At 41.1% G+C, this 144,179-nt stretch overlaps 4 protein-coding genes across 4 annotated transcripts; 2 read left to right on the top strand and 2 right to left on the bottom strand.

The window, feature by feature from the left end:
- Positions 1-39,527: 39,527 nt before the first annotated feature.
- On the top strand, positions 39,528-107,387 carry syt7b (synaptotagmin VIIb). Its single transcript, XM_061067652.1, has 12 exons — positions 39,528-39,645; positions 54,321-54,424; positions 61,422-61,501; positions 61,880-61,885; positions 62,905-63,039; positions 77,280-77,402; positions 99,612-99,732; positions 103,782-104,049; positions 104,167-104,336; positions 104,657-104,771; positions 104,950-105,149; positions 107,283-107,387. The coding sequence occupies exons 1-12, from the start codon at positions 39,528-39,530 to the stop codon at positions 107,385-107,387; spliced, it is 1,545 nt and encodes a 514-aa protein (XP_060923635.1).
- Positions 107,388-113,975: 6,588 nt separating this feature from the next.
- Positions 113,976-117,418, bottom strand: sdhaf2 (succinate dehydrogenase complex assembly factor 2). Its single transcript, XM_061068219.1, has 4 exons — positions 117,288-117,418; positions 116,018-116,241; positions 115,699-115,808; positions 113,976-114,403 (listed from the first exon to the last, which is right to left on the bottom strand). Exons 1-4 carry the CDS (start codon positions 117,312-117,314, stop codon positions 114,273-114,275), a joined length of 492 nt encoding a protein of 163 aa, XP_060924202.1. The 5' UTR covers positions 117,315-117,418; the 3' UTR covers positions 113,976-114,272.
- Positions 117,419-117,698: 280 nt separating this feature from the next.
- On the top strand, positions 117,699-123,383 carry LOC132998473 (cleavage and polyadenylation specificity factor subunit 7-like). Its single transcript, XM_061068142.1, has 9 exons — positions 117,699-118,156; positions 119,034-119,234; positions 119,646-119,749; positions 119,868-120,013; positions 120,116-120,590; positions 120,883-120,986; positions 121,993-122,137; positions 122,264-122,502; positions 123,061-123,383. The coding sequence occupies exons 1-8, from the start codon at positions 118,076-118,078 to the stop codon at positions 122,496-122,498; spliced, it is 1,491 nt and encodes a 496-aa protein (XP_060924125.1). The 5' UTR covers positions 117,699-118,075; the 3' UTR covers positions 122,499-122,502; positions 123,061-123,383.
- A 289-nt stretch (positions 123,384-123,672) lies between these two features.
- On the bottom strand, positions 123,673-124,996 carry polr2l (RNA polymerase II, I and III subunit L). The gene is made up of 3 exons (XM_061068393.1): positions 124,891-124,996; positions 124,317-124,421; positions 123,673-123,929 (listed from the first exon to the last, which is right to left on the bottom strand). Exons 2-3 carry the CDS (start codon positions 124,409-124,411, stop codon positions 123,821-123,823), a joined length of 204 nt encoding a protein of 67 aa, XP_060924376.1. The 5' UTR covers positions 124,412-124,421; positions 124,891-124,996; the 3' UTR covers positions 123,673-123,820.
- Positions 124,997-144,179: the final 19,183 nt, after the last annotated feature.

The raw sequence follows: 144,179 nt of genomic DNA, 5'->3' as shown, positions 1-144,179 counted from the left end.
GGCGTAGACCTGGGCTGCGCAGGGATGAATCACCGCGGGTCTGAAGTGTGAGGTGCGGACACACTTCCACAAACCGAATCCCAGTCCACAACCCAGTGATGCGTTCGTTCTAATAGGTCAGAGCCATAGACTGTATATATGTTCAGAGCCCAGCGCCCCGTCGCTAGCACCGACGCCCCGGCTCCACATCCACAGGCTGCGGGGAGATCAGCATCCATCCCCCGCTGCTCCTCCTCCTCCTCCTCCTCCTCCTCCTCTTCCTCCGGAGAGGAGAGGGGCTGAACGACTCGCCCGAGCGGATCATCGACGATTAGCTTTCATCTTCGTGACATATTCTGTTAACCACAGCAGGGGGTCTTACCTGAGGAACGAGTCACCTCCGGTCCGGATGAGAGAGGGCTGGAGGCGCTGGCTGCTCGAGCATCACTCTGTGTGTCGGACCGACTAGGGAAGGTCACGTGACCGAGGCACAGCGGCTGGCAGCGGCGCCGCCCCGGAACCTGGATGACAGAATAACAGCAGCGAGCGAGCCCACTGCAGTCGTCTGCTGCCCCCAGTCGTGACGTTTCACTCCATTCTTACAGCGTCAAATAACAGATATTTGAACACATGAAATAACCAAATAAACGTCCTTAAATCGGAAGTGGTACATAGCTGTTAATATTGAGGTGATATAATATATAGTAATTGTTGATTTTCAATCATGAATACTGACGTCTGTAAATATACACTTAAATATATTTCCCATATTACAACACTCATTCTTGCCAGAAGTGCCTTTTGAGTACTTAATGCTTTATGTACTAATTTCTAGATTTTTGAAGCCATCTTTTAGAAAAAGTTTTTCAACGTGTTCTTTAACCACTGCCTTCGAGGAGCCAGGAGTTGTGATGAAGAGGATTCTTAGCCTTCCGTTAATTATTTCCAATTTCAGTAAGGAAGTAAATAAAACCTTCATTTCCTGTGGCGAGGCCAATCGCAGCATTGCTTGCTACCGTGCCCTTATACAGCAGCCACCAGCTGGCAATCATGATGTTTTGGTTTTACTTTTAGGGTACAGTCACATTGTCTATCTTTATATACATTCTATAGTTGTCCCCCAGTTGCAGGGCTGTCATGTCAATTTGTATAAATGTATAAACTCGGCTCACAGAGGTAGCCAACAAAATACTGTTCCAAAAAACTATTACTGTCCTAACAACATAGTCAGAATCTGTGTGTAATAACTTCCAAATTTGCAATGACCCATAAACGACAGTGGATAGACTTGGTCTTTGAGGGGTCATTGTGGTTTCATGATTTAAATTAACTGTATATGTTCAGTATCGATTAAGTGTCATCTAGTGGTAAAGTAGCATATTACATCCAACTGAATACCCTTCCAGTCACCTTCCCCTTCCAGGAATATGAAACCTCTGACCCTTCAGGTAGAGCCAGTGCTGGATTTTTCCATTCTGGACCACAGTATAAACATGTCAGTCACAATGGAAGATAGATATGAAGGGCTCATTCTAAGGTAATAAAAATAAACAAATAATCAACCCCAAGGGATTTTACACGGATTTAAACAATAATGAATATTATGTGCCATTTATGTTGATAGATTCCCCTAAATACTAGAAACTAGGCCATTGAAACACCTAAAAGAAATATTGCCTCTACAGAATTACTGTCTCAGATGTTAGCTGGAGGCTAGCACTGCCACTGAGTGGCCATGTCTCAACATTACAGCAGAGAAATCCATTATTATATATCCATATTATTTTACCAACAAATAATGGTTCTTACTTATGCTACATATGATCTGACAATCAAATATGATCAAATACAGAGTATTATTATTAAAGTGTACAATTTCGATGATTACACAATAGTAAAATCATCATTTAGACAAAGGGGCAGCAGAGGGCGCTCTGCAGACACATCCCTCCTGATGGGAATACAGGGGGCCAGTGGACAGGGAACAGAAAAGTAGGTCTTGGGATCTCAGGGCAATAACCTGAGCACTGAGCAGGGGCAAAGCAGAAGACCTCAAGCAGATGGCCTGAGGGCTGAAGAACCAATAAGCAGGAATCCCCGGGTGTCCCACCGCAGGGCAGGACCTCAGGAGAGCTAACCTCCAGGCTGAACAGACCTGCCATGCTGCTTGAGAGGATGACCCAGAGACCAAACGGACAGGTTGAGCCACTTGGGAGGGCACCAGCAGAGGCAGGGTCTCTCTGAAGGCAGCGAGGCCATAGATGAAGACTGAACTTTCTGGAGGATGTGCAGGTGGTTGAGTGCACTGGCTGGTGAGGCAAGCAGGATAATAGGAACTCTGTAGCAAAGGGAGAGCCCCTGGAGAGGTTGGACAGAAGCAACACTGAAACAAAGCCTGACAGCTGGCGATGAGGATGGACGTCTGGGAATTGGCACCAGAAGAGTCATATGCCTTTTGCTCACATTGGCTTCTTACTTGCCTCTTGACCATCAAGGCCTGACTGATGGAGCACTGCTGAGATAGTAGTCCGTCTTCAGGCTCTTGTTTACCTCCCTGGCCAGTGACTCTGTTTGTACAGACCAACAACTCTAAGAAGATTCCTGATGGTTCCAAACGTATTCCTTTTTTTATAATTAGAGGCCAATGTGCTCCTGGGAACGAAACAAAGCTATAACATTTGTTTTACACCGTTATCCTGATCTATGCATCATCATCATTTTCTTTTGCAGAGGTCTGAAGTGAGTTCCTTGGATCTCATTATATGTTGTTTTGTCCTGACAAGCAGTGTGACTAATCTACACAAGTGTGTGGCTTTCTGAACAAATTCTGCTAAATAAAATGTTTCACAGGCATCCACCAATAGAGTTCTAGACAAATCTAAAGGATATTAAGTAAAGTCTATTTTATTCTCGCTTTTTCGTTGTGGTTTATTGAGTACGGATTTATGGGTATAATTATGGATTGATAAAATAATCTCCAACACAGAAAATTGGGGAAAAGTGAAAGGGTGTGGATTCTCTCCGAAGGGACTAAAAGAAGACATGCATCAGATCGAGGCGAAACATGTGCAGCAAATCAAAGCAGCGTAATAAAGGTTTCTGAATGGGTCACTGCATCCATATTTCATAAATCCTGTCCTTCAGTCTCATACAATCCTTTCTTTCCTTCATTTGAATATCTCATACATTGCAAAAAAAAAATCCCCAGCCACTGAGGTTTGTTATTCCGACGCTCTTCTTTCATTTTGTGTAATGATGGCAAACTTTAGCCCCCGGGGATCTCTGGTCTGTTTCACATTAAAAAAAAAATGTAATGAAATAAATAGCCTAGGAGCATAATTAATACTTGTAGATTCCGAGACAGACCACTAAAACATTTGATCTTGCTAAAACTAGACAGGATTTTGGTGATTCAGTGCAAATCTCTTTATTGGGACATTCAAAAATCTAATTTTGTTGAACAAAAGGATATTATATAAGATGGAAGAGTTCAAACCATAATGCTTCACACCACTGTCACAACATTTATAGAGTGTTACGTGGAATAACATGTTATATCCTAATCTGGTAATAACCACAGTGGAAATTCCCTGCCTACTTCACTACCTGCCTACTACTTCCTCCCGAGGCTCCACCTACAGAGGCTACATCAGAAGCTAGCTCACCTTGCCCACTTCCGCCTGAACAAAGTGACCTTGCTGTCCACATGGTGGGGCTTCATCCTTTCCAATTATGACTGTGTACATGACCAATGTGAGCTTGTCTTGTTTTGATGGTTGTATATTAAACAGATGTGATCTGTATTTGAATATTGTGCTGATGGGTCAGTGATTTGCCTTCATTGGTGCATTAGTTCATCCATGTTTCATTGAGCAATTCTGAACATGTCATGGCCGTTATTTAACCCACTGAAAGGCCTCTTCCCACAAACGCACTAAAACTGCTCTTTGTGGAGCTGTGATGTTGTAGCAGCTCTCTGAACCTTTAACAGTGTTTTTTCATTTGATTAGAGAAAAATCTCCAGTCCGTCATTTTTACTTTATGTGAAATGCTTCTTTTGAATGATTTTTCTTTTATTTCATCGCAGGTCAGATGTAGATTTTTATATCCCACATGTTCCTCAACTACAAACTGATTGGTGACCCAGATTAATTAACACTCAGGAGGTTATGTTTACATCTGCGTTTGTTTGTTAGCACAGTTGCAAAAAAACTAAATGGAAATAAAAAAATTCTGAAATTTTGTGTGTGTAGGACACGACTAAGGAAGAGCCCATAACATGTTGCTGTTGATATTTTTACTTTCTAAATACTTTAATACTATTGTCAAAGACTTGTGGAACAATACAGCACTTTACTAAAAGGGTTGCATTTCACTGAACCAAAATGGTCTGAGTCGCCTTTTTACTGCTGAAAAATGTATGCTGTTATGTGTTTTTCAAAGAGGAGGAGATTCGATAGGTCTGCAGAGCCTCTCAATACATCAATATTTGAAAGTGGTTTTCTACATGAGACAGGTGGTCCATCTCTCTTTTTCTTGCTGTGACATTGACCATCTATGAAGAGGCTATAAAATGCTGCTCATTTGTCACACAAATGCAGAGGATGGTGGAGGATGATGGAGGATACAACCTTGTCTGGGCACTTAAGATGGCGATGAAAGCCTGTATGAATAGCATTATATTGACCCTCTACGCTGTACCACAGTGATACATGCGTACATTGACTCATATTTGTTGCTCATCTGTTGTATCATTCTTGTGCATATCTTAAGGCCTATAAATATGCTGGAAAAATACAGCACATTATTCCCAAGGTGGAGGTGCTCAGCTGTGTTGCTGCAATGCTCATAACAATAATGATAATGGTGTTGATTTGAATATAATGGCTCTTAAAATACTTGGAGTTTGGTGAGAAGCGCTCAACATCCCGGAATCTAAACCAGCCTTTGTTGAGAAATTACACAATATAGTGTAAACTGCTGGAGGATTAAAGCGTGGCTGCAGTTGGGCTGATGAATGTGTTGTTTTGAGTTCAGAGAAGACCGTGTGACAGGCTAATAAATATTCATCACAGAGATAGTGGGAGAAAAAAGAGGGCGTGCGGAAGAGAGCTGATGCAATGTGAAGTATGGAGTTGGAAAAAAGCCGTCTGTGTCGAATGTCTCAAGGATGAATGCTCTGTGAATACAATAGATTAAGAAGATTCCTCACATGCTGCAAAGCAGAACCAGAAGGGCTGTAACAGAGGACTATCTGCCCTGCACGAAAATCACACAAGATGTCAGAAGGGCTGTCACGAGAGAGGTGTCAGACAGCGATCTGTGTGAGAACAAAGGAACAAGTGTCAAAATGAAACTCAACACAGCAGAGCACGAAACTGATGAACAGATGTTACCAAAGATACAGATGTGCCTTATCGAAAATCACATGTCAAGGCATGTCAAGCATGTTTCTATGGGCTTTTTTTCGTCTTTTCTCCCCCCGACCCCCCTGTTCACAAGCAAAAGGCTGTTACAATATATTGTACATACGATTTAAGCTTTGTGTTATTCAAGATCTTTTTTGGCAAGTTATTCGGTGTAATCGGAAGATTTTCCAGACGTGCAGTTGAATCATTAAGTATAGATAAGACATAATAAATAAATTAAGATTTCGATGCAGTACAACCATGTGAGTGATCAGCTGACCATTACAGGCCTAAAGGCTTGATCAGTACTGGTCTTTCTCTTTAATTGTACAAAGAGCTCCTGTATATTTCATACGTCTTATCATTTACTATTACTTTACATAGTGCCTCTTTAAAAAAATGAAAATTCCCCACTGCCATTATGAGACTCCATAGCAACAAGGGATGATCTTAAGGCTTTACTGAGCTCAGCAGGCACCCACAACATAAAATTTTTCATTTCATAGGTCAACTTTTACAAAATTTGATATTTTCATTCCAGTTATCATACAGTATTTACATATTTTTCAGAAATGTTATTCTGGGCAATGTATTGCAATGTGCCACATGCCAGTGAAAGACACATTTACATTAATGCCTGCATTAATAGCACTATAACTTTAAGTTTAAAATCCATGTTGTAAATCTTATTTGTCAAAGATTATGGTCAAGACCAATTCCATTAACATAGTCGAAGATCACCAATAATAAGCACCCTTTAGTTTTAAAAAGTATCCCATTAAAACGAGCATTAAAGTCTTTTTATAACAGCCCAAGATGAGAATGATCTCCATCAGTGACATCCACATGACTGCCACTGATCAACACTCGCCACTAGAGACCGCCAGTGAGCCGTGTGAGACTCGTGGCTCCGGGCGAACGTGAACGGTGAGTAAATGATCCTGTGCACGGGCCTGTTGGTTGTAATGGCATGATGATGATGATGATGATGGTGGTGATGATGATGATGATGAAAGCACGCGCGCTGCCCATGATACTGACACTAATGTAAAAGCTCGACAGAGTCTCAACACGTGAGCGAGGGATCCAGCGAAGCCCCAACAACTTCTGAAGGTTGTGCGTAAAAACGTGCGATTCTCACACGGATCCTCTTGATTGTTGATCCCACGGTGGAGTCACAGCTCTTGCAGTGAACGATACAAAAGGGGGCGATTGTGACAAAGCATGAATTCGCGTCGGTGCTGGAGACAGTAACAGATATATCTTTATACTTGTGGTTTCACATGCGCTCTTATTCTCACAAAACCGCGGCACAGTTCCTTACTATAATCTATACACTCCTATAGACTGACGTGTATTGATTATTGGAATCATCTCTCTGTCACAATTAGTATGTTTGATCGAATGGAGTGGCTACAAGCAGCTGGGAGCTGGATGCCATTGCGTTTGGGTTACACATATATTATATATCAGCGATACTGGCCTTTGTAGAGATTCGAATTAGGCATGACAGCCTCCTGATGTTGTTTCTGATGAAATGTGCTGCACATCAGTGAGCGGTGTGGTGTGAGAGAGTGGCTGAAGACCTCTGGTGAAATGGTCAACACCTCCGAGGGCTGCGAGGAGACGACCTCCTACCGACTGACTTCACGTCACCCCGCCCGTCTGCCAGCCGTCTCCTCCCTAAAAGCGACCCTCCCTGTGAGCGATTCGGAGAGGAAGACACACTGAGGGAGGCAGAGGAGGGGGAAGAAAGTGAGAGAGACCAAATACATGCAGACTCCCCAACATCACCTAGACTACCTGCTCCGGCACAACACAAGGGGAGGAGGACGCACAAGTGCAGGCGCGTCCATGCGTGCTGCCAGCCGAGCGAGACAATAAGCGCGCAACATTGGACCTCAGGAGAACTGGAATAAGAGTTTACGCGGAAAACTCTTTGGACAAGAGCACAGCTTGAAGCCTAAATGAGCGCAGCACTGTGAGAAGAAGAGTCATGCATCTCAACAGAGAAGAAGACAACAGCAAAGGTGAGGAAAACACAAGATTCCCGCGGCCATCCGTGTGCATGGATAGAGGCTCATTTCAACCCGGGCTCCCTGGGTAGTTCAAAGCTCTCGCGTGGGTTTGCCGGATGCCCTTGAGTGTGTCATGTTGATGTCAAGTGCTGATGCCGAGTGGGGGTCATTCCAGCGAGCCGATGGTGGCGGTGGTCCTGATGCTGATTGTATAATTCCTGTCTTTCACCATTTCAAACCGCACTGGATGGCAGCGAGGAGGTGTTGCATATACACCCATCCAAGGTGGCAGTGTGTGGTGGCTGTGTGTCAGACGGCAGAGCAGCCGGAGCACTTGTTGTACTCCGGGCTGGATTCACCGTGGACGCGTTTTCTGTCGAGGTGACCTGAGCGTGAACACACAAGGTCATCCATCCATCGGTGCTGTGAGCGTGCAGGCTGCCGTGGTTTTGTGCGGTGTTTGCACTGTTGTCTGTATAAATGAGATGTGTGAGTGTGTGTGTGTGTGTGTGTGTCCTCGGTTGTGGTCGGAGGGGAGAATTAGGGAGCAGACGGTGTGGTAATGACACGAGCCCCCCCACATCAGGATATACCGGTGGAGTATATAGCTTCTCATGCCTCTGCCAGCGCCATACATGGTGTGTTTTGACCTGTGTGAACCGAGGTCGAGGTCACTGACTAACACCTGATGCTGTTGTGCCCCTGGATGTCTGTAGACATGACGCAGCCACTGTCTTAATAAATGTGATTAAATAAACAGCAGCAGGACCTGACTGTGTGTCCACCACACCCACATGAACTAAGTTAAACACAATTCAAATGACAAGGGGACGTGGACTAGATATGTAATATGACCATCATCTGCACTGTTTGACCTGCAGTCTTGGATTGTCTATTGCATGTCATGTTCCAACACGCTTTAAATTTAAATGTGAATGTAAAACAAGTGAGATATCAGTTTTTTTGAGTTAAAAAAGTAAAAACACTGCAGACATCTCTGTAAACTCTTCTTTTATGAAAATACATTTTATTTTAAGATGCTTTTCTATACACCCTAGGACACCTTACAATATATCATAAACACATGAAAAATGAAAGGAAAACTAAGGGTTGGAATCGTTAGGAGACACAAACCCCCATCACTACAACCAAAGAAAGGTTAAAAAGTAAAACCAAGAGGCTGAGACACCTAATGTGAACACAAGATTAACGTCAAACCATGGGTTAAAAACCGATAAGTGAGGGATAGATGTTACGTGTGTGAGACTGATCGAAACTGATCTGTAGAGTTGTGATTTGAACTCTCCAATAGAGTCCAGCTGGCGGACGTGGGGTGGCAAGGACCTCACATACTCAGGCCGATAATGATGTGATGCCGCTGCCAAGGGACCCCAGCATTTCATTTTTTTTATGTGTAGCTGTCAAGTTTTATGGGCTGCTAATATCTTTGTTTTTAGCAGCTGTAGAACGTGCTGTTGTTCAGTGAGGAGTTCCCTCATGTGCTGAGTGGTCACCCACACACTGCATCGCCCCCTCATCCGAAATGTCCTGCGACCTCACTGCCAGATGTGTGGATTCACCAGGGACAAAAAGATGAGTCACAATCTGCACGTAGAAGTGATTTCACGATTACATGACAGGTGTGGCTGGGTGTGTGTGTGTGTGTGTGTGTGTGTGTGTGTGTGTGTGTGTGTTACAGAGAGAGAGAGAGAGAGAGAGAGAGAGAGAGAGAGACAATACTGGAAAAACCATTGATATTTCAATACATTTATTTGTATTACTACTAATGATAATAATTGCACTAACAACTAGAGCCTGACCAATATATTTGTTCATTTGGATGGAAACTACAGATACGAGCCTTTCAAGACATATTTGTAACTGTTTGCTGATATGAAAACTTTTATGATCCAGATTAAATGATGCAGAAAAGAAGTGCATGTATCCTTATATTAGGTTGCATTAGTGTTTTCTTTTTCTTTTGACTTTTTTTATATTAAAGTTTGCAGTTGAGCTGTAAAATATTGAGCCTCAAATACATACATTTTTGAACATATATAGGCTATTTATATGTATATTTCGGTTGGGCTGTAATAGCACTACCATTGATCAAATTAAATCATCATCCTTATCACTTATGGGCCGGCCAAACATCCAGCAAGCTATACCACTCAGTTGAACTCAATTCATTCATCCCTAGTGGAGAAAAATAAAGCAACCACATTATGTATAAAATACACATGATAAATATTTATAAGTACGAAATGTATATAGTACATAGCTACAACTATAAGAGCAGATGTTGACATTTCCATGAATTATAAACGCACCCAGCAAAGTAATTTAGAAATGACCATATTGTGGTAAACTCCACAGCCACAAAACTGACTCATGATGACCTGAAATTTAAATAGTTAATATAGTAATATTTCCTGGCTGACACATTAAAGATGTGTGAAGTTCTTTTATGTTTTGTGAGCCTTGGCCTGTTTAAGACTTAAACTCCCTGCTGAAACAAATGTTTTTTTCATGCTCATGGGCTGTCTGCTGTGTCACAATGAATTGGATCAATAACCCCGAATCATTACCAAAAAATGTATAGCTCAGCCTCCAGCTGCAAGTGTCTTTATGCATTACCCTTCACAGCCGGTGCAGAAATAAGTTCAACAAGTTTTCCTGCAGAGACAATCTACTTCAGGATTAATTCTTGAGGAAAGCATGGTGTTTTTCGTTACTTTTTACCAAGCCATCTGTAATTTATATTAAAAATAAAATTGACTGGTAATCTCTGAGGATAAGGTTTTATCGTGTTATCATTTATTCAGTGGGTGATTCATAATTTGTTCTACTTGTTGCCCGAGAGACCACGAATGAGCTGTAGTTTCTTCTCCCATGATATTTTAAGAATATAAGTGAAAAAATATGCCGCAGAAGTTATTAGTTATGTAGTCTGAAAAGTTTCACGTTTGTTCATTAAGATCAATTGGTATTTGTGTAAACTTTATTTTTTGTGGGGCAGTGATAACACTATTATGTCAAAACAAGAATAGTGATGCACCAAACTGGAGCTTCATCTAATGATTGTTTTCATGATTTAATCAGTTAATTTGTTTGTTTGTTTTTAAGAAAATGGATGAAATGATACCAAATCCTGTTTTCTAAAGTACAAGGTGACATTTGCTCTAGAAAAAATTGTTTACAAGTTTACAGATGGGTAAATGCAGAAAAGCATCAAATCATGACAATAAAAATTTTGGAAAACAAATCATTTGGGCATTTGTTTAAGAAACAGCAAAACAATGATGACTTGCAGGTTATGTTGGTTGGAGAATCTAAATTACACGAAAATGTGATTATGAAACAGTCCTTACGCTTTAGCTCAATAATGACGACCTGTGTAAAGTGTTTCCTGCCTCTCAGGAAACATGAGGTGGGAGAAGCTCTAGTCTCCCAGCTCAATGGATTTCTGTATCTTGGATATAAAATGTATTTGTACAATATGTTTGTTATCTTGAGTTGCCGGGTAGTGAACTATAAAAAGAAGATAATGTAACAGTTGGCTGCTTCTTGTAGGGTAGTTATTATTTATTAGAGAAAGTTAAGTACTTTTAACGTTGGTGTTAAAAATCAAAAGCATTCTGGGAAACATTTTGACAATGTAAATAAATGCTTTTTATTTTGGTGCCATACTGTATTGCAACTCCTATGGTTTCTGAACTGCTCATTTTCACAAATATTGAGCATCTAAGGTGAAAGAATGAAATTAATAACCTGCAATCCACAGGTAGTTTTGTGTGTTACTGCAGAAGAGCACAGACGGTTGCGTCTCCAGAAAAGTTTGTGATGAATGAGAGGAATGACTGCATTGTGGAGCAAAGGGAGCGATACAGTTCATAGTGTTGTAGTAATGTGTAGTTTGTGTCTCCAGGTCTTTGTTGTAATCTCTACACCACAGACTAGGTGTATATGTCAGGTGTCAAGTAGGCCTCAGTGCAAGGTGCAACAGAGAATCATTATTAATCTGGCACATGAACTGTCAGAAATAATTGCTTAATATTAGTAGCGTTCGCATTCTGGGAAATATTTAATTAGTACTATGATTCAAACGTAATGGGATGGAATCTTATTAGTAGTTTGAAACAAACTGTGGGAGAGAAGGAAGAGACAGAGCAGTAATTAATAGAGTCTGAAATGAAGGTATTTTTATTCCCTGTTTGACTCAGTGTTGGGAAGCAAGCCACTTGGATTTACAGACTCCGGGGAGCAGACGGTGAGGCCATGAAAAGGAAAATGCTCTGCTCTGTTCTACTTAGCTGCACACATATTTACAACCAAAGAGGAGGATGATAGAGGATCACATCACAAATGATGGCTGAATAGAAAAGTCAGACAGAAGGGCGCAAATAAATGACACAAATGTGTCACGGAGAAGGACAGAGATTGTTTTTTTTATGCGTGGTGCGCCTGCTTGGACAAATAAATTCCTCAATGTTTCAGAAAACTGTCACATCGATTTCTCTTGTGATATATGATCTGGATAAAAGTCATCGTCCAGTATGTGTAAATAAAAACACCCAACTCATCAAGATGTGAGATTAATCTTACTTGTTTATTCAAGCTGTGGTTGTATTTATAGACAAAGCTGCGATATTAATGTCTTAAAAATATCTGTGTTCATTTATACCTCTTGAGGTTCTCTCAGTTGCTTCATTTTCTGCTAAGATATATTCTTCCTCCATTTATTTCTCACATATGTGTCGTCAATAGATAAAACCTGATCTGTATTAAAACCCCAGCTTTTAAATAAAGATGTGAAAAGATGGTGCACTGTGGATAAATATTCACAGGAGGAACAGTGTGTGTCATACTGCAGGATGACTGTTAAAATCTGGAGGTTATGTTTGGCCCATGACGAATGTGTTGTCCATGATAAGAAATATATCCATCCCATTTAACGTGGGTCGTAAAGGGCTGGAGCCAATCCCAGCTGGAACTGGACGAGAAGTGGGGAACACTCTGAACAGGTCCTCAGCCTGTCATATAGCTGACATATAGAGACACTCACATAAGAAATGACAAAGCTATGGACAGAAGAATAAAATCCCTGGCAAATTGGATCATATTCACAGTGTTCTCCCAAGAGGAGCATGATGTCCCAGCAAGCTGCCCGGAAAATAAGTTATATTTAAAAGATAAAGCGGTGTTGGTTTCCTGTTGTTTCAGAAGTGGAAGAGGTTGTGTAATGCGAAGGGACAATATCCACGACAATAAAGTTTCTTGAAAAGGGTCGGTGAAACAAAAAAGCTCTGTTTGCTTTATTGCAATTGAGCTGCAAAATATTGAGCCCCAATTTCATACATTTTTGAGACGGTCCCTGATTCAGTTTGTCAGTTTGCAGCTAATAAAGTTTACTCTGAATTCCATTCCTATATGTTCAGATGACATTATCTATCCATTGCATTATATTCCTATTTGTTTACATCCACATCTTAAACCTGTTCAGGGAAATACATTGGTAGAGTTACTGGGCGTATGTGTAGGATTGCGCGTTGCGTTTGCATGTATATTAGATTTGTTGTGTGTTTAGACTTATAGGCCCATGCTCTTACATAACTCTGCTACAGCAGCATGTCCGCGATAAAGACAGCTTTCTAATTGTTCTCTGTGTTGGCTTTGCTGCCGTCTCTCCTCTCACTTGACCCCAGTTGCCATCTTGTCTGGGTTTTTTACTTTGTGCCTCACAATTATTGATAAGTAGCAGCGTGTGAGGAGAACAGAGATGGTGCAGTAGATTTTGTAATCTGGATGAGGTTGCACGAAGAGAAGGAGCCCACCCCTGTATCAGCAGTGTGGGTTGAACATGGTTTTGGCAGATATATAAGGGGGTAGGTAGAGAAATCCAGAAATAGATAATTGGAGACAGAGACAAAGAGCAAAAACAGAGAGGCAGTGTAGATTTTGAGTGCATCTACATAATGTCTGTGAGTAGTGAGTACTCTTGAGCAGGAAGTAAAACAGAGATCGAGCCATGCACTGTGCCTCTTGTTCAGTGAACTCATTGAAGCAATGCTGGTCTTCACACACAGTACACAGAAACGATCTAGAGCTGAAAGATGGATAAAAGAAGGATGGAAACAAAGAGCTGAATGTGTCCTGTTGATCCAGGTTCAGTTTTACAGCTCTCGAGGATGATGCTCTTCTGTTTGCTAATAACGATACATTTAAAGTCCCACTCCAGTAGCTTATTTAACCACGTAAAACTCGTCTTTGCTCCTCAAAATAAAATATTCGAAAGCTCAGTCGTTATAAAATCTCCCTCATGGCCTCGAAAATGGCTCTGCTGTAATTTTACACCTTCCTTCCTTTGGTGACTGGGATATATAAATATGCCTCTATGGCCCCGCCCCTGCTCCCAGTCTCCCCACCCTCCCACCCACCTGCAGTTGAGGAGCCTTTCTCAAGATACGTAGCTCCAACCACAAGTTATCAGGATGGTTTCTTAGTTTTGTGACATCACAAACCCTGGCTGTCTGAATCCGTTGTCTTCAGACTGACATTTGTTTATGGTAGCGTTACGGTGGATCTACTCAGCTTGTGGTTCTACTTTCACTCAAACTATGTCTCTTATCATAATTAAAGGCACAGGGGGAGATGTGTTTACACTTGATTTTCACTAGAGGGGGACTTTAAAGCTACCGTTCTGGACATTCACCTGAAATTTCCAGGAGGGGAACGCAAATGTCAGAATCAGTTGCACCTGACCACTCTTACTGCAGCCCCTTAGTAAAACCTAGGAGAATGTCTGAGCGAGCCCAATGCGAGAATACAGAAGGATATTGTCTCGAGAATTCACCTTGAGCGAGTGGGCGCATTAATGATGTTTCTAACACAAGACGGGAAAAAAACTGGAAAACAATACAAATATCTCGGGATGAAGACGGGGAATCGAAAACGAAAAAGATGCAGATGTAGTTGTCGACTTGGAAAGACACGAAAATCAAGAGCCTTTGGGGATGAGAGCAGAATTTAGACATCACGTGCACCTTCCTACATGCTCTTTATGTGAACCCACCTTTTTTCGGACTTCTGAAAATCCACTAAGATACTCTTTATATTACTGTTACTTTTACTGCAATTTGATTGAGTTATTCTGGGCAGACCAGTTCCCTCTGCACTCTGTCTCTAGCTCCTGGCCTGGGGCCAGTGTTGACCACCTCGTGTCACAGGTTGTTTACCAGCTTTTTCTTTTCACCCGTACGCTGTGAGCCTTACGAGGAGCGTGTGAAGGGATCTGTGTGGCTGCTGGAGGGCTTTGTCACATTAACGGAAACATGTTGTTTTGGGGAACCAGCAGAAACAAAGGATGGTATACGGTTCTCCCTGGGCGGACAGCTTGTTGTGTGCAGACATGTGAGTTATCACCTCCAGATCCTCTCCCCCAGCTCAGAACAGGTGCCCTGAGCAGTAGGATTGTGTGGAAACAAAAAGATCCTAACTGCCATTTGTTGCCTTCATTACAGCAGTCATCGCATTTTCTAGCAGCTGATTGAACAGTGAGGCATATTGGATAAGGACCGGCCCTCTGATTTACATGTCCCGTTGATCTCCTAGCTACCAATGGGAAAAATTCACAAACTTAAGTCGTGATTACTTCATTTTGTTTCTTCCGTTGGATCGGAGGAACAGATATATTTTTGGGGACTCCTGCCTCAAACCACAGCGGTGTCATGTGACGCTGAAAGGCTCTCCGGATGAGTAAGGCAGAGGGCTATTTGTGGTTTGTTGTCCTGCCCAGGATGTTGGCTTGACAGAGGGAGCACTGTCGCATTAAGAGTAGGAGTGCACCTTGGCTCTCCCTGTTTTATTGAACAGGACACTAAGATGAATTCAGTGGTGTAGCTTGCTGGATGTTTGGCTAAGAGGATGGATGACTGATGGATGGATCACACCGATCAAGAAATGATCCAGATAAAATGTATTTGCACCCCACCTAGACTGAGTGAGGCGAACGGGATATTATGGGACCAGATATCAGCGGTCTAGCCAGGAGCAGATGGTGAGACAGAGCTACGCACAGACAGCATCTTCCTGCCAATACAGGGCTGACAGAGAATGGAGTCAGCGTGTACATGCACAAAGACGTACAAACACTCTTGGCCTTACAAAAGCTGTCAGTGATCTCACAGACTGCGTTGCTGTCACCGTCACGCCCACAGCCTTCCATTTCCTCTAAGCTCCTTCTTCTATTTCCCCTTCTTTTCAACTCTCTGTTACTATATCAACCTTCAACTTCTTCCACCAACTCTCTCCATCCCCCCTCCACTTTTTCCCCTTATTGTTTCATCTGGGATGTCATGATAATGCATTGGAATACTAACGAACCCTGATGCCTATAACGTGATATCCTGCGCTTTCATTTGATCCAGTTTGGGATTCTAGTTCCCAGCAAAAACATTCATGGTTGCCTGGTAAATTATTCATTACAGGTAGCAGAGAGGCAATATAATTAAATAAGCCAATGCAAAGAAGCTCTCAGGGACTATTAAATGTAGCACAAATGTTTAGTTCAGAGATAATTAGGTTTTATTTTGTCTGATGCACATCATACATCCTAACCTGAGCGTCACCAAGAGGGCAGAGCAGGAATCAGCCGGTGTCCAGGTAGCTTGTCTTTAGGCCTGTGAGTCCTGGGGGGCAGGTTGTACTCAGGGGTTGAGGACCCTGCAGAGAGAGCAGTTGAGTATACATGCTGAAGAGGCTTAGTATTTGCTTTATAGTGCAGGAGAAGTACACTCCTCAGTTGAAATACCAACCTTTCTGCCAAATTTGTCTTAAACTACTCACCAGAATAGTTTCTGTTAAATCCGGGGTGAGGAACAGGTCACACAGTTGCAGGAACGTGTTTGATGAGCTGTGCAGTACGACGGTATCGAGAATCAGACTGAATCACATCATCACCCCAATCACTCTCCAGTGTTTGCTGTTTGATCTGGCTTTCAGCTGCAGGGGTCAATAAATTATTCCACACTAATACGGCAAATACAGCGGGGTGTTATACTGTTCGATATTATACAGTACATTTGTTAGCCTTAAAGCTGCTTCGATGGTTTTTATTATCTGTTAATTGATTGCTTGTCTTCTGATTTATTGATACATTATTTTATTTATAGAATGTATGTAAATAGTGAGAGGGGATCACATGTGATGTCCTTTAAATTGCTGGTTTTGTCAAAACTCAAATATACTGAATTTACAATGATAGAAATCAGAGAAAAGCTAAAAATCATATTTTGGAAGCTATATTCAGTTTGAGCCACAGCAACATGGGTTGGTGGTCGGTTTGTCAGATCACTTTTGGTCCAGATTTGGCAACTGCTCACATGCTAACATGCTAAACTAAGTTGGTGACCATGATATACCTGCTTGAGATCATTCCCTGTATATAAAGACGGACGACATGATAGCTCCCCAAAAGCATCTGGATTGTTCCCTGTTTGCTGGCTGCAGAGGAGGTCATTAACATTTGCCTCCTCCATGTTAACTGATGGGACATTGACACAACTAAACAGTCAAAGTCCATGTTAAATAATTTTTTACCCCAAAGATGTTTTAGTTACTTCTTGTCAAACTGATTGGATTTGTTTTTAAGAAGTTATTTGATGCTATAAAAGCAGGGGTGAAACATCATGATGGACAACTACCGATGACATGCAAATGGTCGACCCTGTGTATCGGTAGGACCTAAATACTGCAGCTTCATCCCCTGATCACCACTGTGCAGACTCTAGCTCCAAATGTGCAGGATGGCGGCGTTTGTATCAGGGATATTTTGGCTTCATTTCTGGATAGTGGGAGCGAGTGGAGATGCTCCAATCATCTATAAATACAATTAATGCTTAAGTTAAGCATGTTGAGTGAATGTCACTGTGAGAAATATGTTAGCATGCTGGTTAGCTTCTATGCCAAAGCACTGCTACGCCTGCTGTGTCATAGAGTTGCTCACATGGCTGTAGGTTGTCTGTTCGCTTAACGAGTGACTTGTCAATTAATCAATAAATGAATTGTCTCACTCTAGTGAAGCTATCGTTTGCCCTATTTGCCCTCTCCGGCTCATCCCTGCCATCAAACACTCAGCTGAAGAGGCTGAAGAATACAAAACCCCTCCCGTCCTCGCTGGTTCAGACAGAAGCACAATGTCTGACCTGATAATCCACACTCCGCAGTGTCTGAGAATTTGAGCTACTTTCCTCGTCAACCTTCAGCTGCCAGTTCCTCTCTGCTCTGACGCACGCCAACCCTGACTCCTGCTTCACCCCACTGATGGAAGCAGCGGTCTAGGTTGCTGGATGAGGTAGCTCGCCTCGCAGAGAGTCCTCGAGCCTGATGTCTGCCGCAGCCTCCAGCTCTTGGTCACTGTGCGGCCGCCGTGTCCGTCTCAGGGCCGTCGAGCAGCAGCTGAACATGTGCAGCAGCGCTCTCGTCCTGAGGCGCCGAGGGCACGGAGGTGACTCAGCCTCGCTCCTGAAGAACAGACCGGACGGGCTGTTACAGAGGCGGAGAATTATTTTAAGATAATTCTGAGTAGGCTAAACTACTACTGAATTTACTTTTCCAACGTCTCTACAGTTTTCTTGGATATTTCCTTCCCTATTTTGTGTTACAACTGTCTACAAATAGAGACTTTATTCTCTCCTTCTCTTTCTCATCATTTATCTGCTCACCTTTGAGCTGTTTTAAGACATGAAATATTCCGTTTGCGCATGAAAAATACAGTTTGAGGCTGCTGAAATAATGTGTTTTTGTTTATGGCACATGGACAGTGGCGTCAGTTCTTATCACCTAAAGCTTTTGAATCTCATTTTTCCAAGTGGACACACGTCTGCATCTTCCACGTGTATGCCACCTCTTTTTCATCGGAAGATATTTGCATCATTTTTTTTTCTTCAGTTTTGTGTTTGTCACTAGTTAGCGACCCCGTTAACATGCCCACTTGATGTCAATTCGCTCGCTTGGACATTCTCTAAACATTTTACTCGGAAGGCGGCAGGGAAAACTCCTGCGTTCTCATAAACATCTCCTCCTGGAGAGTTTATGTATTAAAGCAGCACAGGAGGATAGTTATTATGGTCTGTAGACTGCCTCAGGAATCAGGATTCAGTGGTTTTGTGTTCGAGGAAACAGAGAGCTATATATAAAATTCAAATAGTTATTAATATAATATTAAGCATGTTTAGAATATGAAGTGCTTTTAAAAGCCAGGCGTGACCCAGCACATGCTCCCGGTACAAACCAGTCATCCTTTCCATTTCAGCTAAACGCCCACCACCTGCACACTGATGGTTGTAATTGCCTCGCTCTCATTACCAGCAATCTATATGTTCTCTCCCATGGGGAACGAGATTGAGGAATGTAAGTGTGTGTTTGTTTACAATTTGGCATAATGGAGGGCCCCATCACTTTTGTAAATGAGTGTGCACATGCATACGCCAATCACGCGTGTGACAACCTCCACAATCAATGTTTGTATCAATGTCAAGCTGATGTTTGCCTGCTCCAAAGTCACTTTTGCGCCTCTCTCCTTCAGTTTCCCTCCCTCTGCGTTTAATGCATTGTGTTTATTTTCCCTGTGTGTCTAGATCCATCAAACATTTTTTTGTAATTCTTGAATTATAGTGATGGAAAGTGTCCACAAATGGAGAGGGAGGGAGAGGGGGGGCGGAAGGCAATGATGGCGCTCCATTGAGAATTTTGGAGAAAGGAGACCAGTCAAAGCAGAAGTGAATTTGAGAGTAAGAAATACGGGGATATATCCGCAATTTTTTCTAAAATGCTCTACTAATATTGGACGAGTGCCATTTTGCCCATTTTGCAGTGGACATTAGGATTTTGCAAATGCTAATGTCCACTGCAACGACCTGCATGTCCAAACAAAACCTGCATGTCCACAAGCCCTTCTCATGTTCTGTGGTTGAAGAACTTTGCCATATTTTGACCAAAGCACTGTTTTTAACATGAAACGTGGACTCGTGTTCCAGTGATTTGCATGTAAGTGTGAGTCAAAATATGCATGTCTGTAGATTTATCTTCAACTAAATGTTAGATATCTCGATATGTTTGACTCAGTGCAATGAAATGAATCTGTTTGTCCTTTGAAAGGATTCGGCGTCAGCTTGCAAATACAATGAGTAAAAAGGAATCATGCAGCGCTCTCTCTTTTCGTGTCATTTTCCACTCTTTTAGATTTGCTCATTTGATTCTCACACTTGTTGGGAGGAATGCTTCTTTTAAATTTCACATCTTTGTATGAATCATCATTTATTTACAGGATGTATTTCAATGAAAGGAAGAAACACTGGGTTGAAAGCCTTGAGTGAATACCAGGGTTCGTACGGTCATGGAAAACCTGGAAAAGTCATGGAATTTTAAAATGTGTTTTTCCAGGCCTGGAAAAGTCATGGAAAACAATAATCTCCCAAAAGTTTTGGAAAAGTCATGGAAATTTGTTCTATTCTTATTTTCATGTTGTTCGTTTTAGGGATGGGCATAATTACTCGACTATTGATTAATTGATCATTAAGAATTTCATTGATGACATTTTTTCATCGATAAACTATTGCATGTTCGCTGTGTGGCAGGAGGTCGGAATATCCGAGTTGCCCTGAACGCAGCACAGCGAGGCTGTTAGCAGCTGGAGGAAGCAGCCCGGAGTTAAGCCTCTGCTGCTCGGCTTCATGTCCGCACACGGACCGTCAGTCCACGCGGAGGGTAACCCGGACAGACCCGGGTCTGGGTGAGGGGTTCCGGGAGTGAGGGCGTTACAACGACCGGACTGAGAGATCGAGAGACGTCAGATTGAGCTAGCTCTCAGCGTATAGCTGCTCTCTCTCGGGGCTCAAGATTACAGCAGCGCATATTTTCAAGTGTAACATTGAACGGATCCCGTTTAACTGCCACAAGAGTTGTTCATCTTGTAATAAAGATCTCAATGAGGAAACACGCTGTTTTTTCTATTTTCACTGCATTTTAATATAGGCTATAAATAGTGAATTTTAATATAAAAATATGAATGATTAATTGAAAAATCGATCGTTAATTCTTCCGACGATCGATTAAGACAATTTAATCGAATGCCCATTCCTAGTTCATTTACGCTGAGTTTTAAATAATTCATATATTTTTAAAGAAATATGCTCAAAATATAAGCAGGCATACTTGGGTTTGTGTCATTTAAGGTACACTGTATGCCTTGGAATACTCATTGTTAGTTTGAATACTACATTTTGTCACTTTTTCGCGTATACACCGAGATTTCACGAAATGTTCGGTCATGGAAATTTGGTTTAAAGTCATGGAAAAGTCATGGAAAAGTCATGGAAATCCATTGGTCAAAATGTGTATGAACCCTGGAATACAGGCCGCAATTGGTTGTGATTCTTTAACACGGCCCATTTAGTGATCGAGTTTGACATTTTGAAAATATAGAAGAAAAGACCCAGCTGAGACCCTAAATATGCATCAGTCTATCAGGTTGCAGAGATGTTCCAACTCCTCCACATCCATGCATGTGGACACAAGAAAGTTTGCTGTATCTCCCTGCAAAGTCTCAAGAGCATGGAGGAGATACCAGGAGGGCGAGAGGAAAAGTTAAAGGTTGAGTGTTCTCCCTCTGGAAACCATCCATCCATTATGTATAGTGCTTATCCTTTAAGGGTCGCAGGGGAGACAAAAAATGGACGAGGGTGGGGTACACTCTGCATGGCTTCCAGCGAATCACAGCGAGACAAACAACCACTCACATTCATATTCAAACCAACAGTCCATTTAGAGTCTCCGATCAACTTAATCCTCCCACAGTCCACAGTACCTGGAGAAAACCTACACAGACACGAGGAAGACATGCAAACTCCACACAGAAAGAACCCGGCCAAACCCAGATTCATCTCGTGGTGAGGCTACGGTGCTAAAAACAACACCAGCTCACTGCCTGACCGCATGAGCTTCTGGAAACCATGAAAACCTTTCAATTTTGAAGGCAATTCTTCCAATAGTTGTTAAACTACTTCCATCAGGACCATCGGGACCTGACTAGCAGACTGACCAGCAAATGTCACGAGCTTGGCTAAAAGAAAACTGTGAAAGTAGTGTTGGCTAGGAGGGACAGAGAGGCAGACACAGTGAGATTTATGGAGAGGTACAGTGAAGGCGACATGAAACCTGTTCAGTTGTTTGGATTGATTGGTTTGCTGGAGGTTCGAGAGTTACAGGAGAGGAAACTAGACAGCTGGCTACAGGGCCAGTCCGTGTTTATTTATAAGTAAATGCTTTGAATAATTTAGAGGAGCCATCAAGAGACCACGTGGGCTTTTTTTTCCCGAGTTGGATTAAGAGGATACAAAAACAAATCCAGAATTGTCATGGTGCTGTCATATCCTCGGAAAAAAGATGCACCTGAAGGGAAGAGAAGCTGTGTTTGTTTATTAACACTGGAAAAATGATTATGATGAATAACTCGGGTACATCATTAGATTAATTGATCTACCTAAAACTATACGAGCCAAAAAGTCATTCATTTTGCCATCTCTCCACTCATCAGTTTCCCCCCCTTTCTTTCTTTCCTCCCTGTGTCTCTTTGTGTCACACTATCCATGCTCACCACAGTGTGTGCAGTGTTTGATCCTTGTGATGTTGTCCAAGATCGCTGTGGCACTGGGGCCAGGAATTATGAAACAATGGCACGCTGCATGGATCAGACAGCAGACACACAGAGGCAGAGGGAAATGGCAAAAAATAGCACACGAGAAAGGATGAGTGTGACAGAAAGTGTGTGTGTGTGCGTGTGCGTGTGCGAGTGCGTGTGCGTGTGCGTGTGTGTGTATGTGTCACTGGGCTTCTGTGAGAGGGACAGAGATCATAGAGCTGGATATTATTGTAGAAAGAGAGCAGCCTGTGTATAGAAACTACTGTATAAGACTGAAGCCCATTTTCCACTGGTCGAAAAGCTGCTAACACCCGTCTGGCTTTTTGTCTAGATTGCGAATGGTTACAACCGACATTCACTCCAGGGTCAAATGATTCTCACAGGTTTTTATTTGCTCCTGCTGTAATCGACAATGATGGAAACATGGCACCTTGGTGAATATGCTTTTTATTTTTATTTTGGGAGTCCAGATGCTGACACTGCACCCTTTACAGCGTGGTAGGTGTTGGCACGTAAATATCCATGGATGTTTGCTTTCTTATTGATTTTTACATCCGTGGAACAACATGCAACAGTCCTTTATTTTCCTTCGTATAGTGTAAGATGCAACACGCGTTGGTTTCTAGAGGGTTTTGACGAATACTCACCTTGGGGGAAATCTTTTTACCCACGTTTTAAAAATCCTCCATATACCGACAAAATCTGTTGTGATATCGAGATGGACAAAAGTCAAAGTGAGCTTCTGGTTGTCGTCTCTTTTGGCTAACCTGTATTTTATCCACAGCAGGTGGATGAACAGACATTAAACAAACAAAAAAAGTTAAAACTGCAGAATCCACATTGATCAAATGTGGATTTAATTTAGTATGACACACAGACGTCTGTATTCAGTAGTTTGTTTTCTTGTGTCCTCTCTTCCCCGGAACAACTTTCAATTTCTGTCCACTCATTCATCCAGATACACATGATCAAAGCTCTGATGCACTTTATAATTTATTTTGGTTTCGCAGACTCAGACACTGTGTTTGCCTTGCCTCCGTGATTCACTGAAAACTCAACATTAGTTGACAGAGTGAACAGTATATTGTGGAGGCTATGCTATACATCTGCCCTTTCGGCTGTGGATTGAAAAACGTATACAGTGTTCAGTATTCAGTGCTTTGGTGGATTAACTTTAAAACTGAATGGACGGCACAAGATAAGAGGAAATAAAAAAGAGAAGAAGTTATTTTTCAGTTAAAGGTGATCGCGCATGTACTCTTTGACCCTCGTGCACAAAGAAAAAAAACAGCTTTTAAAAATCCTCCTGACCATTATGTTATGTTGAAAGATCCAATTAATTCCCATGAAAATCAAGTGTTTAACCCTGGAGATATTCTTTTACAAGATGTACAGATGAGTGAAATAAGCAGAAAATGTCACAGCTGAATATTTCCACCTTGGAACTGCAGTGTACTGATGGCAATCTCGATAAAAAATGGTTCAGACTGACGAGGTATCACACACCACATAGGGAACCAATATAATTTTATTATAATGAGCTAAATTTAACATTAGCATAGTTTGGTTCTTATCATCTCAGTTGGTGTAATTGGTTTCTCAGCCACATTGTGTACATGCAGGAGCCTATCTACATATTTATACAACTTAATAAGCTACTAAGATGATAATAATTTCGTCATTTACAGCTTCATTAAACCCTCCTCAACCAACAATTAGATTTTTTTTTACTACTCAGGTCAATATTTATCTTCTCCTCCCTCAAATCTTTCACCGCTCCATCTCTCCGTCCCGCTGTCTCTTCTCTTTACTCGCTCTCTCTTTATCTCCTACTATCTCTCACGGCTCTTTGTGAGTCACCTTGCATGTCTGAGTAATTATACGCACCCAAAGGGACACACATGCACAACAATGCCGACATAAACAAAATCAGTAAACAACATATATTCAAAGTGATGGGATAAAAAAAGTATTCAACTCACCAAATAAAGTTTTATGCTGGAGAAACCTGCATTAAAACAGAAATTTTACAATTAAATAGGAATTTGAATATAACTCTGTGATATGAAAAATTTAACAGTATTTATTTTACAGAGGAATCAGAATGTCACAGCATAGCTGAGTATTTGACGCATCATCCTGCAAAACACCTCATGAGACTGAAAACGGCTATATTAAAAATGGATGGGGAAGTGTTATTTAATTTACTAGTCAGACAATAAGATTTGATCCAGGGAGGTTTGACTCCTACATACATGCATGCAGTAATGAGACCAATATTTCAACTAGGCTTTAAATTGTGATTTTCTGTGAATAAAACTGCTTCCTCGGTCGTTTAAAACAATGATACTGAAGGTGTTGGGCTGAACAGAACATAGTAGGAGCCAGGTCAACATGGGTTTGTGCTCCTCTCCAATACTTTGTATACCCCACGATACTTTAGATAACAGCACAGCTTCCCAAATCAGCCTCTGCAAACAGTTCCTTTAAGTTCAATAAGGCTGCACCAAATTCCCTCATTAAAACCAATCAACTTACACACAGACAGGTGGGTGAAAACATAGCCTCCCTGACAGAGGTAATGATTCTTCTTCTTTATCTTGTATCTCTTTAACTGAAGTTTTTGTTGCACAATTGGATTATCACAACAATAACAGATGCACCTTTATCTTCCTATATGTCCAACATCGGTGCCATTTTGTGTCTGTGTGGAGCTAATCCATTTCCTGATTCCTCACAGACACAGCTTTAAAGAACACAGCAAATCGTAGCTAATATCCAGCAGCTTCATGCACTTAATGGCGAGGCACATTAGGTTACCACTCCCATGGCCCCTGGCTGTTGCAAAGGAGAGCTCAGTGAGAAGATCTTGACTTCTCTTATGAATTAGAAATTACATATTAGAGACTGGGTTGAATTAATCATGAAGAGGGATTTCCGCTCAATTCCATGTTTAAAAACGGTCTACCTTTAATATCTATTTACAGGGTGCATAAGGGACACGGTTTTACAGAGCCAAAATTGGACGACCTGATCAAGATCAGACTCTCTTCTACCTAATGTCTCCCATCGCCAGGCTTCTTCTTACATGATGTTTCATGATGGTACCAAGCAGCTTTGCCCGTAATCACAATCTCCTCCATTTACCTTTAATGCTATTTTAACAAATCCCATATTGTCTTATTTTACATCAGCCTGATCCAGAAGAAGCTTCAGAGGAGGCAGCAGAACAAAGGAAGTTGGAACAATGCAGCCTACACTTTTATTTTTTTATAAGATCAGAGAAAACCATGTAATTTACTTACCGACCTAATCAAGGAATTGGGGCAGAATAAGGAAAATGTAACTATAAACTCACCCTGCCATCCCCCAGTAAAGAACTGCCATCGCCATGACACATACAACATTTTTTAATTACACTTCTGCAACAAATGAGGTCAGCGTGGCTGCGCTGGGAGATGAGTTATCAGCAGGTCTCCCTCCCTGCAGCCCTGCACCTCCTCCTCCTCTGGTTAACCAGGTTGTAGCTTCGTGACAAAGAACCAATCACCGGCCCAGTCAGTCGGGCGGCTCTGCACACACACTTAACGCACAGCAGTAATTCTCATCCGCGGCTGAAATATTTATATTTGTGACTGTCTTCAGTTACGAGTGTCTGGCTCTCAGATGTAAAAATTCATGTACTGTGAAACTTCCATTTTGGAACGAAATTTGTATTCTCCTGATGCAGCGGAGTGAATGAGGGAGTCATTTCAGACGCAGCCACACGCTCAGGGAAAGAAAAACGTTTTTTGCAGATCAAATCAAAATGAAAACACAGCTTTAGGTAAATGTATTGTTCGAAACATTTTACTCAGTTTTTATGTATCTATTGCTAAAGTAGGTTTTCTACATCAGTGAAGGTCTCCAATTGTTTGTGTCCATGGTGGGAGGGGTCGGCTGCAGTCAGACCTGCACGAGAGGCATACAGGTCGAGGAGGGATGGAGGTTTGTAGCTGATCAACGTCTCTGTAGAGCGAATGATCCGCTGCCACGAAAACTACAGACAGTACATGTTGAAGGGGAAACCAACACAGGAGAAAAGACACGTAACATTCACTAATCCTGCCTCAAGTAGCAATAAGGCACGAAGAAATTTGAAAACCACGAAAGCAGGTGTATATTTCAACTTAAACCTGAGGAAAGATTTGGCAAAGAAGAAGGCAGAGATGCCTGTGTGAAAGCTCTTCATCACAGATCACATTCTGCTCATGTTGCCGGCACTAATCAGATCACCTTGAGTTAAAAATTCATAAGTTCTACTTTTAAACTGAGTGAACCTTGATCATAGTGAGGTATGCATGTGGTTTGCCGTGCACTACATCTTCTCCTTCTTCATAGAAAGGCAATGTATCGTGTTGGCAGATCACATGTAGGAGAGATCTCTGTGATGTCGCCTCTTCCTCTCATGAAATACAGTCATCCGTGTTAATATCTGGAGATTCAGAATGAATGCTGGAGGAGAATGCGTTCAAACACCTCAGACAGGCTGCTTACATTAACCACAGGGCTTTCGCTGACAAACTCATTCACACTCTCATTCAAGCAGGTCAACGATAAATGATTAATACCATATTGGTTCAAATTGTCCTTATGAAGAGACTTTCAAAGTGGGAGGCGGGTTCATCCCCAGGGGGCTCAGTGAATGGAAGTAAAAAAAAACGGCGTTAGTTATAAGATTGTCTTTTGTCTATTGTTTAAAAAATGTGGTCAACTGTATTAAATGTACATGATCTCCGGCCTTTTCTACACTACTGCGGACATTTTCCTTCGGTTTTTAAAACTGTCCACACAACCTTAGTTTTATAAAATATCTCCGTTCAAAAGAAAACACAAAAACGACCAATACTGCCAGGCCGGTAGGCTGTGATAAGGTCGACATCAGCGATTTTTTGTATATAGGCACTTTCAAAAGCATTAATAGTAAAAATCTATGTTTTAGTTATTTAAAACAGGGATTTGCTTATGGACGAGAAGCTCAAACGCAGAGGAAAAGGTTTTTTTTGCAAAATTTCTGTATGAGTGTGGAGAGGGCCTCAGCTCATTTAGCTTTATTGCTGAAAAAGCCTGGAATAAATTATGTGTGTGGGTGTGCGTGCGTGTGTTTGGTTGTGTGCAATATGAAGGGGTGTTTATCACAGAAAATTATAGGAAAGTACAGAAGTTAATTATTCAAACATAGCTTCAGTCTAGAGAAACTATGTGTTACTTTCCACTGAGAAAACCAGGAGCAGACATATTACTGATGGTTGGTCGGACAAATTACATGCTGTCGCTCTGATTAATTAGACGTAACCACCCAGTGACCGATTTCTCCCAAACTTCAGTGTTGATGAAAATGGGTTCCTGTTAAAGCATCTGGAGATGAAATGAAAATGTGCCTCAGTGCACGAGTTTAAGAAATAAATTGCAGGTCTAAACAACTGTGAATGCTTAAGCAATTTACACACACTTTATGGATATAAACGTTAGTATCAGACAATTTATTTTAGGTTACATATGCATGTATATATTTATATAACACCTCGATTTTTGCAGTTCTAATCAAAATGCTCAAGTCTAGTGAATAATTAAAGAAACTGAAAATTACTGTAACATATCATAAAATACAATATATTCCTGGTGCAATGGAAGGACATGAAACCTGGAGGGTAATGCAAACTATTCCTACACTCCCACTTTTTCCATTACTTAGAAATCCTGTGGTGAAGCTGTGATAGCACTAACTGGATGCTGGGTTCAAACGATGGAAGACCAGCACAGTCTCTAGAGTTAAACCTCATTGAGCTGAGCTATTTGTCATAATACAGCACTGATGGATTCAACATAACACAGCATCACCACCAGTCTTTTAAGGCCAGCCTCTAATTCAGGATCAGGAAATATTATGTGGTAAATTTCATTATTATTTACAGCAAAAAAAAGAAAGAAAACAGCATTCAGTCACAGTTATGCTGCTTAAACCGTTCAAGGGATTAGGGATTAGACGAGATTAAGTAACTCAACAAGGCTCACACATTCAGAGGGTATGTCTCGGGTAACAAGCGAACATCCAGTGAAGAGAAGTGAAATCCAGTTGGTTTGCGAGCAGAGAAGCGGAGTGGGCAAGAAGAGGCGAGGGAGGTGGACTGAGGCCATGAACAGACGCATCTCCACGGATATTAGATTTGCAAAGATGAAGTCCGTGCACTCCGCTGAAGTCTGTGAAGTTTCCAAGACTGTAAGCAGTTGCAGTATTTCAGCCTGGACTAAAAACACCTACTGATTTCTAAAAATACAGTAGGTTGGCAGTAGCACTATAAAGCATATCTAACCTTGGAACCTCTCGCATCTTTAGAGAGTCGTCTTCATGGCACATAACTGATAGGTTTCACTGGATGTAATGAAGCTTTTTCTGTATAGGCTGAGTACCTGCATAGAAATCGGACTTCGTTTCAGACAAAAATGGGTTGAAGGGTGAGTGGAGAGGAGAGTTATGTATTGTGGTCGTGTTCCATCACTAACTCTTCAGTGATTTAGGCTTTCAAGCAACGGACCTCGTACCTTTCTGTCCCACTGATAAGATGGAATTGCTTTCAGCAAAATGCACCTACACTATTATAATTCTGTCCAAAGACCAAAACCAAACATTTCTAAAGTCAACACCACTGCTCTGTAGACAGCAACGGGGGAAAAGGACTGGCTGACACACACAACACAGAATAAATGTATGCTGATGCTAACTATAGACTATAAATAAAGATGGACAGAGCATCACCACCTCCTCCCACCTTCCAGAAACGAGGTCAAAATCCAGGATACGAAGGCTGCAATCTTGAAATTTTGGAGCAGAGGCTGTGCAGTAGCCATCGGGAGACCCTGCGGTAGCAAGGTCCTGCCCATACACACGCTTGACCAATCATGAGTCAGTCTCAGCTGTTAATCATGAAGTTTCACCAGGTCTTTATAGCATTAAATGAGGATTTAAAACTAAACGTACTGGAAAAGTGAGGCCTTCGACTTCCATGGTGTGATGACAATTACCTAAAATGACAGAAAACTTCTTTGAGAAAACATTACCTGTACTCTGACCTTTTAGTTTGGTCCATGTCCCACCAGCATATGATATTATCTTTTAGGTCATAAAACCCCACCTCCTTCATGTTAGTGGATGGGACATAAACCCAAAAAAGTCTAAGTAAAGGTACTCTTTTTTCCAAAGATGTTTTTTGCCACTTTAGGTATTTTTTATCCCACTGATGGGTGTTCAAGTTTGCATGATGCTATAGAACAATTCAAAGAGGGTTTGGTAAGATGATAAGATTAAATTTAACTGACTAGCTTCTTGGTCCATAGCAAGGTGTCTCTAAAATGAATGAATATAAATTCTGTTACCGTCACTGTGGATAGTCATCATCTATCGACGAGTAACCTTAATGTCGTAGGTGACCTGCAGCACTTCCATCAAAATCAAATCACTTTCACTTTTTGACAGATGTCAGAATGTCACGGACAAATAGCTCAACACGTTTGTACTCAGCAGAGGACAAATTCTTTTTTTATTCTTCTAGTGATTCTCACAGGACAAACTTTGCATTGTTAGCCTCACCAGTGGTCGACACTCTTAAATGACATGAAGTTCAGAATAACCTTGAATCCAGGAAGGGTTTAAAGAATATTAGAGTTTATAGTCTTATGGTTCTTTAAGTCTTTTCCACTTTTCTTTTTGCTGAAAATATGCATGTATAAGTATAGTATAAGTAGTAGGAAAACAAAACAACCCCAGAGCTTGACTGTGGAAACAGCTCATTAAGATTCCTATTTACCTTATTTAATATTATTTAATCTGTGTTAGTGGATGGGAAATGAACCAAATGGAAAAGTCAAATAACATGTCAAATCATTTCTTCCAAAGATAGTTTCTGTAACTTTGGGTAGTTATTTTTTTAGGTAGTTATTTATTTATTTATTTTTTATCAGTAAGTTTGGTTTTAATCAGTAATTTGATGCTATAACAACGTCAGCTGAGACTGACTCATGATTGGTCGAATGTGGTGGGACCTCACTGCTGTTGCTACAACAGCACAAGATGGCAGTGTTTGGAACTGGGAAAGTCACGTCGTTCATCTTTACTTACAGTCTTTTGTAGAGAAAGAGACAAGTCTATGGTCGGTGCTTTAGTTTAATGGACGGGTCAATCAATCACAGGATTTTCACAAAGGAGATTTCTCATTTCCACCCCATGGTCTGTAGCTATATAATTGTTACCATGACGACTAAGGACAAAGACCAAATGATGTGGAGGTGTGTTATAAGTTCTAGAACCAAAGCTGTGATTTTTGAGCCGTGCACTCTTAACGTAATTGACCTAATTCAACATAAACCTCGGTTATTTCTCCTCCTCTTCTAGAGTCGCCTGGGTTTTCTTATTCACATTCTGCTCCCCTTTCAAATTATTTAAAGCTCTGACAGCCTCTTCCCTTCACAGCCTCACTGACTGCACACTGGCAGTGTGATGTGAGGGCTCTGAGTAAACAGCCACGTGAGTGCGTTGTCACATTACAACATCAGGTTTGTAATAATAGATGTTTTGGGATCTCGGTCACATTTAAAGACTTTATCTTTATTCGCCTCCTTTATAGACTTGTTTTCTTATGTAAATATCTTTGTATATAAATCTGTACGGCGTAGGTTCTGCTTTTGTGGTCGGTTGTATTCACTGATTTTTTTTTCAAACAGAACCAATTAACACATCAAATATATAATGGCATGGGACATGGGATACAGGGAATAGAAACAAGGTTAGAATAAAGCTATATGATGCGGGAAAAGAAACATTAACTCTATCTAAAAATAATCATTAGTTAGTTAACAGACGGAGCACTTATGAGATCAAATCTAACTGGCAGACGTGGAGGATATTGTGTGTCCCGGCTCTGTTGTGTTTGAGTTGATATTTGTTCTCTTATGTGCAGAAATCTCATGGTCCTTTAATGAAGGAGACTTGATTCATCCTTTGACACTGGACTCACACAAATGTGCCGGAGGCTTCAAACAAAACGCTTTTTCTTTGATAGGAGTGATGTCATGCATTGCCAAACTCCATTGTGGTTCTGTTTAGTCTCGTTGCTCGTGCTGCATGCAGACAGCAGAAGTTGTGCAGAGCTCAACTTTTCGTGTGGCAAAGGAGGCACCTGCCAATCACATTGAAAGAGGAGGCCTGAGGCAGCTGGTGAACATGTTTAGTGTTAGTTGTGGATTTTATTTCCTTTGCATTGATTGCAAGAAGGCCGGCTATGTTGTGTGTCCCGAGCATGACACGATGATTGATGTTGTTAATGCATAAATGTGAGTCCAGCGTCAGGCTGCTGGTACAGTGATCACCTTCCAGAAAAAACAGGCTCGTGCAGGATGGGATTTCTGATTTTAAGTATCAGTTTCATCAGAATATTTAAAGAACTGTGCTGGACCACAATTTATTGAGGAGCTTATCAAAGCTCCCATTCACACCTTCAGCATTTAATACTCTCCCTTAGTTTCACCCCGTGTAACCTAGACTGGGAATTAACCCTCGTCATCGGTTAATTCTGCACTAATCTTGATCTAATTTTCCGTGGCATTTTCTTTATAGTTCTTGAAGATGCTGCTCCACTCTGTGAATAAAAGGCTGAGGTCAGCTTCCCACAGACTTCAGATTAGAGCTATTGATATTGGGAGTTTGTAGGTAGCAGGGAGTAAATTGTTGAGGCTTAATGTTCTGTTTTAACCACAAAACAAGTTGGAGCTGGAAAGGAACTAAAGGTTTGGGAAGTATGGGGGTGAAGGACAACTGGCCATGGGGCAGACACCTGTGGATAAGGTGCATAGTGCCAAAGACATTATAAAATAGCAACAAATTAAAAATACCCTGGCCAGTCTGGCCCATCAGCCTTTGTACTTTATGTAAGTTAAGCCTTGAGAACTTGTCATTCCAGACAAATGTGTCACAAGGATAATCAAAAAGTTTGAAATATTCAAGTAGAATTGTAGCTGGAGGCGCAGAGAGAAGTGTCGGGACACAGGTCATTTCCAAAACATTGACTTTCCCCTTAAGTGATAAGAGAGCCCCATCTATCAATATCTACTTCAGATTGATTGAGCAAAGGCTCAACGATCTGGGGGGGATAGCGACACCAAGCTGTTTGAAGCCATTGTTCAGGCAGGAAAGGTTTCCTCTGTGGAACATGGTCTTGAGTCCCTGATTTCGGACAGTTAACTTTGTAAAATGGGAGGAGAGGGAATTTTAAAGAAAAGTGAAGATGTCGTCTGTGTGGAGTGATTGGCCATCTACTCTCCTGATGGAGCCAGTCTAATGGTCGTAGCCAGAGGTTCCAGTGCCAGCCCGTCTTCCCCATCTCAAACCAGGGTGCAACCAGATCATTAGTTAGCAATATTTAACATAATGAATTTATCAATAAAACTAAATGACTCCAGGGTCCAGGAAATAGATATATCCACCCAACCCTGTCAAATGGTTTTTCTGCCTTTACTGAAATGGCTGCTTCAGGGTAATGATCATTACATAACTATAACTACACCACCATCAGCCAAGCAGTGAGATAGGCCTGCGGTTTTAATAATCTGTTGGATTTTTAAACATTGCCTAACATTTGGGAATTGCCTCCATCAGGGAGGAGCAGATTTGTCTCTGTGTATGTCTATAAAATTAATTGAGGCAGCTCGATAGTAAAACATGTAAAGCTTGGCCGTAAACCGTCTAGATCTGGAGCGTTTTACAGGTGCTGGGTTTCTCCACAAGCTCCTCTGCAGTAATGAGTGCACCAAATGAATCCTGCTGTTCTGCTTTGTTCAGGCTGATAAGAAAGGATCTTTACTTGTTTGCCCATTTGCCTGAATCAGGAGCATAGAAGTCAGAATAAAACATTTAACTCTAAATGGTCAATGAGCCTCCATCAATCTCTTATTGCTGGAATGGCCCTCATTGTCACTCTTTCTGTTTTATTTACGTAATCAGCATTCTTCCTGCGTTAAATTTTAATGGCATTGCATTTTAAGGGTGTCATAGTTAAGATGAAAAGATGAAAACAAATTTAAGCAGACGGGGAACTGTAATGCCTGAATGTCTGTGTCCTCATCTGGATTCATCTCTCTCAAACAACAGCCCTGTCTCTGAAATGCATGCTGGCTCGCCTCCAAGTGGCTTTTAACCAAAGAAAACCTGTGTGCAGGGGAGTGCAGTAAAAATGCAAAAGCAATATGAAATGTCAATAGGTGAGTCACCTATATGTAAAATGTTGTCTATCTCTGGTGTCTATTAAAAACTAGGCAGTACCTCAGAAATCCTCTTTGGAGATTAAATATTGAAGGCCTGTTGATTTGTTTGAGATCCAAGTATTGAGCGATGTTATTTCTTAAATAGAAAATCACCTTGTATGTGAATAAATTTCAAAGCCTGACAAACCCCAAAGTGCTTTGGTTTAACCGAGTGGATCAATATGCAGCTTTTGACAGAAGGAAATAAATGAGATATTTTCAATCTTAATCAGTGGACAATGCACTAATTTGTCATCATTATTATAATTTTGATTCTCTGGAAAATATGTCGATTTGTCACTTTCATACACTGACCGTGAAAATGTGTGCATCACAAAACTCCCCAAACCCACAGTATCACCACATTGCACGAGAATGACAAAGAGCTCGTGGTGCAATTATTCATTATCCGCATCAATGCATTGATTATGAATTTGGTTTATTCACCTCCAGTAATCAGCAAAAAAGGAAATGAGATGAATGATTCTCACTTCGGCAGCATTCGGTGTAAAACGCTTGAATGAAACCATTGTTGAATTTTAAAGGAACAAGCCGGCAATTGAGAAGTGTGAAATGGGAAGTCTTCATATTCAGAAGGTGCACAACTTACCCTGTGGAAACTGCTGTTTAAAGTCAAATGTAGGAGCTTTGTCAAGTATGAGAAAATCCACCAAATGATGTCATTGGGGTTTTATTGCCTAGGGCTTGGAGACTTTGAATTTTTAACAAAGACCCTGCAGCGTGTTCTTTGAAAATTGTGGGAGGTTACCTAGAAGGAATGGCTAATAAATCTTGTTTCTGATGCCTTTATTTTAAGAATCTGACCACGATATCTCTTCTGTGAGGGGAGACATGCAGATAAGGTTCCTGGTCACTGCAGTTCAATGTCAGCGCTTTGTACTCTGAAGTGACCACAACCTGGTCCCCCCGGAGAATCCTTTGAAAAACACTATAACTTCTGATGCTGCATTTCACAAACACCAGCAACAAAAACAGCAACAAAAACAGTGACCAGCATTTGCCTGTGTAGAGTCTTCATCTTTATCGAGACAAGTAGGTTCTGTATATTTAGTGTGACACCTTTCAAAGAGTAAACTCACAAAGTGCTTCACATAAATAAAATAATTTAATAAAACCATAAAATAAAAAATAAAAACTAGAAGGGCGCTTGTAGAGTGCGCTACTCTGCCAAAGCCAACATCTTATATCAAGAAAAAAAAGGGAAAGCAATTCCTGGATCCACTCCAACATGGAACGTGTTCTCTGTTGGGTCGTGCCTCAGCCCTCCTCAAAGTTTCATGGAAAACGGTTTTTGAGAAGTCCTACAGAAAGACAGGCAGACAGTACTGAAAGCAAAGCCTCCAGAAAGAAGGATGCAGCAGAAGGACAATAAAAAGTCAAATGCAATAACCAGGAAAACAACACTTCTTTTTTGTTTTTAAGTTGAAGAAACTTCATTGCTCATCTAAATGGCCTCTTTGGTTCTAATGGAAAGTGAGCTGGCAGCAGGGTTTTATTCTAGTTTGGCATTTTGTTTATTGTTTGATCAATACCAGATATATTCAGTGTTTACAGTCATGTTTCATTGAGGCTACACTGTTGAAATAGCTTTAAAATTTCACTGTCAACTAAAACCACTCTTGCATCGAATCTCCATGAATCTCAAAGCGTCTGTTAAGTTCAAGATTGATTCCTCTTTACGTCGCCTCATAAAACTTCTCTGATGGAAATGTTTTCCACTCTTCTGGCTCCAGTGCCATAAACCTTTGCTTAGTATAATTCCGGTTGTGAGCCACTGAGTGGGTCTGGCTTTGCTTCAGCTGTTGTTGTTCAGACAAATGAGTTCCTGCATGTTTAGATATAACAGAAGGTCACAATTGTTGCTTTTCAAAGTGTGTTAGAGGACTCTTGATTTCCCCATTCACAGGATGTCCCCACCTTTTTTTCACTCTTTGTTTGTTTGTACAAAAGCTTTGTTTTCTCCTCTTGACCTCAAGCCGCCTCTCGGCAGCGAGCACATCATTTCATTTCTTATTGATGAGGTCACTGTCTAATAGGGATTAACCATGACAGCCAAAAGAACACTGAATCAGCAGAAAGACAGTGGTTAGTCCGGTTCTTGTCTCTGATCCCGACCTTGAAGCTGTGCCTTGTCGAATCAGGGTCACGTTTCAAAGTGATCCCGATGCCGTGGGTGACGAGGGCGTCCCGGATGCTTGTTAACGGGTGATAGCTGGAGCCTCCGATGACAGAGCAGCTCCTCCACGAGCGAGACCTTTGTTTGTCACACAGACACAACACAATCTGACTGATGATTTCACTGGTCCCGAGGCTGTGTGGGGTCCGAGCCCCTCACCAGCACATCCATAATGACCCACACATCCACGTCCAAGTCTGTCCTCCCCAAAATAAGACCCCATACCACAGACTGTAGAAGGATGGAGGACATGCCAGCTGTCCAAAAGGAAAAGCCAAAGTGTCTCGATTGCCCCCTGGTGGCTGGTTGCACTAAAGCCTGCCAACTCCATGTTAGTGGATGGTGCATGGACCCAACTATAAATCAAAGTATGCGTCAAATAAACTTTTTTGAAAGATGGTCTCATTTAAAGGGACTCTCACCTATGTTGCATTTTTACACTTTTTTTGGATAAGGTTAAATTGGTATTAATAAGGTAATGACACTCTAAAATGCAAGACAGACCCACCAGGAGTAAAAACAAACAATTATTTCACTCTCATAATATTTAGTGAAAACTTCAACCAATAAAATTCTTCGGACCGAAGGACCTTATTGGCCGACAGACCTGTCTGTTTGCTGCATGGACATGCAGGTTTTCCGTCTGCTTCTTGTGGCGAATCCGAATCCATTGCTTTGGTAAACAAAAACTCACGTGCGTGCGCGGAGGCAGTAGGTTGTAAGTCTGCTTGTAAATAAAGATTCTTCAAAAAAACACCACGGATGGGAACGAGGGGGTGGGGCATTGGAGGAAGGCGGGATGATTTGAATGTGCTGTAATTCTCAAATGCAACAAAGGTGAGAGTCCCTTTAAGTTGGCATTAATGCATGTTCAGGTGTTACATTTTCAGGTAACTTTGCTTCTCGTCAGTTATTTTCGGCTCCATCCCCATATTCAGAAGATAAGTTACATTGATAATGCATCTGAGACATCTACAGACAATCAGGGGCCCAGAGGACAATTCCTGTTTAGTTACTTTGGTGGTTGCCAGACATTTTCTATTGCACCAAGCTGTAAACATGATTGCTGGTCTTTTTAATAATTCCCCAAATGTAACCAATTTTGTATTATTTATTATTATTATTATTGTTGATCATTGTAACCAGGGCAACAGACGTCCAGCACAGATGGGCCACTATTTCAGGACACACTTCTGAGAAGGACAAATGACCTGTGCAGCTTTTCAGGTTGGAAAGCTTGTTACCCTGATCTCTCTCTCTCTCTCACACACATGCACACACTGACAAACACACACACACACACACACACACACACACACACACACACACACACACACACACACACACACACACACACACACACACACACACACACACACACACACACACACAGTGCTCCTGACAGCTCCCCGTTTCCTGCACAGCTGTTTCCAACTTGCATCTGTCGTCGTGCATGAGTCACATTGTAGATTTTTCGGTGTCTCTCCTCAGTGAGCAGGAGAGGTCACTGGGAAAAAAAAAAACATGTCGACCCATGAGGAGACTTGGAGCCACACAGGTGGAGATGAGAGGGGCAGTGACAGAGCCACCTAGTCAGCCCCCCCAAAGAGACAGTCGGACCCAGGGGCCAGTGGAGGTGTGACCATATGGACGTCTCTGTCAAATTCACTCAGCTCGGCCGCCCATCATGGCGCTGTGGGGCAGGGTAAACACTGTTCTCAGGTTTAAGTGCCAGTAATGAAGTCATGAAACGCTTCACACAGAGACCCTCAAGTCAGGACACTGCCACCATCAGTTGTTGATCATTGTAGGACTGAGCTGAGAAGACCTCCGCTGCATGTCGACACTAGGTGACCGGACCTTTGTGCTTTCTTTGGGGGCAACATGTTCCAGCTCGCTCTCATTAAGCTGTGCACGTGACAGATCAACTGCTTAATGTGTGTTATTGGTCCATTTAAGCTAATTGTAGATCACTATCAGCTCATGGTGCCAGGAAGTTACAAGAAATTGCAGAAAGGCCCCAAAGGCCCCAAAGCCCAAGTTCTGTCACAGTTCCTAAATAAAAACTTCCCTTTGTTTATCCTCCTCCAACGATAATGTCATTTAGACGGTTTTGGGCTTTAATTAATCAGGAAGAATCCTCCATAGAGCATATGAAAATAGTTTTGGAGCATCTGAACCAAAATCTATTCATTAAAAGTCTATTAAAATCAGTACAATTAGTCATAGAGGCTGAGTTTTTCTTATCAGGCTGTTATCAAAAAGAGCACGATATGAGGAAGAAGGAAAGAAGTGATCCCAGTGGACTGACTTTGTTACAGGAAAAGCAGATGATGGCACTACAGAGTGTTATCTGCATGTATATCTAAAATAAATTACCTTTTCTATGAAAGGAAAACATTGGTTTCTAAAAGAATATAGGCTCCCTTTATTATTTATCTTGAACAAGAACTCATGGAAAGTTCATGAGGTCGGTGGAGTGAATATGGAGATGACTGATGTTTTCCAGCAGGGAGCAAAGTGCAGGCCGAGCAGCTTAATGTCCTTTGTGCTGTGTTTTAATGTGTGTGCTTATGAATATATTTTCTCTATTTTGTATTTAAGAAATACATTTAACAAAGTGTATTCAAATTTACAGCTGCAGACTTGATGAATATTGCAAGAACCATTTTTAATTACTAACATTTATAATAGCAGATTTATTACAAACTACTGCTGCTGGCTTATTAGACATTTAGAAACCTCCTTTTCTTATTAATGGTGTTTAACTGACCTCTAAAACATTTGGAAACTATTAACTTACAATACACAATATGTAACAATTCTTCTTTAAAATGTCTAATAACAATTAGACCTATGTTATATATTTTGTTGACTTGTGTACTTAGATTAATCCAAAATGTTTCCAAAAAATGTCAAACAATGAGAAATCCCAGTTTTATTGAAGGTAATGGGACGTTTCCTTTTTGTCACCTTTTAATTTCATAATAACCACATTACCAGTGTAATTCTCCCACACTGCTTCACCACACCATCAAACTATGTCTTACGTAATTGCTTTTACTGAGAGATCCCTAGTGGTTGAAGTTGCGTATTCCATGTTTAAGTACGCCATAACTTGGGACTTAAAACCAATTTTAAAAGTTGTTTATTAGAAAGTGGTGTCAAATAAAAGTTCTCAGATAGAAAGTGTAATTTTTGACAGATTAAAAATATATACTGAAATGTAGATATTGGTATCAGTGCCAAAAATATAAAGTTGTCAGACTCGATATGCATGCATATGTGTATATTTTCATCTTTTTAAGATCTTGAAATCCTTCATACCAGATCGACCAGACAGACTGTCTGACACTCATCAAGTTCTTCTTCAACATTCTTTGATACATTAGTAGATTTACTGAGTAAATGTCCTCCATTTGTCTGGTTTATAGACTTCATGATGTAGTGTTATGTAGTGTGTTATACTTCAGTCAGTGGTGTGTGTGTGTGTGTGTGTGTGTGTGTTGCTTGTTGTTCCCACCTCCCTGTTGTTTTTGTGTGATTAGGCTGACAGTCGGCGAGCACGGTTTGAAAATGCCAGTCACATTGCTCCTGGGCACACGTTCGTAAGTATTTTACTGAGCAGCTGTTGCTACGTTACCACTGGGGGGGAGAAGCTGTAGGTGGGTGACAAGAAGTTGACAGAGTTAAACTTCGAGAGAGGCCTGTTTTCTTAAAGTCCTTTTCAGCCTGAATGCATTCAACCTGACAGGTTCTCTTAGACAAGCAGTGAGTTTAGGACTCCCGAGTGATGTTAGGAAACAGGTAGACGCAGAATACAGCTAAGTGGTTCTCAGATAAGTTGGTCATTGGTCTGGACTGAAATATATGAACAGCTATTGAATGGGTCAGACATGGGGCAGCAGGGAATAGAGCCTCACAGCAAGAAGGTTCTGGGTTCGAACCCGACTGCTGCCTTGGGTCTACCTGTGTCAATTCTGCACGTTCTACCTATCGGCATGTTTTCTGCAGGTACTTCAGCTTCCTCCGACAGCCCAACAACACACAGGTTTGTCAGCTGGCCTTGGCTCCACTCCCTCCCATGACCCTCAAAGGATAAGCAGTATATATAATGTATGAATGGCTGTCAAATTGATTGTAATAACATTTTCTGCAGATATTCATGGAGCCGGAGGGTGAATTCTGCTAATTTACTTTGGTGATCTCCTGATATTTTCTATTGTGCCACCTACAGATCAACACTTACATGTATTTTAACTAAAGTTTAATTTAATAATTAATTTAATATATATATAATATTTCCTATGGTTTTCTTTTCCAAAAAGCCAAAATTCTATGGTAAAGGGAGCCCCATAGTCATAAATATGCTTAGCATGTCCCTTTAATAAAGCAGGTAGACATTTCCTACATGCACTGGAAGCAGTTGAGCAATCACTACACAGTGTACTAGCTGGCCAATCAGGACATACTGGGCTGTATTGGGAGGGAGGCCTTAAAGAGACAAGAGCTAAAACCAAACATTTCAGACAGAGACTGAAAAGAGGAGCTGCAGCATCGAACAGGACGAGGAAAGTGATTTGGCTCCTTTTAATACACTGGTAATAATGTGTTTTAACCACTGAACTTCCCTCACAGCTTTGTCTCTGAAGTGTCTAAACAGGATGATATATCGTTCTCAGGTTGATATTTTGACCACGTTTTGACCTCTCGTAACTCATAAAGTCCGTCTGTAGCTGCATGTGCTAAGAAGAGAGTGTGTGGATTGAGGCGCTGCTCAGTAATATTTACAGTAGAGTTTTAAGTTCACTGTGGGTGCAGCAGTGAGTAAGTGTCTAAGGATGTGGCCTGATTTCTAGTCTAGTCTGTTTTTTTAATTCTTTTTACTTCCAACATGAAATGCTCCCGGGTGTCAAATCTTCAACTCAGTATGTGTTTACAGTATGTTTGTAGCAGAGAGATGTGTGTGTGGGCTTGTGTGTCAATCTGTCTTTGCGTCTGTGAGAAATAAGGGAAGATACAGAAGTAGACGGATCAGATAAGAACTGGACAGACAGCGGAAGAGCTGAGATGGAAGACTGATCTTATCTCTGCAGTGATGTTACACTGAGGAGACTAGAATTTGAATCCTGGCTCAGGTCCACAGCTCTGAAAATTAAGGGCACTGGGACGATATTGGGAAAGGAACATTATACAATATACCGTGGAGAAAAAATGTCTGTTGTATCAGAGACATTTTAAATTAAACTTGGGAAAGTTGTTGAAACAAAATCGTACTTTTTGAATAAAGACATTTGTATGCAGCTCCCCTGCAGGATCACACTTAATTGAACACTCTTCTGTGACAATCACCAGTGGTCTGCCTGTTCCATCTGCTCCTCGGGATGATTGACAGCACATGTATGTGACTTTGTGCAGTAATCCTCCTCTGAAGAAAAAAAGAAAGAAGAAGAAATCCCTCATTATTCGAAGGCAGAAAAAACACTAGACCAGATTTTACATTCAGGATGTGTGAGCACTGCAGGCAGACCGGCTGGATCCTGTATAAACTTTATCCGTCTTTTTCATTTCGCTGCCTCGACTGTTCCCACATTAAGTGTCTGTCACCCCAGTCGGTTTTTAGCCTCTGAAGTGTGGTATTGTTGGTTCTTCGGGGCCTGTTAACCCAAAGACTTAAAAGTTTTCCACAGCAGATGACAACTGGAACTCAATTTCAAAGTATTTGAAAATTGTATTTACATATTATCATCGGCTATTTAAAGTTACAATAATAATGTTAATTGTTAGCCCCACGAAATCTTTTAACATTCACTTTGGGTAAAGCCTTGAATTTAGTTTATTGTAACTGCAAAATCTCAGGAGCGCCCCCAGGGAATCTCTTCAAATTTGGCCTGAAGGATGAACGAAGACACAAGATGGCGGGGTTTGTACTTGGATATTTTATAAATCACTATAGATTGTATGTAAAGATGGACATGTTTACCTACAATCCTCTTGAGGTGGAGCTGGTAATGTGACAGCCCGTCTTTACACACAGTTCATTTAGTCCTGTGCTAGAAATCCGGTCCCGAGCTGTGACCACGTTTAGAAGATGTTTGTTGGTTGAGCTAGTGGAGCCTCACAGAGAATATTTGTTCCCACAACAACAGTGGGCCCTTCCAGATAAAGCATGTTGTTGGCCTGGAGGCAGAGCAGAGGCTTTCCTGTTAGGCAAATTCTCTCCACACCAGAGATTCAAACTTGGCTTTGTGCATTCTGTTGCAGTGAAATTTATACAGTCCTATCTGCCAGTCTGCCGGCCCTCTCTCCACACCACACTGCAAATGGATTTATATGGTAAATGCATTTTCTGAGATTCATATTTGGTTGTGATGTATTGTATACACAGATCTGCTTTTAGAAGAGGACAGGTCGTGCAAATATTTGCCTCTGGTTGCCTGGTCTAGCCAATAACAGTGTCTTTATAATATATGTGTTTATTCTTAAATTTGGTTTTGTTTGGAGAATTTTTGCTGCTGTTTCACAGTCAGGTGCTGATGTGCTCTGGCCTTTTCACACGTTGAAATGTTTCCACAGTTCACACTCTTATTTGAAATTTGAAATATGAAATATGAGCATTCACTCATGACGTTACAATCCTAGAAAGCTGAGTCTGAATGACTTGCATGTAATTAAATCAAACATTGAATCAACTCAAAAACATTCAAGTTATCATATTTAACTTTGACTCAATATAGAGAATCAGTTTAATTGTATTCATTACATCCATGCAAACTATTTTCTGAAGTTTGAGCAAACCATTTATTTCAAGGTGCCCTAAATTAAAAAAAGTTTTTTTCCTGACTTAATGTAAATATTCTCTCCAGTTGAACCTGGAATGTTTATGGTTGTGTCTGGACGCAGATTCTGTCAAATGAAGTGGAAACTATCCGTTGACATAATTATTCACAGTATTGTAGACATGGCCTGAATCTCCCTGTAAATTTAGCACAGTCACAGGACCTTCCCTGGTTTTACAAGCTCACAAGGGTATGATAAGTCTGGTTCGCATTCGGAGCGTTCTATGAAATGGGGCAGGACATATTTCGTCAAGAAATGAAGACTTCAGAGACTCCAGCTCCTGAACTGGGACACAGAGAGAGACTACTGAGAGTGTAAATTGGAGGCAGAAAGAGGAAAGGGAACTGGAAATGTTTTGACAGTAATGTATGTTATTAATCAAATCCTGGCTTCTTTGTTTCAGTCTGTCCAGTTTAGAGGAAATATAGGAAAAGCACTCGCTCCATTGGTTTTCAAAATCAAGCCTCCTCTGGGCCAAACAAATGTCATCCTTTGAGATTTTATTGGGTATTTAAGTAAATAATATAAACTGTATGGCAGCTGTTAGCTTTTTTATGTATGGCGTACTACTAACAAGAAAAATGTAGTGTTCAGATGCCTCACAAATGACTTAGACCCTAAAAATGTGGGAATTTACGTAGGTGATGCTGTTAAATTGTCTGGTTATTATTATGAGCTTTTTTAGAGCACCAGCTAATACTCGTACTTTAAAAACACAGAAACTTTTTGTGGAAGTTTTCAGAGTGCATCTGGGAGAAACGCTCATGGGACTTCTCTCCTTCATTGCTAATGATAAGCTCAAGCTCAGGCAAGTAGGTTGCAACAACTTACAAGTCTGTGTTTTAAGGGGTTGGAGACACTGAAGGCAGCGTCTCTACCGGGCTACAGGGAATTCTGCTCACACGAGCTGCGAGTGCAGCAGAGCCGGCCAGAATGTACAAACACAAACAGATTCATGAACCACAACAAACACCAACATTTATTTACTGCTGGATGCAGTCGAGGTGCCACAAATTTAAATTTAACAAACTGGAGCAGGATTTTGTGGAAACTGTGAAAATAAGGATGAAAAGGTTTGTGTGGTTTTAGAAAAAGGACTTTTACATTTGTTGTGGTCACACTGCACTGAGAATTATTTTCATTAATAAAAGAGGATGCCTCCAGTATTGTATTCATAGCATCGGGGTCACATTTTTTCACTAACAGCTGTGGCGACAATGCTGTTGTTTTTCACATCTTATGACTCAAAGTCAATCTTAATTATTGTAAATGCAGCTGATTCCAGCTCCGCATTTGCATGAAAGCACAGATGAGATGCTTGGTTATATGATCTGGTTCTGCTGTAGGGAAGAGCTGTTCATACTGACTGTGCTATATACCCAAAAGAAAAAGAAAAAGTTATGAGTTTAAAATTCCCTTCATCATAATATCAAGTAATGTTTTCTCAGAGAATAATAATAGCTATGCTGTAGGCAAAGTATCAATGTTAACGTTTACACACATGACTGGATTTTTAAATCAGACTCAAACTGTGTTGTTAAAGGTTCAGTCTGTAGAATTAAATGACATCTAGTGGTGAAGTTGTATGTTGCAGCTGAATACCTCTCAGCTTACTACTGTAAAAAACATGGCGGCCTCTGTAGAGAGGACCCGCTCCTCGTGTAAATATAAAGTCCAAATTTAAAGGACGCAACTAGGGCGAAGAAAACTGAAATCAATTCGAACAATTTAAATTAAACACACTAGTGAAAACATTGTTAGGATTATTTGATATTGAATTTTTGCCCCATTGAATCCATTTCACCTAAATCGTACACACTGATCCTTTAAGGCACTTTAAAATGATATTTTCATTCCATTTGTGATTATAACTAATAATATTTCATCCGGATTATAGTTTTCGTATTACCTAGAGCTGAGTGTATATCTCTGTGTATATATATTGATGCTGACAAAAATCTTTTGGTTTTGGGATCAATAACAAAGTAATGAGGAGCATTTTCAAGACCCCAAAATATATATTTTTTAAAACCCTGTTCTATATAAATAATTAAACCTCAGTCTGTTGATACTTTACAGCTTCTCTACCCTGTTCGCTTCAAGTTCGAACTGAAGACATGAATCTTTAATCAGCCCATGAAAACACAGTTTCTTAAAGAAACTGTAGTTTTGAACAAAGCATTACTCAACAGGAACAATAGTAAATGTGTTGGAGGCTTAATTCAGTGAACCTGCCGAGTAGTTACAGCATCAGTGGCTGCGTTCATTGTAATTAAGAAACTTGTGAACAATGAGGCTCATTAATGGGTTTTTAATAGTTGTCGAAAGTTTTTAGAGGGAGAAAGGCTCATTTACGCTGCCTCTACAAAAGAACATATATCTGTTTCAAACGATTAAATAATAGTTCACTGCTCACATGCTTTCATGTGTTCTTTACGTTGACAATAAATCCACTAGAGGGCAGCGTAGGGTTGAGAGTTTCTATTAACTGGAAATGGCGAAGGTGGAAGAGGTTGTGATAATGTACTTCTCAAGAAAGAGGCAAAAGCAGTTCTTATCTTAGGTAGTCCAATTTACGAACTATATGTGACTCCTCAATAATATCTGCTATGGTTGAAATGAGTTTCTTGTGACCTATGATCGTCTCACTATTGGTTACACTGACCCCTATGATTTCCAGTGGTATTGCTCTTTTACCTTTCTTTTCGTACATATCCCCAAGCTTTCAGAAGGCTCGGGTTAGGGTTTCAGTAGACGCCTGAACGTTGATAATTTCTTAGCCTCAAGCTGAATCCCGTCATGAGTTAGTATTTGAATCAATTATTGACGATTTGTTGACAGTAATAAAAATATATATTATCACCATAATCATCCTTTCCTGGCTGCTACAGCAATAAAACATTAATGGATAGAGAAATTATTGAATCATAAAGTAAATAAATGGTTAAATGTCTGTATTAATATATTTATATCAGTATTTATATAGCGCTTTTCTTGTCTTGATGACCACTCAAAGCGCTTTACAGTGCATTTTACTGCCATATAATGACTTTAAATTGCGTAATTATATTGCAGTATTGTAACGTGATGAATTATGTTGTGCAAGGACATAAATAATGTATGATGGAGGAAAACAAGTAACTTTTATAATCACACTTCCTCTGTTGATGCAGTGTGATTGTAAAAGTCACTTGTTTTCCTCTGTATGTTTCCTGTGTCTGCTCGCACTATATTTCAAGCAGGATTTTTTTGTCTGTCATAAAAATCCCTCACTTTACGAGGGTTTTTAACGGATCCCCAAGAATCCATCTTTGATCCCCTATCTCCTCAGCATCTCCGTTTGAGTCATAATGATTCCTCAGCTCTGTCCCTTCACCCGTAGCCTGCTGTGTCGCAACCTCTGGATCCCGCTCATTACAGACAACGGACCACTGTTCTTACACAAACCCGTTTTGATGGCTCTGCCTGCAGACTGTTAGGAGGTTTTGCTTGGATAAACACACCTGCCAGTCAAGTGAATAAGGTTATGAGTCCGTCATGGTGTGTGTAGGACTTCGGCCCTTTGAGACACCCAGCAGCGGCCTACCTGCTGAATCCAAACACATGGCGCTTTGCGTTCGGCCACTGTAGCGATGAACTTTACTAGTGTTTGAGGTTCCTCTCTTCGCTTGACCCCAGCAGGGATCATTTGTCTCCTTCAACAGACTTGGCTGTTGTGTATTGAAATATAAAACGCTGTTTAGACTGGAAAGTGGCCAGTGTGTTGGATGCCCGTCCCCCTGTGGGGCCGGGCTTGCATAAGAAGCAGGAAACAGAGCAAATACTTTGGACCATTCTGCGGAACAAGTCTCAGGGTTACAGAATAACAATGATGGTTTGGCAGGAGTCTAATGAAGTCTGCTCGCATGCACAGGGAAATGTATGGTTTCTTGAAAGAGGCAGGTGAAAAGACTCAACTCGTGCCGAATGATAAGAATGCAGGAGGGATTTGACGCCTTCATGTCTCATTCAAAAAAGAAGGTGGAAAATACCTCATTGCAATCATGTTTTTCCACAGTGTATGGCACCCTCTAGCCATGTCGCATGGTATTAAGGTATTCCAGTGCCTCCACTACACATGCACAGTAAGACATTTTACAACCCACCCACACTGTTGTCACTTAAATAACTCCGGTGCTTTTAATGCAGGTTTGCTTTGTGTTTGTTGTGACTTATTCAGCAATAGGAGGCTCGTGACTCCGTCAGACAAATGTGTTGCTCATTCAACAAGTCCTCAAAAAGGAAATGATGAAATGTGATGCTCGTCCGTTCAGTGGAAGGATCATTTATCTGTGTCCTTCAAAAAGTCTGAAAAATGAATCTGGCTTATGCTCTGCTCTGACATGTTTGGTTTGGATAGCATTAGGCACAAAATGACGGATGAATGTCAGATTTAGGTCTGGGTTAAAATATAGCTTTTACTCCGCAGGATTACACAAAGACCACTCAACCGATTTCTGTCAGATTTTGTGAAGGGCTGGGGCAAGACTCACAGAAGAATTTATTACATATTGGTGTGGATTTAGATTAGGGGGCAGACCCAGGATGATTTTTTCACTTTCGTTAACATTGTGGGCTTGGGCGTTTTTCAACATTTTCAGTGATTTCTCAGAATAATTCATGGATCTTGATAAAAAAACAATCTTGAATGTTTAGGAGACTGATATTTATGAGTTTTTGCAATTTGGTGAAGATCCAATAAAAAATCCTGAATATTCTAGTGAATTTAAATGTGGTTCATAAGGGGACTGTTGGGCCTTGGCAGAGATATTGAGTGCCGTTCTATTAATGGTAACATGGTAAGTGGACTGCATTTATATGGCCTTATTGACCACTCAAAGAGCTTTACAGGTCAACTTGCAATCTCCCATTCACCCACACATGCATACAGCACATCTATATGTAGCTCTTTTTCTATCACACTTCACCTAGACACTAGGCAGAGCCATCATGGGCAGTTTGGGGTTCAGCTTCTCTGGCTAAGACACTTTAGGACCTGCCGTGCAATTCTCGTAACAGAGCCCTCCTGTGTTAATGTCGGATGTTTTGTTGACCCACCCATTCATTCGTCTATAATTTAATTTGATGTAATCTAACATCTGACTTCCTCCTTTGCTCCTGTCATCATTACTGCATCCACTGGAACATAAATATGTCATGTGGGGACACTTACAGTAACAACTGCTGCTGTTTTTTTTCTCGGAAGGATGATTGTGTCTTGTTCAGTGCTCGTTGATCAGAGTTGATTGGCGATTTCTATCAGAGATCCACCTTTTTGATTGGTTCCTGACCTTTTGCTTGGTTTGAATAAGCCAAACTTAACCATTTCAGTCTCCGCAGTTGTTTTCTTAGTTTTGGAACAGATGAGAGAAATGTTTGTTCCAGCATTAAGAACAGGAAATTAACCTTTTGTCGTGAACAAGAGGCCCACAGTGTTCTGGGAGAACCTCCAGCTCACAGTAAAGGTCACTAAAGCGGCTGTTCTGATGAGGGAAGAAGTTGGCACAGGATCTGACCGCTGTTGGCCACAGGTGTCTCGAGCAGCTGCCACTTGTCAGTTAGTTCAAGGTTTTATTTGTTCAGTTGGCACCAAGGCATGGGCTTTTTCAAGGCTTCTTAGTGTATTGATCCTTAAATCGGAGTCTCCTCCACATTTGAAACACCCAATCTTGAATAAAGCATTTATCTTGACCATCCAAATAGAAGTGATGTATTGTCAGCTGTAAAACGATGTATGCTGAAGGCTGTGCTTTAGGGAAAAGCATGGGAAGGAATGAGATCCACTGCAGATTGCCAGTCTTTCTGGACAAAGATTTGTTGAGCAGCTGTGAACAAGGAGTCCTGGGGGAGTTAAGTGAAACATAAGTGGTTGGAGAACTAAATAATTGATCTGTGTGATCTAATACATCTACTGTCAAGGAGTCAAATAAAGGAGTCAATTTGTTTCCCTGGGTGCAGTTTAGTACACTCTACAATGTAATTATCAAGCTAATAGTGAAAGTTATTTAGCAGTTTTCATGGTAAAATTATGAAAATAAAGGATTAACCATTTACAGCACATACAATCTTTATAGACAGACTCTGCATGAGAATATACAGACTCTATAGATGAGCCTTTTGGTTTCCATTTCTGGTTTGACCACTCACGCTTGAGCAGGCTGTGGTTGATCGCAGGTTAAAAGTCCGAGTGGAAAGCAAACAAGGTCAAACACATTGACCGACATGCATCGGCTGTTTGCTTTTTAATTTATCTCCATGAAAGCTGTTAATACAGATCAGCCAAAATGTCCTCTGGATCCAAAAAACTAAAAAAGTGTTTCTGTTTGTGTTTTGTGTGGAGAATCATTCGACTCATACGATAAAAGAAACTAGTTGGACTTTAAACAGTGAATAGAAGACTGGGTCTCGGCCTGGTTATCTGCTGTTGTCACCAGAATCCCCAACATATTGTCCTTTGTCCTCAGAGGGTAATTGATCATCAGACAATAGCCAATGGGCTCAGAGATTGCAGTACATGTGACAGAGTGAGTAAGATTGATCCGGATATCTATACTCTACCTGCAGCTTCCTCCCTCCTCTTTACTCCTTCCATGAATTACGATGAGTAAATAATTTAATCCCTCGAGTTAATGAGCTATAATCATTTTCAAAAGACCCCTATCCATGCAATATGGCATATAAAAACTGAAAACAGACTGTGAGCTTTGTGGTCTTTTAAACAGATACGTTCTTTTCTCTTCCTTCCCCTCTGGTTTTCTGTATAATTGAATTTCCAAGTTCCTCCCACCGGCCGCTGCTCTTCTGGCAATGCGTCTGCTGTGCCAGTCAGGGGTCACCTCCCGTGGCGGCGGCCCTCTCCACGATGCGCTGACCTACAGCAAGAGAGGCTCCTCCAGAGGTCTCCAGTGACTAATAGTGTTTATTCTCTGTGTCGTGCCGGGTGCCAACACCAGGGGCTGAGTGAGCGGAGCTCAAACAGAGAAGCACAGTAGGTAGAGGAGATGCAGAGAGAGTGAGGGGCACATGTGACAGACAGAGACACTGGTGTTAACAAGAGAAGAGAAGCTGGTGTTGAATATAGGAAGGACGGTGAAGAGGAGTGGTCATGAGAACTGCTTGAGCTTCACCTTAAGGATGATTACAGCTTATTACAACTTGGTCCTATAATTTTGGCCACCGGCCATTCACTGTGAGAGAGAGAGTGTTTACACCTGTGAGTTAAGGGAGATAAATATCTGGATCTTAAGTTTGATAGATGCTTCCTTAAAACAGGGTCGTGTTTTACCTCGTCCATGACAAGATTCCACAAGAAGGCTCCCTCTTTTGTGGTTTTCACAACCTCAGAATCTTCTGAAACCTCCAAGCTGGCAATCTGTGACCAGTGACTGAGAAAGATGGACGACATGACAGCTCCTAAACGTGAAGCCCAACCATCTGGATCACCTCCTCTTTGGTTAGGTGCACTTTAAACCCTGCCTACCCCATGTTAGTGGAAGGGACATGGATTGCACAACAATGTACAGTTTATTTAGTTATCATCACAATGATATATGTTCATTTAAGTTTGATTTATGTTTGATTATATACAGACAGATGAGGTATGTCTTTTAGATGAGCATAACTTGTATAATTACCAGATGAATCTACATAATGTTGTGTTGACAGGGCCCCTGCAGGTAAAGGAAGGTGGCTGACAAGAATAACAATTAACAAGAGGATATTAAGAATGAAAATACACTCGCCTTCCTGTAATATGAAACAATCTTTGCTTTGTGTTTAATGCCCAATAATGAATAAGTGATAACAATAACAATGAATGATGAGTGTGTATCATACAGTTACTCCAAAGTACATGGAGAGAAGGCAGCAGAAAGACGGAGGGAGCGTCTGAGCGACAGCAGCCATCCTACAACTGTCTCTTGTTTATACTTTGAGCCATGGGGGGGCACCCAGTGTGATACCAAACACTGCACAGTAGGTGCTGCATCTGGAGCTTATCCACATTCATTAAACCTTCAATGACCTGACGCCACGACATTACACCAGCGTTGCATGCACTGTTCAAAGACGGCAAATCCACACGCCGGGATTGTGCTTTCGGCGGTAAGACGAGCAGCACCATCAAAGTGCCTGGACAGATTAGTGAGGAAAAGTCATGAAATACACACCTTGTTCGTTTGTATCAATGCAAATGAGGTTTACTTTGATGTTAGTAGCTAAAACTTATTCTTGATCTTAGAAGTAGTAGTTTGACAAACAATCACAGCCCAAGGTTCTCTTTCAAGCTTTTTACAGCTTTTAATCATATCACACCATCATCATTAGCGTATAGAGTTTCCTTCAGGCTCCTTTTTGTGATTCCCCACGCTACATTGACTGTATCAAGATGTATCTTAGTCGTATGAGTTCAAAATCCCTCCTACATCAACCAATATGTCGTACAGTATGACTGTGGAGGCTGCCTGCTGCTCACGAGTGCTCACTTGCGGCTCCAGAGCCTCAAACAGTCTTGGAGTTCTCTCCCAGTGGGGTGGTGGGTTTTAAAGTGTATGAGCTCATCTTCTGCTTCATCTGGCAAAGATATTCTCCTCAGGTGAGTAAATTGGGATCAAACGGGCCCAGCAGCTGAGGTAATACGAGTGCTGGAGCCAAACATCATTTTAAAATGAGTGCTGAACCACAAAGCAATGTTCTGTCCTTCTGTAATCGTACACCGAAAGAATGATGAGGCTCCTGCAGGGCTGTTTGCCTCGTTCTCTGTGACAGGATATATGTTCCAGAGAGAGTAGATGTGTTCATCTTTGGGTGGATTTTCAGAGAGGACATTTCTTGTGCAGTGTTCTCTACAAAAGCTGAATGTTAAAACTGGACAACAGACTTGCTGCTGAGCTCCAGACAGACATCACTTTAACATGGGAGAGAATGACCAGCGGGGATGGGAGCTCTCCATGGTGCTGAACTGAACAACTCTCACAGTGGTGTCAGTGGCTGAGAGGGGAAAGAAAACTGCTGAACAGTAACAATATTGTTAACCACAGGATGCCCACTCCACCCGGTATTGCGATGCAATCTGTAGCTGGATATATTATCTGGATAATAACATCTTTACACCTGGTATTAATTCTCATTATTTCTGTTCCACACTGTGATTACATCTCAATATGCAAATGGATGGCTGAGGAACAAACTGGTGATTCCCAGGTCCAGAGAAGTATGGTTTCAGTGTGTTCTACTTATTTCTCCTTAAAAAAAGGATGAGGTTGCTTATAGCTTTGCGCGAGGCAGCTGGACATAACATATTCTTTAACCCGTTGGGCAGATCTTTGCTGTAAGACTGAAATCTGATCACAGTATGAGCCAGGCCACTCTAATTACAATGTTTTCTGCAGACATAAACAACTTGGAACAAAAGAGACTTGAAGATAAACTCCCACTACCTCCTAAAACTTGTTTTCTTTACTAAATTGTTCAGAGACATGAATAAATTAAACTGGTATGACTGACATACAATAATAGAATCTCTTTATCAAACTTACAAAGATGTAATATTTTGTTTCTGGTGTTGTTAATGATGCAGGTCCTAGATTTCCCTTTCAAATTACGTAGATTAATCTGTCAGATATGCCACAGGAGAGCAAACACAGAACAAAACCAAATCAAACGGTGCACTCACGTGATTCCTCATATCTTCTTTTGACAATCAAGATGACAGTCGATGATATTGCGCGCACCTGTTGAAGATACGTGCACATATTGTTTTTTATCAAGGGAAAGGTTGAATACACCAGCAGCGATGACAACTACATAAAAAGGCAAATATAGAGATTGTACTGAGAAACAGAATCACAGGCTTTTCTTGCATGTATAGATTATCAGTCAGGATTTACCTTGTTAAATGTGGGTGTGACTGCGGTTATCTGCACTGGGCTGGATATACTACGTCTTGGCTTGTGTAATATTTTTGCATTTGTATTGGATTAGTGAGTGAAATCATGAAGCTTCCTGCTGATAACACTCCACCAGGTGAAAGTGTGTCCACAGACAGAGGTGGGGCAGCTCTTAAAGGTCTGAAAGGAGTCATTCTTCTCTCCAGCTGGAAACCATTATAGCTTCTTCAGCTGCTTCAACAGACTCGGCTTTCTGTTATTCTGTACACACTGCTCTAAATGCACAAGGAAACACTAATGAGACTCAGACCATTTATCTGTTCACCACTTAAACACATCTGGAAGCGATCCTACCGCAGCACGTCCAGAGCAAGAGGACGTGGGAAGAATTCAATGCCGGGAGCGTTATTGCCAACATATTCTGACATATACCTGATATTTGACTATTTAAAATCAGATACCTCATTAAACCTGCATTATGTTTGGACTAGGCTGTCTGGGAAAAAGAAACAGACTCTTTGATGAATGGGACTATGGGGAAAGCACAAGGATAGACTCCATGTTAGGTTGTGTCAGTTAGCCTTGCAGTTTTCATTGTTTATTTATTATGAAAAAACATTAATAATCTCCCTCTATCCTCTCTCCTAATATTCACTGAATCTCTGGTACCATAATCATTATTTTTAACTGTTAGCTCCGGTTTAGGAGGTCCTGATTCAGGAAGGTGCACATTTACTGCTCGTTTTCTATTAGCTCTATGCCTAGATTTAAAAAAAAAGATCAGATCTATTATTAGTATTGTACTTGAGTGTAAGTGGGCCAATCAGGTTTGAGCTGGGGCCAGTTTCCCCCCTGGCCCCACCCCCCCCCCCCCCCCCCGTCCCTGGACGGGGGGGGGGGATCCGCCCCTGGTTTCAGTGTTTTTGGACATTTTCTATAAAGCTGTAGAAGGAGCAGGACGGAGTAATGTGCAATAAAACAGGGAGACTCCAAGTTAAGTCTGTTTGAATCCACCACAATTATGTAGAATATGCTAGAAGTCTTTGTATGAGGAGTGATGGTAATAACTTGACCTCCAGAAGACATGTGGAAAAACAGTGGTGCCAGAGATTAAGTGTCTGGAAATGGTTTAAAAGGTGCATTTAACATCTGAGATAGATGATGAGATTAAAAAACATGAGGGAAGAGGGTGGATAGGGACGATTAAGTTAATTAAACTAATCAACGTCCTATATTTATTGTCCCAAAAATATATAAATGGTCCACAGGTCGGCATGAAAAGAGATAGAATGCGGTCGGATTCATTTTCAGGTAGAGAAAGATGTGTCTGTGAGGACAGGGATGTGGAAGTTATGAGCTCATTGTTTGTTGGTGCTGTTTTCCCAGCATGCCGCTGCGTTTTGAATTTCTTGGCAGACAAGGTGGCTGACAACTGAATGAGCGGCACAGTTGAAAGGCAGTAATTGAAAGACAGAGAGATGATGACTAGACGACTCTGGAAGAAGTTCTCATCCGTCAACACGAGAACAAAGTTGCTGAAGGATTTACAAGATAGGAGAAGGAAAGCGGATGCTGGTAATTGCACGGCTTCTGGCCCCCTGATATTATCTCTTCCTGACATGTGTGCGTCCCCTATTGATACATGCAGGGAACATGAGGGAGTATGAAGATATGTCTGCCCTCTTTGTCTTTTCCCCTCAGTTTGGTTTTCTCTTACTGGTGACAGATGCCAGATGACACAGATGAATGGAGGAAGGAAGGAAAGAAAGAAGGAAGCTCATTCAAGCATTTGTTCCTGATTAAACCTTTGTATTTGCTTTAAACTGGGTGTTGCAACAGTGACCTTGAGTTCAAATCTCATGAGGGTAAATGTTAACTGCACTAATACCCTCCTCTCTATGTGTCTCTGTCTCTCTCCCTCAGGCTCAGTGTCTCTCAGTGTTTTCCTGGTGTCTGTTGCGTTTGTCGTGTGTGCCGTTTGGCTGGTTGCTCTCTGTGGCGTCTGCACCTGGTGTCAACGTAAACTGGTAAGTTCTTGGGCTTATTTCTCACGCACTCCCACAGTCTCATGAAATGTTAATCATTTTCTTTCTTTCTTATAAAAAACGATTTAACTAAATAACTCATAATAATAGATAATCATCAAGTTATTGTTTTTTGGGACAGATTCTCTTCTACACACAGTTTCTAATCTATTTTACCATTTATTTTTTGTTAGTGACTGACAACGTTTGATTTAATTTAATATTAGTGCTGATATAATGGGTTTTGGAATTGATACTAAAAAACTGTTTAGATCTTGAGTCACTTTGGGCGTCATGAAATTATAAATACCCATTTTCACTTTTCTCTTTATCCAACAGTCATCAATGATTAATTGAATAATCAAGACATTAACTTTGTCATAGACACATAGTAAAAATAAAAGTAACAAATACCAAAGGCCTCTTCTTAAAACCTAATATTCATTAAACCCAACTATCTAAACTCTTGGACTTTAAATGATGAACAGAACTCTTCAAATATAAAATAAAGTATAAATTCGGAAATGGGGGATTTAAAGCAGTTTTCTTGACTTTAAAGCTTTTGGTACTTGTTGCTACAGACACATTGAGCTGGTATAAAATGTTGTGATTTAATCCTCAGCTCTGTGATGAGGAAAAGCCTCTGATGAAAACACATATATCTTCATGTTCTACCTGCTTCTGAATGACACCACAACATTAAAGATAAATCACCCATGTGCGGTCAGTTTTCTGATGATCAAACTGTGACCTTGACTTCCTTGTACACACTGAGTTCTTGCTCCGCGTCTTTATTACTGCTGAATGATGTGTTACTTTCTGACGCTCTCTGGAACCGGAGCCACAGAGAGTCAGTATGTTTGACGGTAAACATGATCAGAGACCTTCATGCTCTCTGTAAACATGGCTCTGTGCATGATGGCTTCTTGCCTCCAGCACCATGCTAATGATTCATATGCTAATGAGCATCACTCAAAGCCTCTGGCTCCAGCTGGAGAAACTTTAATTCCTCCTATACATCCTGATCCGGTGGCATTTCTTACCATTCGCCCTCCTTTCCTGCCTCCCTGCCTCGCCTTTGTCCCACTCCCTCATCCCCTCATCCCCTCATCCCTGTCTGTCTGTCTGTCTGTCTGTCTGTCTGTCTGTCCGTCCGTCCGTCCGTCCGTCCGTCCGTCCGTCCGTCCGTCCGTCCGTCCGTCCGTCCGTCCGTCTGTCTGTCTGTCTGTCTGTCTGTCTGTCTGTCTGTCTGTCTGTCTGTCTGTCTGTCTGTCTGTCTGTCTGTCTGTCTGTCTGTCTGTCTGTCTGTCTGTCTGTCTGTCTGTCTGTCTGTCTGTCTGTCTGTCTGTCTGTCTGTCTGTCTGTCTGTCTGTCTGTCTGTCTGTCTGTCTGTCTGTCTGTCTGTCTGTCTGTCTGTCTGTCTGTCTGTCTGTCTGTCTGTCTGTCTGTCTGTGTCTGTCTGTCTGTCTGTCTGTCTGTCTGTCTGTCTGTCTGTCTGTCTGTCTGTCTGTCTGTCTGTCTGTCTGTCTGTCTGTCTGTCTGTCTGTCTGTCTGTCTGTCTGTCTGTCTGTCTGTCTGACCAAACATGGAGGCGTATCCGCCAGCATCGTCTGCTTGTTGTTCTGGCTTGTGTATTGTTGTTCACAAACAACAGGACAAATTAAACAAACACTCACACTGTTGCCACAATACTGCAGGTTTGTCGTCATCTTCTGTTTTCCAGCTGGCCCGGGAACAAACAGTCTTATTTACGCTGTAGGCAGCCATGTGTGGCTCTAAAAACAAGGACATCACATACGGCCTGTGATGCTTCCAGGTGAGCTGGCTTTCATCACAGGTTTCAGCTCACTCACCCAAAGTGCTGTTTGTTCCTCACACAATCTGGGGAGACTCCGACATTGGTGCCTTTAAGATTATGTCTGTTAGCAACCTCACACTTCAAAATCATTTGACCAGATCAACCAGTCTTTTCTCAGAAGCGATGAATCTGACCAGGAACCAGTTTGATGGGAGCAATGAGAGTTAAGCAGGATTTTGACTGGAAAAATCAACTAAATTACATAATTTTCTTCATGCAGTACCATTTACAATATTAACTTGGATAGTCAAGTATGTTAAGTAGTTAAAATGAAAATAGATTTATTGATATCTGCTTTGGGATAAAAAAGAAAACCCACTGAACCCCGAATAATAAATAAATTTCATATGCATGTCTTTGTTGTTTGTACATCTTTTTGTGTATTTGTCCCTCTGTCACTTATCTCTGTGTACTTGTTAAAACATCACTAATTTCTTCATCCAGAGTTGTCCCTCTCCTTCTCTGCCTCCCCTTCACAGTCCTTGTCTCTTCTCTATCGTGCATTTCATTATCTTTTATTTGTCTTGTGTGTCCCAGGTTAAATAATAAACACCAACAGATAAACTTAGATAGAAACTATGTCATTGTTAGAGGATGAAAGAGTAAGTAATAATAACTAGTGATTATTTTCATCGCATATAAATCTGCTGATTATTTTCCCCCGTGAATTTGTTTTGGCTGGAAATATCAAAATAACGGTGAAAAACATCCATCACAGTTTCCCAGAACATCAGGGGGCTTTTCCAAATGGTTTGTTTTGTCTGATTAACAGCACAACACAAATGTATAATCATACGGGGGAAAACGTGACCAATTCACACACTAGAGAAGCAAATATTTGTCATTTTTGCTACAAAAAAAATGCATAATTTTATCATTTAAGTGTCAATAGATTTTTAGCCAATCGATTAAACAATTCATCGACTTGTTGCCTCAGCTTTAGTAAATAACCCCCTTTTTATGTGTGTACGAGCTATTCTAGAGAAATGTATTGTTTATGGGCTTTTAAACTTTTGGAGAATTGGAGACAAATGTATTCAGCAACAGGCAGACACCCCAAGCTCCCTGTTATTGCAGCAGTAGAACAGATTTAGTGTTTGCCGTTTAGGCTCCAACTTAATCACTCCCCCATATGATTACAGAGGAATGATGGGAGTGTTGAGCAAATACTTGTAACCCCCCCGTCGGAGCCTTCAGGTGGAGGCTGGGGTGGTGGAGGGGCTGAAGCAACTCGTAGCAATACTGCAGCAGCAGTGCGGGCAAAGGGGATGATGGGAAATTTCTCTCTGCCTAAACAGACCACCTGATAATGTGGGTGTGTGTTATAGATGGTTGTGGAGAGTGAGGTTTGTCACATGATTGGAGCAGCGCAGCTGGAGTCGGCTGCCTGACGAGCTCGCAGGCGACGCTCCATTTGTCCAAAAAAGTATGCAGAATGTTTTCAAGGAGGAAAATACCAATATTAAGAGACATTGTATAGTGTTTCTAGAGACACACAAACTACTCCAATTAGTTTGACAGAAATTAAAAAAGGCATCTTGAGTATCATTGCAAGAAAACTGAACAAGTTACAAGAGCAAAGGGGTCTTTGATAAAGTAACACTTTACAGTGGAGTTTGGTATCAAACCAGCTGCTTCCAGGAAACTAGAGACATGTTTGTGTCGATTTGTTGTTTTATGCTTGTCGATGAGGGAAGCGGGGGGAAGTAGGAGAGCAGAAACAGCCACAGAGGCCGACTGACAGGCAGGAGGGGAAGGCGCTGCTGAACATCCACGTGTGAGGAGGCTCCAGAGGAAAGCGGGACTACCTCGCTCCGTACAGGGAGCCCTCCTCTGCTTCTCTGACATCTGCAGCATCTCATGTGGCGTCTTTAACTTCCTCTGCAAAGCCGTCATCCTTATCCTGGAATCGGTTTCAAACCTCCTCCCGTCTTTGTTTTTTACTTGCCTCTCCACTTTGTCGTCATACTCAGTTGCTCCTGTTATCCCCGTCCCCCTCGCTCCTCCGTTCGGTTTCTCGCATCCTCCCACACTCTCTCAACATTGTACCTTCTCCACCCTCTCCTCGCCAGCCTCCTGAAGATTTTATCATCTGTTTAATGATAGATGAGCTGCACTTGATAGCATATTCTCTACTGCTAGAAATCCATCCTTCTCTGATCCACAGAATCTAATATTATTCTGTCCTCTGTGTATGCACTGCACGGTTTGTGTGTGTGTGTGTGTGTGTCAACAGTGTGGTGGCGTAATGTAAGATCCCGTCGAGTCTCCAGCTTTGCTCTGTATTGAAAAGGTTTGTGCCGAGCTGGACATAGGAGATGTGGCGTGCTAAATAATAGAGTGTATTGTGGATGCATTAGATATACAGCAGGATGCAGGTCACCTGTCTGCAGGACACTAAATCTGTATTCAGATAAACATTCAGCTCCCGGCTGCAGGCTGCTTCAAATCATTTACTCAGTGCAAATAACACATTCATCATAGAGTGTAAAATGGAACTACATCTTTCTAAACCAAGAAGACATCCTCTTGTCTGATTTAAAAAATATATATATCTGTCATGTAAAAATAAACATGAGCTTTAATGATAAACATTTATTTTCCCTTTAAGCATTTTACACAGAGCAGGAAATGCCGAGAACTGAAAGTTGGAGAAGTTAAAGAAGCAACCAACTGTAGTTCTGATGCATCTATGCTTGTTATTTATCATGTCACATCTCTTGTGTCCAGCTCAGCACAAACATCTTTAATGCAATGTTTTTCTAAAGAGAAACATCCCACCGGGTGGACAGAGTAGCTGCTCTACTCCAGCAAAGGTTTCAAGTAGCTTGTCAGGAAACGCTCAGGAAATCAAGGATTCTAGTATCAACAGTGCAGCATCAGCAAACCTGTTCACCCGTCCAAACGGAGGAAAATACACGACTGCTCCGTGAGCACAGGATAACCAAGCAGGCACTTTACATCACTAGTTAATGAGCTGTGCAAAGCTCTACTTTGAAATTCAGAAGAAAATACAATATATAAAATCAATATAAAAAACAATCAGGCACTTACAACTCATCCAAAATTCAGCTGCAAGAGCTTCAACCAAATTTAAAGAGACTGCCCATGGCATCACTGATTTAAAATTTCTTCACTTGCTGCCACGGGACTGATTTTACTGCTCATTTTTATATCTCTGATTGGAGCTGCTCCCATAACATGTTAGTCCCACTCAACCCTGTGAGACCCCTGAGATCACTGGGGTCTTCTTGTGGAGCCTAGAGTCAAATCTGAACCTGGAGAAGCAGCTTTGAGTCACTGGACAACACAGAGCCGGAACCATGATCTCAGGAAGGCTCCATCCATTGCAATTATTAAAACCAGGTTGAAAACCTTTTTCTCAATTCACAATTGTCTTTAACTAAGATATTTTATGAGCTTTGTATTTAATTATATTTTTATTTTATTGTTCTACACAATTCTTTCTATTATTAGTTCTCCTACTCAATTTCTTTTAACAATTTAATACAGATTTTTCCCTTTTATTTTCTTTACCTCATTTAATCTCTAATTCAACTCCTTTCAACTTTTTATTTTGCTCTAAATTTGAAACTGTGCTTTCAGATTTTAAATTGTTTTGTTTTGATTTGTCTATTTGTTGTATTTCAACATCTCACTTGAATCTACCTCTGTGTATGAAAGGTGCTTTATAATGCAGTCGGTCGGTTGGATAATGAAGATCAGGACAAAGTAGCCAGTAAACCAAAACTACATTTGCAAACAAGATTTATTTCAATGAATTGTTGGAACTTCTCTCTCATCTCTCTACGATGTAGTGAAAACTATATACAAAGATGCTTTATGGGAAAAAAACTGAAATGCAAACAAGACATTTCAGGCAGTGAAGAGAGGGACTCTCCTCCGTGATGGAAAAGACAGTTTTCTTTTACGTCTGATTTTCTTTCACACTAGGATAGAAAATAAATAAACCTTGTCTTTTTAGTGAGAACTTTACGACTCCTGTGCTCTTCATCTCATTGTTGTGAGGCTGGGGCGGGAAAACATTATATATGAGTAAAGAGTCCATGTGAATCAACTGGAAAGAGCTCAGTGTTATCACCCTCAAGAGTTCAATAGGGTTCAATAAAAGTAAGTAGTAAAAACAATGGACATCGGCTGTATTCGGTTTTAACATTCATGCATTTTTCCTGCAGAAAGATCTGTTTTCTTCGATTTTTGCAAATTGTTTCCGTCACTTTAAACTGGATTGATACTTCACACCAGCGTTTACAGGCGGTCCTGCCCGCAGACACACACGCCATTTTGATTTATAGTTCTGCATCTGATTTCACACACTGATGACAACACCGACACACCAGAGGAATATACATGATCAGACCAGGTTCTCCTTCATTTAACTGCATTTTTATCTTGCACTTTTTTTTTGATTTGAGATAGAAAGCTTTTTTTTACTAGTTTTACTGTATCAACGATCTCTAAACGGCTCAGGAACCTTTCAGGAGAAGACAGCCCCAGCTCTTCAAACACTGTTCCTGCCGTCTCTATATGATACGATTTGTATGTTTAATTTCTTTCTGAGGACGAGCACATCAGTTTCAGCGTGTTCCACAGCCCAGTGGTTATGTGCATACACTCTGTACCCGTGCCATAAACCTTTAACACACAGCTATAAATACAGTCTGTGCAGGTGTGATAAACCAGGATGTGCAGCTCCTTAGGTTTTCATAAATGTTCAGTTTTTACTAATTTTGAATTCCTGCATTTGTTAAAGTTCTGTTTGGAATGGGATGTAAAGCTTCCTGTGCTTTGTGTTTGTGAATGGGCTCCACCTGTTTGTGTGCAAAGATATGTTTGTGCCTGTGTCATGCATGGGAGAGTGTGTTTTTGCATCTCATTGCGGTTAAGTGGTCCCTCGTCACGTCTCCAAGCCGGCTGCCGTCCTGGCATCAAACCAATTTGTTGCTCTCCCCTCATTCATCATATTTTACGACACGTGTTGGAAACCTGACGGCGTTCTAAAGCCTCCATAATGAGCACTTCAGTGGCAAAACTGCTTTTCGTAAACAGCGATCAAGACACGAATTTAAGATCCTTCTCCCCCTCTCCATCACTGTCTGTCTCCCTCTTGTCTCGTTGCAGGGGAAGAGGAATAAGCCCTGGGTGGAGGCGGCGAGCTCTCCAGAGTCTGTGCGAGGTCGAGGGGAAAATAAAGCCATCAAGTAGGTGTCAAGAAGGGTTGTAGATGGTGGCGTATGGAAATGATCCATGATGTGGTGATATTAGTATCGGATTTTAACAGCCATCACTGATCAGAAAACTAATCTTGCAGATGGCTACACGGTCTGAAATGTCCATCCTGCAATGATGCCCTCGAGACTGGGTTCTATGTGATGTTTCCCATTTATTAAATGTGTTTAATCTGAAAACGTATCAACAACACAGTGTAGAAACATCACTTATATATTCTGTTTTATGTAAATCAGATGTTGGGTCTACCGACATATCTTACATAAACATTAAAGTGTCAAAATCAAACCAGATCAGTCTGGAATACACAAACAAAATGGAAAACCATAACCTTTAAATTAATACAGAAGTCACACGCTAATATTCGTAAACAAGAAATATTTAAATTCAGAATATTCCCCAAAAGAGTAAACGTCAACTTGTGCTACTCTCTTGGATATTTTAAGTTTTAGTTTTTACTCTTGTTTATTAGTTACCATGTTATATAGCTATGAACTGTAACATTCGGGGGAACCTTGATTTCATGTCACTATTTTTACCAAGTGAGGGGCGGGGGGGCATTGAATGACATAGCTAATGATTCGTTTGTCTCATTTGTTCCTATATCACATATTGTTCATGTCCAAGGTTGTTTGTTTAATGCTGACTTTACTTTCTCCTCTGTTTTATATCACCCATACAGCATGATCAAAACAATGCTGTATTAAATGGATGTTTTATCAAGCACCAATATTAATGCTGTCAATTACCATCGTTCCTCTTTCTTTACTAAATCTTAAATTTTGCAGGATTGAATGTTCCCTGTAAATGCAAAATAGTAAATAATAATAAATAAATAAAAAAACAAGATTACATTAAGTTCTAATCTGTAAATTAATAATAATATATATATAAATATAACATAAATTATTCAATAGTTTAATGGTCTTGAATGTTAAACTAGATTGAGTTCAATGTAAAAATACAAAATTACGAATTATATTGCTGATTGTATGTATTTGTGGTTTCATCTGTACTTAAAAGAAATCTCTATTGAATTACTAATGGTTTTCTACAAAACTTTGACGGTAAGTGTTTGGGTATTTTTACTGCCGTACCTGGAGTTTTTTTACTGTTTCCAACTCATTTTTTATGAACTAAATAATTCAGTGTCCACACTGCTGCACCATTGAACAACACAACTATACTGACATTGAAATTATTACTTTTCCTTTATTTATCAACACTCTGACTTTTACATTTATGAGCAAATGTACTAACTTTGTTCTTTTTTATGCTGGTTCCTCTCTTTCCTGTCCCTCAGCTCTTATAACTGTCTTTGATTGTCTGCTGCTTTTTACCCGTCTCACCTCTGTCTCTGTCTCTCTGGCTACAGTGATCTAGACAGAGACTTTTGGAATAACAATGACAGCAGCAATGTGCAACAGAGATGGACCTCCTACCCGCCCAAGGAGTTCCTCTTAAACATGTCTCCCTATGCCCCGTACGGAGACCCTCGCCTCACACCCAAGTGAGTCTCACTCATGGCTGGTAAGGGACCCCTCTAGCAGGGCAGGGCTGTAGTGAACAGGGGCTCGTCTTGAAAGACATCGTGAAATTGGACGTTATTTGTAAGGTAAAGGATTTCTGCTTGCTAAAATTGGTGCAATTGGACATTGCTGTACCTGAAATATAACAAAGAAATACTTGCTAAAGATTTATCAACATCACCTCTCTGATCAGTGGAAAGGTCACATTTATTAATCCATAAGCAGGCAGAAAAACTCATTTTCTTACACTTTCTGGCCACACGTCTTTTGTACAGAAGTCTCCTCTCATCCCTGGTAATCCTCATGTTTTTGCAGTCAGGCATGTCCTCAGCAAGGAGGTGTTTAGTATGCACTGCTGGCCATGCAGCACCTGATAGAGATGCGTCTAACAAAAGCATACACAATGACTTCTCACGTCCAAACTGAAAACACAAATCAGGCTTTAAATCACGAGAGAGGACGACACACAGAGACTTGAAATGACGCCTCCTTTTTATAAATGCTACCTGGATGTTAAAGTAAAACCTGAAAACTGTAAAAATACATACAAATAACTCATTATTATTCATTGTTATGCTATTTTGACAGTGCACACGTTGCAAAAAAATGCAAAAGTTTGATAGCTCCGTTCCCTGCAGCCCTGCTTGCCTCATCACACCCTCTTACCTCTCACCTGCAGCCCATGGGGTGTTACCATGGAGACAGTCAAACCCTCAGAGAGCAGATCACAGTGTTTCACCTGAACCCTTCTCCCCCCCCTCTCACAATGCAGCCTCTCAACTCCAAATATTCACATCTGCTCCTCTGGATATTGTAGCAGACTCAACTTGAACATACACTTACATAAATCATTAAGGTTTCCACACAGGTTTGACTGTTGTTGGCTTCCCTGATTGTTTCATGTATATTTTTGTGGTTTAATTTGTGTATAGCAGTAGTTTTCTGGTGTAGAGTTACATGAGAAGATCAACACCAGTCCCATACAGTATGTTTCATAAAATATTCTGTTGTGCTTAGTTTACAATAAAGTCGGGAAACAGTAAAACAGTCAGAGGTGTCAACATCTGCCAACTCAGACCTCTGAACCAAAGACGAAGTATATAGAGTATATAAGAAGTATATAGGAGGGAGTACACCTCTCCTCTTTCTCCCACTATTCAGAAATGAACGCAGCCATCGTCTGTGCAGTAACAATGGAGGGATCGAGCAGTGCAAGTGCCACTGATACATTTGCTAAATCAATCGTGAGCCAGTCTGTACTGTCAATGAGGACGATTCACATTGTTTTCATAGCATCACATGACAAATTAAGACCCAATTTACCATTTTTTAGTTTGATCTATGTCCCATCTACTAACATGGGTGAGCAGGGTTAATGACTTATACTAAAGCCAGTTACCAGATGGGAATCGAGATGCTTTGGCTTTACTTTTGCCCTCCATCTATATATAGAGTCTATCCCTTACACTAACTGATTGACACCTTAAATCTAATATTTGTTTAATTTGTACAACAACTATGGAAACACCAGAAAGATACTACACCTGGCCAGGAAATAGTCCAACACACAGCGGTTATTGATTTTTTTTCATACAGATTGAGAAATCAACACTCCACTTGCTGATGTGTGAGTTTAAGAAGTGTTGCGTGGAAGCCAAAGCATCACAATTGCCCCCTGGTGGCTAGCTGCATATGGGTCATGAACCCCATCCTCTCCTTGTTATTGTATGGGACATTGAGTAAAGTAAAAAAGATCAAAGTACACATTAAATAAGGTTTCCCAAAAATGGTGTCTGTCCTATAAGCAGTTCTTATCACAGCGATGTGTTTAAGTGCTCATATTTCCAAAAAGAAGTTATTTGATTAGTTGATTGACAGCTGAGACTTCTACTCATTGGTCAAGTGCATGTATCAGTGGGACCTTGACATCGTTGCTCCACTCCACAATCACTACTACACAGACTCTGGCTCCAAATGCAACCCCACCCAAAGAGGGCAGCACCCAACTCCGGGCTATTTTGGCTTCACTTTCATGCAGTAGTAAGAAGTGGAGAGACGTCCTCCATCATTATTTGCAGTCTGTGGTCCAACTGTTCCTTCGATGGGGAGGTGTCTGTCTCTCTTTGTGTCACAGTTTTTAATGTGAATGTCCAGTCGCTCTGTGTTATTATTCCTGTCACCTCTTCCTCCACTCACTCATTGTTTTCTGCTCATTCTTTATCGCTATTCCCTCCGTCCCTCATGCGCCTGTAGGCACTTCGAGGCTGCGTGATAGCCCCCCCGAGTGTAGTCCACTGAGCCCTGCTCCAAAAACATAGTGCAAGCTATCCTTTGTGTACAGTGCTGCAATTAGGTGTCACAATGGTAAAATGTCTGTTTCATATCAACCTCTGATCCATCACTGGGATGCATCTCACACGTCACTGAGGCATTTCGTGAACCTGCTCAGTCGTATCCTCTCCAATTACATCTTACTCAACTCTTTCAGAACCACAGAGAGATCGATTACTCTCAGTCTGTGCAGTGGCGCTGAAACTATTGTAAAATCAGTGAGCAGCAATGATTGTTGTGATTGTGTTGCATTATACTTTTGACATATTATCTAAATGGCTTTTAATAGGCAGATGATAGCGGCATTCCTGATATCTGTGATAGCAGATAAGAGAGAGTTACTTGTTATTGTGGGAATAACTATGCTTTCAGGCAGAGAGGGCTTTTTTAATGTTTATCACCTTTCAAACTAAGAGGGTATTGGAATTGTTTTACATGAGCAGAGGAAATGCATTGGAAAATAGATTAAAAAACAATTAGAATCAAACGAAATTATTAAAACCAAATGAGCAAAGCAGAGTATTAGGATACAGAATCATCATTCATCAGAGTTGTACGACAGTGGGCCACATAGTCATGAAATATCTCAATCAGAAAATCATTCATTTTACCGTCAGCCCACGTTTATTGTCTAATTGTTGTTGAAGCCGTTGTCCTGGTGTGCAGCTGTGTGTTGTGTGATTTGTCCTCACTCAGTGGAAGGTCCCTGTACTGAAGTCGACATTCAGTCTTAAGTCATCTCTGGGTCTTCATTGGTTTTCTGCAGTCTTGACTGTTGTGTTTTGTCTCAGTCTCAGAACTTTTCACTTCTTATATTTCACTGACTGTCTGACTGACCAGGAACTATTGCATCAAGTTTTTGTGGTCTGCTGGACACGTGTGGCTTGACTTTGTTTCCCTAAAGTGTCTTTCTCACCAGTTTGAAGAACTTTACTAATGATACTTTTGCTCTCCGGTTCTGTACGTCTGTACGTCTGTCTCTCGTCTCTTCCTCTCTCTCTCTCTCTTCTTTGTATCCTCTCTTGGTTCTCTCTTCTTGTCTGTCCGTCCCGTGTTTATTTGTCTACAATCCAACCCACCGTTCCTCCCAGTGGGGCCTCGGATAAGGGTGGGCAGGGCGGTGCTGGACCCTCACTGGGGGCCAGCGACAGTGGGGGTGCTTGCTCTGGGGCGGGGCCCAGTCGCAGTGACAGCCTTCGGAGCATGGTGACGGGGGGCAGCAAGGCCGGGCGCTGGCAGACGATCCAGAGCCACATGCATGCCGGAGGCCTGCGGTTTGGCAAGTGAGTGGCGCATGGTGACGGTGGGCACGCATGAGGGGCTACAGTGGGCACAACAACCGCATGGTGTGGAAATCGAGGAAGAGTGTGGGTTTGTTAAAAAATCATGAGTGGCACTGTTGCATGTTGCTCTTAGAACATGGAGCTTCAGTTGTTTTGATACGTGCAGACGGAGATACTGTAAAAAAAATGGCTGAAGTCTGCAGAGACTACCTGTGATAAATAAGTAACCCTTGAAGTCTATTGACTTCCTCACTCAATCACAAATAACAGTTTTGTGTAAGCTGCCAAACATTCACCAGCTGATGTCAGGAAAGGCTCCGACAAAGTGAATCCAGACAATGTTCCTCCGGAAAGCTGCAATTTAGTCAAGGATGTGGCAGTTGTGAGACTTTCAAAAGAAACAGATGCTCACAGAAGATCTTCAAAAAATAGCTTGTTTATTCATCTGAATGAACCGCTTTTGATCTCCGAGTGGGTTGTTGCATAAACAGCAGGAGAGAATCTTTATAAGACCGGTGATGCCTAAGACATCCTTTCCTGCAACATGGCTGGGTGCAGTGTAATTTGAACTAAAGCTCGCTTTGTACCAACATCTGGAAACAGCTGAGACGGTGCTTTGTTTTAGCAATTAGCTCAGACAACAGCCCGTCTCACTGCAGGTAGCAAATAACAAAGACTTTCTGTTGGTTTTGAATGATATTCAGGGAGATTAGCTGATAGTGTAAACAACAATGAATGATAATAAACATTATGTGACATAACTAAAGAAAGGTTCATCGCCATGATTAAATACATTTTGGGTGTCAAGGCCCTCTTACCTGTGACAGATTATACTATGGGCCATCATTCATAATAATAATAATAATACATTTAATTTATATACCATATTTTTGAGCAGTGTTAGAAAAGGAACTTAACACCAAGAAGAAAAACTAATTTAAACCATGAGAGTTGACTCAAAGGAAACTGACCACATAAGCAACAAAGCAGTCAAAATAAATAAAACGTTGAAAAGGTTTCAAAAAGAGTTCAGTGGGCAAAGAATTTGAAAGTGTCGGGTTCTGAAGAGCAAAGGCTCAGTCTCCCTTTGTGACCAACTGTGACAAGATGTTTGCTTTTAGACGTTTTGTTGGAGGACGTGCCTGAAATTCAGAACTGAAATAGTCAAACATTCTGACAGTGTGTAACCTATGTAGGAAATTACAGTGAAAATAAATGATTTCCTCTTTTGAATTGAATCCCCTGAAGGAGCCACTTTGAGAACCTCTGCTATATGTAGTAGACCCTTAATTTCCATAATGCAGGTAGATTCAAACTTGATTGTGTGATTTTCTTTTCAATTAACCCAAATGACAATATCTATTTGTGACCCCCCTTGTCCTTGGTTTAACACAGAGTGCAATACTAATGAGTTATGGTCAGCACTCAGCCTCTGTAATTTGAATAATTTGTTGTCGCCCTGAAAAGGTGAAAGTGTCAAGTGTTTTCACAAAGAAAACAGCGGTGATTATAGTCGAGCTGACATAATCAGCAGTTTAGAGCAGCACACACAGATGAAGATGTAACCCAGAGAGTTTAGACAAGTTCTTATCATGAAAACTGATCCCAGGACAGGGATCACACAAGCTGATCGGAACAGCAACTCACCACCGTAGAGCCTGACGTAAGGTCAGAGACTAGACGCTACTATCAACTCAATAAATGCTCTTTATTGAAATACAATCTGCCCATAGGAGTTAGAAGTGGAAAGCAAAAAAAAATTCTTAGCCGCTGAGAGCTTCATGTTTTTGGGAGGCTAATGAATATATGTTCTCACTGTATGTAAATTGAGGCCCAGATAATCAGCCTGTTATGTTACCATTATTCATAAACTGTTCATTCATTAAAGTCAGGACAGAATACAGCTGAATAGATTGATTAAAAAGTTTAGCCTGAGGCTCGCAGTCAAAGTCACTCTAGTGTTCATTCATGGTTATAACCAACTTTGCATTTATAAGACTGTGTCCTTGTTCGGATCAAAACAGATTCTTCTTGATTGGAGTGTACACCTTCTAAACTGCTCCCACACATAGAGAATGAACGAGTTTTCATTTTGAGTAAACGATGCTGTGTGGGTTTTTTCAACAATATGTGCTTTATTTATAGACATTCAGTGGAATATATAAACTTAAACTTAATTTTGAGTTCTCCTGTTTTATTATTCTTCACTCCTGACACTCTCCCTTTTCAAATCTGCCTGAATTTCCATTTCTCCTCTGGAATTGGTTTCTATTTTGGGCCATTTACTTCTCCCCCTCTCTGTCTCCCCCCCTTCTCTCTCTCTCTCTCTCGCTCTCTCTCTCTCTCTCTCTCTCTCTCTCTCTCTCTCTCTCTCTCTCTCTCTCTCTCTCTCTCTCTCTCTCTCACTCTCTCTCTCTCTCTCTCTCTCGCGCGCTCTCTCTCACGCTCTCTCTCCCCCCTTTCTCTCAATTTTCCTTAATTATGAAATCATTCAAGGTTTTATAGTCATTTTAATTGACTTTCAAGCAAGAAGAAATGTGAACATAGCCTCTAAATCAGTAATAGGCAACAGAATATAAATATAGCTCACGCTCGGGGCACATGACTGAATGACTGGTCCCAGTGCTGTGCAGACAGTAGAAACAGACCACAGTAGATGTACAGTACCTGAAAACGCATATAGATGCAGCCATCGGGGACATTTTTAAAACTCGTTAATTCTTTGCCAAATTTATGACACTGAACAGATTGGCAAAATGTATTAGGACATGAAGTGGCTCCCAGATGTCTGGCTGCATGCCACCATGAGTCCAGCCAGATGTATTGAATTTATTATGATGTCAGTTACGGTAACGTATTTGTGTTGATGTGTAATGTCCATGTGAGTCAACAGACCTTTTATATCCTTTAAATTAACACCTGACTGAATATTTCGGTTCTTTGTTACACTTCTATATATGTTATTTCACCTCACAAGAGTTCATGGCTCACAAGTCTCAAGAGATTTCACCAGAGGAATAATACAGCAGGTGAAGAAAGCATTCGACAGGATTGTCATATACTGTAACTTACACTTATACATTATTTTTGTTTTTAGGTAAACTTAAAAATACATAATACGGATTTGAATAAGTTAAATTCCAGAAAAAATATGTATATTTCAAATATGAAATGATTGACATTTAAAGACTTCCAACTAAATAGTGTTAACAGCCCTATTACACCTAATCGTACAAATATTAATAGATGTAATTGCCTTTATGCATTTTAATTAACTGACAGTGTGTTAGACACCCCCACCCCTTTCTTCTCTGCAGCTTCTTAAAAAACAAACACTGCTAACACACCTGTCACCTGACCACCACAGTGTTTAACTGAAATCCCCACAGATACCTTCTTTTTATATCAAATTATCAATCATGTGCTGGGCCTGCAGCGCTGCCAGGGTGAGTATTGCCCCAAAATAAGTTTTGAAAACGTACCTCTACTCACAAGGAGGCTCCGACACGGACACAACATCTCGTTACAACCCGTCTGCCTGGCTGGATTATTTATTTGGTTGGCTCTGCGGTAGACATGATAACATTATTCAGTTGAGCTCCTGGTTTAGTTTTTGGGTCCAATTTAACTGTATCTGCAGCACAGCTGAGAACACAAAGAGTGATGGGGGGTGTGGCCAACCAAGCAGGTTGTTTTCTGCTTGAGATGCTGGTGCTGGTGTGGACTGTGGCTCGGGTCACATCTCTGTGTCAGAACCCGTCCCGAGCCCAATGCGGTTTTTGGAAGATGCACTCAGTGTGTGTTACTCTGTCCATAATGCACATGGTTATTGCTTGTTTCCCCAATTATTTGCAGTGTAAAAAACCTGCCTTGCCAACATAATCGACCCAACCTGAGCCCACATGTCATTTCAAAAAATTCTGGGCTGCCCCATCAGGTCCCAATCGTGCCTCGGCTGGGTATCCACTCTATGGTCATGCTACATCTAGTGCTAGTAAACTTAATGCTATAACTTTCTCTAGTTTTTATGAACAAGGAGCCTAATCGTAGTTCTTGGACTTCTACTCTACTTTTGTCTCTGCAGAAAATAAAGGAAACATTAACTGGCAACCTTTACACTTTGAAACTAAACGAAAAAACGAAAAGAAATAGGTTATTTCACATTATTTGTAGAGTTTAGTTAACATTCTCATCAAAGCCTATCCTCAGGAAAAATCTCTAATGGTGTGCACTCTGTTAGAATGTGTGCATGTATGAGAGAAAGCCTGCATGAGTGCATGAATATTAGCTCTTTCTTTTATTTACAGCTTTACTCCGCTGCTCAGGGGGCACGTCTCCTCGCTCGCCAGCAGAGTTAGAGCCAAGTTAATATTGAGGAGAGCTGCGAACACAACTCAGGCCCCCGGCAGTAAATCCTCCCTCCCAGCATTAGCTGCAGACAGAGCTGTTCAGCACAAGCTTACAGTCATCAGGCAGGCCAGTGATTGAGGGGAGGATAAGGGGTGAAGCACTATTACATGATTGTAAGAGTAGCAGACCGGTAATTAGGGAGCAGACTTACAGAGCAGTGATTTGAGGTGGTGTGGAGATAGATTGATGGGAGGGCTGAGGGTGAAGAAAAGATGAATGGTCCGAGGAGATGGACAGAAGTGATGGCGAGCAGCTGAGCTCAGGAGCACAAAGGTAGAGGGGAGAGAGGGAGGGGGGAACAGCAGGAGCAAATAGGACCTTGGAGACGGACTGGTGGACGTAAAAGGCAACAAGGCAAGAAGGTAGAAGTAGGTCAGGGCTTATTGGGGAGAGACGTCACGTACAGAAACAATCTAGAGCAGATTCAAATAAAGCCATAGCGACGCTTAACCTCAGCTTCAGGTTTGGTTTTACTGCTGTTTGGAAGAATTATTGATTGTTTACACATTACCCGCTTGCCCATCCATATACTCATAACCTCACATAATCTCCAAATCCTAAACAATTGCTTCCAAACAGATGATCCACAGTTATCTAGAGCTTTCTGACAACTCTGTTCTTCTTTCTTTTCTTTCTTTCACTTTCACTTTGTTTCTTTTGGATGCAAACACTATTTTCACAACTTTTAATATTTGCTTTTCTTTTTCTTGCCATTGTTCAATATCAATATTATCATGTGCGACCAACTTTTTCATACTTTCATTCTTTCTGAATGCTTGCTCACCTCCTGCCCTGTCCCGTATCACTCAGGTTATTCTCTAACTCTGATTTCTGCCTTGTGGTGTCCACCTCTTTGTCTGTTGCTCCCGTGTGTCTGCTTAGTTTCGGGGATCCCTCCCTCTCATCTGCGTCCACCTTGGAGCACATCCCATCCTCGGCCGTGGCACGCCCTCGGCCCCTCGTCCGGCAGCAGAGCCTCCAACAGCCCCTCACTCACCAGCCCCCTCCGGGTCCCAACGACCCCCCAGTCACATCGCAGAGCCTGGGCCAGCTTCACACGGGCCCAGGCGGCGGAGGCCACCGTGGGGGCCCGCGGGGGGTCCGGGGGAGTGCGGCTGGAGCCTCCCGGCACAGAGGAGGAGGAGGGGCAGGCCGGTCAAGGTCCAATCCAGGCAGCTGGGATCACATGATGGAGCAGATCCGGAACAGAGGGCTGGACGTCAAGTCGTTCTTGTAAGTGTCATGACGTTTTCTAGTGAATTGAAAATGAAGCTTGACAGATGACAGACCAAACTGTAGTGACTGTTACTTTTATATTGTAAACTCTGAAATACATATTGACAATATATGTTGCATTGCAGACTTTATTTTGAGGTTTCTAGGGTCGACACAGCTCACTTGCCTACCTGCTCACTGCATGCTAACATTCCTTCACTAAAGCCTACTCAAATTTTTGTATGAAACAGTTTTTAAGAGGTGTTGATTCAGCTCAGTTGCCATTTTGGAGGCTGTGCTGTAGTTTGGGTGTTTGCTTTATATACTCACATGAATAACACTACTCTTTATTACATTGTTGTCGCTGTAATGACAATCTTTTAAGAGCTGCAGTTACCTCAGGCTAATGGTGGCTATCCAATGATAAGACATAGAAAGCTACAATAGACAATTGTGATTATACATACATTGTACATATGCTGTTCATACACCTTTTACACACTGACTGTTCAAAGCCCATCAACTGGCTTGTACGCTTATTCAAAAAAAATAAGTAATTTTCATCTAAGGGAGTTTATGCTGACATTGCGTTGCCTTTTTATTTTGCGGCGGTGACATTTGCTATAGCAAGCTTGTAGCCATGTGTAGGAGTTGAGAGGGATTCCGCAACATACTTGTCTTTTTAAACAAGCTATTTTTGTGCAACGTTAGCTAAGGTTAGCTAAGCATTAGCTCCCTGCAAATTTTAATATCCTCGGCTCAACGTTAATACTTCAAATATTGAAGAAATTTGGATGTTCTGTTTTTAGTCTATATTTTACAACCACATGTGCTACGATTAGTTTTTTGGTGAGCTGATATTATATCTGCTATATTCTTTCCCACTTAATAACATTGTCGTGGATGTGGGGATTGTGAGGAATGAGGTGTTGACTTGCTAACAATGACTGGTGTGAACATTTTCTGATTCAGTAAACAATTCTTTCCACATTGTTTTTGGTCCATTTCAAACTTTATGATTGATATAAGGTTTTGACTATTTTTAAAACAACAGGCTCGTGTCCAAGTCACAAGGCATCGGTGTAAATGCCCAAGTGGAGTTGCAAGACTTATTTTCATTTAAGTCATCAGATAGAGTCCGCAGCTCTGATTTAAAGTTACTGGTGTCTCAACTGTGAGATTTTATGTTGGGAATTGAAACTACAAAGTGATATAAAATTAAAATGTTCTTGTGCAGTTCAAATACCTCAAAATCGTTCTTTGAAACTCTCTTGATAATTTAGTTTTACCATTATAGACTGATAAATATTACAAAAATGAAACACCTTAAACATTACCCACCATGGTTCAAAAGATTGTTCTCTCACCCGACAGTTACCAAGGTCATCACAGTTGTTTTCGGATTCATTCAGCAGTGAATAGATCGGTTGATTGTTTGAGGTACAGAGCACAGAGACCTCTCTTCCTCCATTTGACTTGAATGACAGATTACAGATTATGTGCTCTACATAGCAGCCTCACGTAAACGCCCACTCCCCTCCTGACCATGAGCACAGACACTCACACACATCCACACACACAGCTATACGCTCCCGCACTTTTTGCATGTCTTCCCCTTTAATAGTGTCTCCAGGCCAGTGACATCCCTGCCTATGTGAATCACCATTCAAAGAAGGCTGGGCACATATATATATATGGAGGTGGCATCACCCATTGTCAACTGTTCTCATGACTCTCACAGGACCAAACACGTCAGCTGTGGACCCTGGAGGGGCCGTCACTGTGGGCAGGGGGGATGTTGTGCATTTGAAATCAGATCGATGGGGTATGAACAACCAAATGCAGCAGTTTTACTCTCCACGTGTTACACCACATGGCTACTGAGCCACCACATTGTATATTTCAGACGAATAGAGCCGATGTAGGGTAATGATTTAAGAGACCTCCATCTTTTGTGGTCAAAGATACAAATCCATTCACCTGATCGATGAGCCTCGTGTTGGTGGTGTTTACACATCCCCTGTGGGTCACTTTCGCTAAAGAGCTAACGTGTTCAGCTTGTTTTTCTATTTTGTTCAGCACTACAGAAATAACATGCAGGTCTGGATATAGAGGAAATGTGAAGATACAATTTTTCCCTTCCAGATACTGATTACAATATATGGACTTAGCGTATCAGTCAATACGATCACCAATTCCATACCTGAAAGAATTGTAGCTTATTATATATTATACAGCTAACTTTGACAGCTGCATGCTACTAACCCTTTATGGAAGTCATGATGCTATGATTGTTGTTTGGCTTATTGCTTTTATTTAACTGGCAACAGTACTGCCACTCCTCGAAAGTCTTGCAGTTGCTAAACTAAGCTTTTTTATTTGTGGGATTTTCCAACATGATATTTTGCCAAATCAGAACAGAACATAGATTTGTGCACCCAGCGATGTCCAACCAGACATTTTCAGTAGGATCAGAACTATTTTGTCAGTTGGTTGAGATAGAGTAATGAAGGAGAAATGGATGAAACTTAGCAATACTATGCTACTACTATTGGAAGTTTGTTCATGTTTGTGCCCAATTAGTCACATTCAATTAAGATTACTGTTTCATATTGCAAGTTTATAGCAATCTCTGTGATTACATTAGGATCCACCTCTCATCACCTTGTGAAACTGACTTTCCAGGAACGGGAAAATAAAAGTGAAAAAAACCTCCTTTCATAATGAAATATTTAGGTTTTAAAGGATGTAAGAGGAAAACTCTGGGTGGAATAGCTCTTTGAGAAATTACTGTGGCAACAACGATACAGAAAGGCTGTCCTTGGAGCAGCGTGCAGTGTTAGAAGCTGAGGTGGAAAAGGACTGAGTAGAGCCAGAGAAAAATGTATGAGGACCAAGGATTATGTGCAACATGTGTCTGTATGTGGGTTGTTATTTTGAGACTTTGAATTTCAAGGTTGGTTGTGGGCAAACGTTCATTCGTTAAGGTCACTCTTTGTTTGGCCTCTTGAATTCTCGGTGCTTTAGTGAGATGTAATTTACTTCAGGCACGCTTGGAGGAAGAATACCGGCTGTATGTTTATTATATTTTTTTGTTGCAGGTTTTTTTCATCTCCTTTTCCATTCTCGTGGATTTCCTTCACTTTTCTTCAGATTTTTTCTGCATGTCATCTCAATTACCTCTTATTATCTATCTCAAACGATTCATACCCTTCTTTGAGGCTTTTGCTTATATATTTATACACTTTTTCTTTTCTGTGGCCCAGATAATGTATGATGATGAAGCCATGGAGACAATATTGATCCTCTACCTCTCTGCTAATGATACTCATTTTATTTAAAAATATTTAATGACCACCATTTCTGGAGTGGATAAAAAAAAACCTCATAAGACATTGAATGCTCCCTAGTGCTTGAAAAAGCTCACACTCCTTACTGATGCATTGTTTAACCTCATATATTTGATGATGAATTGTGAGCAAAAGCACCGTATGGATTTTATAAACGGTCATATATATAATAGGGTCACAGCTGATGAATATCTTGTGTATTTTAATTTGACACTATGAAACAATAAATATTAGAGGTGCATGTATTCTAATATGATCCATGCGACATCAGGTCAGCCTTAAGTAGCTGAAGAAAGAATTAATTCAGCGTTTGTCAAATAGACTGACACCAAAGCCATTGGTCTCTCCATGCACTCATGCTAATGGTACAGCATAAAGTACATTAAGTAATCATAGGCACTACTCATTATCCAAAGTCTGAGAATAAGAATATGTACTAATTCAATTGGATAGCTTTTCATGGCACACTCTCAACCTTGCAAAATGGAAAAGAAAAAAATAACAGCACAGATCCTTTTCCTCACGTCTAATGTAGTCTGAATTTATTAAGATAATAAATGCTGAAAAAAAAGTCAGATGTCTGAGGATGGTGCTTTAGTTATTTGTGGAAGGGAGATAACTGGTTGTGGAAATGGCAGATTATGTTGTCTGATATATGAATATAACTGTAGACTAAGACAATACTGCAAGACTTATAATATAATGCCCTAACGCTTACTTGCTGGTTACCTTTAACATCTTTAATTAAGCCATTGTTGAAAGATGCGCATCAGAGGTCAGTGCCCGTCCTCGCTCCACAACTGAAAGTGGAATAGCCCCAAAAGTCCCCTTATGAAACCACATTTAAATTCAAAACACTCATAAATATCAGTCCCGGAAGCACGTCTGATTTTTGTCATCAAGATTCATGAATTATTCTCGTAGAGATCAAAGAGATCTTGTAGACAAATTTCCTGGATCCATCCTCTGATCCAGATCAAGACCAAATTTTGAGTGGTCCTCCCTGGACCATGCCCACCCCTCCACAAAATTTTGTGGAAACGGAGTAATTTTAGCATAATCCTGCAAACTAACGAAAAATGCAGATATAAATATAACCTCTCGTCAAAAGTTATTAGTGAGAGAGAAAGCAAAAGCTCCACAGAGATGCATTGAACAATGAAATGCAAAATCATATACTGATGTAGGTTCATATAGCTTTTTTGTTCTTTTCTCCGTATACAATAAACCAACCAAATCCTGTGTTTTCCCCTGTTTGGATAATGATAATGCTCAGTGATGTTAAATCAGCTGTGAGAAACAAAATGGATGAGTAGAGATGCACGTTTTGAAGTGTTGCTGGAGTGTTAGATGAATAAAGACTGTGTTGTGTTCTCACTCCACACAGTGGTGTGGTTGAGATTCGCTGCAATGTAAAGTAAAGACTGAGCATTTGATAAAGTGAAATAGTGTCCTCACAACAGTCTACCGCCTCTCTCCCCCTCTCTCTTTGTACATCAAATGAATGTGTGCCGCCTGTGGTTGTGTCACTGCCTTTTGTTGTGTTGTTTTTGTGTGTATGCTTGAGTATTTGTGTACTTATTTGTCTACATACCTGTGTGGTGTCTGTGTTGTGTTTGTCTTTGTGTCCAGCGAGGGGAAGATGGTTGTTCTGTCTCTAGCTATCGGGCTGGCTGAACAGGATGACTTTGCCAACCTCCCAGATCTACAGGAAGCTCCAGCCAGCCAAGAAAATGAAACCACACCAGAAAAGAGGTAACGAGAGAAATGGAGAGAAGAATAATGGAGGGAGTGTGATTAGTTTTGAGCAAAAACAAAACAAGTGGCTGCTTGCCGGGGCTGTTTGTCTCTGTGAACATAGACTTTACATAAAGATGAAGGACAGGGCAGCTCCCAAAAGCGAAGCCAAAGTTCTTGATCACCACCTGGTGGCTGGCTGCAGTACAGCTCCTAAACCCAGCCTCCTCCATGTTAGTTAATGGGGCTGGAACACAATAAAAAGTCAAATGCATTTCTCTCAAAGATGTTGTATGTTCAAGTGCTCAGCTTTAATGTTAAGATTGGTTTTAATTAGTTAGTTAGTTAAAAATGAGGTGAAAGGTCATCATTGACAGCTGAGACTTACTCATGATTTGTGAAGCATGTGGAGCATAAGCGTCGATGGGATCTCGTTACTGAGACTTTGTCTCCTAATCGCTACTGTGCAGACTCCTAATGTGCAAGATGGCTGCCTTCGTATCCAAGATATTTTGGCTTCATTGCTTGATACAGGGAGGAAGTGTCGTCCATCTTTATAATGTCTTTGTGTGTGACCAACCAAACAAAAAAAGGGAAAACAGGCTAGCTGCTCAATATTTTTTAAGGATTATCACAAAAAGGTAAAACAGAAAGGACCGGCTGCAGTTTTAATACCCTTGTATAATTTAAGAAGTGATTAACTAGCTCCTAACAACTGTTTGCCTTCTTGGCAATTTTTGCAAAAGTCTGTGCTCTTCCTCAGACATTAATAATTATTGATGACATGTGATAAGATATTTCACTCACATTAATATCAAATTACTTGATACGAGGGCTGTAGCCAAGAATTAGAATACGGATGTCAAGAGGCCACATTTTAAAGGGCAACCCTTTCCTATTTACTAGTTAACAGTTTGGTGTTCTGATGCCTTCTCTTCCGCGATATGTGGTCGACTGTTCCTGTCATTATTTAATTAAAAGACATATAATTAATACACAATACAGATGACATGACATCACAATAAGTTATATCAGTTTAGTTTCCCAATCTCTCCGCCAATCTGTTGTTCTATGATTTACACTCAACTAAAACTCAGACTTTTTTTTCTTCTGTTTGATTTCCTCTTCCTGTCATTATATGTTTTCTCCAATTTTTCTCTCCAGCTTCACATTTTCGATCCCTCTCTCCCATCTTGCGTGTCTTCTCCACCCAGACCTTTGTAAATCTGCTCCTCTGCAGTTCTTCACTAGAGCTTTGATCTTTGAGTCGTAGGCACGGAAAAAAGGGCACCCTCATTATTTAGAAGCGAAGTTCCTCGCATGAAACACTTGTCTAAAAATATGCTAACCTCTCATCCACCAGTGATCTCACAGCGTTTTTTCAGAGGCGAACACAGTCTCTCAGCTGCTGAACAAATGACTAAACATGCTGCCCTCTTATCAACGTCCGAATGACTGAGGGATAAAGCGTTTAACCCAACACTGCTGGGCAGAGCTTGAACCTGGTCCATCATTATCCTACCTACTGTTTGTGTAGGATTCTTTCAGAAATGCTTCTTTTTTTAAATTTCAAGAATGTAGAAGATTGTCTCAAAGCTCCCTGCAGTTGCCTCAGAGTGTGCTGTTCTAAGTAGGTCATCTGTGAATTTGTGGTCGAAGAAAAATAGCTCTCTTGGAGGAAAAAGACATAATAAATTTGTCTTCTTTATGTTGTTCTTGCAGCTATTATGATCCTTTTTTTATGCTTTTAAAATTTAATTTAAAAAACGTTGAGGGTTCAATTAGGGGATGGTGGACCGGCTTACCCCTTGTCCATCCCGTCATCCGCTCTCCCTCTCTCTGTGTGGAGCTTTGTCAGGCACCCAACTCTAATCACAGGCAGCCAGTGAGCCTCTACCCCAAGGGGTCGCGTGGGCCAAGTCGTCTAGTGTCCTTCCTCACCTAATAACAGCTCTCCATCATCATTTCTGTCCATCTCTCCCATCTCTCTGTCTGTATAGTTACCCCGTAAGCTCCCTGTACTCGTCTCCCGCCTTGCTCCCGGCTGTTTTCACGGAGCCCAGTAGACTGAGAACAATGGAACAGGATGATCCCGGCAAGAATATATGTGACAAGACAAGATGCTGTCAGACAGTGGGAGAGACACAGAAGAAAGAGTGGGAAACCTTTGCTCTTAGCTTTCGAGATAAATATGCTACACGATAAAAATAGAACATCCCACAGAGATCTCAGATTCCCTTGGTTTATTAATGAAATCAAATACAGCTCGCAGCACAAATATCTACAAAGACCAAATCTGGAGGAAAGGGGAAAGAATAGGATAAAAACAAAAGCTGTGTGCACTGTGTATTAGGTCAGATCTATATTTGTTCAGACAACCCTTCTAAATATGGACAATAAACAAGCAGACCAAGTAGCACCCTGTCCCCGCTCAACAGCTTTTATATATTTCACATTTCAAATGAATGGTTTCAATAAACTTTTTGGACACTTGGGGGCAGCACAACAAACTCAAAACATAACAATTACATCTTTATGATAAACATGTTGCAAACATTTGCCTGTTAACACAACCACATTTAAACATTGGCATTTATTTAGTGCTGCGTTTGTCTCTGAACAATTTAAATCCAACATTCACCTCCTTTTTAGGTCTGTTTTGGTCTCCACCAGCTCCTGAGGATAATATAGCAGTTTTCAGACATGAACTATGGAACTTAGCTGGGTCCAGACGTTCTCTTGCCTTTCCCATTTGAAGGGGCATCTGTGTAGAGCTTGCAGGAGTCAGGATCACACATAAAGTTTGATGTGGATATTATGTGTGATTGTTTAGAGCATATCAATACCGGCGGCTGCACTTTTCACCAAAAGCCCTTGAATCTTGTCGTCTTTCCAAGTCGTGATTGTCTGCGTCTTCTACGTGAATGGCCCTTTTCATCTAGAGATAATTATCTTTTTTTTTTTCTTCCAGTTTTGTATCTGTCGTGTGTTAGAAAGAGGATCAACATGCTCACTCTCTCTCCCGGTATCCTGCTACATTCTCATGCTAATGCTCATGGGCTTACTCAGACAGCCCCCATAGTAAAAACTCCAGATAATTTCCGTAACAACTGACATTTGCGTTGGATAATTTGTAGAAAAATATCTGGAGTTCAGTGAAAGTGAGCAGCTTATTCCTTTATTGATCCACCGCATTCACCAGCTTGTCATATGTGGTTTTGAGCAGGTATGTTGGAATAGTTGCTTCTGGAGACAAGGTTGATCAGAGCAGCGAGACCGAACCAAACTACGAAATGTGTGTGCTGTAAAACCCAATCATTGAGATAAAAGAGGCGAAACAGCTCTAATGAGATCTGCACAGTTATTTGACATTATGCTGAATCTTTTGATTCATTGTTAATATAAAAATATTGCTGCAGTTTTACTGTGTTTTTAGGATTTAATCAGTAATCCATCTACATAGCAGTGGCTATGTCGGGAATCGTAATGAGGGTAGAGAGGACTGATGAAACTCATGAAAGAGAGAAGTTGTATCCCTCATTACACAAACGAAATGATGTTTGATTTGTATACTCGTACAGAATACGACTTTAAAGCTGATGAGTCTGTGGTGATATACAGGTAGATACTCTGGCTGTGTACACTCGGATGCACGGGGCTGCTCATCAAAGCTTGTGACATGAGGTTTGATCTATTTTTACCTGCTGCCACTCATTTGAAATCTAAGAAACTTGCACAGCCACTTTTATTCAATTACATCTGATTCACATGTGCTGAGGTGGTGGAGAAACAGTAAACCTGCCGCTGAACAAAGTTGCAGAGTTCGATATCGCTAGCGTGTTGTGTTGTGTAAGTGTTTTCATGTTTAATCTGTGATTTGGGATACCGCTGCAGCTATAACTCTTGCCTACAAAAGCTGCCTTGTGTTTATTACATCCCAGAGATCAAATCCCCTTAAACTCCAATGTTGTGATCACAGTTAATTATATTGTCGTTGAGGGACACATTTCCTTCTAGCTGATCTGTTTTCTCCAGACAAACCCTGTGTTTTATTATTACTCAGTCTGTTTAACATGAATGGTCCTTTAACCTCTTACATGGAGATTATTGTTAGAAGTCAGGGTCACAGTGGTGGACTGGACCTAATAACCCACCTGCAGATCTCTATGATGGAAGCTCCAAAGCTGTTTGTGCTTTTATTATCTCGGAAAGCTGTTGTTGGGCAGAGCTGCATCTTAATGAGCGCGGAGATTTGATGCAGCAGGAAAATGAATATGAATAAACCCAAAAGAGATCACTGGCCCCGGACAGCCTCCACTCACAATGTTGAGTTTGTAGAAGCTGCAAAATGTGCAGCAGCTTCTGAAACATCACCGACTGCTTCTATTCAATCCGAGCCAAGAATGTGTTGTGCCCACCCACACTGTCAATGATGGGATGTTCAAATTAAGAGTGGATCACACTAAAGGTTTCCACAAAAACATAAAGCTGCATATTTGATGATCTTGTTATTAACGGATACTGATGTATTGTATCATGATTTAAGCACTGCTGTGTGTCCTGGTGTGGTATTAACATATATTTCTATTCAAAATCGAAACTGTCCCATAGAACACGACATTTGTTGCAGGCTGTCACACAAACAATGGGCGTGTACATCGCTGGCACTGGCGCCCTCAGTGGGAATCAAACTTCTAATCTTGGCAGCGCTGATGTGACACTGCACTCGCTGAGTTGCACAATGCGGGACGGTACAGTATTAATCAAGCAGGAAGTTGTTGCCACCCTTTATCAGCTGGCATATCCGACTCTTTCAATTGTGCACTTGAGCCAGCAATCAAAGTGAGTCAAGCCTCCTATAATGACTCTCCCGGCCCGGCCACTGGTCCCCACGGCCGCTCTGGAGCCGGCAGTGGCCTGGGAGGAAAGATGATTGGAGAGAAAAAGCGATGTAGGTCAGCACAAACGAGGCATCTTTTTGAAAACCCTGTCAGATCTGAGTCTGGAGCTCATTTACCATCTACCCTGGTCGCGTCTCGTGGCTACAGGCAGGGAGCTGATTTAAGGGAGCCAATGAAAGGAAAGTGAAGGGGACGTCACAGAGAAGGTGACAGTGAGAAGCACAAGAAAGAAAGAAAACCGGAGTGTTCTCAAAAGTAATTTAACACATCTGAAAGCGTTTTTTTATCTCACTACATGTTTACTTAATGCGGGGATTGACACCAACGACTCCCTGTGGATAAATCTGGAGGAAAAGGCAACAGAAGTCTATTCAAAGAACAGCATGCCGGTCGAATACTGCCGACGGCTCCATTAGTTGTATTAGCCTGCGTGTTGAGGCGGGTGGCTGCTGAGTGATTTGTCCCTGTTGGAGGGGAGCGCTGAGTGGGCTGACATCGGAGCCCGAGCCTCATCCATCATGGGACATGGGACCCGTATTGTGTTTCCTGGTCTCCTGGGGCCAGCGTATGATCAGCAAGGCCCATGATACAATATGTTTATGGAGATGCACTTCCCTGCTGGTAACCCTCATTCCTCATGTTCTCACCCGTCCATCCACTTGCCCCTCCTTCCCCTTCTCCTCCATCCCCATCAGTTTCCTCTCCACCCTCAGTGGCCCCTGATTTTCTTCTTCGGAGAGACGTTCTCCTCCGTTCCCTCTCCACCTCTGCCTTCTCGCTCAATCTGTTTGCCATGCTTTATTTAATTGCGTCTAATAAAGCCATTTTCTGACTTTGCCATGTTGTTATGCCTGTTTGTCTCCTTTCCTTCCTCCTTTTTGCATTCCACCATCTCCTTAGTCAGACACTTTGCTCTTTCCTGAGGGCGTGTGCTGGCAGTGTGACAGGATGATGTCACAGCAGCGCTCCTCTGTTAGTGCAGATGACTGTCAGCTGGGCCAGACGCTGATGAATTTGCTTCATTGCCAAACATCAGAAAAAGGAATGAGATTTCCCTGAGGACCGTTTTCATGTACTGATATAGAGTATTTTTGCTCACACACCCACCAGCCTTCTGTAACATCCCAGTATCACATTTCAAAGCACTGGTTGCAACTGTTAAGATTTAACATTTGCCTCAGAATACGAGGTTTTATAGTTTTACATGCCACAGCTCTGTTTCTAGCTTGTTTATGATAAGGAAGTCAATATTATATCTATCTAATACTATTTTTCCATGAGGCCAGCTATAAAAATACATGTAATAAGTCTACGTCACTTTATTACTTATATCATATCCTAAGGTGTTAACTTTGTTATTTTGGCCTGACATGGAGGGAATGCTAAGTGAAACCGATGGAGCTGAAACACACAAAAACCCAGATTTATCTTCTCATTTTACGTTTTCTTTTCCAGTGTTTTTCCAGTCATGGAAATGTTACAGCTTTCTACCACACATAATGTCATAGGGAAGATTTCGGGGTGGATGGTGGGTGTCTTTAGCCATGGCTGAGGAGGAGTTTAGGTCTCAACAACCAGATCTCAAATCTAAAATGTAATAAGGTCTTTTTATTTTATTTTATTTCTTTGTCAGCCTCAGGAGAGTTTGGGGAAATTAAGGGTCCCATAATGTGGAATCAGAGTTTTCCATGTCTTTCATGAAATCAGTGCCTGCTCGAAACCTGCCTGTTTGGAATGGGCTGTTTTTTACTAGGCCTGTATAATACTGCTTGCAGCTTTCTTTCTGAAACTGTAAAAGCGACCTGCAGTAATTGAGCCACAAATAAACCTGCTGCTGGACTCAGTCCTCAGAATCCTGAAGGTGCTCAGGCAGAAGAAGCAGAACTGGAGAATCAGTTGTCTTTGCCGTTATCACAAAAGTTATTTTGTCTTGATTGACAACGTCACTTACATCAATGATTTCCAGCCGCCTCTGCCGCAGAGCACTGGACGCCTGTTTATTCAAGGTTTATTAATATTGAACGTAGCAGTGTCCAAATCGCGTAATTTGATACTGCACAGCCTGTATTCAGGAACTGTGCCTTAAAAGTCTCTCACTTCTCATTTCTTCTCATTATCTCATTCATGTCCCAGGGCACAAAGGCAGCAGGACAATGTGGTAACAAAAAGAAAAGATCCCGTTGAGACACGGGTGTGTAAAAAACAGCAACACTGATTTAAATCCTTATTGTACAGAAAAGGCTTAACTGACTTTTACATAGACAATACACACTTGACATATGAAAGTGATGATAATGTCTTTGCGTTGTCCCCTGTGGTGTTATGAATCACTTTGTCCAATAACATAAAGGATGGCTTCCACCTCTGTCCAGAGGCCACAAGGTCAAAAGTCAGTTTGGTGTGGTGATTTCTCCAGGGACCTTTCCCCAGAGAATGACCGTGTGTGTGTGTGTGTGTGTTTGTGTGTGTGTGTGTGTGTGTGTGCGTGCATCCCCATTTGTTTTCTTTTAGAGTTGTTCATAATTCATTTCCCTTTGCAGAGTGAGATCAGAGCTTGTTTCAGTCTGATGTTCATGACTGTTTTATTAACAGGCTGAACAAGGTATCTCCATAGTTTCTCATTTCAGTCTTTGTTGCTTCGTGTATCATGGCTGGAGGTTCATCTCTTTTTGTTTCAACGAGTCAGCCATTTTCAGCAGAAGCTCACACACACCCACCGGCCCATCTCTGTGTGCTGTGGTGTTTTCACAGAGGGGTTGCAGGAGTGTAGGTATGAAGGAAGTCAAAGAGTGTGTTTCAAAGGCTTTCTAAATGTGTGGTCCCTTTGCCCGGTGGGCTTTTTTCTATTTTCAGTATCCGACCCTCTCCGTGGAACTTCCTTGGATTTCACTGCCCACTTTTGAAGGCTCCTGTTACCATGGCTACCCCATGTAAAATACATGATGGTAGTGAGTACAACCTTAAGTGGGAGCACACATTTCAGTAGTCATGGTTACAACAACCTCTAAAGGATGAATTATGTAACTGGTGTTGTGTTTCAGACAAGATAGTGGCTTGCAGGCAGAAATAGGGGCTACTCATATAGAGCTCCAGATATTTCTCTTTCTGTTGGCAAATTCCAAAGTTGATCGCTGCAAGTTTTACTTTCTAATATTGAAAAATGTTAAGCTCATGTCTAGTTTTGTCGCAGAATCCTCAACTGCAGCGGGAATAATTAAATTGTCTTTTCAGAAACGAATAACTGAAATCCTCCCTCGTCTTTCTCCAGTGTTCCTGCAACATGTCTCATCATTTCCTCAAATCAGATTTCAGGATGTTATCATGTCTGTTTGAGATATTATGCAGCACCAATGCCCCGCTGCAGGCTGTGTGTGTGTGCGTGCATGTGTGTGTGCATGTGTGCGCGAGAGAGGAGGTGGAAGAGTACAAGTGAGTGTATATTTGACGGTGAGTAAATATGTATATTTGCACGCTTGGGTGCACTCACCTCACTACCACACCCATTTGGTCCATGTCCCCGAGGCCGTTGCCGTGTTAACAGTCGTGATTCGAGGACACTCTGAGCAGCAGCAGGTCTTTATTTTCCTCTCGTGTCACCAAACCTTAATCTGCAGTGACTGTGACATGCCGACTCCTCAACTCTGCTCATCTTTCACAAATCTTTTAGGAAATAGCTCTACTCATATCAGAGTAGTGTTGTGCCAATGTATCTGTATTAAATGAGTCTGTTTCCCCCAAAACAGATTCAGAAATAAGGAAACACTTCAGTGGTGCGAAGAGGGAGAGAGAATAATCTTGTGTTTTGATAATTTTATGGATAACTTTATTATTGAGCATATGACGGCACTTAACTTTTTTAAATGGCATTCAAACTAGAAAGCTGCTGCACTTTTACACCTGCAAGAGGATTCGTGCAAGTGAAAAGAAGAAAAGACAGAAAAACTGAAAAAAACGTTTGAAATAAAATGAGGAAATTGTTTATGCTAATCAAGATCATTTCAATATTACAAAAAAGTTATCTGGTAATCAATTACTGTGATCTTCAGCCAGTTAAATTTCGGACTTATACTTAGTAAAATGTACATATGTTGTAAAGCGCAAGCAGCTATAAAATTAATGATGCCATATTTTCAGTTGATTTATTCAGTCATCAACCTGAAGTGAGGTATTACATTACATTGATTTGCCTCCTATTGCTCTACTAAAAACCTGAGTGCAGGTTTAATTTCCTACTTTCTGACAGATGTCCTCTTCATCTGGTAAACTGCAGATTTGGATGTATATAATCTTGCTAATGTATTTTTTTCATCAGTTAGTGCTCTTTATGTGTTGCCCAGCAACTGAACACGTCTTGGGTTAGATAGGAAGAGAAGATTTAAACTTTTTCCCCAACTTGTTACCACTTTTACTTTGCAACTATACTTCATCAAATTTATGCAAATATGACAAAAGCGCCCTGGTTGTCTGGGCTTCATTAGACTGGAGGAGACAGAGCTGTGGATTTATTTACAGTCTGGGAAAAAAAGCATGCATAATATATGCAGACCTGCATTAACTACAACAGTTTTATATACAGTGTATCAGAGTATTACATATGCTCTGCAGGACTGAGATGATTTATTACCAAATATTCACAGTAGCATAATAGAATGAATTTCTCTGCTTTGTAAATAATGGATGTTGGGGGTGAGGTCCTGAGTGACCATCAAACAATAGGTTGTAAATACTTGAGGCCTACAAGGCCCAGCTGAAACCAGTTCAACCAGTTTCAGTCTTAATTCACACCTTCTCTAGACAGCCTGGAGCCTCGCCTTGGTGGGGGAAGCATGTCCTGAACCCCCACTGTGCCCCCCCTCCAGCAGGCCCTGGTGGGGAGATGTTGCAGGCCGCTCTGCAAAAACCTAAATGAGACTCTGAAACGCCCACTGAGGTCGAATCCCCGCCCACTAAGGACGGGACCCTGACATTCTCATTGGATGAGAGCCAACTGAACCCTCTGACCACTTCCTGAGGAAGCAGGAAGTCCTCAGGTGGTATAAGAGTGCTGAACTCACAGACTCCTGGCTCTCTTCACTCAGATGCCCAAGCAACAACAGAACCCCTCCGGGGTTCTACTAGTTAACTCGGTATTTTTAAGAGACTTTCTTTGTACTCCTCTTTTCCACGCTGCTCAAGTTGTTTTCTGACCTCAAGAGGTCTAACCACACGACTCAGTAACTAAGGAGGCGATTAGACATCGAAACAGGAAGTGCCCCGCTGGACGGACTCCCACCCTTCCATAGACTTTACTTTTTCTTTTTTCCACACGATCTACAACGGCTACAAGCAGCCGAACGTCCCTGTGAGGCAGCACGATCTCCGCTGCTGCAGAAGAAGACGAAACCTCATCTCGCCACGGAGCACAACGGATCGGCTCCGGCCCAGCTGCGGTGCTCACGAGAGCCCGTCTGAGAAACTTCAAGCGATTCACTGAACCTCCGGGGATTCGCGCCAAGTCGCATGCAACCCACAAAATCACGGTCACAGTAAGAGGCTTATGTTGTCTGGGCAGATGTTAGTTTTAATATGTAGCGTGTTGATTTAATACTTGAGTGTATTTTGTTGATGGAACTTCCGTGTTCCATTGTTTTAGCCGGCCACTACTCCGAGCCGCTACTTCCGGTTTCCGGTTGGATCGCAATGTTTTGTGTTGCAGTAAATAGGGCCGCGAGAAGCGCCTCCGCCCGCACTGTTAACGTCTGTGTGAGTCTGCAGTGATTTCACCGATCAGAACCTCGGCCCACAACGCTCGCTTGAGGGCTGAGGGGTGAATCACTGTTAACTCATCTCAGGCGTATTGTTAAGAGCTTCTTTGAACTCTCCTTACATGTGTTCTCTCTCTCTCCTTCTAAACCGACCTATACACACTTCTGACCTGTATTTATAATACAGGTCATGTCACATAGTTAAATCTATGCTTAGAGAGGCTGAACACATCTGGAAACCATTCGGCCCCCAAAGCCAAGCAGAGATAAGAATTCTCTTTGTCTAAAATTTCCTTTGTGTAATTCATGTGACGACCACCAGTGTGCGCTCCGGCCACATGGTGTCATTAACATAGACTCCATCTTGAATAACGCAAGTTAACCCACCATTTGGAGTCTATTATTGCCACGCCTCCGCTCTCTCTCTCCTCCCATCCTGGCTCTAAATTCATAACGGCTCCGCCATCTTGTTTTGTAGTCAATCCGCCATTTTGAGAGTTTTTAGGCCTTGATTCCACGAATCATGATCGGCCTCCATCTTAGATGTGATGTCACTACGCGTCATCGCCACCCCCCTTCTTTTTCTCTCTCTCTCGCACACACACACACACATTGATAGACACAGACAGACACACACACACAGAGACACATAGATGGACCAGAGGTTACATGCGTGTTCTAAATTGTGATAAGCTGCTGTTGTTATCTTTGAAATATGGGAGTTTGTTAAGATGATGAATCATTAAATAACACTAACTTTATTTCACACACACACACATAGACACACACAGAGAGACACTTTGACACAGACACACACACACATAGAGACAGACATACATAGGTAGACCGCAGGTTGTCCATGTATTTTCTGAATTGTGATAAGTGCTGCTGCTGTGTTTACCTTTGAAATATTGGAGCTTGTTAAAATGATAAATCATTGAATAACATTATAACTTTATTTCCCCTTTTTAATAAATACTTTTGTAATTAAAGTATCTGTAGTCTGTGATTATTTGTGCATATGTATGTGATTGCAGCTGGATTATGATCGCCTGTGCTCGAACTTAGAAGCCTTCACTGTTTATTAAGTAATCGTTAATATTAAAATATTGACATTATTAATTTGACATTTATCATTATGAGACTGATAATTATAGCTTGACATCGTTGGTCCCTGGTAACCAGGGTGGTGCCCCCCTTTCTCAATTATTAATATAGATAGTATTATTCTTAAATTGATAATTTTATTGTTTTAGACTAATTATTTTCATTATTCTTGGTTGATAACCTTATCATTGTTAATTGACAGCTTGTACTTTCTAATTGATAATTCCTATTTTCTCATTAGTGGTTTTATTGTTATTTGATTACTGATCATCTTCAATTAATAATTTAATTATTTTTGATAGATAATTTTTATTATTTTAATAATCCTATTTCATGATTATTAATAATTAGCCAACGTCAAGTCTACTCCTATTGCACAACATAAATGGTGCCCCCTGTGAGGCGATCTAACTCCAGCTGTATCATAATACTGTGTACAATAATCCGGATTCTTTTTTTCCAGAAATTTGATTTTTTTTGAAAAATTTAAATTTTTTGAAATTTTTTAATTTTTTTTCAAAACTTTTCCTTTCTCTCATTTGGTATTGATCATGATTCGTTGTTGAAGAAGAAAATTATTTGGAAATGTATTCTTCTTTGCAAAGTTTTATTTTTAATTCATTTGAACTTTTACCAAACCGGTATACCAGTGCCTGGTGTATCCGTAATTGGCTGCAGAGTGCAATCGGTGGTTGTGTTCTCGAAGCACAAGAATCATAAATAATTTAAGAAAAGAGAAAAATAATTCTAGGAATTTATTTCTCTTTGAAAATTTTTATTTTTATCCCTTTGTACCTGTCCCAAGCAGGTATACTAGTGCCTTGTGTATCCGTGGTTGGTTGCTTATAGCATGTCAGTGGTTGTGTATTTCAATGCACAATAATTATGATTAATTTTTGAAGAGAGACATAGGTTCGAAACTAATTTCTCTTTGAATTTTCTTTATTCTTAATTCCCTTTGCTAAGCAGACTTTTGTGTAACTATGGTTGGTTGCTGACTGCGTTTCAGTAGTTGGTAATTTTTATAGGAGATTTTCTGCATGTTTTTGATCTTAAGGAGACAAACTAGATTTGAGAGACTAGTTTTGAGAAGACTAGTTGTTGAACAACTAGGTCTTAAGGATTGAGCCACCGAGCTATCCTTCATTGACACTTTATAGACACAGGGTGAAGCTCACCTGTGCATCTTGTTGTGTAGTTTTTAATTAAGTGTTTTACCCACTTTTTCTAAGCAAGCGTGAGCAGTCCACCAGAAGCCTTTTCGCACTCAGAAGATGAGTAGCATGTAACACCGTGGGGCAAGTGCTCCCTCAGGACCAGAGGTCCTATTAGAGACTGTAGCCAGTCTGAGTAATTTTTTCTAATGATGCGGTGAGTGAGTTGAGTGAGTATGAAATAAGTACCTGCGATCGTAAGATCAAGAACTGTCCATGCACTCATCAACCCCACTGGCCCGCATCCGAAACTACCCCATGCTCTGGGTCAACTGACACTCCTCTACCAGCAGAGAGCCGAGCTGCAGACCCAAGAACATGCGAAGGCGCTCAGAGCCATGCAAAGCAGCATGTCGAGCGGAGCAGGAGAAAAACTCCCACCTGCGGCATATCATCGAGACCCGCAAAGAACAGGACCAGGCGGTGCAGGAGCACACGCAGGTCAAAGGTCAGCAGAAAGGGGGGCACAGTCAAACAGAGCTGCCCCCCCTCCAGCTGAGATCCCTGATGACAGGGCCAGGAGCTGACGTCATTCCCGGTGGAGCCAGCGGAACAGAGACACTGGGAGAACAGCTGCGAGCACAGCTCCACAACCCTCATGCAGAGGGAGCTTTGCTCTGGAGAGCCAGACACACCCAGCAGTCCACCGCTCCGACCCACTCAACACCAAAGGGGGAGCAGGACTCAACCCCTAGACGTGCAGTGACCTGGGACCGCTATGAGGCAACATCAAATGCCTGTCCAGCGGACACACAGCATCCACTCCAGCCAGAAGGAACACATCCTGCACGGAGCCATGCTGATCCACATCACAACGACGGAAGGACTCCGTCCTGGAGGGCTGAAGGAGATTCCCAGTCTGCCACTCAGGCAGAGGCGCACCATGACTCACGGTCGCGTCCTGGATGGTCCTCCAACCCCGGTGCAAGAGATGGTGGCCACGAAGATGAGTACCGTGGCACATTCGAGTCAAAAGACACTGATGACTCAGCACCCCCTCAAAGAGAGGAAATCCGCAACCGGCGGCAAGAGCCCCTTGAAAAAGACATTTATCGCTTCGACCCAGACAACCGAGGGTTCAACGAAGACGACACCGTGGTTCTGGCAGTTCAAGTCCAACTCAATGTGGACCCGGCGCTGGAAGATGACAACTTTCCCCACGCCCAGATGAACCCCAGCAAAGAGAACCAGAAACAACGACCCTTCCAACAGGGTGCCCCTCAAAACCAAGGGGGTGAGGATTTCAACCAGCCCCACAAACGGTTTCGACCTCAGCACCTGAATCCCTCTCCACAGAGAAGTAGGGGCTGTAACCAAAGGAAACCTCATCAATACTAGGAGTATAGAGATGGTGACCGAAATCCAACACATGGGATGCATCCTGGCACAGAGGAATTAATACGGAGATGTGTGGATGAAGCAATGAGAGACATTGTGCCACGTGTTCCTCCAGGCTCCCCTAAGAGACCAGACACTGAACCCCGTTGGCGAAACTAGAAGCAGTTGCCCTCCTTCTCCACTCCTAAAGATGACTTCAATGACTGGGAAGGACCGAGGCGCTGCCAGAAACCCCCTCTCACCTCCACACCTGAAAGGGGGGGGGAAGAAATCCCAATTTTAAAACAAAGACCGCTCAAACCACTCACTCCATCAATAGGTGCATGCTTTAGACCCTCTGTCAGTAAATTGTATAACGTATGTTCAGGTAGTGAACTCCTTAGACCTCGTTGAGGATTTTGAAGTCGTTACCACTACGGTTGTGCAGCCCTCACGGGTACAGTTGGCAATTCAGTCTTGGCAGAAAAATTTCAATATCTGTAGATTTGCAAACCTAGAAATAGGATTTACCATATATTCACAGATTAGCGAACAACAGAACGTGACTCGCCGTTCTAAATGTTTTGGTTTGACAGAATAACACACATGATTACCTCAAAACACCAGCACCTACTCAAACATTTTCTTCTGTTCCTTTTTCCACTTTTCTTTCATTTCACTCTTCACCGAAATTCATCAGTATGTTAACAATAACTGCCGATAAGCATTATGTGAAATTGAAATGTGCGCCGTGTTTTAGAATATATGTTGTTTAGCCTCTGTCTGCCCAGACAATTACCTCTCTCTGTTTAGACTCATGCCTCAAAGACATTTATGCCTCATGATGAACTAACTTTCAATGCTTCAACTCCACTCAAGGATTACCTCTCATGGATTATCACTGGACTCTCGACCCTAGCGTGCCCTGGAAACTGGGTAACGACCCACTTCCCAGGCCAAAGGGGGATTGTTGGGGGTGAGGTCCTGAGTGACCATCAAACAATAGGTTGTAAATACTTGAGGCCTACAAGGCCCAGCTGAAACCAGTTCAACCAGTTTCAGTCTTAATTCACACCTTCTCTAGACAGCCTGGAGCCTCGCCTTGGTGGGGGAAGCATGTCCTGAACCCCCACTGTGCCCCCCCTCCAGCAGGCCCTGGTGGGGAGATGTTGCAGGCCGCTCTGCAAAAACCTAAATGAGACTCTGAAACGCCCACTGAGGTCGAATCCCCGCCCACTAAGGACGGGACCCTGACATTCTCATTGGATGAGAGCCAACTGAACCCTCTGACCACTTCCTGAGGAAGCAGGAAGTCCTCAGGTGGTATAAGAGTGCTGAACTCACAGACTCCTGGCTCTCTTCACTCAGATGCCCAAGCAACAACAGAACCCCTCCGGGGTTCTACTAGTTAACTCGGTATTTTTAAGAGACTTTCTTTGTACTCCTCTTTTCCACGCTGCTCAAGTTGTTTTCTGACCTCAAGAGGTCTAACCACACGACTCAGTAACTAAGGAGGCGATTAGACATCGAAACAGGAAGTGCCCCGCTGGACGGACTCCCACCCTTCCATAGACTTTACTTTTTCTTTTTTCCACACGATCTACAACGGCTACAAGCAGCCGAACGTCCCTGTGAGGCAGCACGATCTCCGCTGCTGCAGAAGAAGACGAAACCTCATCTCGCCACGGAGCACAACGGATCGGCTCCGGCCCAGCTGCGGTGCTCACGAGAGCCCGTCTGAGAAACTTCAAGCGATTCACTGAACCTCCGGGGATTCGCGCCAAGTCGCATGCAACCCACAAAATCACGGTCACAGTAAGAGGCTTATGTTGTCTGGGCAGATGTTAGTTTTAATATGTAGCGTGTTGATTTAATACTTGAGTGTATTTTGTTGATGGAACTTCCGTGTTCCATTGTTTTAGCCGGCCACTACTCCGAGCCGCTACTTCCGGTTTCCGGTTGGATCGCAATGTTTTGTGTTGCAGTAAATAGGGCCGCGAGAAGCGCCTCCGCCCGCACTGTTAACGTCTGTGTGAGTCTGCAGTGATTTCACCGATCAGAACCTCGGCCCACAACGCTCGCTTGAGGGCTGAGGGGTGAATCACTGTTAACTCATCTCAGGCGTATTGTTAAGAGCTTCTTTGAACTCTCCTTACATGTGTTCTCTCTCTCTCCTTCTAAACCGACCTATACACACTTCTGACCTGTATTTATAATACAGGTCATGTCACATAGTTAAATCTATGCTTAGAGAGGCTGAACACATCTGGAAACCATTCGGCCCCCAAAGCCAAGCAGAGATAAGAATTCTCTTTGTCTAAAATTTCCTTTGTGTAATTCATGTGACGACCACCAGTGTGCGCTCCGGCCACATGGTGTCATTAACATAGACTCCATCTTGAATAACGCAAGTTAACCCACCATTTGGAGTCTATTATTGCCACGCCTCCGCTCTCTCTCTCCTCCCATCCTGGCTCTAAATTCATAACGGCTCCGCCATCTTGTTTTGTAGTCAATCCGCCATTTTGAGAGTTTTTAGGCCTTGATTCCACGAATCATGATCGGCCTCCATCTTAGATGTGATGTCACTACGCGTCATCGCCACCCCCCTTCTTTTTCTCTCTCTCTCGCACACACACACACACATTGATAGACACAGACAGACACACACACACAGAGACACATAGATGGACCAGAGGTTACATGCGTGTTCTAAATTGTGATAAGCTGCTGTTGTTATCTTTGAAATATGGGAGTTTGTTAAGATGATGAATCATTAAATAACACTAACTTTATTTCACACACACACACATAGACACACACAGAGAGACACTTTGACACAGACACACACACACATAGAGACAGACATACATAGGTAGACCGCAGGTTGTCCATGTATTTTCTGAATTGTGATAAGTGCTGCTGCTGTGTTTACCTTTGAAATATTGGAGCTTGTTAAAATGATAAATCATTGAATAACATTATAACTTTATTTCCCCTTTTTAATAAATACTTTTGTAATTAAAGTATCTGTAGTCTGTGATTATTTGTGCATATGTATGTGATTGCAGCTGGATTATGATCGCCTGTGCTCGAACTTAGAAGCCTTCACTGTTTATTAAGTAATCGTTAATATTAAAATATTGACATTATTAATTTGACATTTATCATTATGAGACTGATAATTATAGCTTGACATCGTTGGTCCCTGGTAACCAGGGTGGTGCCCCCCTTTCTCAATTATTAATATAGATAGTATTATTCTTAAATTGATAATTTTATTGTTTTAGACTAATTATTTTCATTATTCTTGGTTGATAACCTTATCATTGTTAATTGACAGCTTGTACTTTCTAATTGATAATTCCTATTTTCTCATTAGTGGTTTTATTGTTATTTGATTACTGATCATCTTCAATTAATAATTTAATTATTTTTGATAGATAATTTTTATTATTTTAATAATCCTATTTCATGATTATTAATAATTAGCCAACGTCAAGTCTACTCCTATTGCACAACATGGAGTAAACAGATGGCTGTGTTTGTGTTAGGTTGAAAGTTCAAGATTCGTGTGGTTTCTGTTTTGTGCTGGGTGTTGATTTAGTGGAGTTCAATGAGCTGTCATTTGGCCAACTCCTCCAAGTAAGCATTTACTAGACATACATTGTGTATTGTATAGGCAGAGAGTGGAGGCCTCTGAAGAGATTTTTGTGTAACTGTGGTTTCAATGAACTCAAGAGGGGAGTAGGTGAAACAGGGATACATCTTTCTTTTTTTTCAAACTTGTAAAACTTTGATATTTGGAATTCCCCCAAAAATCGACATTTTACATTTTGGTGCTCCGATAGTGCTGCTGAGAGTATCCGGGTTAAGATTTACCTTGACTGTTTTCAAACTTATCCATTCTGTTCCCACACATTAAAATATGAAGTACGTTTTAAAACATAAAGATGATGAAACCGTGGCGGATTATGAGTGGCATTTTTTAACATATGCTAACCATCTTTAACTTATGTTATAGTAAGTAAATTAAAAGTACAGGCTAGGCCAGGCCTTGATACCTCCTGCTGTGCTCACTGGTTTGTTTCAAGAGTGATTTCAAGCCTAATATTAACAAAATAATGTATAGAATTTATATTATAAAGTTTAACTTTATTATAAAATTCCTGCTGAACCACTAAACTAAACTGTGAATAGAGGGTAACATATTACAAACAACAATAACAAACCTTTTGAAATTGAAATATCAAGTTTTGTTCTAGAAGGCTGAATGAAAGATGTAAATGAAAATGCTGTGCTTCATAAAACAATATGAAACACTGAAGGTACAACAGAGAAAACAATGCAGCTCAGGGGACAGTTGCGTCATCGCCACAGACAGAGAGACAGCGAGACAGCCAGGTGTAATGTGTGTGACTGCCGGTGTTATGTAATTATTTTAAGGTAACACATTGTCTCCTGATGTGCTATGCGGGGCTGTTATTAGAAGCTGTAATTGAACCTTATTTTAACCTCCCCTGCAAACATCCTTCATCCATCACCTGCTGCAGAAATGACGCCGTCGTGTTCCAGACGTCCTTATCAGCGGGTACATGAAGAGTAAGCTGCATGTGGCAAGCGTCTGAAACAGAAACCATTTCATTTTGAATTCAGTCTGCGCTGCATTGTTAGCACTCTGACCTGCAGATCACGGAAAATAAATGTAGAGTGACGAATCGATTATTTTTTCCTCCGCACCGTATCCTTTTCTCCTCCTCTCTGTATTTTTCTTGTTCGCCCTCGCTCCACTTTTGCTTGTCTCTTTGCTCTACAACCCCTGTCCATCTCTCAGCCCTCCTTCTCCAGCCTCCCTCTATTCTGCCTGCCCATGTAACGTGTCAGTTTGCTTCCTCTCGCTGCTCCAGAGCATCTGACTCTTACACCCAAACCAAATCTGGTGTGTTTTATTTCCAGGCCCTAATCCTGTCTCCCTTCCTTCCTGGATTTATTTTACGGCTACTGTGTGTGTGTTCCTGTACTTATGTCTTTGTGAGGACCATATCAAACACCTACAAAGTGAGGACATTTCTGGAAAGTGAGGACATTTTGACTCAAAAGGCTGTTTGAAGGTTAAGACTTGGTTTTAGGGTTAGAATTGGGTTAGGTTAGGTTATGGGTTAAGGTTAGGCATTTAGTCTGGATGGTTAAGGTTAGGGTAAGGGGCTAGGGAATTAATTAAGCCAATCAATGTCCTCACTAAAATAGAAGGACAAACGTGTGTGTGTGTGTGTCTTAGTTTCGCATTAATTTGAGTCAGTAACCTCACTTTGTTCATTCTATTTAATCCCCCATGTCTCAACAAAGACAAATACTCTCCTACTCTCACAGATACGTTTTCAACTGTATCTCTCCTCCTCGGATAATCTTTCCCACAATACCATCTTCTAATCTCACTTCTGCTTTCCCCTTTGTGTTTAACAGCTCACCCGTTCATTCGCTCAAACTGTTTCAGTCTGTCTGACTCCCGCTCTCTATATCTGCGTGTTTATTTCTCCCTGGGTCGTCTCTCTCGCAGCGATAAGTGCTCATTAGTCTTATTTGTCAATACGCAGAGACAGACACTAGTATTAGCTCTTTGTATTTCCATGTCGACCGAACTGTTGTATAATATGAGCAAGGAGTAGTCTTTCAAATTTTCTTATTTCCTTGTTCTCTATCTTTTTTTGTCTAAGGATTTTCCAGACATATTATGGTTTATTTCTAAAGATCTTGCAATGAAAATTTTATTTAGTTTGATGGTGTATTTTGTCCATGTCTGGGGCTCCTTTGCTACTGTTACTATTATATTATTTTTAGGGCTGGGCAACGATTAAAAGTTTTAATCGCGATTAACCGCATGATTTCCCTGATTAATCATGATTAATCGCATTTGTATACGCAAAATCCAATAATGAATTAAAAAGTAGTGTATAACGCAATTTTATTTTCAATGTTCTGCCATATGAACGAAAGTGCCATAACATTTGTTGTGCAAAAACTTTTAACATCAGCATTTAATACAGTTGCAGTTAAATAAAATATTCAGTGTAAATCTCAACTTAACAATGTTATCAAAGCAAATACAAAGTTAAAGCTCAATGCCACTGCCAGGGCATTAATGTTATCCTCTTCGTTATGAAAAACTATACTCCTCCCTGCGTCTATCGTAGTCTGCCGAAGCCTCGCTCGCTCGCTGTTTCGTTGAGTGATTTGCTGATATCAACTGTGTGTTTTGCATTTAGGTGATATTTTAGACTGGAAGTACTCCGGTGATAAGAAAATTCACCTTGGCAGTGGCTACAAATAACTTTGGTTCTGTCGACTCCGCCGTCTGGAAGGACTTTAAAATGAAAATGGCCATGTAAAAGCTCCGTAGCCTTATCCATGGTTGTTTATCCGCCAATTATTTTATTTTTTCCGGTTCCGCAGCAGTCAGCAACAGACTTTCACAAAATAAAAGCCTGACTTTCACAATAAAACAATAAATAATCAAACCTGAGTTAATGCGAGATAAAATAATTAGTTGAGTTAAATAAGTGATGAGTTAACTCGTAATTAACTAGTTAACTTGCCCAGCCCTAATTATTTTGTGTCTAAATGACTATTCGTACATTTATTTTCTCCAATACTGTTGCAGTCCACATCAGTGAGTTTATTCCAACTCCTCTCCTGCTTTAGAGACAAACACTATTTGACTAAAAGTATGTGGACACTGGAACTGCTTGATTCTAAACGCATTAAAGCGATGGTTCACCATTTCTGCAAATTTATTTATTTAATTTCTTAGCAAGAGTTGGATGAAAAGAGTTTATACTGTAAATATTAAGCCGTTACCAGAACTCTGTTAGCGTAGCGTAGGATAAAGGCTTTCAACAAACAAGATATGTATTAGTGAGCTGTGAAAGTGCTGGGAGACAGATTTCTTGAAAGAGCAATGCTGTTTCCCGGTGTCTCCAGTTTTCAGGCTACACTAACCGGCTTCTGACTGCCAGCCTACGTCTAATTATCAGCTCCTGCTTCATATTTACATTATTAGATGTTAAAGTGGCTTCAATTTTCACATCTAACTCTGACAGGAAAGTAAATAAGTGTAATTAGTGTGCTTTTGATATGCAGCTCCGTTATCTCCATTGGACTAAAGCCGATCAAAGAAATAAGCAAACAAGAAAAGTAAATACGGCTGCAGTCGAGAACACAAAAAGCCGACAGGTGTATTTTACAGCTTTGTCAAAGATAGTCATGTATATTTCTGGTGTTTCTTAGAAATACAGTCTATAGCTACAAATGGCTTATGAAAACTAGCCTTGTTATTCTTTTGACTACCTCCTTCTGTTACATAAACCTCATCTCACAGGCTTTAGTGTTTTCCCACGAGTCGTCCATGACAGCTCCACAACACGTTAGACCCAGGGTGCTCATTTTCAGCCACAAGAGTGTTGAGACTGGCTCGGTACTCATGTTGGGCCATAAAAACCAGATCACAATTAGTGTTTAAGATCGTCCCAAGAGTTCCCCTCAAATTGTTACCACAAACCTCCAGAGTTCAGTGAAGTCTAAACACAGTCTGTTATGCCACCAGGAGGAAGGTTCAGAGCCCCGTGTGATTAAAAAATTGTTTCGCTGTAAGTAGCAGCAATGAGCTGAGCAGGCACACATCACTTTATTAATCACGTTTTTAATTGGTACGGATCAACCTTACTGTAACCTAACATAGCACTTACAATACAATATTTGAATTTTTTTGAAATTGTATTATGGGTCATGTATTGTGTTTTCTTATCTACTGTATTTTATTATTTTGTGTGGCATACACAAGTGAAAGATGAATTTGCATTACTTCTAGCTTCAATTGTAAATGATGGACCAAAGGTACATTACTTATCATGCTTATTAATATGTATGTGTCTCTCTCCATTTCAACAGGACTCCAGGTAAACCAGGCAGTAGCCCCAGAGGTCAAACCCCAGATGAGAGCGGACGCCGCCACGATGCCAACTCCTCTGTGTCTGACTTGGCCAACTCAGCCACCAGTGACATGCTCATGGTAACGCACAATATCAACACAGCCCCATGAGACACCTTCTATTGATACGTCACTAACTCATCTGCTGTGTGTCCTATTTCTGCTTTGCTGAGCTTGTCTATATTAAGAGGAGGAAGGCTGCTGTCAGCAAAACCTTTTAAATCATAAAAAATTAGATGGCTGAGAGACTTGAATGGGGCCCTCACATCATCTCTCCTAATCTAAGATGAATGTTACATGCAGACGTTGAGACGAGGAAGTGGAAGATGAGCCAATAAGGGAGAAAAAGTAATGTAAGATCCTCCAAATTGGACTTCCGCCATTAGTAATTAAACATTGTAAACACATGGCTTGAATTAAATTTAGCAGGCCATGTTGTTATATCTGTGTTGCTCCTCTTTTGAATATCAGTTGTTTGATTGCACAGAAAATTTACATATTGAACTGATTGATACAGTAGTTAACAAATACTGACTTCTATTACAGTATTATATTATTATGTCAGTGTCTCAGTTTCTGGGAAAATTTTAACATTGCTAAAAAAAGAGAGAAACTAATGAGGAACAGGAGCAGCCAGACAATCATATGGGTTCTAAGCCAAACACCAACTCATCCAAACTAAATTGGAATACATGAAATAGGTGTTAAAATTATTTCTGAAACCGTCTGCTGTATAAATATATTACTATTTACAGACCAAGCTCCTGGTTTCATTTTGAATTATTTCCTTGGAAGATCACTTTATTTACTATGGTGTAAACAGTGTTAAGTTTTAATTTCCTCAGTCTTGGAAATCAGGTTCAAAGTGACAAAAATAAGTTGCAATAAACCAGAGTTATCCTCTGAAAGCATCCTGTATGAAGAATTAAAGTATAGAATTATAATTGGTTCTAGAGAACATGGTGAGAAAAGAACGCCCGCGCACTTCAGTGCAATAGCTCGAAATCCAATGAGAAGCGTTTCCTCCACCACAGTCTATCGTCCCTCAAAAACAACTTGCTTCATCCCACTCAGCTCACCCACCTGTGGATCCTCACAGAGAGTTATTGCCATAAAGTATCTCAGTGAACAGAAACATACAGTAATCATCACCCTGAAGTGACACTCTGGGAGGGGAGGGCGACAGGGGCCTTATGCAGCGGGGTTCGGTAATTAGCTGCGAAAGAACACGCAGTGCTGTGGGTGCTGGGAGAATATGGCAGAGATGGGTAGGAGCAGTGTGTAATTATGTGGGTTTCATGGTGTGTCTAAGGAATTCACAGTGGTGATGCTTAATGATAATACTCATTCCAAGCAGTTTTGCCAAAGGCGTCTATATGTTCCACAACCCTCGCTTTCGTGCCACTCGTGCTGCTGTAGGGAAAAAGTTGGTGCTGTATACAGATGCTGTGTTGAGAAAAAGGATGTCAGAGTATACAGTAAATATCCAACCCTCTCAAGCGTCTCAGTTGATAAGGGGTTGGCAGTGGATGAGGCGGGGGTCCTGTCAGCATCACATGCTTCTTATCAGGATTCACTGGGACGCTGCTTTCCTTGTGTGATGCTGACGGACCCAGAGACAGTGTTGTGTGAATGTGTCTTTGCTCCTGCGTCTTCACACATTCACATGCTTGCAGAGGTTTACATATATGTGCTTTATTTGTGAACAATAAGGATGGTGATTTATTTGTTTCATTATTTTCAACAAATCACTTGAAATCACCAAAACCATGCGTTTGTCCGATTCTCAGTACTGGGTACTATGGAGTACTATGGGGCATCCGGCAAGCGCCTCCATTGTTTTACGGGCACTGTAGTCTTTTTTGTTAGGAAGACTCAAAAGTGCAATTGTTGCTGCCCCTTTTAATGTGGAATGATACACGTTTTGTTGGTATGTATTTGCAGGTAAAGGACAACGTAAAGCCATTTTCAGACATGAACGCTTTGTCTTTCACATATGGAGATGCAGCAGGAGATTTTTCCGGGTCAGATGTATTCACAACAACAGGAAAATGGCCTTAACATTCAGATGAGGCGTGGCATCTTGATAGAGTACAGGTGGCAGGATCAAACAGTCTTTGTTTACAGCACATTCATATCGCCAAAAATCTCCGTCAGCATCTTTTACGTGTCTGGCAAAATTTGTATTTCAATTCGTTGATCAATTGGGTCTTTTGGTCTTGTATTTGTTGATAATAATAGAAAATAGAAGTTAGCATCCTTATCCTTTCCTTGTTTGTTACCTTAAACAAATAAAGCACATAACCACATTCCAAGACAACAAATATGCAGGGTATCTCTAGATTTATCCTTATGTTATGCAGACTTTACCATGTTTTGTGCTCCTTCTGTATTTGCATTAACTGCATGTGGGTTGTTTGGTTTTCAGTAAAAAAAGAAATTAGAGAGGAGAATTTAAGAATTGAATGGGAAGAGGGGAGAAAGAGAGAGAGAGCCCAAATGCAGAAAATGGGGAAAAGCAATTTAGGCCAGCTGTTGGGTGGAGGACTGCATAATGAAAAGTGATCATATTCAGCATGGAGAATGAGGTTGAGCAGCACCATCAGAAATATGTGGGATAATATGGAATTGGATATTACATTTCTGGAACTGCTCTTTGAGTGATGCCTGCAGCTCTTCCTCCATCAGATAGCACTTTTTAAAACTGGATTTGTGTCCCTCCCTCGGCCCGGGCCATGGCACCATCAGTGAGACGGTCTGACCGACAGTTTATCTGCCTGTCATCTCCTTACTGCTTCAGACACTTGGTGCCCTGGTCGCACGTCGGACACAGCAGCCACGTGACAAAATACTATTCGAGTTTGACGGTCAGGAACTGTATTTTCAAGTTAAGGTGTAGAATTAGTGCCCCCTGTGGACTGAAGTCTAAGTTACTTAGTTACTGTGATCAATTATAATACCTGCCAGCTCACCTGAAAGGTTGGATAAGTTTGACCATGTTGTCTGATAAGAATATAGTTCAATTCTTATGGGCCAAAATTGGGTACACCTTTATACACTTTGCTTGCAGGTTAGTGGGTTCACCTGGTTAAAACCATTGAAGGTATAATTGTATAAATTTGGTCAACTTGACAGCTCCCCTAAAGTGAAGCCAAGTGTCTCATTACCACCTGGTGGCTGGCCGCAGTATAGCTCCTATACCCTGCCTCCTCTATGTTAGTCAATGCAATATGAGCCAAACCTAAAAGATTGGTTTCCCTCAGTTATTTGATGCTATAAAAAAGGGGGAAACATCATGATTGACAGCACAGATTGGTCAATCTCTTTATTGGCGGGACCTCGCTACCGTGGCTTTATCCCCCGATTGCTCTTACGCAAGATGACAGTGTTCATGTCCGTGGTAGTTTGGCTTCTGGCTTTCCGGATAGCGGGAAGAAGTGGAGATGCGTTGTCCATCACCTGTCTATGGTTAAAACTAATACATCAGAGCTGTAATAAATCCTCCCTCCATGAACGCTCAAACGTTGAGTATTCGTTTCAGAAGCGTTGAGTCAGCTTCATGTTGGAATCTCAGAATTCACTTGCTTCTTTGGTTGTGGAGCTTTCAACAACATCACACTGTCCATATCAACTGAAAGAGTGTGCTCAGTTCCTATGGAGCTGTCGCTGTTCAAACCTTTTATAACTCTGAGGACTGTCGTTGCTGCTCATTCAATCATTCACTGCTCTCTGTTATAGAATAATAGACTCTCACTAATTTACTCTGCGGTGAGCAGTAAATTGAGATTTCAGACACTTATGAATCATCATCATTTTGAGTCTTCACCGGCAGATGTATTTTCAGATTAGAGTGATTTATCACATCTTTAACGTGAGACATATTGCAGAATGGGATTTTATTTTTTCTAACACTATGAACTTTGACGCTCAAATTAAATATCAGATAATAAATACAGTATACTTGAGTAAATATGGAGTAATTTTAAACATAGCGTCAGACTGGACACACTGACCCTTATCAAGCCCCTCTTTTAAAAAAGGGATGTTTATGCTTCACTTACAATGTAGCAATAATTAAACCCCTGAGAATATATAAAAAGAAAGTAACATTTGTTTCCTGTGCCTCTAAGTTGTCTCCAGGTTCCGAGGAAGACGACCACGAGGGTCCGGTGTGTGAAAAGCTGGGTCGTGTTCAGTTCAGCGTTGGGTACAGTTTTCAGGACTCCACCCTCACCGTCAAAATCCTGAAGGGCCAGGATTTGCCTGCAAAGGATTTTTCCGGCACCTCTGACCCATTTGTCAAACTGTACCTGCTGCCGGACAAGAAGCACAAACTGGAGACCAAAGTGAAGAGGAAGAATCTAAACCCCCACTGGAATGAAACCTTCTTGTTTGAAGGTTCGATGGAGGGAGCTTTGATAAAACCTTAAGCATTAACTGAAAGCTTAAGCTGTTTCTTTTCCATGTGCCTCACTGTGTCCTTTGGGGATTGTGCTGTTTCTGTTTCTCTCTCAGGGTTCCCTTACGAGAAGGTGGTCCAGAGGACTCTATACCTGCAGGTTCTCGACTACGACCGCTTCAGTAGGAATGACCCAATAGGAGAGGTGTCCATCCCCCTTAACAAGCTTGACCTGGCCAACATGCAGACGTTCTGGAAGGAGCTGAAACCATGTAGCGATGGCAGCGTGAGTGAGAAAGAAGGGGGTGGGAGGGAAGGAAGGATGTAGAGGAAGGGGGAGGAGGGGGCGAGCGAGACGATGGGACAGAATGTAACGGGTGATGTCATTCCTGGCTGCTGTGACGCTCCCGGGGGAAATGTGGCAGGGTGCTGGTGGGAGACGGGATGGAAGGGAATGTGGAGGAGGCTGACAGGTAGACGGAGAGAACATAGAAAGCCAGAGATAGACACAGAAAATACACAGTAAGCAGCTGAACGGAGAACAATGGGGGAAAAGGGGACAAAAAAGTAAACAATCGGCTGCTGTTGTGTGTATGATTTCTCCAGGGGAGTCGAGGGGATCTGCTGGTGTCTCTGTGCTACAACCCCACAGCCAACGTCATCACTGTGAGCATCATGAAAGCCCGAAACCTCAAAGCCATGGACATCGGAGGCACTTCTGGTAAAGATGCTCCTTCATCTCCCGTGTCCTTTTAGCGTTGACCTTCTACATTAACGCAGCTTCAACATAAAAAATGACATGATTTACTTCTAGAAAATCACATCAAGCCCACAGCAGCACACATAGTAACAATGCATTAAATTATAGTAAACATGGATGTGCTTCTGCTTCTCCACAGACCCATACGTAAAAGTGTGGTTGATGAACAAGGACAAACGTGTGGAAAAGAAGAAGACAGTGGTAATGAAGCGCTGTCTGAACCCTGTGTTCAACGAGTCCTTCCCCTTCGATGTGCCTGCCCACGTGCTGAGGGAGACCACCATAATTATAACCGTCATGGACAAGGACAGGCTCAGTCGCAATGATGTCATTGGAAAGGTATCTCCTTCCCACTTCTTCCGTCTTCTTCTTCTTCTTCATTATCCTCATCTTCTTCTTCCTCCACATTATCCTGACCGTGATAGAACATCACCAGCTGATCGCTTTTGATCGCCAGTCTCTACTGACCCCTGCTGGTACATGCAGACCGGTCATATGAACTGTAAATGAATAAATGTAGCCTTCAACAAATGACAAGTCTTGAAAATGCTTAATTTTGCGTGTGAAGCAGAGATTTACACCAACGACCAAAATGAAATCCAGGCGCAGGCAGGTGCTCGCTCTCAAATGTCATCTCCTAAAATGTAGAATTTCATAACATGTACAAGATGTAATCAAATTCGCTCTGAACAATAACAGAACATGTTTTAATACGTTGCACATTAGTGTAGTATTGTCAGCTTTTTGCCTGAACTTTTCAGTTATGATGGATCTGCTGGTCTCTTTAGAAAAACACATCACTTGCCCTAAGAAAAATCCTCAAGGATCAATTGCAAACACCGAGGCTGAGAGAGGCAAAGAGCCTTTGAATGTTTTGGTTGCCAATGTCAGTATCAGCCATTTCTATGCGTACTTATTAATTCTGTAAATTCTTTTATCTCCTGATATACTGTTAATATTTTATAACTTAATTGTTCAAACTTAATCCTTCATATATGTTCATCTGTGTATTGCCTGTAGAAAAAGTCACATTGATGAATATTTCAGTTGAGCTGCTATTCACTAACTAATAGTTTTAGACTAAATTGGATTAAAGAGGCTATAGTACCGTTTGGCTATTAGCCTAGCTACTCCAACGTGAGCATTAACTGTCTTGTAATCAAGCAGAAACGTTACAGGTTCAACATTAACTTTCATTCCTTTACTCACCTTTACACCGATGTTAATGACGGTGTAAAGGTCTATTTCAGTCACTTCTTTGTTTCTACTGAAGTTAGCATGCTGACCAGCGAGCCCCTTCCTGACCAGCTGACCTGTCGCATCACTTCCTGTTAGCGCCCAGTTTGTCTGAAGAAGTTATGCCGCTTAGGGGACAAGTATTATTTGTCCCGTAAATACAACAATGGCTGAAGCTCTTGGCGAGTGAGCAGAATAAGCTTATAACATTTTCTAAAAGTTAATCAGAATGAATTCGAATTTAAAGTGCACCAACTGAACACTGACTACATTTACATGGACAGCAACATTCTGTCTATTGCCCATATTCTGAATAAAGCCTTATTTTGATTGTGATGTTGCTATTAGAATATTCCATTCATTTTCCCATTTATATGCGATTAAGACGTATACATATCCACATAATGCGGCTAAGATCAGAAAACTCCAAAAAACATTCTGAATAAGATCTTAAGTTAATCTGAAAACGCTCTTTACAGGACAGTGTCTTATTAAGACTATTGTCTTAATATTGGAATATTGGTGTCCATGTTAACTTGTTCACTGTCTCTGCTTCAGCTGTAATCATTAGTAGACTACTTTCTCTTTTCAGGAAACCTTCCAGGAAATTATTAGATATGTACAGACTAGTGGAGTTAAGCTTTAGCCTACATGTATTTAAATGCCATTACTAATTCATATATCAGTACACAACTCAGCTCTATACAAGCCCAGACCCTTGTATATGCTGATGGATTGTTTACTTATGACCAAATACCAGCAGCTCTACAAGCATTGATAAATAGTGGTGAACAGAGCTCGACACAATTTATAGTTTCTGTCTGGAAAGACCCCAAAGCCCAAATCAAGTCGTTCATCAGACACTGTAAGAATAATATCTGAGCTGTGTGCTACTATTATGGTTTCTATGACATGTGCAGACCTGGATTCTCTTTCTACATGAGAATTACCTAAAGACTCTGTGTCTGATCTTCATTAGTGTCAGCGTTATCCTCTCTCAGAGTATCTCTGCAAGGGAAATCTCTTCCTCTAATGGCTTTTTTTCCCCGTCGTGGATTTGAATTGAATCCGGAGTGTAGTTGCAGGCTTAGCGGTGAAAGCAGGGCTAGACTTAAGTCTCACTGAGCGTCTCTTTACCCGCGTAATACCTGACAGATTTTTGGCTCTGCTTTTTACAAATAACATCAGTGTCTTTGTGATACTGCACGAGTTACACCGACTTTCTTCTTTTCACAGATCTATCTTTCGTGGAAAAGTGGCCCTGCAGAGGTAAAGCACTGGAAGGACATGATGGGTCACCCTCGCACCACTGTGGCTCAGTGGCACGCTCTCAAGACCTGAGGGACCCAGGGACCAAACCTGCCTACAGTGTCCCCCCCCTCAGAATTCAGCATCCGCCACCCCCCCACCCCCGCCCTCAGCACATATCCCCCTACTCTCTAACTGCGGCCTCGGGCTGCAGGAACTGTGTGTCATCTCTTTGTTCTCAGGCCTCTTTGATATGCCCCCTTGTGACATCATCCTTAAACTTCACCCTTGTCCAAATCTGATTCCCATCTCACCCCCTTTTATCCATTTGTCTGAACTTAAAAATGTCTGTGATGTCTTGACACACTTCCTCCTTTGTGCCCTTTCTTTTTAAGACGAGTCTTTCCTCCACCTTGTCAAACATTCTCAGTGTTCTACATCCGAGCAGTAGCCTACCTCTTGCCACCCATGACCAAAAACGGATCTATCTGATACTCCAGCTATCCTCTATGGCGGCAAGGCGGCCTGCTTCAAACATGCACCTGAGTGTGGATGTCCCTACATCGGGTGATGCAGGGAGGAATCTTCCACTCTGCTCCTCACCTCTTGTTCAAGTCCTCTTCTGTTGCAGTCACTCTTTCTTCCATCCCCTTAAAATGCCTGAAATATCAGGAAAACCGACAAAGGTAATGGAGGAGTGATGCCCTGTATTTAAAAATGGAACTGGACCCTGTCACTCAACCCATGTTTGATCTTTTTCACATTCCACTCTTTCTCTGGCACCCCTGTAATAATTCTCCCTTGGCTGGAACCCTTCGTCGTCTGTGCGTGCTGTGGGTGATGTGCTGTAACCCCAAATGAAGATCTCCAAATAAAAAAAAGGATAAGAACAAGATAATAAAACACTGGTCCTGGAGGATGAGTGTAAAAAAAAAAAAAAAAAAAAAAAAATACATTCTTTCCTATTTTCTCGGAAAAGAAAACCAGATGGACAGAAAAAAAGAGTAAAGTGATTAATGTTGTGATTTATTTTTTGGTTTTTCAAAAAAGAACGTAGAAAATCAACTTGTTCTTCCAGACTGAAAATAAGCAAAAAGCCAGCTACCGTAAGTGTGTGTGTGTGTGTGTGTGTGTGTGTGTGTTAGAGTGTGTGTGTGCGTGCGTGCATGTGTACATGCAGGTGCGCAGGTTTGGACTTGCACAACTAAATTAAAGATATTGTTAAAAATAGCAATTGCCCTTGATAATGATGGTGAACATAAAGTATTGTTAGAGCTTGTGGTGTTGATCTTAGCTGAAGACATGGGGAGGTCACAAGTTGAAAAGAGTCCGTCCACCGAATATAAATTATTTAAAGGAACGCAGAACCAGAAAGATATCGTTATGTATATGTCGTGTGTTTGATCCCCTGAAATCACTGCTGCCACTTCAACTGCAAAGGAAATCCAAAGGATGTCATTGTGGTACTCATCGTCATTTTCAATTGGACTAGAATAATACAAAAACTACTTTCAAAATCCAATTCCATCCAACCTGAGTAACCAGGGTATTTTTCAAATATATATACATTTATTTAAAATATATCTCATATTGAAAAATAAGTTTTTATTTTTTTTTTAAAAAATTTTAACCTCAATTTCCGAGGTTAGGAATGAATACTGAGTTTAGTTAAATAAAAGGAGGTCGTAAATGACTTTGCTCAGGGTTGACATATTAAAAAAATTTAATGTAGATGGAAAAAAGAGACTTTCCCTGTCACCCACTCTACAAATTGTCTAACAGATTCATGAGTATTTACCATCAAATAGACGCCTCTTTTTCCTCGTTGTTACAGAGCATTAAGAGTCCATAGGAGTTTTGAGTTGGTCACAAGTCTCTATGCCAGTTGTTTGAATCACTGCCTGAATGTGACCTCCCCCCTCCTGAGTCCCATTTAGACACGTGTTAGGAGGATGAATGAAAATGAAATGAACGAAATAATAACTGGGAGAAAAATCTTTTTACATTCCACTGATTGTTTTTTTTGGTCTACTGGCTGTGTGCATGTGTGTGTCTGGATGAGTGTCAATATTTGAACTTGAGTTTATATGTGTGATTGTATTTATTGTGAGTCCCTCTGTGTGTTTATCTGCACTGAGTTCTATTTTGTCAGTTTAATACAGAACAACATTGTTTACCGTTTTTATTCTGTATGAAACAATCCAGATGTACAAAGAAAATAAGGTTGTCAATTCCTTAAGAATCACTACACTTGTTGATGACGATGCTGGAACAAACCTCTCTTCATAGCAGGGTCACTGCTCATGTGTGGTTTTTAAAATGACGTTTGGTTCGAGGGGAATTTGTTATACATGCACTTAGGATGAATCTTAAACCAGCTTTGCAACAACCCCGGATAAAAGCCTGTTTTCTTTGACTGCCATACACCAGATTTTTTACAGAAGCAGCTAGTGACATTTTGTGCGATCCGTGCTTTCTCTCTGATCATCCAGGCCAAAATAACGAAGGGTGGGTCCCTCACATCGCAGCTGACGTTCACCCCCCCAAACACCCCTGTCGTGCACACATGCTTTCTGGCACAAAGTGTTCTGTGTGTGCCTTATAAACCCTGCCACGCCTTGCTCCTCACCATATGGGCCCCCTCTCCGAGTGTCAGGGAGGGGGTAGAGAGAAAAAAAGGTGACAGGAGATAATCATCACCTCTTGCATCACTGTTAGCTACATCTCAGGTCAGAGCCAAGCATTGGAGCATCCCAAAATAACCAGGAACACGGTCGTCTGTCTGTGCCGATGGCCCTGTGTGTTAAACAAGGCATTACTGAGAGTGCTGCTGACAAAGCATTACATTCCAAAGGCTTAATGAAAGTCACCTCAAGCAATGCAACTTGAATATTGCTTGAATATCAGTCAGGGTTCGGTATGTATTAGTTCTAAGGAATGCAACTAGAATCATCTTTCTACACATCACTGGCCAAACACCGGTAAATTTCTGCGGACAAGCTTGTAGTTCTGATTTTGGGCACTCTGCTTGAGACAAAGAGAGGTTAACCAGCAACATTTTAATTTATATACTCAACAAATGATTGTGAAGTGTCCTGTATGAAAAAAAGAGAAAAAAAGAATCAGTATTTACTGGGGATGTTGATATCTGTCTGTCCTTGGTATGACTCAGTCCCTTCTTTCACTCCCTTTTCTCTTTGTAGTCACACATCTGTGGAGTGCACAATGTTAAATATCGACCATTTATTTTTTGAGCTCTGTACAGTGTATATAATATAAATGTGTATATAAAACAAAAATGCTCCTGGTCTGGTCTTGATATGCATTTCTTATAAGCTTGATTTTCATTTCATATTTCCTCAAGAGTTGCTCCACAGTGGAATCTTCAGATCCAAGTTCTACCTTCAAAATCCTATTCAAGTATATGTACAAAAGTATTATCAGCTAAATATACTCAAAGTTTTGAAATAATCAATGAGTTCTCCAGAAAATACAATAGAAATTGTGGGGTTTGTGATAGGATTAATCATGTAGGGATAATTATTAATTATTTGTTGAGTACTTGTTGACTTTTTGTCATGAAAAAATTATTTTAAATTTAAACTAGAATATTATATAATTATTATATGAAAGTAAATCAATATTCAGTAGTTCTATCATGTAAAGCATTTATTTATATATATATATATTTTTTTAATAGGCTTATGTTTTTATGTAAGACTGTTCAGAAAATAGTCAAAGCCATCTGAGTAAAGGGTTCAATACTTCCAACATAAACGTATGTAAAAGGAAATATCAAACATTTTTCCAGAGGTAAGATCACCAAAAACTACTATTTTCAAGATTTCTGTCTAAAACTATCAAGATCTGATATTAAACTGGAGAGTTCGCTCAGGTTCGGCCAGTTCAGTCTGATTTGAGGTGATGATATCATGAACAGTATTTATAGTAGTTTAATTGCACACACGTACCAAATAATAAAGCTGCATTAAAGTCAAAAGCATTTGTTCTATTTCTCCCATCTTCCAAATCAGCAGTAAATCCAAATCCAAAATATACACATTCCAACAGTCAAGCAATGCTCATCAGAACCAAAGATTTCCAGTAGATCAGGTCCAAGCTCTTGACTCTGAGCCTCTCTTGGAATGTTCTTCTCTAATCTGCATCATTTTCAGTGACTTAACTTACATTAATTGCTATATTTTGTAAATTATATTGTCCTCTCCAGCCTCTGACTCTGCTAAAGTTCAACGATACACCATTTCATTCAATAATTTACTCCGGTTCACTTCTAGCTGCCCAGGATTCCATTAATGGGACCCACCCCCCTGCTGTCACTTGTTGGGCGATGATGTAGAATCTGCAATCTCCTATAGACTATAAACAATTTATGAGTTAATGGGCTAAGATTCTTCCGCCCCTCCGACTAATTAGAGTTCAGATCAACATTTTAATTGTTGATTATAATTTTTACCCCTTACCTATATATAAATATATAACTTGCTCATTTAAATTATATGTCGCTAAGTGGCCTATTTGCTAATTATATTATTTTTTAATGAAGGTCTCTGTAATTCTTCTTATGTAAGGGGGCGCCACACTCTACCGCCTTCTATTGGCCAATAACAACTGCAGCTCAGGCAGAAATAGGACTAAAAATATGAAGGTATTTAATTATATTGATCTCTGGAGTTAAACAAATTGGCAGCTCTGCCTCCACACACTGTGTTCTACATATTCAACACAAGAGAGAAAAACTGTTAAAGTTGCGTAAAGTTAAGAGAGGGTCTATGTTTGATCTGTCAACTGATCCAATACTTCTATTCATAAATTCAAGTATGAAAACCTTCTTTTGTCTCCCAACCAGTAGGAGCAGTTTTCCTGCGCTCACGCCTCGTCTCCAGCAAACACGGGAAGACACGATGAAAGCTGGGGGATGCTGCTGGCGGAGGTGGAGAGAGAGGATACAAGGGAACATGCGATTGAAATTCCAGGAGAGCTGAAGGTGACGGCGGAGCTTTGGATAAAACAGAGAACTGTCACGACATAGCGAGCAGCGGTGGAGGATGACAGGAGCACCGGGCTCCAGATAGGCACAGTGGGTGTGCGTGGGCAATTGATGAATATACACTCTAAACAAGCCTCGGAGCAAAACATATGTGAATTGTGCTTCCCCCTGCCGTGGGATCCATAGGTGACTCTTTTTCTTTCTCTTTAGAGAGGCAGGAAATTGGGACATCCAGCAGTGGTTCACAGTATGTCACACAAAGAGTAAGTCACAGTGCAGGTTTCAGATTCTGATCCATTTCAGACCTTCAAAACTCCCTGTTTATTCTATGTATTGTGGTAAGAAAAGGGGACATAAATACTTTACTTATGCCAATAAAACAATGTCATGATCCATCATAAATAAAAGCCACGCATTCAAATTCCTTCTCAAACCAATAAACAGAAGGTTGTGCAGAAACAATAGGAGTAGCATCTTTTTTTTGCAAGATAGGGGATTTTTAACATTTCCACCATCTTCCCAGGGAATAATTCATGGACTTTAAGGGAAAAAAATCCATATCTAGAGAACTGCATGTGAAATGTGTCACCGCTTGATCAAACTGAAGGGGACTGCTGGTCCTGAGCTCTAGGGATTTTTCAGATGTAAAATACTTTATCAACATTTAGGTGTCAAAAATATAATGTAAAGAGTCCAGAAAATTGAAATAATCAAGCAAAGCATTAATACCTTAATTGTGAATGCACTAATTGAACGTGCTACTTGTGATGCATACATTTGGTGAGACAGATGGCAGAGGAGCAGAGAACACACAGAGGGGAACCCTTCTGACATCACCTTACTCTATTTTAGGATGAGATGAAAAAACAAACAAATTGAAGGTGGGGATTCTTACTCAACACATTTTCCCCAAAGGATTTGGAACAAACACACATGACCATCTGAGTCACATGTGCAGGACAGCCATGTTTGTGTAACACCTTGGCCATATATCACACACATTATAATTCTGCGGGTGTGCACAAGCAGGCTTGTCGTCTGTTTTGAGATTCTGTGCACATCTCCTGGCCAGAGGGCATCTCCCCTATGCTCTCAGTACAAGGTTCCAGTGAACCGACATGACACACAACCAAGCAAGAAATCCTCCTCATTGTCGACACAAGCGCGCACACACACTGATCAAGTTGAGGAGAGAAATATGACCTTGTGTCAATGGCTGTGAGCAGAAATATATAAGGTTTAATTAAAAAAAATCTGCTTCACAAAAGTTTTAAACGATGCTTTGTTTTATCAAAGCTAAGATAAAATACAAGCGCCCTTCCCAAGGTTAATATCCCTTTCATCCAATCTTTAGTTTATGGTCTTCATTGCACAAAGACACTCAGCAGAAGACTATTAAAATAAATGTCAGTCTACATGTAACCTGCATGAAAGATTTATCGCATGTGAAATGTATGAAGGTTACAGGTGACCTATTTGCCACAGACACAAAGATGAGCATGTGCTTCACTTTGACTGGAAATAAAGTGATCTGCTTCCATCTGGTGTCCAATAAGAGACACTGCAGGCAACAAAACCCGTAATTATGTAACAAGTGCACAGAGTTAAACATGGCAGCCTCCAGTCATGTGACCTGACCCTGTGGTAAAACAAAGAAAACAACGCACACAGAAAACAGTCAAGTATCAACATTTATTTAACAACCCATAATGTGTGTAATAGTAAGATCATTGTCCAGCGTGTGTCCATTACTGAAAGCTGGCTTCCCCATTGAGCAATTTAAATATACAGTCTTTAAACATACAGTTACAATCACAGGCAAATAAGGCTGCAATATTTTACAGAAACAAGACAGTAAAGTGTGAATATTTTGCATGTCCCGACTTCCTGAGGTGTTTTCTAGATGGAAACAACACTGACATCCACTCAGTGATCCACCTTTAATCAGTCTCTGAGGAGGTCCATGTGGCTCAGTGACTTTCCTTCTCCAGATACTCCAAGCTGGGAGCATCTAACCTCTGCTCCTGGTTGCGGTTCTTTGTGAACTCCTTCAGCATGTCCATGATCTCTCCTTGGTAAACTTCAGGAGTGGGCTGAGCTTCTGTAAGCAAACAGAAATCATGTTGGATCATTCTCTGCTGCAAACCGATCCTCTTCAAAGAATAGTAAAGCGAAGGTTTATTTTCATCTTTTTAGGACATCACATCAGGAGGCGGATTCAGACATGATTTTTTTTAAATCAGGATCATTTGAAGGAACAAAATATACATGAACGTTTGTATTGGTTTCATTTTGTAATACAGTATTTGGCAAAGCCCACTCTGGGTCCTTCAAGGACAAAAAGACAATAGATCTCCTCAGTTGAAGACATTACGGTTCTTTTGTCTCTCATAAGCCGTTTTCGGGAAGTGCTGTATTCTCACATGGGCTACTCTGATATTTTCTGGACATTTTAATAGGGGACTGGAAGAAAAAGTTCCCGAAAACGTCCGGAGCAGCTGTCGTTTGCGTTACAGTCCCTCTGGAAATTTTCAGGATAATGTCCAGACTTCAGTGCATTTCTGAAAGAGGCTCTACACTAATTCAAATGCTTTCCTATCACAGTATTGGGATCTTTCGAGGCTTATTTTAGCAGACTATGTGAGTGACCTTGAAACATCTGTTTATTTAGTGTAAAAATGGAAACAACTCAATGCTAGTAATGCTATTATTCGTCTCAGTAAAGTTAGATCGCCTGTAACTTTTTTTGGTTTGGTTTTCCAGAGTGGTGCTGCCACTGGATGCGTTTATGCTGCTCTCACACGGATTGTGTTGTTCAGCTGTAATACACAGTGAAACAGACACATAACTGAAGTCAAATTAAGAGAAAATTAAAACAATAAAATAGCAAATTACCTTGGTACTATGAATAAGCTCCCGGGGTGAAGTCAGGGGCAAAAGTAACAACTAACAAAGTTCCAGAATTGAAGTTCATTTGTAAGCAGAGCTGTTCATTATTTCAGGACCAGTGACCATGAATGATTGCCAATAAAAAAAAAAGCCTTATTAATTCCTATGCCCACTGGAGATTTCCACATTTAGCCGTGTTGCTGACTGAATTCAAAATGAGGGTGTGTGATTTATTTGTCTCCATTAGCGCAAAACAACAAGTCAAAGTAAATATTTGATATTTGCAACTTAAATAAACATGAATATTGCATTAGCCAAAATGTTTTTTATGTCATTAAATATTCAAATGTTTTGCAGAAGGATTATCCAAATTCCTGTAAGTGCTTGAAATACCTCCTGACTGGAGTCCATGTTTATATTTTTTTTTAATGTATGATGACTGCTGTATTGCATGAGATTGAACGAGCAACATCACAGGTTTGAGGAGAACCAGTGCTATTCTCTCACCTGTCGCCCAGTAGTAGATGTCCCAGTCGTTGCTCGGTTCATTGATCAGTCTGTCGTACTGCCGCAGCTGGTTGTCACTCATCGTGTTCAGGTATTTCTTTGCAAAGAGGCTGTAAGACAGATGGAGGCTTCAGTTGAGTATTTTCTCTAGATGATATCTCAACGATACAGGTAGTTATCTGGTTAATTTGTCCAACTTAAAAACTTTGAGGGGAACACAGGAACATTGAAAAGCTAGATGAGTTTACAACTTTCGTACAGGTTCACAGGACAAAGGGGGGGGGGGGGGGGGGGGGCAAAATCAGTTCAGTTTAACAACCTGAGCAGAATGCAGTTCTCCAACATGCCCCTCTTGCGACTCTCATAAAGAAGTCTGCGTTTCTTGATGTAAGCGGTCTCGCTTGGGTTCTCCTCCCAAGGCGGCAGAGGCATCTCGATCAGGTCCCCCCTGGTGTCCTCTGGCGAGTCGCCACGGTAACCACGAGACGATATCAGCCCTGTGACTGCTGGCCTCAATGCTGCTTGGCACATCCCTGCCACCAGCTGACGGCAAAAAAAAACACAAGTTTAAATCAACACCAGTGACTTGCTACACAAACTCATCAGAGTCAAACAATTCACTGTGCAAAATGTGGAGAACCTGCTGAAAATGCTGAACATATAGTTTCATGTAGTTTTGTTTAAGTAAAAAACACCTGCAACTAGGTGCATGTCTGTCAGGGACTTAAGATAAAATACACAAAAGTTCACTTTTTTGTATTAAATATTATACATTTTATACAATAAAGATGAAAGCTTAATGGTAAATAATGGTTTAAGGAGTGTATTTTTCTGTGTTAAATTTATCTTTTAGTTGGCCTGTGGAAGGGACCTGACCCCTAGACTTGGCGCAAATGAAATAAAAAATTATATATAATAGAAATGCTGCTCATACATCGATGCAACATAATAAAGTGTGCATTATACGTCACAGGGGACTTTGTTAAAAGATATCCATTTGGTATTACGTCCCGGGACCTTTCTTTGTTAGCAAATATAACCAATCTGACACGACCTGTCATACAGTTTGCAGAAGAATGTGTGTATTAGTGTGGTGTAGTGTTCCTCCCTGACATTTGTCTTTAAGTTGTTTTTGGTTTGAATATTAAACTGTTTATGGTCTAAATTTATTGACTAAACAATAACAGAGTGGGATTTGCTTATTCTTCTTTTAGATGATGTTGTTCAAAGTTTTTTTTCCTCTACATAAAAACTTTAAAGTCCAGAGAGAGAGAGAGACTGAGAGAGAGAGGGGAGCAGAGTGAGGTTACATCACACGCTGTCCTGTTGTACAACTGTCCTCCAGCGACACACACACAAACACACGCACAACCAACAACACAGTCTGCACCTTTACTACACTGAACTGAACATTAGCCATTAACAGCATGAATATACAGCTGCTACACAACAATAACATCACATAAAAACATGTGATCGGGCCTCTCTGAACAGTCCTTGGCGCGATGGTCAATGCAGCTTCAACACAATTCACCAGTAAATAAAATAAAATCAAAGCCTTTGATCCAAAGGTTGACTTCGTGACTCACTTTTTTGGCAATGACGTACGACAACATTTTAAAATCTCTCTTTGGCGACTAAGAAGAAGAGGAAGCTGCTCCAGGTCCGTGAACGTGCGACTCACAACAGAGGAAATTACACAAGCAGCTGTCTAGTCAGAGGAAACACACCGGGGGACCTTTATAGCAGCGCACACATGGCGCCATGTTGATTAGGTAATAGTACTGTCTAAAAGAGAATATAATCGTTATTTTGTATAATAGTTTATTTCTCGGGTTATATCATTTCATTCATAAATTACCGAAATAATAAAAGTCCATCTAAACGTCAGTAATCGCAGGGGTTGACAAAGCGGAACTAGATGAAGATGGTTGTTGTCAGTCGGATCGAACGCCCTGACACACCCCGGCGTTCAGAGTAGCAACATTAGCACTAGCTGAGGAAGGAGCGAACACATACTAGCTAGATAGCCCTCGTGGGTGAACTCACACATGTAATACTGTGGTTTTACTTTCAAAGGTTCCATTAAACATTATGTATTAACTTGTGTTCGCTTTTCGTATCCTCGGCTGGTCATATCTAGTTGCTTTTTTTGTATAATTCCATGTTTTGTGGGCTCGTGCGGAACGTTAGCTAACGGTAGACACCAGGCGAGACGCTAGCTGTTATCTCCTGAACCGGATCACCTGTTGTCCGCATGCACTCGTATTGATTTGCGGTAGAGTGTTTCATGTTGCGATCATTTAGAAAGTTGTAAAACCTTTTTGCTGTGGAACTCGCTGCAGAGCCCTCGGTCGGATCGTTCGAGGCCCACGGGATGGCTGCTCCTGCGGCTGCAGCCGGACCAGGCTCCTCCAGGCGGACGGACATGTACACTAATGTGCATCAAAACAAAGAGGTGAGACCGATGTTTACATGTGCTCATCGAGCGGATGAACTCAAATGCGTCCCTCCACCAGACGCCTGTGTGACCTGTCTTGCAGAGAAGGATAAGATATGTCTGTGTTGCGACAGTGGGCTCAGATAGAACGTGTTTGAAATCAAAACATAACTACAGTTCATGTCTCCCATTGCAAACACCCTCCGGTTAAATAACACCACAGCCCGTCATGTTTAAAGTTGTGAGTTTATCAGGAACACTAAGCTAAAACAAATGGCGTCTAAAACAGCAGCTTATTTCATTGGGGTTATCAAGATCAGTTATTGTTGCGTCATTATGAATGTGGAGGCTTCAAATCATTGTGCGATAGAAATGCATAAGGCTTCAACTTTTTTGTCTATATGCGATTTTTGGCCATATCACCCATCCTGATATTCATAGAAACTGATTATAACCTTCACGAGGGATTATTTGCATAGCAATTAGATTCAACTACACTAGTTTTTAACAGCTTGGTGTTTTTTTTACATTGTATAGTCGTGTTTCAGCCTTTAAGTCCATAGAGTTAGGTCTGATGAGAGCATTGTTACTTCTAATTGTTTGCATAACATATATCTGTGGTCACTGTCATTAACACACTCTATCTAAAATTGAAAATACACTATATCTACTGGATAATGTCAATATTCCTTTTTTACGACTTTATTTTCTGCCAACATTTCTGTGGAAGTCCCAGAAAATATTGGAATTAACCCCTCAGTCTACACTTCTTCCAGCTGAGAACTAAGATTTGTATTTCTTCTGGTTGCAGTTTGCTTATCAGTGCTCTGCACATTGAGATACACTGCATGACAGCATGTAAGTTGACTTTGTCATTACTTTCTCTCCCGCACAGGATTTGGACAGAATTGCTGAAGCAAATGAACTCTATGATGCTGTCTTGACTGGCTCAGTGGATCAGTACCAGAGCGTCAATAAAAGTCTTGCACCCGAGGAGAATTCAGTTAAAGAGGAGCCACAATTAACAGATGGACAAACACAGAAAGGAGGGAATTCAGAGAAGAGACTGTCGTTATATTTTGGAAATTTCCCCTGGGTGAGTAACACTTGGCGACATGTTTATGGTATTGTACCATGTTTGTTGTTCTGTCCACATGGGCTTGCAGAGCATTGTCGAAATGATACAGACCGCAGACTTAAAATAAGCAGCAGTAAGATGCAATTATAAAAAAATATAAACTTGACAAATGGCAATTAAGTTTATATCAAGCTCAAGTAATCATCAATGAACATAATGACACATGGTAAGGCGTGTGCATAACCTCAGTACAAGAAAATTCTCATAAATTAATGGATAGAGTGATTTTTTTGTAGGTGCTGTTACTAAAGCTTTGATTTTTGCCTAAGCTCAGAACAGTAGAACTCTTTTTCTTTAAATCAGCTAAATTGCTGTTTATGCAACAAATTAACTCTCTTCCTTCCTCATTTTCTCTTCCCCTTCTTGCAGTGGACATCTGACAAGGACATCACAGGACTGGCCCAAAACCTGGGTGTGAGGGACATCAAAGAGATCAAATTTGCAGAGAACAGAATTAATGGCCAGTCAAGAGGGTGAGATTTTATAAATCAAGTATGTGTGTATATATATATGTGTGTGTGTGTGTGTATAAAATAAGGCTTTTCTGTGGTGTTGCCATTCATGTGTTGTTTCTTCTACTCTGTAATGCAGCTACGCGGAGGTGATCGTGACCTCAGAAGAGTCATTCAAAATATTGTTGGAAAAAATACCCCAATGTAAACTGAATGGAGACAAGCTTGACTGTCGCTTTGCCACTCGACAGAACCTCAATGTGTTTGAAGACATAGCGAATAAACGTAAGAGCGCCACATCTGAAGTAAATACTTGGGATCTTAAACTTTAAAGCAGAATGCTACAGAGTCTGTCATCTTTGACCTCTAACAATATGTTCTCAACAGGTATGCCCCTTCGCGTGAATTCCAAAGATTCCAAGGATGATGCTTCAGAAAAAATTCCTTCATTATTGTCACAGGAGCCCATCCCTATACCTCCACTTTTTCCACAACATTCGCATCAACACGTCTTTCCCTCATTACCCAGTCCTTTCCTCGGTCACCCTCACCCACCACCTCATCACCCACATCCTCACCAACATCCTCCGCCTCACCAACATCCTCCGCCTCACCAACATCCTCCCCCTCATCAACATCCTCCCCCTCATCAACATCAACATCCTCCTCCTCATCCTCATCCTCATCCTCATCCTCACTACCCACATATGCCTCCAAACGTCCCACCACCCATGCCACCCCCTTTATTCCCTCCTCATCCACCCCACATTCATAGCCAACCACCTCCTAGTCTTCATATAAATCCAGCTTTCTTCCCCCCGGGACAAGACGGGCACAGCAGCAAAGCTTACAGCCAACAAAAGTGAGAAAACTTTCTGTTTTTTAGAGTTAAGCTATTAATAACTGTTCATTAAAATTAAAAGTTTAACACCATTGTTGTGGAAAAGGGATTGTTAAAGCAGCAAAGGACCAGGATCCAGAGACAAATACAAGCGAATATGTGCATATAATAAAACACATAAAGTATAATACAGCAAATTAAGATTCAGATTTTGATCGAATTTCTGAAAATACTTAATCATTTTAGGGATGACTTGTTTGTGGTGAAATAATTCTGTTAGTAAGTATGGAAACAATCTGTCCATTTTTTCCAGACACACACCTAAAAGTACAGATGGAGACTTTGAGGAGCTGATGAACAGAAACAGAGCCGTTGCCAGCAGTGCCATCTCCAAGGCTGTGTCTGGAGCAACAGCTGGTGAGTACAGCAGCCCATTCTGTCAAGTGGAAGACGGAACACATAACTTAATAAGCCATGCTGGGAAAGGACTGGTCCTTACTTATGACTGGCTGTCATATGGAGAAAAATTAAAAGCTGTTAAGGTTTTATGCTCAGTCCGACAGAGACGCATCAATGTAGCATAACATGCAAATCACCCAATTTCACAACAGGAATTATAGTAGTTAGTTGAGGAAAAGTGATGGTTTTTACCAGATATAAAACATTAATGGGTTAATTAATAGAGCTGGCAATTAGCGCTTCATGTGCTTTATTATTTATGTGCTTCTTTTAATACTTTTCAGTAAACTTCTTCAGGTACATGCCTTTTATTCCATCGGTCCAATGTTCTGTTAAGACCTGCCTGAGGAGATGTAGCAGTGATGATTTCACATAAACCACAGAGCTCAGTGTTTTCTCAGTAACATTCAATGCTGTGTAAAAATGCTGTTCTCTGATCTGTGCTTTGACCCACCTGTCAAACAGAGTCTTCCACAGAGTGGCTTGGATGACATTTAGATTTGTAAATTCTATAAACACATTGAAATGCTGATCAAAAGAAACAGGAATTTTATCATGACTGTAAATGCAAATGAAGAATTTCCGACTGTTAGTTGATTGCTGGGTGTGTTCACGTCTGACAATCAGCAATATTTACTTAACTTTATATAACTCAATGATTTTCGCTATTAACAGTGTATGTTACTTAGCATATTATACTTGTCTAATTGGAGTGAAACTTATTTAATTGTCAATATTTTTCTGGAATGAGGTAACTCACAACCAAATGATATTAATTTCCAATCTTTCTGTAGCTTAAGTCCAGATGGAAGTGGGTGCTTGAATTTTCATTTTGGCATAACTGCACTTACACGTGCAGGTAAATGTCATCGAAGTCTTTATTACAATAAACCTACCAGCTTTGAATCGCTTCTAGTTCAAAATAAATGTCTTTAATATCCCATCTTTTTTATTGCTGATGCAGGAGACCTGAGGGTAGCGATGGAGACTCTGTTAACTGCCATTGCCATCATTAAGCAGTCCAGAGTGTACGGGGATGAACGCTGTCAAGCCCTGGTCACCTCACTCAAAGACTGTCTGGTCTCTATCCAGGGCAACTATGGCTACAGGTTTGTTAAGATATGTATCTCGTTATGTGCGATGCATTTTGTTGCTTATATAGAAGCTGAGGCTGGATCTTCACATCATAAGCATTCTTACAAGTTCTGATCACACAAACACACATTTCTGTGCAGGAGCAGCAGTCGTTCTGGGGACAAAGGAAGAGACCGCGACCGGGGTCGTGACAGGGAGCGAGAGCGAGAGCGCGATAGAGTACGGGACCAAGAAGATTCCTCTGGCTGGGAAGCTGCCGGAATGTCTCGAAGACACAGAGAACGTTCCTGGAGTGGAGAGAAAGTCAAGGAGCGCTCACGGGAACGGGAAAGGCACAGAGATCATAGAGACCGAGACAGAGATCGATACCGCTGACGTGGTAAACTTCTCTCTATTTCATATATTAACTTAATTCCCACACTTCATCTTTCATCCATTAGAACCTTTCATTTTTTTTATTCTTTTTATTTTATTGTCAGAGTAGTGATCTCTTGGTTTATTTATTACGTTTTTAGCTGTATCGTATAAACCCGTGCTTTCAGCAAGCCCAAAACCTTTTTGACCGATTACAGTTCAAGGAGTCATGTTGTTACTTTTGTGCAACATTCATATTGTGCTATGCACTTTATTAAATGTGCAAGCTATTACATCAGCCGATTCTTAATGCATCATCATCACCACATTTTCCTTATTCTCATGTGTCATTGAAGAGGCCTACTATGGATATAACTCAATACCATAAGTAATTATGTTGAGTATTTAAGACTGATCTTTGTAAAAAAGCATACAAGTCAATGCAAAGTTCCACATGAACACCCTGGGTTGTTTTCTGTAGTTAAAGTAATCACTAAAGCTTAAGATCTACGGATTATTACCACACATCGTCTCATTAGATTTGTCTTATTGTGGATTTAAAGTTTGTCGCTTCTCTTCCCAGACATGTCATGAAGCAGAGGGAAGACAGGACATTTTTTTTCTGCATCAAGCTGTATAAATTTCTGGAGGACTCTAAGGTGAGACTGAAGATTAATCTCCAAGAAGTTCCGTACTTTTTGTGTTCTTCAGTCATCTGTATATACTAGAATTTTTTCTTGTTTTAAGAACAAATGTGATAGGTTTAGGGGAATGTAGATTTGTTGCTGGGACATCAGTCCAACACTTGCATGCATTAAATCACTGTAATAAGTTATGTAATATACAGTTAACATTTTCATCTTTCTTTTGTAATAAATCTGCAAATTAAAGAACATTTCCTGAAAATTTATTTTTTGCGCTTTATTTCTGCAGGCATTTATTTAACGTTCTATTTTCTTACTGAAAATGAATGTAATCCAGCATTCTGTAATTTGTATGTTGTCATGCCATTACATTTGTTATTTGAACTTGAAGCAGAACCTAAGTGACTATATATTTCCTAGCTATTGATCAACAGTGCACTGCAGAACAATTTTAGATTTGTCAAATTTTCCAAATCCTAGTAATGGGTGAGAACAACAATAGTAGTTGAAAGACTGTTGTAAATGAATAAGTCAGTAACAAAGGTAACAAGGTCATTTGATAGCTTTATTTAGAAAAACAAATTAACATTTCAAAAGTCTTCACTGTGATCTTCTGTCAGACAAAACCATAATAACATGACTCTGTCCATGTCACATCCCCACAAAGTCCCTGCAGTTCTTGGAGGTAGCAAGTAGCAATCACTTCTCCAGTGGAGCATAATTCAATAACTTCTCAATAAGATCCACGTGAGAAAGGAGCATCCTCCGACAGCAGTATCTCTTCAGGCCCAGGGCATCAAGGGCATCACTTAAAAGGGAGAGAGGAGGTAAAGTCGGTCTTAATGCACAGCACACAGAGCACTGAATGAATAAGTAAAGGACATGGACATTACTGCAGACAATAGTGAGGATAACTCAGCCTCAATGGCCTCCGGTAACTGCCATGATTCATTCCATCATTGCATCTTGTCTTTTATTGTACACAGCACATAACCTGAGAGTGGGCTAAAAGGATTTTAAAGTGTAGTGTATTTCTATTTGACTTGTTTTTGAATATTTGGACACAGCTGCTATGACAGACTCAAAAAATATGATTCCGGATTTGATTTGACAATTCGAAAGGGGTCAGGAACTTGCTGCAGGAATCTTGAGGTGTGTGTGGTGCACTGACAGAAAGCAGCAGGTAGGAACTCACCCCTCAGTGTACTCTGCTTGGAGCAGGCCGAGGTATGCCTCCCACTTATTACCCACGATCTTCCCGCATGTGAAGCAGCGGATAGGGATGATCATTGTCGGACACCTGGAGACAGACAGACAGACCCCGGTGGTTAGCATCATCGGTGATCATCAAAGGAATAATGTCACACGAGAGAGAGAAGTGACGATTATCGATTAATTCATTCACGTAACCATTTTCTTTTCTTATGCATAGTTAAACATGACTTTCTTTATGTGGTCTGAAAACATGAATGGTATAAAAGCAGAGACTTATCTAAAGGGGAACTGCAGGGTTTTACTGGATTATATGGAAGAGACTTTGCATCGACTGGTTTGTGCTTTCGTGGAAAATCTTACTGTAAACCACATACATATTCTACAGTTCATGATTGAAGCTCTGCCACAGAGTGTAGCCACGAGATTAGCTTGCTAGCACAACAACTACGGCTAACATTAGCCGCTAGTCACATGCTAACACGAGTTGACATCTTGTTGGTTATTTACCGGTCAAAACACAAAGTCTAGCAACATGTCGGGTTGTGTGAACTCACCGTCACCAGTCAGGTTCAACGATAGCTTCAATAATAAGTTATAGAGCGAGAAACAAGCGATGGCGGCTTCCCTCCACACTGTTCTCCTGCTGCTACCACAATGACTTCCGGCGCCAAGCCTTCACAATAAAGGCACAACTAACCGCTCATGACGCAGCCTTCCCCCACTGATATAGTAGATGAGATGGATTGAGTATTTATTTGAATAATATTGCAGTATTACACATTAAATTACAGCAGCACACACCTTAAAACTTTCTACTCAAAACGTATTAAAACCCTTATTGAGCTTGACTGCATTAGCTTTAGTTGGGTGTACCTAATAAAATGGCAACTGAGAGAAAATAGAGAGATGTAATATTTATTTGCCAAAAGCTGCACATGTGTCGTTAGTGTATCAAAGCTACAGATGCCGGTTCTGCTCTTATGTGCAATGCTCGATTTACTAAAGTGTTTGCAGTGCAGACTGTGCATGCCAGAGTTTTGTTGTACTTGTTTGGCCTATGTCCTCAGGATTTGTGCGTGTGTTTATCCTTTTGAAGACCTCAGCCAACTGCCAGTATGATTTATTTACACAGCTTCCACCTAAAATACGGAACAAATCAGCCAATTAATTTGTAAAGCCCATATCCACAAATCACAATTTGTATCATAGACAGGATAGGATTAAAGAAATATACTGACTTCTGCAAGATATTTTACTGTTGAACCAAAAGCATCATTCATGAACATGCAAGTTTTCATTTGATAGTGAATGATTATGATTATTGTGCATATTTCTTTATATGTTGTAAAATGCAAAGTCTGTATCACCAAGAAAAGCCTGGAGTTTTGAAGATTGCTCTTTCTTGTTCATGTACAGCTTATAGAATCTTCTCTGTGACATCCTACAGTACATTTTTAAATATTGTCATTTAAAAATACACTGCTCTGTATTCCAATATGTGAAATGTAGATTTGATAAACCACAGAATACATAGATTGTAGTAGCTTTAAGCTTAAGATGTAGAGTATATCATTATATTATTATATTTTCTGAAACTGTAAAGGAATTTAAAATAACTCAGATGAATGACTGAATGACAACCAGATAATTTAAAATAAAGACAACACTTGTTATTGAGGAAACACTCACTTGGGCTGGTTCACTACCTTTAATAAAGTTTGGATTACAGCCTCCTTATTTTTTTACATTAGCGGTTTGGGGACAGAGGGGGAGTGTGCAAAAGGAAAATATTAGAAATATATCAAAAATATACCATAACCATCCTTATCATCATTACCATCATCATCAACATCATCACTATCATTACCATCAGCAGCATCATACATCATAATCATCTATAATATTCTACATCATCATTGAACTTGCTACAGCACAGGTGCTAAATGATGAGTCCTATCTGAATTATTGCATTTATACGCTGTTGAATTTATGAAAATAGGGTTTCTTTTTTTTTGGTACACTGTATTGTACACTGGTGAAGTGTGTTTCGGTGTGGGCATACTATCTTTTGGATGTGTCTGGGGTGTTGACTGTGGTGAATGTGGTATTTTTGTATAATATATGTGGTTCCCTTAAAACTAAAATCAGGTAATGAAATGTGCTAGAATTGTCTTGTAACTATCTACTTATGCAGCAGAAAATTCCCCATGAACTTTACATGTGAGTGGACAATAGTGTTTACAGATGTGCAGGCAAGTGGACGCAGTAGGAAAACTGTGACTGCTTGATATTTTCTAGTAGACTATACAACAGTAGTTCATCTACACTTCTCTGACATTATTAAAGATGTAGGATATGTTCATCCCATGAAAATTGTACCTTGGTATTAATTAGGTTTTGAAATCAAGATTATTTTCCTAAAGCCACACAAGGGGAGAACAGTGAAAACAGAAACAACTCCCATGTTGGCAGCAGGTTTAAAAATGATACCTCAACATGAATGGCTGCTACAGCCAAGTATCTACTGAGAGATGTTTACAGATTGAACCAGCACAACTGTGGCTATTGTGTAAGACATAAAAGGTTATTGATTTCAGACATTACAGTAAACTCAAACTGTTTCTTATTCTACAGCAAGACTAACTCCACCATTCTTTCGTGCCACATACTGTACTTGTTATAATATATCCAACAACTCCCTATATCCACATCTTATACCACTGCATGCTTATATATATCTGTTATTTCTTTAAATTGCAGTGGGCCATTCTCTATTTGACATTTTTTGGTGATATGCAGGAACATTGTCTTTCTCCAAGTATTCTGAAGAAAGAGTTCGGCACTGATATAGCCTTAATATGTGCAAATCATCACAATGGATATTCATAGTTGGTTTCAGGGTTGTTTTTTCTCGTCTGATGGTCAGAAATAACATCTACAAGTTTTCAGCAGTTTCATGATCTTTTACCACCGTTAACCAAGTTCATTTCCGGTGCAAGAATGTTCAAATATAGCACGATTATATCAATATTTGTCCAAACAGGATTAAACAAGATAAAGCAGTTGCATAAGCTACCTGTAGAGAGTTTTTGTTCTTAAGCTCAGTACAGTGTGATATTTATTCTCATGAAATTAATAATTTACAGTTCAGATGCAGATTTGGGGCATTGCCATGCATATGCTATATCAAACTATGCTCCATATACAGCCTTGATCAAACTTGAATTGTTCGATTCACTACGATTGAAAGCAGGCCAAGAAAGGAAAAAATATGTAATTTGCACAGTGGCTCCCCATCCCCCATATGTACCATGTAGTCTGTGAACCATCAACAACACTAATTTCTCCTCGTCAGTAGCAGCACTCCCAGCAAGATGGCTCCTGCAGCAATGACGGCACCCCCGATGAGAAAGGGTTTCAGGTGTTCCAGAGTGTCTGTGCCAGAGGCCGCACCCTCATCACCTGCTGCTGCGGCGTCAGCCTCTGGTGCTCCATCCTGAGCAGGAGGAAGCTCAGGTTCAGGCTCGGGGGCTGCAGGTGCAGGTGCAGGGTCGGCCTTGCGGACTGGTGCCGGCTCCTTCTTAGATGCTGCCTTGGGCGCTGGTGCTCCGGACTTGGCCTTGGCTTCCATGGACTTGAGGACAAAGGTGGGGTCTGGTCTGTCTTTATATAAGGTCAGCTCTGTGCTGCTTCACTGAGGAAAAACAGCAAACAAACAGGCCAGATTATCCTTCTAAATTAAGCTCAGACATCATGTTTTCTGCTCCATCGGGTGTGAAGGCACTGACATGTGAGAGAGCCCTGAATATCCATGTGTTCACTGTACAGCAGTGAAGCCCTCATCTGGCAGATGGGCCTTAAATGTGACCTTGGAAAAAGATGACATTGATGGGAACATTCCGACGCTCAGAAGGACAGAGAATTGTTTATTTTGGTCACAGCTGCTGTGACATAATCTTCGCCTGAATACTTAATGTAACAGCAGCTTCCTGTGGAAAGCATTTCACGAGACAATCTTTTAGTTTTGTCATAGAGCAATGGAGAGTGGTGCTGTCACTGCAGAGCCGATTCACAGTCTCGGAAGGAATCTTCATTTCTGTGACCCAGACAAGAATCTAATCCAGATGCAGTAACAGAAAGAGTGAATCTCTTCCCTGTGTTAATCTGTGCTCTCCCTCTTTAAAAGTGCATGAGTCATATGAGCTAAAAATGGAGCACAAGATGGAGGAGAGAAATAGGGACAACAATAACTGCGATGTAGGAAATCAGTGAACATGCAAATTAGGAAGAAATAAAGGGGAATACATACTTCTCAAATACAATGAACACATCACAGCAGTTTGCACTGTACCGTATGTCGGGTGGACACATCTTTACCAAAATGTTTCCTTTAAATCCTGCAGTGATGTGATGAGGGGAAATATGGAGATTACGTACCTCTCCAACAGCTTCTGTAGAGATCACAAGAATAACAGATGGCGACGGAACCACCAGAGTCTGGGAGTCAGGATGTCCTTAATATAAGAAAATGAGAGAATGCAGAGAGATGGAGGACACTGAAAGTAGGAGGGAGGAGAGGGAGAGGAGGAGAGACTAGGATGTACCATCTGGTCCTGAAAATAGGGGTAGCCTATCCTTTGACTACATCCTGGGCTTTGGAATCTTTTTAAGACATTTTTTATCCAGTTTTTATGGCTGTATAAGGGTTGTTAATAAGTAGAGCCTTGTGTTTGATTGTCTCTGCATTTATCAGATACAATACACATCGGATCTTGTTTCAGTGCATGTGACATTTTTTATTTTTTCCTATTTTGTTCAGGCATATTTGATATCAAGATAAACAATTGCTCAGGGTAAATTGCTGATTTTTCTCCAGCTTGTTGTCTCCATAAGAATCTATGGATTATTTTCAAAGGGAAAGTGTTGGAGCTCAGAGCCAACATAGAAAATATCATACATTAAACACACAGTAGGTAACCAGACTGCTTAGATTCTGAGTCAGTAATTTACTCGTGTAATTTCATTATAAGATCTTAAGCATACATTTACTGTGGGTAACCAGATTAGTTTCTCTCTTGAACGATCAAGCCATTCATTTTCTTTAACCTGCTCATCCTTTGGAGGCGGGACCCTGTTCACTATGAACAAGAGCTATGTTAATATTACTGGAAAAAAAAAAGGGACATTAACACTGACTGACAGATGGCACTCTCACAGACAGAGACAGTATAGAGATCACAAATGCAATAATAATAAAGACAGACCATTATGAAATTATGAGGGCAGGTGATCAAATGAATTATGTTGCTTTCGTCTCTGTTAAGAGGAATTATCTTGCATTGGCCCCAGTCTGAGTTAATATGAAGAAAGGTTACTTTTCAAATAATCTGAACGATGTCTGTTTTCAAGATTCTAAATTAATCTTACGATCCACACAGACTATGTACAAATTACATTGAATATAGATCATGAATGTAATTTAGAATCCTATTGGTTCTCAATGCAGGTATAAAAACATTGCATGTACCAATAACCATGTTTGTAGTATTGTGGATTGTTATGCCTCCTCAATTCAGTTGTCCTTGCTGCTCCCTTCATTTCTATCAGACATGTTCAACTTTAAACATTGACACCATTCCATTATGTTACAAACTGTTTATTCTAATGACTGTTGTTTTGCTGATATTCGTTCTTACAATCAGAATCTATTAAACTTCTGTCCATCCTGGGAGAGGGATCCCAAACATGTGGCTATCTCTGAGGTATCAACATTTCACCCCTGTCGATAAGGTTGTTTTGGTAGTTTGTCCTTACTCTCGTTGAGGGTTAAGGACAGAGGATGTTGCACCTTGTTAAGACCTATGATACCAATTATGATTTGTGAATAGGGGTTAAACAAATAAAAGGTGATTTATTGATTGGTTGAGTACAGCCTTTATTTCCTCAAACACAATTTAATGTACAAAATAAAACCGGTTGCAATTGACACACACTAATTCAGGCTGCTGTGGGGTTATTTTCGGACCTGAGGTCAGCAGTGTTGACAGCAGGCTGTGGGAAAGTGAGCATAGTTTTTTATTCCTCATTCATTCTGTCTCTTCAGTCGCATAGTGGCTGCTCGTGCTGGTTCTGCTGCTGCTGACAGAACAAGATACTACACGTTTTTTCCATGTGTGAATTTTCTGACGTGACACCGATCCACGCCCAGTGTACGTCCAGCCAAAGAGAAGCGCTGTGTCAAGATAGTGATCCGCGAAGTGTGAATCTTTCCAATGCGTCCCGGTTTTCACGTAAAAGACGCTGTCAAATCATGTCAGATATTAATCAACCCATATTTACAAAGTCACCGGAAATCAAACATAAAGCCCATTTTCATTTCGTGCCAATTTGATATGTTGTATCGATGCAATGAGCAGAAATTGGTGTTTTCAGCGAAATAAATCAATTCACAGCAATGGTCGTGGACTGGAGATGCGTGACGCATTTATTCAGTAAATGTTGCTTTAAAAAACATAATATGATTTGCCTCTGTTACACATAATCATGTTAATATTACGTTTATTAACCTTCCTTAAAAATAAATCGGTGTTTGTTCTCCGCACAAACATGGGCGTGTCCCGTCGCCGTGGTAACGTACGTTCCTTTTGGGGTATTCCGCTAAACTGCGCATGCGCGGGTCCACCACTCGGCTCATCACGTCACATTACCGCCTTTAAATAAAAAATGAAGCTACATTCAGCGACATGCAACCCTCCGTGGTGATGTAATGATAAGGTGATGACAATGTGATGCTTCTCGGGATCTCTGCGGCTCTCTGCGGGCGAGAGGACACATGGGAGCGGCAGCCTCTCGACACACACCCCGCTCTCTGGCCGTGATTCCCTGATAGTCACACTCACAGACCACCGGCGGCGCGCTTTTCTCCGCAGGACCCCCGGTCCTCCGTCCCCCTCCCGCCCGCCAGGTGTACGTACACAATACGGTTTGACGCTGCCAAACGCGGAAGGGTAACATCCACCTCGTACGTGTGTTTTCCCCCCCCCCCCTCTGTGGGAGAGATGTCCGCGGGGAGGGGCCAGCTTCCCGTGAAGTGCCACCTCCGTGTAGCCGCCCTGCGCGCCGGGGTTCGGGAGCTGTCCGGCTGAGGGCTCACTCTTCAAGCCAGTCAACACCGGGAAGGAGGCTCGTCTCGTCCGGTCGAACACACCGAGGGGAGCTATCATTTATCCGCCGGGCATAGGAGCCATCATGCCCGAGCGGCTCCTGCGGGACGACGCGAGGCTGCTAGTGGAGCTCCGCGGCTGACGACGTGTTGCAGCGAAGCGGAGGAATCGGGAGCCTCCAGCGGGTTGAGAACCGACCGAGTCGTCCTCGATACCCGCCCCGCTCCGGGCTCGCCTGTCACCCGGGAGGAGACAACCGAGACGGATACAACCGGGCTGAGTCCCGTCCACGCCCGCCTGCTGGAATGACGTCCGCCCGGTTCTTTTGATTTTTTCCAGCGGTGAGACATTCAATGAGCCCCCCCGCCTCGATACGGACTCGGGGCTGAGGCGGCTCGGCAGGCGGAGGGATATGGGAGAGCGAGCGGAACCGATGCAGTGGGTCGTGGCGAGGCATCGTCAAAACACAGGTGAGACCGGCAGAGACCGGCTGAGATTTACCGACCTGGCTGATAGAACACGAAAAAAACATGCCTTCAGCTGTGTGTGCACATGCAGGGGCAGCCGAGCCGAGCCAGGACAGTGTGACCCGGCTCTTTCAACTCGTGCTGTAGTGATGCTTCACACACATTCCTCTTAGGCCACATTCTCCAGTAGCTAGGCCCGCAGGATGCCACCTTAAGCAGCTGTCCTGATTAAATGAGATTAGACAGTATGATGCTGCTGGTGGTGGTGCTGCTGCTGCTGGTGGTGGTGCTGCTGCTGCTGCTGGTGGTGGTGGTGGTGCTGCTGGTGGTGCTGGTGCTCATCCACTTGTAGGAATCACATGTTCGGATGCTGCTGCTGCACATGTCGGCACACAGGGCTGCAGGGAGCTGGGGCTGCACTGGGGTTTCTTATTATGTCACAGGGAGAATAGACTATGCAATATGTCAGGAATAGTGGCAGATGACAGAAGTTACAAAGTGATGTTTAACTCAGTAATAGATGTCTGACCTCTGCTAATTGATCAGTCTGCAGGTCTCTTCCTGGCCAACGAGACTCACCACACTCATACATACAGGATCATATAATACACTGTCCAGACTCCTGTGCTATAAGTCAGGCAGGAGGTGACCCCCCCCCCCCCCCCCTTTCAAACCAGGACCTGGCGCTGAGACGACAGGAGGAATGTGACACCTGTTTATCACCCACGCTGAGAATATTTCCCTGATAATTTGTTCACAACTTCCAGCGGCGAAAACACTCTAGTGTCAAACCGCAAATGTGCGATGTTTGAGCAGAGATGGCTGCGGGTGACATGTGGAGTGATGGGACGAATAGGCAGCCGAGGGCTGTGAGGAATACCTTTTTTGTGGTTCTATGATATGAAACCAGATGAGTTTGTCATGGCAGGAAGGGCTGGTGTGTTTAATACACAAGGATAAGAATGAAACAGCTTGTACAATTTGTATATTCGTTTTAGATTGGATTCTACTGTGTCCTGGCTCTTATGATAGTAACTCATTTCATTTCCATAGCAAATGTTACAGTGCTGAAAGAAGCCCTTCATAGGTTAAAAAATACAAATAAAGGCAAATAACTATAAATATTAACTGCATGTTATAATTGCACGTTGATAGCAGTTTTGAGAAGGTGCTTGGTCCTGAGAGGAAATGACAGGACCCACAGACAACCCTTTAATATGATACATATTAGATCAAAGTTTAACATCATAGGATAGATATTAAATTACAGTAAGTAATCGTGTCTTGCACCTTTCAACCCAAACCCCCTCATCTATATTTATAATCTGTAGTTGAATAAAAATTGTTAAAATTATTTGATGTGATTTTTAAATTGTGGAAGTCAAGGTGTACATCAATCATTCTTTGACTTCTGAAAAAACACTGACAAGCCTCACGTTTAGTATGGAAGGTGGAAAACAACAAGAAACTGGATTTTAGTGGACTGGTGACTAATATTTAGAAACACGGCCACTGTCCTGAGATCAAGTTGAATTTGTTGCAAGCAGGGACAGGCCCAGCTTTGCACACCAGTGTTTACACCTGCTTCACTGGTTTCTCTCTAAGCTTCATCCCTGGTGGAAACCAAGTGCCTCCGGTGAGTTCTGGCACATATGTTGGCTCTTTGTTTTCCCCAGTCTGGGTGTGAGAGAGTCTCTCATACGTCACCTACTTTTGTGCCAGAAGACTGGTTTCTCTTTGCCACTGCACACCTAATAATTTATTATAATTTAGCACGATGCAATGACGGCGTTTGGGTCTTTACTGTTTGTAAAGGAATTCCCACTGCTTTTGCATGAGGCAGCAGCAGAGAAGTATATTTTGCACTAATGAGGGAAGATATGTAGACATTTGCTGTGTTCCAGTGTTGCTTTTGAAACTATTAAATAATAGTTTTTTCTCACATTGGCACATTTCATAATTAAGACAATGGCTTCATAAAGCAAATTAATATATTTTATGGAGTCTGTATGGATCAGGGAAGGTTAAATGGGATCAATAGTTGCAAGTATGTATAGTACAGGGTTTAATGGAACAGTTAATGCCTGTCTATTCCACAAAAATGTGATATTTTTGTGGAATATAACACAACTACCCTATGGTCCGAAACTATCATTTGGTGATTGTTGATCTGCCGTTAAATCAGTCTTCTGTCAAAATCTGGTGAATTATGAAGTTTTCTTTAATTATTTTTGTCCTCTTTCTTGTCAGCTTTCATTATACATGTCATGTGCATGTTATTGCATAAAAAAAGCCATATTTATATTGACATCTAAGTACTAACATACACCCAGTAAAAAAGGAATATTAAGTTATATGGACTCACATTGGACATAAATTTGGCATCAAAAGACGTAGGCTTATAAAATCTGAGCAGTTCACACTCATCTTTATTGTCACGATTGCAGCTCACACGTTCTGAAGGTGAGTGCCTGTGAGAGGAGAATATGGTTAAACAAAACCACCAAGACATTTGATCACATTCATTTACGTGAAAACGTAATTTCAATAATTACATATCGCAAAACTGATATGGGTTACGAGGGAAACATATTTATTTTATCTCCAAATATTTACTAAAGATACAGAGCTAACTGTATTTGGAAAACTACTTTGTTGTTTGCACAGAAAATATTTCAGTAAAACTGTATCATATGAAACATGTTTGATTGGAAAACAGATGATTCTTTGAAGAGAGCCGAAAGTGGATTATACTCAAAGCAGTAACGTACAGTTCTTCATAACATCATTTGGAAAAATTGGAAGCAAGTTCCTGTAACATATTTGGTTTTATACTTCTCAGACAGTTCTTGAAATGCAAGTTGATGAGAGATTAACTGGTAAACATGTTCAACTTTGCAGCTGCTAGCAACTATTGGTAATATCTGACTGTGATTTATTTTGATTCATCTTCCCTGAGTCTTGTGGAGATGACGATACCACAGCATGCATCTTAATTTTATGCATCATGAGACAGATGATCCAGATAAGCCACCAGTAAAAGGTGTGAGAGGTCTCTCTCTGACATTATCTGTGTGAGAGCATTGATGAGCTGACAGTTTCTTTGCAGGGAGGTGTTTGTGTGTGTCCCCTTCTGAACACCTATGGCTAAATCGATAAGCTGCCGAACTGAAGTTATGTGATTCTGCATCAAAGCCATTTATAGACGACGGTTCAATACAAGTGTGTGTGAAAAAGGCCAATTTAAACTACTGCTATACATACAGCACACTGAAAACCTATGGCTGCAGTGGTGTATTGCTGCTGCAGTTATTTTCAGTATCTGACCAGATACGATGAATAGATAGGTTTGTGGCATCAGGACAGGTTTCGGAACACATATGTTACCCCCTCAACAACACAAACCAAAACATTCCTGTACGCGCACAAACACACATCTAAACTGCGGTGCACATACTATCACATCAATTGAAAGATGAGAAAATTGAGTGGGAAGAGGTGAAAGGGATTGGGTGGGTGGCAGTGGGAGAAAAAGATGGAGAAAGAGGCAGAGGGAGAGTAGGAGTGAGTGGCACATGGCTTTCAGTCTAAAAAAAGACAAGCAACGCGAAACCAAAACCAGAATCTGGATTAGCAAGATAAGGAAGAGGAGGGGGATCGGGGAGGGCTACTGGAGGAAAATGTAGGTTTCCTCTGCACCGAAAATGGTGCAGATGCACACACTCGATCTCATAAATGTCCTCTAATATGAATACTGAATGAGTGTGTGGGTAGAGGGAGAAGAGGAGAGAGCATGAGGACAGGAAAACGGAGGATGAGAAAGGCAGAGGGTGTGATGGAGAGAGGATAGGGTGAGATTCTTCAGGACGCACAGAATGCTGCCGTATAGTGTGACAGAATCGGGAGAGACAAGATCATTAGAGGCAGCAGGAGCAGAGCCAGGGATGTGACAAGTGCTGGAGAGAGTCTTGAGCTGAGCAGAATGTAACTGTGACCCAGGCAGAAAAAGAGAGACTGGAGCAGATGGAGGTATGACAGAGAGCAGAGGAGACAGGGATTTGGGACTGAGCTGCTGTCGGGCCATCATGACAACCCAGTGTGATCTCAGCATTTTCTGTAGCCCGTTTGTTCAGGATGATGCTCAACACCTCACTACATGTCAGGCCCTCCTCAGCCTCCCTTCACTGTCCCGCCGGAGCAAATGTTTTTCCTTTCTTGCGGATTCCTATTGATTCTGTTGCCATTACATGAGCTACCTTCAGAGCAGTTAAGTCACTGTATGCCTGAATGTGTGCCAAGCTTCCATTTAATTAAAGTTCACCAACCAGGGGGGCAATAATTGAATAGCCCTTTAAAACAAACTTCCACAGTAATTTCTCATGACATTTTCGTGAGCCAATCCTAAGCAAAGAAATTTAGTGTATGCCCTGTTAAGGTAGACAATATGATGGCTCCCCAAAAGTGAAGCCAAAGCGTCTTGATTTTTATCAAAGATTGTCATTTTAGGTAGTTATTAATATACATACTGATGTATGTTAATATTTCCGGTAACATTGGCTTGAATTTGTTATTTGATGTTCTGGGTGAAACCATTTGATTGACAGCTGAGATTGACCCATTATTGGTTAAGCAGGTATATCGACGGGACCTTGTCACTGCGGCTCCATCTCCTATTCGCTACTGTGTAGACTCTGGTTCCAATTAAGAGGGCAGCGTTCATACTCTGAATATTTTACCCTCATTTCTGAATAGTGGGAGGAACTGCAGATGTGTTGTAAACCTTTTATATAGTCTATATGCCCAATGCACATTCCTCCACATCACCAAAGCCACAACTGAACATGAAGACAATATGGTATTCAAGACATTGTCCCGTGAATGTACAATATAGATATTCTAAGCTATTTTAAAACATGAATTTTTATTTCAACAAACAAGCATGATATGTGAGTATTCAGATCTCATCGATTAGCAGAGAACACCCAGACTTGCTGCAGAAATGAAATGCTGCAGCGAATGTCAGGTCCAGGATGTTATAAATTTGATTCAGTGTGAGCCGAACTCCATTCATGTTTTTTTAGACACTCCTTTGTTAACATAGATTCTCTACTCAGAATACCTCCAGTATGAATCCTGTTGAGCACAATCAGGCTAAATGTATTACCAGAGATGAGCATTTTGTATAAACTTTAAAAAATTTAAATTGGTAGTACTGCTCCATGTTTGTTTGTTAAAAAATAAAAATACACAGCAAATTGAAATATGCAAAACACATTGCTACTCTAGTAAAGTCTCCCTGGTTGTAAGACACTCACTCAGGCAACAGGTTAAGACTACATCCACACTAATAACCCCATCACTTTTGCTTCATCTTCACCTGGCACCCACACTACTTAATACTTTTTCAGACTAAAACATTTCCAAAAGTCTCACCTGGTGCCTTGGCAACTCTGAAGTAAATGTCAGGTTCTTCTCACACCGCAAAAATGATGTGTTTAAAAATGAAAACATAGTAGTGTGGAAAATTAAAATATGTTAACATGAAATAAGCCTGTTTAAGTATGTACCTGTTAAACACTTGTTCGTGGTGGTTGTACCATAATTTATCTGTTCGGGCTATAATGGTAAACCAAGTGACACTTAACCAAACATCTGTTAGAGTTCATGTAACTAAGCTCAAGCCGAGCACAGTTTGACCATGAAGACACAGCAAATTACCTTTAATCTCAAGTGATGACACTCAAATATACTGCAGAATATGGCTGGATTCACTTTGAAAGGAACCTTGTGATAAGATTTAGCTATAAATGTGTTTCAGTCTTTTTAAAACAAGTTATTTTATGATATTTTAATTCAATCCGTTGACAAATGACTAAGATGCAGTAACATTTTACTCAGAGGTGACAACAGGTCATTGTATTTTGTCTATGCTGACAATGGGCTAGTCCTTCTCCGCTGTTTGTTTTCAAACCAGTTTGTAACATGTGCTCTCAACTGTGGTTGTGTGGGGAGATGATTATTAGGCAAAGTAAATATTCCTCTTGAGCTTCGTTACAATAGTAGTAGATGAAAAGGGAATTAAAGCGATAGAGAACAAGAACAAGGATGTAACCAAGAGGTTGAACTGTGCCCGTCTTGGCTTGATGCTGCAGATTGAGTGAGATGGAAGAGTAGGAAACTGAAAGACCTGTATACTAGATCAAACTGGGTTATATAAAACCAGGGCTACAGCAGTGAGTTCAGATGGGACTTGAGTCCACTCTGTGTCTGTTGCTACCTCAGGAGTGATGTATTAATATAGTGACAATGTTCTGCGTTCCCTTTTGAGCACTGAGACCAGGTGAGTTTGAACCTTTATTACCTTTTCAAGCAGCTAGTGTACTGCCTTGTAGAATGGCCTGTTTGCTTGGTCTGTTGTAATGCTGGTTACAGCTTTCTTTCTGAAACTGTGACCTGCAGTGTCTGAGCCAGGACAAGTAAAGACCAGCTGCTGAACTCACCCTCGAACCGTGCCACCACTGTTCCACTAAGTGCTGCTCACCTGTATATTCAAAGTCCGATGATTCTCGCCTCAGTATGCAAATGCCCAACCTGGAGAATCAGTTGTCGTTGATGTGAAAGGTCCTAGCCACCGCTGCAACAGAGCACTGGTCAAAATGCATTCACATTGAACATATTGCAAGTCCAAATCGCACCAAATTAGTTGCCGTGTTTCCTTCGGCCCTTAACAATATACATGCCAAGTGTGAAGCTGATAAAATGAATGGTACGTGAGATATACGAGCTAGCTACAGACAGACAGATGGTTAAAATATGTGATTGAACAGAAAAACTAGATTATAGTCCATGTAGAAGATGCATCAGACAGTTTAAAAGATGCTGTCCCTCATGCCTCTGCCCTGTTTGTTTCAATAAGTCCATGTCAAAGACAAAAGCCCCGATGACGGACGGGGAGCCCTGTCATTGTTGTTACATCATTGTTGTTGCATCACGTGGGTACGGGACCGTGCCTGGCACACAGAAGCACGCTGGGTGGAGCACAAAAGCATTGCTCACATGCAGGAATATGTCAGAGTCTTTTCACAAAACACATGTCATTTGGATTCAGACGGTGTCACAAGCTCAGGAAGAGAGAGGCAAGAGCTTGCATGAGTCATGTCGTATGCAGAAAAAAATCTCTCAGCCTGGAGTTACTAACACTATTAATGAAGCATTGTGGGGCTAAAGAGAGGCCACATGCTACAAATCATATTTGCAAGAAAACCATCAAATCATTTTTATATTTTTTACATTAAGTACAGCTTATATCACAATTTTAATATATGTCAAATCTAAATCCAATGTTTTGCCTGTTGTTCATCCCTAGAGATTTATGTGGAGTAGAGTTGTTGTAAAGGTCAGTTTCTAGACATTTAGTGGGCGCTTTTGATCTCTGGTTACACACACTGCGGGGTGTGAGGTGCTGGAACTGAATGTTTTATCTCTTGAAGAGGTTTAGAAATACAAACTTGTTTAATATTTCACAAAAGTTACAACACTGGGAATTCTCTTCACAATTCCCTCAGCACTAATTAGGGATTAATTTGGAATACATTTTCACAGTGAGAACATGTCCATTCATGTGGAACTTAAGTCTTATCACATGCGGAACAGGAATGGTGTCTATAGTAACACAGTGAGAATCATGGTATAAAATATATATTTTACAATTACTTGTAAAGGGAAAATATGACGTCCATTTGTCTTTGTAAACAAAACTTTGCTGTATGTTAGAATGTGCTGGATCACCGCAAATTAATGTCAAATCCGTTACTGTTAAGGAATTTATGCCCATTTTCTTTCTAGTTTTTGTGAGCTACTCATTGCTGTCTATCCGATTTTTAAAGGTTTAATCACAGTAAGCTAAAATATTCAGGTGTGGCTTCTGCTACTGATAAAAATGTATTTTTCTATGAAGCTATGTGTGTCACAAACTGTTGATTTTTGCTGTGTTCCAGTTTACAAATAATCAGAATGTTAAATAATGCTATTTTTTCAAACCTATAACACAGAAAAAAGTGTTTTTTAATGCAATTAATGCCAATTTGTTGTGCATTTTATTGTGGGGGGGAAAACAGTCTACAAGCATCTACTAATGTCCACAATAGAAGCCAAACAGCACCATTAATAGGCTAACATCCTCAGGGTGATAGATGGGAAAGCCCCTGAGGAGGGAACCGCTATTAGTGAGGCTGCTGCATTGAGACTTGTATTGATGGCCAGAGTCTTATTCCATGAAATGCAGCAGAGTGGATCTTGTCAGAGGTCAGCGCTGAAGAGCTGTACACTGGACTGATTACAAGAGGAACAGGCTGGATTTCATGGATGTCACAGTGCAGCTTGATAGATTGCTTGCACTAAGATTATTGAGATGGGGTCCTCTACTGTGAAAGAGAGATTTCATTCTCTGTTGATAATTCCTCAGAGCTGTGCTCATCCTGGTCATTCTCAATGGGACTTGGTAAGCACTTTGATAGTTAAAGGTATTTTGAGAGCATCGATCTGTCCATCAAAAGCACTGATCGAACTTTAATCTGCGGTTACTGGTGGTGCCCTGACAGTAACCTGAAAGTGAGAATACGACCTGACCACAGATTGAGTAAACATAACATGGTTGTGTTAAAAGAGTTATGACAGTTATGACTACATTGCGTAAAAGACAACCGATAATTATAATGGCACTAATAGCATTGCTTGTCTCAATGCAATGTACAAAGTGCTTAATGGCTCATAATTGCTGAAATTATTAATGGATCGATCAACATATATTTGTTCTACATCCGTTTTGAATGATTTGATCGCTGAAAGCTTGAAAGCTTCCTGCAAGTGTGGATTTATTGCTTTTTACCCGCTTCATATCAAACGTAGATAACATATCTTTGCACAAAGCAACATAAAAACCCAACCCGAGGGTGGTGTTTTCATGATCCACCATTAACAAGAAATCTGTTTTGAAAAAAGTCAATAGTAGGAACTCTATTAATGACCAAATGGAATCAAATTATATTGTCAAATAAATAAATTGGAGAAATCTTTTTTTTTTAATGTTTAATCAGTCATGATGTTCTTCTTCATACAGCCGTAGTGTTGGCAATGCATGTATGAAAGCAGTAGTTTGTAATAAATAAACAGTCATAAAGTGCTTCACAATACAATCACGTTCAAAATGCACAATAAAATGAAGCAATACAACTGAACACATTACAAAGCAAACGAAAATGTCATAACATAATTAATTGAGTTACTAATAAGCAATTACAAAATGATGGATTTAAAAGACGAGACGGATTTACCGCCCTGATCTCCTCAGGCTGACTGCAAAGGCTCGATTACGTTTGACGTCAATCTGAACTTTGCAACAACAAGGAACAAATGCATCCAATGAAATTGTTATTATTATTATTATGATGATGAGTGGGAAGGGACATCGAGCCATAAAAGATCTGATAAATAATCTTGGGAAAAGTCTCTCAGGTGATTAGTAAAATAAACAAAATCTTAAAATAGTTAGCAATGAATGTGTTTTATCCTAGTCAGCGATGGAGGGCCCAACTCTGACCACCAGTCTCTATAAGGATTTCTAGTTTGATGGTGTTGTTAGTTTGAATAGAATTGCGCAAATTCCTATTCCTCAAAAGAAGTTACTTGAACAAGTGCATGCTGGGATAGGCATCATCCAACATGTGATGGGAAAAGCAGAACAGTAGAAAATGGATGCATTTGCTGGAAATTACGCCACCCAACCAGAATTCTTACATCACATAAACCAACTTTACTGAGTAGATTGACACTAAGACAAGGTCATACTTAGCCTCCAGTGTCATTTGATTTCTAATTGTGTCATTATATTTTCTCCATTATCTCTGCTGGGAGTTTCAGCCTTATTGTAACAACAGGCCGGGGGGAGAGGGCTGATAACTGTGTCCCTGGCAGAGGAGTGTGCAGCGCCTGCATTTGAAAGATCTGCTTGATTTCACTGGCCTAATTGTTCTGACCTAAATGAGATTTGGGCAGAGTTTAGATCTTCCTTTATCCCCCCCCCCCCTTCTTTTCTCCCCCCCATCTTTCCACTGTCCTCTTTAATGTTGTTTCAAACTGGATGCAGTTTGACAAGTAGCTGAGATGTGACTTCAGTCACATGAACCCGTTCACATGCCTCTGTTTCCTTCACTCTATTGCATTATCCCAAAGCAGAGGAACCACATTGTTGGAGAAATACTAAGAACTGGAATCTGTAGGTCGATACTGTTTTCTCCTTAGAAACTTTCTTACAAGCTCCACATTGTGGTCTTCCATCATTTGCTGTGAAAGACGGTTTGATTGCTGATTCCACTCTGTTGTTTGTCCCCTTTGGATGATGATGGTACCAATCAGTGAAACCCCCCACCTGCTGTGGTGCTTTGTGGTGCGTGTTGTTTGACCCCAGGTAGTTGCAATCACCTGCCAACACAGCTCCGGCTAAATTGGATTGAAAACCCACTTCGTGTCATTAAAACCCTGAGTTCGTTAGCTTGCGTGAAATGTCCTGTAATATTTGTGCCCCTGCTGTAAACACCTGCACAGTGTAATTCAAACATATCAAGTCGTTTTGAAGTTTCATATTTTGCTCTGTTTTGCCTCCACTGTGTGAGTGTGACAGCCTCAGTGTGCCAGCTGCTGGGCTGTAGGGATTGGAGTGGTATGAATGAACGCCCCCTTCACACAGGTCCATGTCAAGGTTTGAAAACAGGAATGCGTGAGATAACAGAAATGTCTGTAGCAGCCTGACAGTGACGACCAGTTTTTCAAAGACGGCTGGGTTTGTGAATTCAACCTTACAGCTGTGTTAGAGCCTTTACTTTACTGTGTCTTTCTTTCAGTGTTGGTGAGAATCTAATTGTTGGGACTATGCCACTCAGCATTTCCCACATTAGAAAGGAAGGAGAGATAGTTGCCCAAACCTCCTTTCTGTTGAATGTCAATTTTCTTGGAGCCATAACGTAACTTTCATAGTCAGGTGAGTAGTGGTTGTTTGCTCGATGGAGGTCATTCACATTCACAAGCTCCATCTTATCCTCTCGGTACATTATTGATGTTAATTTTTGCCCGTTGCCCCGTGAGATATAATTTACTTTTAGCTGGAGACTGTGCTTGTTATTTTGTCATAATATCTATTCAGACCCATGCTGTGTGCAAATAAAGGCCATGGGTTATTTCCAGCTCAGTAGTATACATAGAAAGGCTTGGTTATATTGCCATATAAGTTTTTGATCGCAATAAAAGTTCCCTTTTTGTGAAACCTATGACCTAATAAAAATGTCTCCAGTGCATTTTCTTCCTCAGAAAACATTTGCAAAGCCAGTCAGTGGTTCAGATAACATCTGAGTGTGAAGCCATTAGCAGTAATGTGCTTCCCTTAAGTGCCCCCCATCCTCCCAAATCATAATATTGTAAATACATCAGTGTTTATAATGCAAAACATGGTAATCTGGTCGACAAATAGACAAACTAAAGAGATTAAAGTTTTTGTCATGAAATAATCGAGGTAACTCAACAGTCTCAGCCGTTAATCATGACATGTCACTCTGTTTTTATAGCATCAAATTACTAATTAAAATCAAACTTTCCTGAAAAATATATGCATCAGTGTCTCAGTATGCAGCTCAGTATGCAGCCACCTGGGATCTAAAGTTGGACATATTATGAATTTAAATATCTGTAAACTTGGCATGAAGCTGGGAATCGAACATAGAATAGAATAGTTATTTTGGCAATCCAGAGGCCCTGGATTTTGAGTGTTGGATTTTGTCCAGTGAACTCTGGGTTATGGGAATCTATTCTGACAACAAGGTCTCCAGTGTTTGTGTGTGTGTTGTCACAGAATAGAGAAGGATTTGTAAAAAAGCTACTTCTCCACCAGATTTGCACAGAGGAAATGTCAGTGTTTATTTGTAATACTCCGCACATCCCTACCGAGAGCTATGTAGGTGGTAGCACAAATGTCTCAATGAGTTATTTTTTTCTTTGCTGATTTCTTACTTCTGATGTAATTAGGTGCATTCTTGCTCCTGTACAAACTATAATAAATTGTGGATGATGTCTTGTTACTTTTCTTAATTTAAAGGCCACGTCAAAGACGACAAACACACTGCACCAAAAGGTGAATAATTCACATTAAGTCCAACACAATGTACA

This window comes from Limanda limanda, chromosome 3 (assembly GCF_963576545.1).
Source record: "Limanda limanda chromosome 3, fLimLim1.1, whole genome shotgun sequence".
NCBI classification, from domain to species: domain Eukaryota; kingdom Metazoa; phylum Chordata; class Actinopteri; order Pleuronectiformes; family Pleuronectidae; genus Limanda; species Limanda limanda.
The sequence above is the reverse complement of the archived record's forward strand: the minus strand, read 5'-3'. Positions and strand labels throughout refer to the sequence as shown.

Bases quoted from the DNA above. Each gene is read 5' to 3' on its own strand.
- sdhaf2 (XM_061068219.1), bottom strand. From the start codon at position 117,314: ATGTTGTCGTACGTCATTGCCAAAAAA. The intron at 116,242-117,287 runs GTGAGTCACGAA...TTTTGCCGTCAG, and splicing joins CGTACGTCATTGCCAAAAAA to CTGGTGGCAGGGATGTGCCA. The intron at 114,404-115,698 runs GTGAGAGAATAG...GTTTGCTTACAG, and splicing joins CATCTACTACTGGGCGACAG to AAGCTCAGCCCACTCCTGAA.
- LOC132998473 (XM_061068142.1), top strand. From the start codon at position 118,076: ATGGCTGCTCCTGCGGCTGCAGCCGGACCAGGCTCCTCCAGGCGGACG. The intron at 118,157-119,033 runs GTGAGACCGATG...TCTCCCGCACAG, and splicing joins ATGTGCATCAAAACAAAGAG to GATTTGGACAGAATTGCTGA. The intron at 119,235-119,645 runs GTGAGTAACACT...CCCTTCTTGCAG, and splicing joins ATTTTGGAAATTTCCCCTGG to TGGACATCTGACAAGGACAT.
- polr2l (XM_061068393.1), bottom strand. From the start codon at position 124,411: ATGATCATCCCTATCCGCTGCTTCACATGCGGGAAGATCGTGGGTAAT. The intron at 123,930-124,316 runs GTGAGTTCCTAC...CTCCCTTTTAAG, and splicing joins CAAGCAGAGTACACTGAGGG to TGATGCCCTTGATGCCCTGG.
- syt7b (XM_061067652.1), top strand. From the start codon at position 39,528: ATGGGGCAGCAGGGAATAGAGCCTCACAGCAAGAAGGTTCTGGGTTCG. The intron at 77,403-99,611 runs GTAACGAGAGAA...CCATTTCAACAG, and splicing joins GAAACCACACCAGAAAAGAG to GACTCCAGGTAAACCAGGCA. The intron at 104,772-104,949 runs GTAAAGATGCTC...GCTTCTCCACAG, and splicing joins GGACATCGGAGGCACTTCTG to ACCCATACGTAAAAGTGTGG.